Here is a 144,179-nt window from a genome sequence, read left to right on the forward strand (position 1 = left end):
TGTTACTTTAGTAATCCAGGACTGGGTGCCTAGACCCAGGACTGGGGTCCTTATCAAAAGCAGGTAAGTAATTTCGTTTGCAGAAATGGTACGATTTTAAAAGAATATTTCAAATTTGCAAAAGTAGACACTTAAAAGAAATTTCACAGAAAAGCAGACAATGGTTTCCTATGGGAGAAAAATGAGTTAGAGGTAAGTATAGTTGTGAACACTTTTCAGAGTCAGGGCTGGGCACCAAGATCCAGCACTGGGAGCTCACCTAGGGGCAGGTGAGTAAATTCGTTTTTGTCACTTGGCTGATTTTTGGTGAATTTTTGCAGTTTTGAAAAGTTCACACTTAGAAGATTTTTGAAGAAAAAGCCAGTCAATGTTACCCTATGAGGAAAATGAAGTTAGCGGTTTAAGGGTAAGTACTCGACTGGTAGTGTTGAAATTCCGGGCATGGACTCAGGGGTCCCCCAGTGTCAGGTAGGTACAGTTGGTTCACCCTCAGCGGTTTCAGGACGGCCGGGTGCAGAGAGAGTTGGGCCCAATGTTATCCTATGAGGGATAGGGGGGCCTTGGTTGGTGGCTGCTGTCTGGCAAGCCACGCGGCTGTGGGAGCTGGGCTCCTGGTCACTTACTCAGGGCAAGTGGGAAAGTAGGTTAGTGTAGAGAGGGCACTGCCAGGGCCACTCGGGCGGCTGGGAGCAGGGGGCTTTTGAGCCTTAGGGCGCTCAATGGAAATCAATGAGAATGTTCCGGTTTGGAAAGAGGCTGCAGGCTCGGGGACGAGGATGTTTCAGGTGCCACCACCACTTCGAGAGGTAAGTTGGGTAGTTGTAGGTTAGGTGGGTACCCCGGGATTGGGCACAGGGGGTCGCAGGGCGCCGGGTGCAGGGGTGCCTTTTGACGTCGGGAATCTTACCCTCTGGTTGATCGCGGCTGGGGTGGCACTTGGTTCTGAGGCTGCAGGCTTCTTCCGGGATGTCGAGGGGGGTCCTTGGGTGCCGGACTCTGGGTCACAGTCGCCGTGGGGTCGTCCTCTGGGTCTTTGTCCACTCCGGCACTGGCCAGGCTTGGCTGGTGCAGAGTGTGTTGGGTCCGCGGTCCCGGGCTGGTGCCAGGGATAGCAAATAGGTTTCTTGAGTAGAGCCTCTACTCCTGGGAGTCCCAGGGGCTTAGAGCTAAAAGGTAGCCAGGTCCTCCGGGGTTGGTGAGGTTGCTGGCCACGTGGGATGCCGCGCTGGTGCAGGTTCGAGAGTCGACAGCCGGTAGGGCTGGGGCCAAAGCAGTTGGTGTCTTCTTCTCTTTTTAGCAGCTGCAGGGCAGGTCTTTGTTCTTCTTGCTCTTCTTGTCGTTTTTCTATCTGGAATCTGAGGAAGGAAGGTTCAGGGGGCCCCTAAATACTAGATTTAGGGGCGTTACAGGTAGGTGAAGGCCAGGGACCAATGGGTCCTTGTCCTGGGGTGGGTACACCCCCTATCCTGCCTCTCTACTGTGGGAGGGGGGCAGTAGCCTAATCCTGATAGGGTAGGGCCTCCCATCTTCAAGATGGCGAGAGCCCGGAGATGTGCTTCACCTCGCCTCCCCCACCTGAGGGGTGGGGTGGGCAGGCTGGCACATCCCCTGTCCTTGTATGGGGTTTCCGGCCAAGCTTCCCGCCAGAGTGGGGGGTTGCAGTGGCCTGGGGAAACTCCAACTGGCGGCATGCCTTTGAAGCTTCCCTTTGCTCATCCTGGGGGAGGAGATTTCTCACCTCACCCAGGATGTGCATTGTTGCAGGCCCGGGAGAGCAGGGGCTCTCCCACCCAGGGGTCCAGCAACGTGTCTGCTGTGTGGCAGCCTGGGCAGCCTCAGAGCAGACGTGGATTGCAAGTTAGCTGTAAGGGGGCATCTTCTAAGATGCCCTCTGGGGTGCTTAGTACATTAAATCCTACACTGGCATCAGTGTGGGTTCAATGTGCTGAGAAGTTTGATACCAAACTTCCCAGGCTTCAGTGTTGCCAATATGGTGCTGTGGAGCTCGTGTTTGACAAGCTCTCAGCACCATGTATTCTTAAATGACAGCACTGCACTTACAGTGCCCAGGAATGGACCCGGGTACTGTAGGGGCACAGGGCTCCTGCTCCTGTGCCCACACCATAGGCGTAATGCACCCAGCTAGAGGGGTGGCTAACATATGCCTTGGCAGTGTAGGTGATGGGCATGGTACACAGTGATGTGTGCCATGTCGACTCTTTGTTTTGTCCTGCACCCAGACACTCAGCCTGCAAGGGCAGTGTGTGTGTGTAAGGGTACAGGGCCTCTGAGGGTGGCACAATGAGTGCTGCAGCCCTTAGAGGCCTTCCCTGGTCACAAGGCCCTGGGTACCTAGGGTACCATTTACTAGAGGCTGACATGTGGCTAGGGTTTGCCAATTTGGAATTTGTGTGGTTTAAGGAAGGAACATAGGCCCTGGGCACCTGATTGGCAGGAACCCAGGGTACACTCAATCGAAGTACATTCAGCAATTTAGCAAAAAGTGGGGGCATACCATGCAAGAAAGATGGCACTTTCTCACACAACCCCCCCCCCCCCCAAACGAAAGGTGATGAGACTAACCTTGTCCTATGGAGTCTTCATTGTCTAAGTGGAAGAACCTGGAAAGTCCATCTGCATTGGCATGGGCAGTCCCTGGTCTGTGTTCCACTTCAAAGTCCATTCCCTGTAGGGAGATGGACCACCTCAGTAGTTTTGGATTTTCCCCTTTCATCTGCATTAGCCATCTGAGAGGTCTGTGGTCAGTTTGAACTAGGAAGTGAGTGCCAAACAAGTATGGCCTCAGCTTCTTCAGGGACCAAACCACAGCAAAGGCCTCCCTCTCAATGGCACTCCAACACTGCTCTCTAGGGAGTAGTCTTCTGCTTATAAAAGCAACAGGTTGGTCTTGGCCTTCATCATTGGTCTGGGATAGGACCGCTCCTATCCCTAGCTCAGAGGCATCAGTCTGCACTATGAACTGCTTGGCATAATCTGGAGCTTTTAGAATTGGTGCTGAGCACATTGCTTCTTTTAGGGTGTCAAAAGCCTTTTGACAACTAACTGTCCAGTTAACTTTCTTGGGCATTTTCTTGGAGGTGAGTTCTGTGAGGGGGGTCACAATGGACCCATACCCCTTCACAAACCTCCTGTAGTACCCAGTCAAGCCAAGGAATGCCCTGACTTGGGTCTGGGTTGTTGGAGCTATCCAGTCCATGATGGCCTGGATTTTGGGTTGTAAGGGCTGTACCTGGCCTCCACCTACAAGGTGGCCCAAGTACACCACAGTGCCCTGCCCTATCTGGCATTTGGATGCCTTGATAGTGAGACCTGCACTCTGCAGAGCCTCTAAAACCTTCCCAAGGTGGATCAGGTGATCCTGCCAGGTGGAGCTAAAGACAGCAATATCATCAAGATAAGCTGCACTAAAGGACTCCAACCCAGCCATGACATGGTTCACCAACCTCTGGAAGGTGGCAGGGGCATTCTTTAACCCAAAGGGCATCACAGTAAACTGATAATGCCCATCAGGGGTGGAGAATGCTGTCTTTTCTTTTGCTCCTGGGGTCATGCCAATCTGCCAGTACCCTGCAGTTAAGTCAAAGGTACTGAGAAATTTGGCAGCCCCCAATTTGTCTATCAGTTCATCTGCTCTTGGGATAGGGTGAGCATCTGTCTTGGTGACAGAGTTGAGCCCTCTATAGTCCACACAGAACCTCATCTCTCTCTTTTCACCCTGTTGATGAGGTTTGGGGACCAGAACCACTGGGCTAGCCCAGGGGCTCTCTGAAGGCTCAATGACCCCTAACTCCAGCATCTTGCTGACCTCAGTTTTGATGCTTTCCTTGACTTGATCTGACTGTCGATAGATTTTGTTCTTGACAGGTGCACTGTCACCAGTGTCCACATCATGGGTACACCAGCTTGTCAGACCAGGGGTCAGGGAAAAGAGGCTAGCATATTGTTGCAAGACTTGCTTGCAGTCAGTCTGCTGTAGGGCAGAGAGGGTGTCTGAGAAAATCACACCATCTACTGACCCATCTTTTGGGCTGTAGGATAGGAGGTCAGGAAGTGGCTCACTCTCTGCTTCCTGTTCTTCATCAGTCACCATCAGCATGGTGATGTCAGCCCTATCATTGTAGAGTTTAAGGCGGTTCACATGGATGACCCTTTTGGGTGTCCTGCTAGTGCCCAGGTCAACTAGATAGGTGACCTCACTCTTTCTCTCTAGGATAGGGTAAGGGCCACTCCATTTGTCTTGGAGAGCCCTTGGTGCCACTGGCTCCAAAACCCACACCTGTTGCCCTGGTTGAAATTCAACCAGTGCAGCCTTTTGGTCATACCAGTGCTTCTGGAGCTCCTGGCTGGCCTCAAGGTTCTTGGATGCCTTTTCCATATACTCAGCCATTCTGGACCTTAGGCCAAGCACATAGTCCACTATGTCTTGTTTGGGTTCCTGAAGAGGCCTCTCCCAGCCCTCTTTTACAAGACATAGTGGTCCCCTTACAGGATGACCAAACAGAAGTTCAAAGGGTGAGAAACCTACTCCCTTCTGTGGCACTTCCCTGTAAGCGAAAAGCAGGCATGGTAACAGGACATCCCACCTCCTTTTGAGTTTCTCAGGGAGTCCCATGATCATACCTTTCAATGTCTTGTTGAACCTCTCAACAAGGCCATTGGTTTGTGGGTGGTAGGGTGTAGTAAACTTGTACTGCACTCCACACTCTTTCCACATGTGTGTTAGGTAAGCAGACATGAAGTTGGAACCTCTGTCTGAAACCACCTCCTTAGGAAAACCCACCCTGGTGAAGACACCCAGGAGGGCCTTGGCTACTGCAGGAGCTGTAGTAGTCCTAAGTGGAATTGCTTTAGGGTACCTAGTAGCATGATCCACTACTACTAGAATGAATTTGTTCCCTGAGGCTGTGGGAGGTTCAAGTGGACCCACAATGTCCACACCTACCCTTTCAAAGGGGACCCCCACCACTGGTAGTGGAATGAGGGGGGCCTTTGGGTGGCCACCTGTCTTGCCACTGGCCTGACAGGTAACACAGGAGCTGACAAACTCCTTCACCTTTTGGTGCATCTGGGGCCAGTAAAAGTGACTCACTAACCTTTCCCAAGTTTTGGATTGCCCCAGATGTCCAGCTAGGGGGATGTCATGAGCCAAAGTTAGGAGGAACTCCCTGTACTTCTGTGGCACTACCACCCTCCTGGTGGCTCCAGGAGTGGGGTCTCTTGCCTCAGCATACAGTAATCCCTCTTCCCAATAAGCTCTGTGGGTACCACTGACATCTCCCCTGGCTTCTGAAGCAGCTTGTTGTCTCAGGCTTTCAAGAGTGGGACAGTCTCGCTGGCCCTGGCACAGCTCTTCCCTAGAGGGTCCCCCTGGGCCCAAGAGTTCAACCTGGTAAGGGTCAAGCTCCATGGACTCAGTTCCCTCAGGGGTATCTACATCCTCTCCAGGGGGAGAGGGGTTCTGAGTGTTTGGCTGTACAGAAGCTGGTCCCCCAGTCTCCTTGCCCTTCCTCTTGGTTGGTTGGGCCATTATTCCAGGCTCCAAACCTACTTTTTCACCCTTCCTCTTGCTCTGTGCTCTGGTTTGCACACACACCAATTCAGGGATGCCCAGCATGGCTGCATGGGCCTTTAACTCAACTTCAGCCCAGGCTGAGGTTTCCAGATCATTTCCAAGCAGGCATGCAGCTGGCAACTTTGGAGAGACCACTACCTGTTTCAGGCCAGTAACCCCCCCCCCAGCCTAATGTTACCATGGCCATGGGATGACTAGTGGTGACACTGTCAGCGTTGGTGACTGGGTAAGACTTCCCAATCAAGTATTGCTCAGGGGAAACCAGTTTGTCTTTCACCATAGTGACACTGGCACCTGTATCCCTCAGAGCTTCTACCCTAGTTCCATTTACCCAGGGGTACTGTAAGTATTTCTTTAAGTTGGGGGGCCACACAGCCACAGTGGCAAACTCCACTTCTCCCAAGGAGACTAAACTTGCTTCAGTGTGTTCCCAGATTTGCTCAGGGTACACCTCTGATCCCATTTGTATACTTGCTGCCCCAGAGTGGCTGTACTGGGTGCCTTAGGGGCTTTGTTTTGGGGGCAAGATACAGTTAGGTGTCCCTGCTTCTTACAGGTATTACACCAGGCCTTTAAGGGATCAAAGTTCTTCCCCCTATGTGGTTAGGGCACATAGGGAGTAGTTTGGGTCCCACCCACCTGAACAGGTTTTTGGGGCCCTTTGGAAGACTCAGACTTTTTATCTTGGGGATTCTCACCACCTTTCCCCTGGGGAGGTTTTGTGACCACCTTCTTTTGGTCACCCCCAGTGGTTGTCTTGGTCACCCTAGTCTTGACCCAGTGGTCTGCCTTCTTTCCCAATTCTTGGGGAGAAATTAGACCTAGGTCTACCAAATGCTGATGCAACTTTTCATTTGTGCAGTTACTCAAAATATGTTCCTTCATAAATAAATTGTACAATCCAGTAAAATCCTGCACACCATGTCCAGCTAACCAACCATCCAGTGTCTTCACTGAGAAATCTACAAAATCAATCCAGGACTGGGTCTGGGTTTTGTGAGCCCCCCTGAATCTAATTCTATACTCCTCAGTGGTGAATCCAAATCCCTCAATCAGAGCTTTCTTCATGAGGTCATAGGATCCTGCTTCTGGCCCAGAGAGAGTCAGAAGCCTGTCCCTGCAGTTACCAGAGAACAGTTCCCACAGGAGTGCCCCCCAGAGAGGTTTCTTTACTTTCCTGATATCACAAGCCCTCTCAAAGGCTGTGAACCATTTGGTGATATCATCACCTTCCTCAAATTTAGGGACAATCCCTTTGGGGATTTTAAGGTCAGAAGTTTCCTCCCTATCCTTGTTTTTATTATTGCTGCCACCATTGATGGGTGCTAAACCCATCTCTCTCCTTTCCTTTTCTAGAGCCAGGAGCCTGGACTCTAGATCTATTCTTTTGGCCAGCCTCACAAGGCTGTCCTCTTCACTGGGGGGGCCCCCAGTGTTTTCTCTGGGACCAGAGCCACCTGTGTGGTCTCTAGGTGCCCAGATGCTATGTCTTGAGTTGGAGGGTATGGGTGCCATCTCCTCCCTAGGGAATAGTATGGGGAGGTTGCTGTCCTCCTCCCCTGATTCCCTTTCCTCATCTGACTGGCCATCACCATGTTCAGATGGGTGGTCTTTAGCATACTCAGCCAGGAGCTCCTGGAGCCCTTGTTTGGTTGGATGCTGACCCATTTGTAAATTTTTGAGTTTACATAAGGACCTCAATTCCTTGAAAGACAAGTGTAAGTAAGGTGTGAGGTCGAGCTCCTCCACCAGGTCCATGTTATTATTATCACTAATAGCTGGGTTTGTTTGAGACATTCTAACCTGACAGTTCTAACCCTCTACCCTGACTATAGTGACTTATTTTTCTAAAATTCTAATGGGACTTAAGCAAGGCCCTAGCAAGACTTTTAGTAATTTTGGAAAAACCAATCAGAATTCTAAAGGCAATTTTTAAGAGTTCTGTCGTGTGATCAGATGGTAACCAAGTAGTCCAACAAATGCAAGTTTGTATCCCACCGCTGATCCACCAATGTGAGAAAGTGGCTCTGTATATACTGTTCCCTAATAGGTACAGGGTGTACAGAGTCCACAGTCCCCCAGAGGCTGATAGAGGTCAAAGTTAGGTATGACCTTACTCTCAAAAGTGGTAGCTTGGTCGAGCAGTAAGGCAGTACCAGAGGACAGTGTAGAGCATTTATTGTACACACTCAGTCAGCATATGGTTTCAAACACTCAATAACTGAACTCTAGGCCAATGATTTGTATATATAAAATATATGCTTGTTTTATTTTTAGAACCACAAAGGGGGTAAAAATATACTTTCTCAGAATGAGAGGTTGAATATAAATACTTTTGTTTTAAGCAATAAATTTGTGTAAACAGTCACAGTTGGTTGCAATAAACAATCCTATTTCCTAAACATAACAATGCATTGAGCTCAATGGTAAATTCAGGTTATTTGTAATAAATTACTTTTCAGATTACTTTTGGAATTCCAGGTCTGGCTCCTAGAACCGGCCTGGGGTCAGTATTCAGAATCAAGTGATGAAAGTCGACTTAATAACTGTAATGATTTTTAAATAATATTTAGCTATTTCAAAAGTTAGCACTTAGAAAATATTTCACAGAAAACATTCAATGGATCTCTATGGCAAGAAATTCAAATTGCAGGTAGAGTACTTTATCGTTACTTTAGTAATCCAGGACTGGGTGCCTAGACCCAGGACTGGGGTCCTTATCAAAAGCAGGTAAGTAATTTCGTTTGCAGAAATGGTACGATTTTAAAAGAATATTTCAAATTTGCAAAAGTAGACACTTAGAAGAAATTTCACAGAAAAGCAGACAATGGTTTCCTATGGGAGAAAAATGAGTTAGAGGTAAGTATAGTTGTGAACACTTTTCAGAGTCAGGGCTGGGCACCAAGATCCAGCACTGGGAGCTCACCTAGGGGCAGGTGAGTAAATTCGTTTTTGTCACTTGGCTGATTTTTGGTGAATTTTTGCAGTTTTGAAAAGTTCACACTTAGAAGATTTTTGAAGAAAAAGCCAGTCAATGTTACCCTATGAGGAAAATGAAGTTAGCGGTTTAAGGGTAAGTACTCGACTGGTAGTGTTGAAATTCCGGGCATGGACTCAGGGGTCCCCCAGTGTCAGGTAGGTACAGTTGGTTCACCCTCAGCGGTTTCAGGACGGCCGGGTGCAGAGAGAGTTGGGCCCAATGTTATCCTATGAGGGATAGGGGGGCCTTGGTTGGTGGCTGCTGTCTGGCAAGCCACGCGGCTGTGGGAGCTGGGCTCCTGGTCACTTACTCAGGGCAAGTGGGAAAGTAGGTTAGTGTAGAGAGGGCACTGCCAGGGCCACTCGGGCGGCTGGGAGCAGGGGGCTTTTGAGCCTTAGGGCGCTCAATGGAAATCAATGGGAATGTTCCGGTTTGGAAAGAGGCTGCAGGCTCGGGGACGAGGATGTTTCAGGTGCCACCACCACTTCGAGAGGTAAGTTGGGTAGTTGTAGGTTAGGTGGGTACCCCGGGATTGGGCACAGGGGGTCGCAGGGCGCCGGGTGCAGGGGTGCCTTTTGACGTCGGGAATCTTACCCTCTGGTTGATCGCGGCTGGGGTGGCACTTGGTTCTGAGGCTGCAGGCTTCTTCCGGGATGTCGAGGGGGGTCCTTGGGTGCCGGACTCTGGGTCACAGTCGCCGTGGGGTCGTCCTCTGGGTCTTTGTCCACTCCGGCACTGGCCAGGCTTGGCTGGTGCAGAGTGTGTTGGGTCCGCGGTCCCGGGCTGGTGCCAGGGATAGCAAATAGGTTTCTTGAGTAGAGCCTCTACTCGTGGGAGTCCCAGGGGCTTAGAGCTAAAAGGTAGCCAGGTCCTCCGGGGTTGGTGAGGTTGCTGGCCACGTGGGATGCCGCGCTGGTGCAGGTTCGAGAGTCGACAGCCGGTAGGGCTGGGGCCAAAGCAGTTGGTGTCTTCTTCTCTTTTTAGCAGCTGCAGGGCAGGTCTTTGTTCTTCTTGCTCTTCTTGTCGTTTTTCTATCTGGAATCTGAGGAAGGAAGGTTCAGGGGGCCCCTAAATACTAGATTTAGGGGCGTTACAGGTAGGTGAAGGCCAGGGACCAATGGGTCCTTGTCCTGGGGTGGGTACACCCCCTATCCTGCCTCTCTCCTGTGGGAGGGGGGCAGTAGCCTAATCCTGATAGGGTAGGGCCTCCCATCTTCAAGATGGCGAGAGCCCGGAGATGTGCTTCACCTCGCCTCCCCCACCTGAGGGGTGGGGTGGGCAGGCTGGCACATCCCCTGTCCTTGTATGGGGTTTCCGGACAAGCTTCCCGCCAGAGTGGGGGGTTGCAGTGGCCTGGGGAAACTCCAACTGGCGGCATGCCTTTGAAGCTTCCCTTTGCTCATCCTGGGGGAGGAGATTTCTCACCTCACCCAGGATGTGCATTGTTGCAGGCCCGGGAGAGCAGGGGCTCTCCCACCCAGGGGTCCAGCAATGTGTCTGCTGTGTGGCAGCCTGGGCAGCCTCAGAGCAGACGTGGATTGCAAGTTAGCTGTAAGGGGGCATCTTCTAAGATGCCCTCTGGGGTGCTTAGTACATTAAATCCTACACTGGCATCAGTGTGGGTTCAATGTGCTGAGAAGTTTGATACCAAACTTCCCAGGCTTCAGTGTTGCCAATATGGTGCTGTGGAGCTCGTGTTTGACAAGCTCTCAGCACCATGTATTCTTAAATGACAGCACTGCACTTACAGTGCCCAGGAATGGACCCGGGTACTGTAGGGGCACAGGGCTCCTGCTCCTGTGCCCACACCATAGGCGTAATGCACCCAGCTAGAGGGGTGGCTAACATATGCCTTGGCAGTGTAGGTGATGGGCATGGTACACAGTGATGTGTGCCATGTCGACTCTTTGTTTTGTCCTGCACCCAGACACTCAGCCTGCAAGGGCAGTGTGTGTGTGTAAGGGTACAGGGCCTCTGAGGGTGGCACAATGAGTGCTGCAGCCCTTAGAGGCCTTCCCTGGTCACAAGGCCCTGGGTACCTAGGGTACCATTTACTAGAGGCTGACATGTGGCTAGGGTTTGCCAATTTGGAGTTTGTGTGGTTTAAGGAAGGAACATAGGCCCTGGGCACCTGATTGGCAGGAACCCAGGGTACACTCAATCGAAGTACATTCAGCAATTTAGCAAAAAGTGGGGGCATACCATGCAAGAAAGATGGCACTTTCTCACACAACCCCCCCCCCCCCCCAAACGAAAGGTGATGAGACTAACCTTGTCCTATGGAGTCTTCATTGTCTAAGTGGAAGAACCTGGAAAGTCCATCTGCATTGGCATGGGCAGTCCCTGGTCTGTGTTCCACTTCAAAGTCCATTCCCTGTAGGGAGATGGACCACCTCAGTAGTTTTGGATTTTCCCCTTTCATCTGCATTAGCCATCTGAGAGGTCTGTGGTCAGTTTGAACTAGGAAGTGAGTGCCAAACAAGTATGGCCTCAGCTTCTTCAGGGACCAAACCACAGCAAAGGCCTCCCTCTCAATGGCACTCCAACGCTGCTCTCTAGGGAGTAGTCTTCTGCTTATAAAAGCAACAGGTTGGTCTTGGCCTTCATCATTGGTCTGGGATAGGACCGCTCCTATCCCTAGCTCAGAGGCATCAGTCTGCACTATGAACTGCTTGGCATAATCTGGAGCTTTTAGAATTGGTGCTGAGCACATTGCTTCTTTTAGGGTGTCAAAAGCCTTTTGACAACTAACTGTCCAGTTAACTTTCTTGGGCATTTTCTTGGAGGTGAGTTCTGTGAGGGGGGTCACAATGGACCCATACCCCTTCACAAACCTCCTGTAGTACCCAGTCAAGCCAAGGAATGCCCTGACTTGGGTCTGGGTTGTTGGAGCTATCCAGTCCATGATGGCCTGGATTTTGGGTTGTAAGGGCTGTACCTGGCCTCCACCTACAAGGTGGCCCAAGTACACCACAGTGCCCTGCCCTATCTGGCATTTGGATGCCTTGATAGTGAGACCTGCACTCTGCAGAGCCTCTAAAACCTTCCCAAGGTGGATCAGGTGATCCTGCCAGGTGGAGCTAAAGACAGCAATATCATCAAGATAAGCTGCACTAAAGGACTCCAACCCAGCCAGGACATGGTTCACCAACCTCTGGAAGGTGGCAGGGGCATTCTTTAACCCAAAGGGCATCACAGTAAACTGATAATGCCCATCAGGGGTGGAGAATGCTGTCTTTTCTTTTGCTCCTGGGGTCATGCCAATCTGCCAGTACCCTGCAGTTAAGTCAAAGGTACTGAGAAATTTGGCAGCCCCCAATTTGTCTATCAGTTCATCTGCTCTTGGGATAGGGTGAGCATCTGTCTTGGTGACAGAGTTGAGCCCTCTATAGTCCACACAGAACCTCATCTCTCTCTTTTCACCCTGTTGATGAGGTTTGGGGACCAGAACCACTGGGCTAGCCCAGGGGCTCTCTGAAGGCTCAATGACCCCTAACTCCAGCATCTTGCTGACCTCAGCTTTGATGATTTCCTTGACTTGATCTGACTGTCGATAGATTTTGTTCTTGACAGGTGCACTGTCACCAGTGTCCACATCATGGGTACACCAGCTTGTCAGACCAGGGGTCAGGGAAAAGAGGCTAGCATATTGTTGCAAGACTTGCTTGCAGTCAGTCTGCTGTAGGGCAGAGAGGGTGTCTGAGAAAATCACACCATCTACTGACCCATCTTTTGGGCTGTAGGATAGGAGGTCAGGAAGTGGCTCACTCTCTGCTTCCTGTTCTTCATCAGTCACCATCAGCATGGTGATGTCAGCCCTATCATTGTAGAGTTTAAGGCGGTTCACATGGATGACCCTTTTGGGTGTCCTGCTAGTGCCCAGGTCAACTAGATAGGTGACCTCACTCTTTCTCTCTAGGATAGGGTAAGGGCCACTCCATTTGTCTTGGAGAGCCCTTGGTGCCACTGGCTCCAAAACCCACACCTGTTGCCCTGGTTGAAATTCAACCAGTGCAGCCTTTTGGTCATACCAGTGCTTCTGGAGCTCCTGGCTGGCCTCAAGGTTCTTGGATGCCTTTTCCATATACTCAGCCATTCTGGACCTTAGGCCAAGCACATAGTCCATTATGTCTTGTTTGGGTTCCTGAAGAGGCCTCTCCCAGCCCTCTTTTACAAGACATAGTGGTCCCCTTACAGGATGACCAAACAGAAGTTCAAAGGGTGAGAAACCTACTCCCTTCTGTGGCACTTCCCTGTAAGCGAAAAGCAAGCATGGTAACAGGACATCCCACCTCCTTTTGAGTTTCTCAGGGAGTCCCATGATCATACCTTTCAATGTCTTGTTGAACCTCTCAACAAGGCCATTGGTTTGTGGGTGGTAGGGTGTAGTAAACTTGTACTGCACTCCACACTCTTTCCACATGTGTGTTAGGTAAGCAGACATGAAGTTGGAACCTCTGTCTGAAACCACCTCCTTAGGAAAACCCACCCTGGTGAAGACACCCAGGAGGGCCTTGGCTACTGCAGGAGCTGTAGTAGTCCTAAGTGGAATTGCTTCAGGGTACCTAGTAGCATGATCCACTACTACTAGAATGAATTTGTTCCCTGAGGCTGTGGGAGGTTCAAGTGGACCAACAATGTCCACACCTACCCTTTCAAAGGGGACCCCCACCACTGGTAGTGGAATGAGGGGGGCCTTTGGGTGGCCACCTGTCTTGCCACTGGCCTGACAGGTAACACAGGAGCTGACAAACTCCTTCACCTTTTGGTGCATCTGGGGCCAGTAAAAGTGACTCACTAACCTTTCCCAAGTTTTGGATTGCCCCAGATGTCCAGCTAGGGGGATGTCATGAGCCAAAGTTAGGAGGAACTCCCTGTACTTCTGTGGCACTACCACCCTCCTGGTGGCTCCAGGAGTGGGGTCTCTTGCCTCAGCATACAGTAATCCCTCTTCCCAATAAGCTCTGTGGGTACCACTGACATCTCCCCTGGCTTCTGAAGCAGCTTGTTGTCTCAGGCTTTCAAGAGTGGGACAGTCTCGCTGGCCCTGGCACAGCTCTTCCCTAGAGGGTCCCCCTGGGCCCAAGAGTTCAACCTGGTAAGGGTCAAGCTCCATGGACTCAGTTCCCTCAGGGGTATCTACATCCTCTCCAGGGGGAGAGGGGTTCTGAGTGTTTGGCTGTACAGAAGCTGGTCCCCCAGTCTCCTTGCCCTTCCTCTTGGTTGGTTGGGCCATTATTCCAGGCTCCAAACCTACTTTTTCACCCTTCCTCTTGCTCTGTGCTCTGGTTTGCACACACACCAATTCAGGGATGCCCAGCATGGCTGCATGGGCCTTTAACTCAACTTCAGCCCAGGCTGAGGTTTCCAGATCATTTCCAAGCAGGCATGCAGCTGGCAACTTTGGAGAGACCACTACCTGTTTCAGGCCAGTAACCCCCCCCCAGCCTAATGTTACCATGGCCATGGGATGACTAGTGGTGACACTGTCAGCGTTGGTGACTGGGTAAGACTTCCCAATCAAGTATTGCTCAGGGGAAACCAGTGTGTCTTTCACCATAGTGACACTGGCACCTGTATCCCTCAGAGCTTCTACCCTAGTTCCATTTACCCAGGGGTACTGTAAGTATTTCTTTAAGTTGGGGGGCCACACAGCCACAGTGGCAAACTCCACTTCTCCCAAGGAGACTAAACTTGCTTCAGTGTGTTCCCAGATTTGCTCAGGGTACACCTCTGATCCCATTTGTATACTTGCTGCCCCAGAGTGGCTGTACTGGGTGCCTTAGGGGCTTTGTTTTGGGGGCAAGATACAGTTAGGTGTCCCTGCTTCTTACAGGTATTACACCAGGCCTTTAAGGGATCAAAGTTCTTCCCCCTATGTGGTTAGGGCACATAGGGAGTAGTTTGGGTCCCACCCACCTGAACAGGTTTTTGGGGCCCTTTGGAAGACTCAGACTTTTTATCTTGGGGATTCTCACCACCTTTCCCCTGGGGAGGTTTTGTGACCACCTTCTTTTGGTCACCCCCAGTGGTTGTCTTGGTCACCCTAGTCTTGACCCAGTGGTCTGCCTTCTTTCCCAATTCTTGGGGAGAAATTAGACCTAGGTCTACCAAATGCTGATGCAACTTTTCATTTGTGCAGTTACTCAAAATATGTTCCTTCATAAATAAATTGTACAATCCAGTAAAATCCTGCACACCATGTCCAGCTAACCAACCATCCAGTGTCTTCACTGAGAAATCTACAAAATCAATCCAGGACTGGGTCTGGGTTTTGTGAGCCCCCCTGAATCTAATTCTATACTCCTCAGTGGTGAATCCAAATCCCTCAATCAGAGCTGTCTTCATGAGGTCATAGGATCCTGCTTCTGGCCCAGAGAGAGTCAGAAGCCTGTCCCTGCAGTTACCAGAGAACAGTTCCCACAGGAGTGCCCCCCAGAGAGGTTTCTTTACTTTCCTGATATCACAAGCCCTCTCAAAGGCTGTGAACCATTTGGTGATATCATCACCTTCCTCAAATTTAGGGACAATCCCTTTGGGGATTTTAAGGTCAGAAGTTTCCTCCCTATCCTTGTTTTTATTATTGCTGCCACCATTGATGGGTGCTAAACCCATCTCTCTCCTTTCCTTTTCTAGAGCCAGGAGCCTGGACTCTAGATCTATTCTTTTGGCCAGCCTCACAAGGCTGTCCTCTTCACTGGGGGGGGCCCCAGTGTTTTCTCTGGGACCAGAGCCACCTGTGTGGTCTCTAGGTGCCCAGATGCTATGTCTTGAGTTGGAGGGTATGGGTGCCATCTCCTCCCTAGGGAATAGTATGGGGAGGTTGCTGTCCTCCTCCCCTGATTCCCTTTCCTCATCTGACTGGCCATCACCATGTTCAGATGGGTGGTCTTTAGCATACTCAGCCAGGAGCTCCTGGAGCCCTTGTTTGGTTGGATGCTGACCCATTTGTAAATTTTTGAGTTTACATAAGGACCTCAATTCCTTGAAAGACAAGTGTAAGTAAGGTGTGAGGTCGAGCTCCTCCACCAGGTCCATGTTATTATTATCACTAATAGCTGGGTTTGTTTGAGACATTCTAACCTGACAGTTCTAACCCTCTACCCTGACTATAGTGACTTATTTTTCTAAAATTCTAATGGGACTTAAGCAAGGCCCTAGCAAGACTTTTAGTAATTTTGGAAAAACCAATCAGAATTCTAAAGGCAATTTTTAAGAGTTCTGTCGTGTGATCAGATGGTAACCAAGTAGTCCAACAAATGCAAGTTTGTATCCCACCGCTGATCCACCAATGTGAGAAAGTGGCTCTGTATATACTGTTCCCTAATAGGTACAGGGTGTACAGAGTCCACAGTCCCCCAGAGGCTGATAGAGGTCAAAGTTAGGTATGACCTTACTCTCAAAAGTGGTAGCTTGGTCGAGCAGTAAGGCAGTACCAGAGGACAGTGTAGAGCATTTATTGTACACACTCAGTCAGCATATGGTTTCAAACACTCAATAACTGAACTCTAGGCCAATGATTTGTATATATAAAATATATGCTTGTTTTATTTTTAGAACCACAAAGGGGGTAAAAATATACTTTCTCAGAATGAGAGGTTGAATATAAATACTTTTGTTTTAAGCAATAAATTTGTGTAAACAGTCACAGTTGGTTGCAATAAACAATCCTATTTCCTAAACATAACAATGCATTGAGCTCAATGGTAAATTCAGGTTATTTGTAATAAATTACTTTTCAGATTACTTTTGGAATTCCAGGTCTGGCTCCTAGAACCGGCCTGGGGTCAGTATTCAGAATCAAGTGATGAAAGTCGACTTAATAACTGTAATGATTTTTAAATAATATTTAGCTATTTCAAAAGTTAGCACTTAGAAAATATTTCACAGAAAACATTCAATGGATCTCTATGGCAAGAAATTCAAATTGCAGGTAGAGTACTTTATCGTTACTTTAGTAATCCAGGACTGGGTGCCTAGACCCAGGACTGGGGTCCTTATCAAAAGCAGGTAAGTAATTTCGTTTGCAGAAATGGTACGATTTTAAAAGAATATTTCAAATTTGCAAAAGTAGACACTTAGAAGAAATTTCACAGAAAAGCAGACAATGGTTTCCTATGGGAGAAAAATGAGTTAGAGGTAAGTATAGTTGTGAACACTTTTCAGAGTCAGGGCTGGGCACCAAGATCCAGCACTGGGAGCTCACCTAGGGGCAGGTGAGTAAATTCGTTTTTGTCACTTGGCTGATTTTTGGTGAATTTTTGCAGTTTTGAAAAGTTCACACTTAGAAGATTTTTGAAGAAAAAGCCAGTCAATGTTACCCTATGAGGAAAATGAAGTTAGCGGTTTAAGGGTAAGTACTCGACTGGTAGTGTTGAAATTCCGGGCATGGACTCAGGGGTCCCCCAGTGTCAGGTAGGTACAGTTGGTTCACCCTCAGCGGTTTCAGGACGGCCGGGTGCAGAGAGAGTTGGGCCCAATGTTATCCTATGAGGGATAGGGGGGCCTTGGTTGGTGGCTGCTGTCTGGCAAGCCACGCGGCTGTGGGAGCTGGGCTCCTGGTCACTTACTCAGGGCAAGTGGGAAAGTAGGTTAGTGTAGAGAGGGCACTGCCAGGGCCACTCGGGCGGCTGGGAGCAGGGGGCTTTTGAGCCTTAGGGCGCTCAATGGAAATCAATGGGAATGTTCCGGTTTGGAAAGAGGCTGCAGGCTCGGGGACGAGGATGTTTCAGGTGCCACCACCACTTCGAGAGGTAAGTTGGGTAGTTGTAGGTTAGGTGGGTACCCCGGGATTGGGCACAGGGGGTCGCAGGGCGCCGGGGTGCCTTTTGACGTCGGGAATCTTACCCTCTGGTTGATCGCGGCTGGGGTGGCACTTGGTTCTGAGGCTGCAGGCTTCTTCCGGGATGTCGAGGGGGGTCCTTGGGTGCCGGACTCTGGGTCACAGTCGCCGTGGGGTCGTCCTCTGGGTCTTTGTCCACTCCGGCACTGGCCAGGCTTGGCTGGTGCAGAGTGTGTTGGGTCCGCGGTCCCGGGCTGGTGCCAGGGATAGCAAATAGGTTTCTTGAGTAGAGCCTCTACTCGTGGGAGTCCCAGGGGCTTAGAGCTAAAAGGTAGCCAGGTCCTCCGGGGTTGGTGAGGTTGCTGGCCACGTGGGATGCCGCGCTGGTGCAGGTTCGAGAGTCGACAGCCGGTAGGGCTGGGGCCAAAGCAGTTGGTGTCTTCTTCTCTTTTTAGCAGCTGCAGGGCAGGTCTTTGTTCTTCTTGCTCTTCTTGTCGTTTTTCTATCTGGAATCTGAGGAAGGAAGGTTCAGGGGGCCCCTAAATACTAGATTTAGGGGCGTTACAGGTAGGTGAAGGCCAGGGACCAATGGGTCCTTGTCCTGGGGTGGGTACACCCCCTATCCTGCCTCTCTCCTGTGGGAGGGGGGCAGTAGCCTAATCCTGATAGGGTAGGGCCTCCCATCTTCAAGATGGCGAGAGCCCGGAGATGTGCTTCACCTCGCCTCCCCCACCTGAGGGGTGGGGTGGGCAGGCTGGCACATCCCCTGTCCTTGTATGGGGTTTCCGGCCAAGCTTCCCGCCAGAGTGGGGGGTTGCAGTGGCCTGGGGAAACTCCAACTGGCGGCATGCCTTTGAAGCTTCCCTTTGCTCATCCTGGGGGAGGAGATTTCTCACCTCACCCAGGATGTGCATTGTTGCAGGCCCGGGAGAGCAGGGGCTCTCCCACCCAGGGGTCCAGCAACGTGTCTGCTGTGTGGCAGCCTGGGCAGCCTCAGAGCAGACGTGGATTGCAAGTTAGCTGTAAGGGGGCATCTTCTAAGATGCCCTCTGGGGTGCTTAGTACATTAAATCCTACACTGGCATCAGTGTGGGTTCAATGTGCTGAGAAGTTTGATACCAAACTTCCCAGGCTTCAGTGTTGCCAATATGGTGCTGTGGAGCTCGTGTTTGACAAGCTCTCAGCACCATGTATTCTTAAATGACAGCACTGCACTTACAGTGCCCAGGAATGGACCCGGGTACTGTAGGGGCACAGGGCTCCTGCTCCTGTGCCCACACCATAGGCGTAATGCACCCAGCTAGAGGGGTGGCTGACATATGCCTTGGCAGTGTAGGTGATGGGCATGGTACACAGTGATGTGTGCCATGTCGACTCTTTGTTTTGTCCTGCACCCAGACACTCAGCCTGCAAGGGCAGTGTGTGTGTGTAAGGGTACAGGGCCTCTGAGGGTGGCACAATGAGTGCTGCAGCCTTTAGAGGCCTTCCCTGGTCACAAGGCCCTGGGTACCTAGGGTACCATTTACTAGGGGCTGACATGTGGCTAGGGTTTGCCAATTTGGAGTTTGTGTGGTTTAAGGAAGGAACATAGGCGCTGGGCACCTGATTGGCAGGAACCCAGGGTACACTCAATCGAAGTACATTCAGCAATTTAGCAAAAAGTGGGGGCATACCATGCAAGAAAGATGGCACTTTCTCACAATGGCATTTTGAGATGGAATGATAAATTGGTAGCTCCCTTTTCCATGAGACCAAGATTGTTGCAATTGTTGCATGACGGCCATGGTGGCATGTTCGCCATGAAGAGAAAGGCCAGAGAAGACTTCTGGTGGCCTGGCATGGACAGGCAGATTGAAAGATTTGTTAGAGATTATGTAGCATGTTCCTGTAGTGACAAGACGCATGATATACAGGAAACTGCTATCCACCATGTAAATTGGCCTAAGTAACCTTGGGAAAGATTAGCAATCAACATTTGTGGCCCTTTCGAGATTCTTGGTGTTGGGTGTAAATGTGCCACTGTTCTAATGGACTATTTCTAAATGGCCAGAGGTGACTTTTGTGCGGGAAGTAAAAACTAAGTGTAATTGATTTTTGCGAAGAAATCTTTCGAAGAGGTTGTCCTGCAGAAATGTTGACTGATAATGGACCCCAATTTACGTCTGAGTTTGGTGAATTTCTTAAAAAATGGGGCATAAAACATTTAAAAACTCCAGTTTATCATCCAAGGGGAAATGGTCTTGTAGAACGCTTTAACCGTGTCTTGGGTGAATGTGTTCGGTAAAAAAAAAAAAAAAAATTGTGGAATTACAGAACCACTCCACATTCAGTTACGGGCGAAACTCCTTTTTGTTTGCTCAAGGGCAGAGTTCCATGTTCCATTGCTGTGCCTGCATGGATGGGTAGATGTGGTAAAAAAATCTATCAATGATGGAATCATCAGAACAAAAGTTGAAGATTATCAAAGTTCTTATGAGCGGAGACAACGATAAGTTGTTCAAAAAAAAAATATATATATATGTATTGGGCATGTTTGTAAAAGTAAAGTTGGGGACTATTCAACACAAAGGAAGTTCTAGGTTGTCTGATCCAAAGAAGATTGTGTCTATTAATGGCGATTTCTTGAAGCTTTCAGATGGAAAGTGGTGGAATGCTAATCGTGTGATCATATGCAATGAAACAGAGGTGCGCGAGTGGTTAAAAGATCAGGTGATTTCCAACTCAGTTGTGAACAATGAGTCTAAAGGGGTTCCTATCAGTGGAGTAAGTACACATCTCAGTACTCTAAGAATAGAGAATCTAGCACACGTGTCAAGAAACTGCCCAAGAAATTGCATGATTACATTTGTGACTAATTTCATAAAAATGTTTTCTGTTGTGAATTTGATATCACTTGTTATTTTTATTCTTATTTTATTGGTTTTATAAAGAAAGGGGATATGTTGCATTTTATTGAATTGGTGTTAAAATATCTTAGCAACTGCTACTTGGCAAGGGCAAGCTTCCACTACTGGAATCCAGCTGGTTGGAATCCAGGAGACGGTGGGCGGACGTTGTTGGAGAGACAGCTGCTTGGGGTTGCTCCTATTAACTACAATAAACTACCTTCTTATAAGTATCCAGGTGGTGTGTTACTCAAAAGAGTCCTCCACAGAGGAGAGAGCCCTCTCGGTGGACCGAGACTCCCTCACAGAGGAGAGGGCCCCTCCCTCTCGGTAGGCCGAGACTCCCTCGGTAGAGTCCCTCACAGAGAAGAGAGGATAGGCCGAGACTCCCTCGGTAGAGTGCCTCACGGAGGAGAGCCCCCGCCCGCTCGGTAGGCCGAGACTCCCTCGGTAGAGTCCCGGGTAGGCCGAGACTCCTTCGGTAGAGTCCCTCATAGAGGAGAGAGCCCCCTCCCTCGCTGTGGGCCGAGACTCCCTCTGTAGAGTCCCTCACAAAGGAGCGAGCCCCGTCCCCCGGGATAGGCCGAGAGTGCCTCACGGAGGAGAGAGCCCCTCCCTCTCGGTAGGCCGAGACTCCCTCGGTAGAGTCCCTCACAGAGAAGAGAGGATAGGCCGAGACTCCCTCGGTGGAGTGCCTCACGGAGGAGAGCCCCCGCCCGCTCGGTAGGCCGAGACTCCCTCGGTAGAGTCCCGGGTAGGCCGAGACTCCTTCGGTAGAGTCCCTCATAGAGGAGAGAGCCCCCTCCCTCGCTGTGGGCCGAGACTCCCTCTGTAGAGTCCCTCACAAAGGAGCGAGCCCCTCCCCCGGGTTGATCGAGGCTCCCTCCGTAGAGTCCCGGGTAGGCCGAGACTCCCTCTGTAGAGTCCCTCACAGAGGAGCGAGCCCCGTCCCCCGGGATAGGCCGAGAGTGCCTCACGGAGGAGAGAGCCCCTCCCTCTCGGTAGGTCGAGACTCCCTCGGTGGAGTCCCTCACAGAGGAGAGAGCCCCTCCCTCTCGGTAGGCCAAGACTCCCTCGAGTCCCTCACAGAGGAGAGAGCCCCGTCCCCCGGGATAGGCCGAGAGTGCCTCACGGAGGAGAGAGCCCCTCCCTCTGGGTAGGTCGAGACTCTCTCGGTAGAGTCCCTCACAGAGGAGAGAGCCCCTCCCTCTCGGTAGGTCGAGACTCCCTCGGTGGAGTCCCTCACAGAGGAGAGAGCCCCTCCCTCTAGGTAGGTCGAGACTCCCTCGGTAGAGTCCCTCACGGAGGAGAGAGCCCCGCCCGCTCGGTAGGTCGAGACTCCCTCGGTAAAGTCCCTCGCGGAGGAGAGAGCCCCCGCCCGCTCGGTAGGTAGGCCGAGACTGCATCGGCTCCACACTCCTGACCGGAAAGAAGCAGAGGTAACGGTAGACGCTGAAATGACACACCGAGTCTCACAACTACGCACGACCAATCACGTGACACGAGAAATTCTAACAACTCCGCACAAGCGTGAAGACCTCTCATTGGTGGAACACTTCTCACGTGACTGGCTGGGCGCGGCCTTGTTGTTCATTGGTTGCGGAGTCTCGGCGCACGCACTCTGTGCTTTGATTGGATTGAATAATACCGGCCCGCAGCGGATTGGCTGAGACGGTGTTCCCGTAGAATGAACGCTGCTCGGCTCAGGGGCGGCTCCAGGCCTCCTGACCGTGTGACTCTGCCCGGCCCTTCCAGTTATCGGAGCTCGGGGTTCATGGAAGGACGGCGTCCCACCGGGCCGCTCTGGTAAGAGGACTCTCCGACATGGCGTGACAGTGCGCGGACTCCGCCGCACAGGTGTACGTGCAGCCCTCCCCTTTGCCGAAAGCCACCCGGCCTTTAGGCAGGTCACGAGCAACCTCGCCCCTTGCCGTCACTTCCTGCGCGCGCATCCCGTCTCCACCCCTGCTTTGAAGCCCCGCCCTCCGATCACGCCTCCGCGGAGTTCGACCGGTGGATGTCGGTGTTGGCCGAACCCCCCCCCCCCCCCCTTACTGACCCCTCATCACCAACCCCAGAACACCGCACCCCTCCTCCACCGCCAGGGGCCTGACATCACCCCAGGGTACTGACCCCTCAGCACCCACCCCTCCCCACCTCCAGGGCCCGGACCTCACCCCTGGGTACAGACCCCCTAATCACGAACCCCGCACCGCTCCCCCACCCCCAGGGGCCTGACCTCTCCCCAGGGTACTGACCCCTCAGCACCAACCCCAGAACCCCGCCCCCCCCCTCCAGGGGCCAGAACTCACCCCTGGGTACTGACCCCTCAGCACCCTCCCTACTCCCACCCCAGGGCCCCAGTGTGAATCCAGGGTACTGACCTTAGCCTCTCCCCCCCCCCACCCACTCCAAGCTGTGCAGGGGCCTGACCTCACCCCAGGGTACTGACCCCTCAGCACCCCCCCTCGCACCCACTCAAAGCTGCGCTGGGACTGAACCTCCCCCCCAGGTACTGACCCCTCATCACCAACCCCAGAACCCTGCATCCCACCCCCAGGGGCTGGACCTCACCCCTGGTTACTGACCCCTCAGGACGCCCTGCACCCCTACTCCACCCCATGGGCCCCAAAGTGATTCCAGGGTACTGACCCTTAGCACCCCCCACACACCCACTCAAAGTTGCGCAGGGGCCTGACCTCACCCCAGGGTACTGACCCCACAGCACAGGGGCCTGACCTCACCCCAGGGTACTGACCCCACAGCACATCCTCCATTTCCCCTGTCCCCCACCCCCCAGTACCACTCCCACCCACCCAACACTGCGAGGGGCTGAACCTCGAGGGGCTTTTAAGTTCCCCTGCTGCTGCGCAGGGTCCGAAATCCTCCCCAGGGTACTGACCCCTCATCACCAACCCCCGCACCCTTCCTCCACCCCTGGGCCCCTGTGTGGCTCCAGGGTACTGACCCTTAGCACCCCCGCACCCACTCAAAGCTGCGCAGGGGCCTTACCTCACCCCAGGGTACTGACCCCACAGCACCTCCATTGCTCTTGCCACCCACCCCCCAGTACCCCTATCACCCACCCAACACTCCGCAGGGGCTGAACCACAAGGGGCTTCTAAGTGCCTCCACTGCTGCGCAGGGCCCGAGACCCTTCCCGGGGTACTGAACCCTCAGTACCCTGCCCCCGGACCCCCTCCATTGCCCGTGGCCCCCCCCAGCACCCCTCACCCACCCAACGCTGTGGGCCGGACCTCGCCCCGTGGTACTGGCGCCTCAGCACCCAAACCTCCACTACACCACCGTGGTCCCCAGTATGACCCCAGCCTATTCGCCCTTCAGTACCCCCGCACCCACTCCACCACCCTGTGGTTCTCATGGTGACCCCAGGGTATTCACCCTTCAGTACCCCTGCACCCACTCCACCGCCCCATGGTCCCCAGTGTGACCCAGCCCTAGGGTATTCACCCTTCAGTACCCCCCCCGCACCCACTCCACCGCCCTGTGGTCCCCATAGTGACACCAGCCCCAGGGTATACACCCTTCAATACCCCCGCACCCGCTCCACTGCCCGTGGTCCCCAGTGTGACTCCAGCCCAAGGGTGTTCACCCTTCAGTACCCCCGCACCCACTCCATTACCCTTGTGGTCCCCATCGTGACCCCAGCCCCAGGGTATTCACCCTTCAGTACCCCTGCACCCACTCCACCCCTGTGGTACCCAGTGTGACCCCAGCCTATTCACCCTTCAGTACCCCCCTCCCCGCATCCACTCCACTGCCACGTGGTCTCCAGTGTGACCGCAGCCCCAGGATACTGACCCCTCAACACCCTGTATCCCCTCCATCGCTGTGCCAGGGCAGGACCTCACCCCACGGTACTGACCCATAGTTCCCCCGTACCCCCTCCATTGCTGAGGGTACTAACCCTACAGCACCCCCTTCCATCGTTAAGCAGGAGCTGGACCTCACCTCCGGGTACTGACCCCTCAGCACCACTTCCATCGTTGCACAAGGGCTGGACCTCACCAGGGGTACTGACCCCTCAGCACCCCATCCTTTCCCTGTGCCTCCTCCAGCACCCCACATACCCAGCCAACGCTGCGCAGGGGCTGGACCTCACCCCGGGGTACTGACCCCTCAGCACCCCCTCCATCGCTGCGCAGGGGCTGGACCTCAGCCCCAGTGTACTGACCTCTCAGCACACCCTGCATCCCCTCCATTGCTGCACAGGGGCTGGACCTCAGCCCCAGTGTACTAAACCCACAGCACACTCTGCACCCCTCTAGTACTGTTGAGCATGGGCCGGGCCCCCAGTGTGAGCTCCGTTCCATGGTACTGATTCTACAGCACTCCCATGTGGCCCCAGGGTACTGACGCCTCAGCCCACCTCTGTCTCTACGCAGGTCCTCCCGTTTGCCACACCCTCATGGCACTGACCTCCTCAGCACACTCCGTGCCCCCTTCCATCGCTGCGGCGGGGCTGGACTCCATCCACTTGACAATGACCCCTCATCACACTCTGTGGTTCCCCCCCCCCCCCCCCCCCCACTGGCTGCAGCCTCCAGTGTGACCCCAGCCCATTGGTACTGACCCCACAGGACACTCCGCAGGGGCCCGTCCCTCTGTGACCCCCAGCCCTGTGGTACTGACCCCATAGCACACTCCGCATCCTCTGCTACGTCCCCCCAGTGTGACCAACACCCCTTGGTACTGACCACACAACACACCCCTCTGCAGGAGCCGGGACTCAGTTGCACCTCAGTCCAAGCTACTGACCCCACAGCACACTCCGCACCCTTCCCCCACCGCTGCACAGCGGCTGGGCCCCTAATGTGGACTCAGTCCCGTGGTGCTGATTCCACAGCACACACTGCACTATCCTCCTTCGCTCTGTAGAGGCTGGACCCCATTGTTACCATAGGCCCATGGTACTGACCTCTCAGTACACTCTGCATCCCCGCCACTATGTGGCCCCCAGCGTGGCACCATCCTATTAGTACTGATCCCTCAACACACTCCGCACCGCCGCCATCACCACTCTGCAGGGCCGGGACACCAGTGTGACTCCCTCCACAGGGGTCGGGCCCCCAGTGTGACCTTGGCTCCATTGTACTGACCCCGCAGCACATTCCACACTACTCTCCACTGCTCTGCAGAGACAGGACACCACACTCACCCCATGTTACTGAGCTCTCGCAACACTCCTTTTACCCCTCCACAGGCACCAGTGTGTCCTCAACCCCATAGTACTGACCACACAGCACACTCCGCAGCACCCTCTGCTTGTTCAGGACCTCGGCCTCACCTGTGGTACTGACCACACAGCATACTCCGCAGCACCCTCCGCTCCTCGGCAGGATCAGGACCCCAGCCTCGCCCGTGGTACTGACTCTGCAGGGGATTATCAGTTTGGTACAATCACCAAACTAAGGCATGGGTCTCCTAATACAAATCACAATTTATGTTTAAAGGACGTGAATCCTCAGCCACCAGAAGGCGGCATGGTTCGTCATATGGTTCCTCCTTACACCCCTTCTTCTTGGTGTGGGCTACAACTCCCACTCAAGGAGGACAACCTTCAGTTTTTTTTTGCTGACCCAGTGTCAGCTAGATGGTGTAGATGGGGATTGCAGAGTGATCAGTGTGAAAATTACATATACATCTTGGTGGAGTAAAATGTTTTATTAAGTCTCTCCAAGGAGTATATTAAAAATAAGGGTGACTTTAACTTCAACCCCGCAGTGATATACTAGTCAACATGTTTCTACGAATCTAATATCCTACTAACAGGTGTGTGTGGCATGTATCAGGACCGAAACTCCCATCATTGCACTCTGCGGACAAAGGTCATACAACCAGTAGGCCACATCAAGTGTAAGCATGGTCGCCGCTGTTGTGATCTACGAGAGACAAGAATTAAGAAACAAATGAGAGACTCGTCTCAAGCCCGTCATGTGTTTGTGTACCAAAAGTACCACGGGCGTCCATATGCCTCATGCACTAAACTATATCTGTGACAAAATTGTGAGTCCTATAATGCCACAACCAATATAGGTTTCCTCTTAACTGCAAAACTCTGGTTTCAAGCCTCAACTCGCAGTACCTCAGACCGCTTATATACAGGGCTAAAAATTAAGAATCCAAAATAAACTAAAACACATCAACAAGGCCCCCAGTGCGACCTTAGCCTCACCCACATCTACCACGCCACAGGGGCTGGGCTCCCAGTGGGACTTCAGCCTGACCACGTCCACTGTATCACAGGGACCAGACATGAGTGTGACCCCAGCCCTATGGTACTGACTACCAGTGCACTCAACACTCCCCCCCCCCCCCCCCCCCCACCTCCCCCAAGCTCTGCAGGAGCTGGACCCCAGTGTGACGTCAGCCTCGTGGTACAGACCCCACAGCATGCTCCACATTCCTTCAGCTGCTTCTCGGGCCAGACCCCTAGTGTGACCATAGCCCGTTGGTACTGGTCCCGCAGCGCACTCCGCAACCCCCTGACTGCCCCGCAGGAGCTGGGCCTTCAGTGTGACCATAGCCCCTTGGTACTGACCCCTCAGCACAGTCTGCAGCCCCATGCACCCCTCTGTATTGGTTGATGCTCCAGTGTAACCCCAGCCCCAAGCTACTGACCCATCCGCAACCTCCATATCCCCTCCTCCTGTCTGCGGTCTCCATTGTGACCCATGGTACTGACCCCTCAGCACACACCACACCCCCTCCACTGTTCTGCTGCCCCCAGTGTGACCTCAGCTGATACAGTTGAGATCACTTTTTCAGTTTCAGAGCATACTTAGTAATAAAACATGATTTGGTTTGAAAACATCTCTATCAGCAGTGACTTCAACGGTGGACTATGGATGACACCTTTCTGTTTTCCCGGTGTGGAGAGGTTGAGGAGCATGTTTTTCTCCTCCACCTGGCTAGCCTGCACCCCCCAAATCTGGTGTCTGCACCATTGATGGCCTGCCGTGGGCACCAGTAACTTGGATAGCTCAGTGGCACTGACGGCGGGTGGCCAAGGGCTGATGCAGGTAAACTTCCCATCCGGGGCTCGTTTAGCACGTGCTGGTGCAGTGCCAGCTCATGGGGCTGCTCTACAGCACTGCACAGTTCTATAGCAGATGGGCAGGGGGGGAGGGGGTCCTTGCCGTGACTCAGTTGCTGTTGAGTGGTTTGACTATGGGGTCTGTAATTCAGCCGATTAGCAGCCCCTTATTAGGATTCAAGATGTGCTGTTCAGTCAAGCCGACATCCACAAGATGTTATGGCACAGATGTCATTGACCCATACGGTCTTCAGTCCTCGCATGCCTAGAAGGATCAAAAGTGCCTCATCGACAGCGCCCACACTACCTCACTCACTCTTCCAGGTTCACTGTGCTCTGTGGTGCTGGTGCACGTTCAACAAACTGCTGCTGTGTGTCAGATCGCACTGGAGAGCGACAGCGCTCTTTCCTACATCATTGTCCATTCCGACTTTTCTGTATCCAGTTATACCTTCCAGCTCTCCTCGATCAGCCATGCCAGCCTTTTTCATGTAAAGCACATAATTCTTTAAAAATATATATACAGGAATCCTCATCCTGCTGTGTGTGTCACTCCTAGAAGGGCAGCTCGTTCTCTTGTGCCACAGTGGAGCATGCTATACTGCCATATCACAGGGACTCAAGAGCACTACCTTTCTAGAAAGCACTCGGAGACGTGGCTTTTCACTGCTACTTCCTTCTAAGAGTCCTTACTTGTTATGCAGTCCCGTTATCTAGTCTTTGGTTTTGGGCTTCAGTGCCGGGCCACCTTAGGGTATTGTGTGCCCTATAAAATTCATTCAGCTATCCCTCTTTCAAACTCCCCCGGCTCACGCCTTCGCTCATCACCTTAAGGCAGAGGTCTTCAAACTTTTTTGCTCAGAGCCCCCCCTAAGCAAAATATTTCGAAGGCGGGCCCCCCCCCCTCCAAAACATTATGGCAAGGATTGGGGGAGTAGGAGGGAAACGGGTGCGTATAGGGAGCGGGGCTTATGAGATGATTTCAGGAGTACTTTTTCTATAGCTTATAAACCTCACTAAATATGAGACTTCTAAAACAGCAAAAGCATCAAACAAAAACATGTATTATCCCAAACATTCTCACCCCCATAATTGGGGTGTTGTGAGCCCCTCCCTCTCTTGGACCCCAATGCAACTACACCTGCTGCATTTCTCATAACTGCAGTCCTAAGTAGCAGGCTATCTCCTTTGCATCTTTTACCTCTTCCCCACCTTGGCGGATCATCACCTCGGCCCTAATGCTAGAAAGAAAAATATTCTGCCATGCCCCTTTTTTAAAGGTAAACTGTCATAACTGTGATACAGTTCAGTTTTAACGTCTTTATTTCGATTTTTCATCATAAAAGACACACATATACACAAAATTACATTAAATACAATTAGTGCGCCGAAGTCATAAAATCATAAATATTTAAATACACATACTAAACAAATCAAAAAGAAACAAGACAAGAAAAATTAAGGCAAGGCAAATCTAGTTAAAAATCTCAATTAAACATGCTTGTAAAGACGTCAAGGGGAATTGTAAGAACATTTGAGCATATATAAAAAATAGCAGATCGTCAATACTAATAAAATCATAGGCCAAAAAATCAGTGGGATAACACAGTATACAAATTATTTGGGTCATGATACTATGAGCTGACTGACTTAATCCTTATCAGCCAAGCCCACCCAAGGAATTTGGCCAATCCTATGGTTAGCCATTCAGAAGTGTTGGTTCTCAAGATGTACAATGCTTCACTACTCACTCGGGTGTTTAGTCTAGTACATATAGGTTTCAGCCACTTATTACGTGGTTCACAATAAGCAGTACAGACAAATAAAAAATGACCTAGTGTTTCTTTGCAAACGGTACAACAGGGACAGAAACTTGACTCCAACCTCTGCCAGCCACTAGTAAAAGCCCTCAGAGGCAGTGTACCTACACGGAACTGATGGTATAGTTTCCTATCTAATGTTTTAAGGATAACATCCCAGTATACTTCTTTGTTAGGTACTGTTTTGTGGAGCAAAAACTGGCCTGTCAAATTCATTTTCTCAGAAAGTGCCACATGTTCCGTTTTTACCATAGACCAAAAGAGAAGTTTAAATTCATTCTTGGTAGGGAAGGTTTGAGAACCCGGCTCCGACCAAAGCAAGGGAAGACCCATTTCGGTAAGAGTGTTCTTAATTAGCTTTAGCCACGGTATGTCACCTGCCCCTTGTTGCATTCTCACATCCTGTAATTCACGGGCAAACATGGCCAGCTCCGGGGTGGACCATATGCGTCTCCATAACGCCACCATCCTATAGAGGGCCTGGTGTTTAATGGTATGCATGCCCATGTCCATCAAAAGTGGAAGGACTGGTGTTGAGGGGGGGAGACTAACTAAGTTTCGAAGGAATTTATTCTGTATCCTATCCAGGACAGCCAGGTCCACACATCCCCAAATATCGGCCCCATATAATATGGCTGAGCTGATTTTAGCACTATAAATTTTAAGTGCGGGCAGTACTCTTTTAGTCAAGGAACACCGCTGTACTTTTACTAGACAACCAGTCAGGCGGGCAAATTTCAAACAGAGTGCCGCTACTTGATCTTTCCATTGTAGCCTATAATCCAAGGTAACACCAAGATAAGTCATTACATCAACCTGCTCCAGTCTAGACCCATTCATTAAAACATGGCCCCTCAATGGCTTTTTCTTAGTCAGGACCATGAACTTGGTTTTATTAATATTGATCTCAAGATCATTCATATTGCAAAAGTCCATGAATTTATTTATTGCTGCCTGTAAACCCTTCTGTGTTTTGGCCAATATGAGAGTGTCATCTGCAAAAATTAAAAGAGGGAATTTGGTCCCACCCAGTGAAGGAGCATCAGTGGGGGTATCTGAGAGGAACTTAACCACCTGATTAATGAAGAGTACAAATAGGGTGGGGGCCAGGACACAACCCTGCCTCACACCGCGAGTTACGGGGAAGGAATCGGTAACCTGGCCCTGGCGACCCCATCTGACTCTTGCAAAGTTACCCTCATGCATCCTGATGGTAAGTTCTAATAGTGCACTAGGGACCCCCATCCTTCTCAATGCTGCCCACATCTTCCCTCTGGGGACCAGATCAAACGCTGATTTGAGGTCCACAAATGCAGCGAAGATCTTCCCGTCTCTCAATAACACAGTTTTCCAATAGATCATGACAAATCTTAATATCTGATCAACTGTGCTAATGTGTGCTCTAAAACCCGCCTGCATTGGAGACAGAATATCTACTTCTGACATCCACGAATGGATTTTCCCTAACAGCATTCTGGCTATTACTTTTTGTAGGGCATCGATGAGGCTGATGGGGCGATAATTTCCCGCATCAGATCTATCCCCTTTTTTGTGCACTGGCAAAATCTCAGCCCCTTTCCAGGAGTTTGGGATCCTAGTCCCTCTAGCTATAGCATTTGCTAAGATTAATATGTACGGGACCCAGTGTGTTTGATCGTATTTGAAGAGGTCCGCAGGGATGCAGTCCATGCCGGGGGCTTTGCCATTCTGCGCTTGTTTAAGAGCAGAAATAGCTTCAGTTTCAGTGAAAACAATGTGATCAAGTGAGGACACCTCAGACTGCACACTGGCATCTTCCCTAATAGTAGTAAGGGAGATCCGTTCCGTGTGGCTGAACTGTGCCTCATAATGCTTGACCCATTGCTCTGCAGGGACGTGGTTTACTGGAGTATGTAATTCCCCCGCCCCTCCCCATTTCACAACCTCCCAAAATTTTTGTTGGTTAGATGAGGTACTTGCCTGGTATAAATCTAACCAACGCTGATCATCCCATTTGATTTTTGCCTCTTTTAATGCTTTCTTATAATTCACCCTGGCTATCCTTCTATCCGGCCATGATTTGGATTTAATAGCCCTTAACAGAGAGCTGTGGGCAATACTACAGGTCTTATCATACCATTTCAACCTAGATTGTGCTGGGACATTAATTCCTCCTTTTACGGGTTTGATAAAAAAAGACTTAATTTTACTAAAAAGAGACTCATGAATTGTCCCGATTTGGTCAAGTGGGGTTCCAGCCTCAAGTATGGGTACCATCTGTTTTGTAGCCGCTAGGACCTCCATGGCAATCCTGCTAATAGTAGCAGTATTGTCTTGGAGCCCAGCCCATCTTACCCTTCTGCAATCATTTGTGAGACCAGCGTCTGCTGTATCAATATTTGTTGCAGGGTTAATGCGGAGACCCTCATCCACTGATAATTTTATTACCAGGGGGTTATGATCACTCTCGGATCTAGTGACTATTTCCATGTCCACCAATATTTCCCAAAACTCTATCTTTAACAAAAAATAATCAATGCGGCTCGAGTTTAGGGAGTTATCAAATGTAACTTTTCCCATCTGGTCTGATTTGGTCCTTCCATTCGCTGCACGCAAATCCCATTCAAGGCAAAGACCCAACCACTGCATAACTGCCTCCGTGACTTTTTTAATTGGAGGAATAGACAAAGGGGGAATATTCCAAATCTGATCAATTTCCCCATATCCCCCGCTATCAAGATTAGGAAACGGTTCGAAACAACAGTTGAAATCACCTGCCACCATGACACATTTGTCACTACTAATGTTATTCAGTAGGGAGTCAAGTTCAACTACCACTCCCGCAGGCTTCCCACCTGGTAACCCTCTAGCATATATGTTGAACAAACAAAGGTCCTGGTTATTTTTACCGGTTAATTTCAACGCTAGGATGTCATTACTCAGAGTAGGGAGTTCCGTGATAGTAATGGCTAAGGATTGTCTAATCCAAATAACTAGACCTCCTGAAGGGCGACCCTTCGGTCCTTTACTAGCTGGTTTGTAGTAATTAAGGTAGCCAACCCGATAAATAGCGTCGGTTGACCAACTTTCCTGCAGGATAATAACATCATGTAAATCCACAAAGGAGCCCCAATCAGCCTCTGACGCTTTCCCCCTTAAGCCCGCTATATTCCAGGACAAGACTGCGAGGGTGTAAGTTGTTTTCTCTGCCATCTTGGCGGTTGGGTTGGCGACAGCCTTAGTGATCGTCTGTCTAGGGGTACCTGACAAGAATGTTTCCCTTATTTCCACCCTCTGTGAATTTGCGCTAGACACAGGGACAGTCTCTACCCCAGGGACACTCACATTATTTAAAGAGCAAGTTACTACAGCACTAGAACGCCCAGTAATCGATTGTTCTACATCATGTCAATCCACACCTTCCAGGCCGGAAAGGGGAGCAAACCGGTTCGCAAGGTGGGGATAGAACATTGAATAGAGCGGAGTGTCAAAATGGAATCTCCCTCTAGACCTGTCCCTTCTTGAGTGATGAAACGGGGTGTGGGATCTATTTGCATATAAAGCTGGATAAAAATAATGCAATAGTAAAGTTTGTACATCCCCAACTCTACCGAATCTTGGTTCCCTGCAAATGTATTCGGCAACCCAAGGCTCTCTAAAGCTAACCACCACACAATCCCCCTCAAGATCTTTCTTACCAAAACCTATCCAATCCACCCTCCTTACATTAAGTATTTCAGGATTTAGGTTAGGAGGGAGTGGCCGGTTTTTATTAAGCCAGAATGTAACCTTATTGTAAAGATCCTTGTGTGTTTCCCTCTTGCCATCTACAAGCGGAGCCACGCCAGTTAAAACAATTGTATAAGGCACTGACTCCGGTGGGAGGTTCACACACTGTTTCTTTGGGATGGGTTTGGCGATGGGCTGATGACTAATATTTTTGTCCCTAACGGAAGTTGAGTTTTTCTGAACCTGCTGGTTTTTTACAGGCTTTGGCCTTGCAGGGTTCTCTGTAGAAACTGCTTTCTTAGGAGCGGGTACAGTTTTTTGCGGGACCTTGGGTATAGAGGGTCCCACTTGTGAACTATTACCCCCCGCTTTATTGTTCATCATAATGGTGGGCTTCGGAATGGTCGGGACAGGGGGGGTCAGACCAGCAATTGCTAAGCTGGCGAGGATTCTGTCAGAGGTCGCTATATTATCCTTCACTAGCAGATCTAAGGAATCCATTTTTGTATTTAGTAACCTAGTCCTTTCAAAAAGAGGTAAAAGTAGAGATTTGAATAGCAGCTCAATTTTAGCCAAAAATATCTCTTCTGTAATGCTAATCATAGTCTCACCTCCCCCATGCTGGGCAGTAGCGTTAGTATTGGGTAGCTGTGGGGGGGATGGTGAGGCATTTCCCAACCCCTCAGCTTGTTCCTCCATGTCCGGTGAGTCTACCCTCTTGCGTTTCCCAGGGTTATGAGTGGGTGTTTGTTGTGGATGGGAAAGGGAATCCATTAGTTCAGTACTAATATTGAGATTTGGTGAGTCTGAAAGACCAGAATTATCCCTGGACTGATCTAGGCAAGTGGTTCCGCTATTTGGTAAGTTAACGTGCGCAGTATTAAAAGCATTTTCCTGGTTAGAATCCACTATCTCCACAGTATGAATCTCAGGAGCAGTTACCAACATTACTTCTACATTACTGTCCGAGTTCAACGTGGAAAGTGGGACAGGGGAGACAGCCTCATTGATTTTACCTAGTGAAGACCGCTTGCCAGTAATAATATCAAGCGAAAGGCGTTTTTCAACCAGGGCGATCTCCTTCTCTAATATAGCAGTAGAACGTTTAAAAAACTGATCAATTGTACCAGTGAAAGTACCATTAGAGGTTGAGACCTGAACTTGCCTCTCCTTACCAGACCTTAAGGGCATTTTTGTTATTCTTATTAAGATACAGCGGGCGGGGATATAACCAACCTCAATACTCAATCAGCGATGCCACTCAGGCCACAGTATTTATCCTTCCAAATATGGGGACTTTAACGTCACTTTAGACACAAACAGTAACAATAATAATTATACCAGTTAATAAGGTTCAAAAATACGTAATTAGGAAGAAAATGTTAATAATAGGGCCCAGCCCGGCCCCGGACGGCCACAGACGGTCCCGCCCTTGTCCCGGGCTTCTCCCGGCGCGCTCCCGCGCAGCGGCAGATGCAGACTCCTTTGTGGATGTTGCAGAGGTGGGAGGATTGTTGGGGGCGGGGCGATGAGGGAGAGCGGCCCAGGTGGAGCGGGCGGGGATGACCAGAGACTCCTGGGAGATGGAGTCCTATCCCTTGTGCTCGCAGCCCTCAGCCCCAGGTACGCCCCAGTCAGCTGCTCCCAGGTGTTGGAAAGTGCCTCGCAGCGAAGCGGGACCCGCGCAGCGGGTACCGCGAGGTGTGGAATGGAAAACCGGCAAATGTCCTCTGAAATGCAGGGTCAGCAGAAACAAACAGCAATAAGGTCCCACGTAGCAATAAGCACTCCTCGCTTAAATCCGTGCTCAGATCTGTTGGGGGCGGGGCGATGAGGGAGAGCGGCCCAGGTGGAGCGGGCGGGGGATGACCAGAGACTCCTGGGAGATGGAGTCCTATCCCTTGTGCTCGCAGCCCTCAGCCCCAGGTACGCCCCAGTCAGCTGCTCCCAGGTGTTGGAAAGTGCCTCGCAGCGAAGCGGGACCCGCGCAGCGGGTACCGCGAGGCGTGGAATGGAAAACCGGCAAATGTCCTCTGAAATGCAGGGTCAGCAGAAACAAACAGCAATAAGGTCCCCCTCAGGTAACTCTTAAATACTTTTCCAGCAGATTGTACAATCTTAATGTCTCTCAGTTCACATATCTTTGTTATTTTCGGAGAGGTCTCCTCGTGCCGCCATTCATGAGTGTCTGCAGTCTGTTAGCCCTTGTATCCAGTGGGCCCCTCAAACCCCTGAGCCCCAGTCCTGCTTCATGTGCTTCCCTAATGATAACCAGCAGTGGCCACTTACACACCTGGCAGCAGTACCAGCTTCACTAATGAATGGCCTTTTTAAAAAGAAATTAAAAAAGAGACCACTTGTATGGTCCCCTTCTTTGGAGTGTTTCTCTCAAGGAGCTGTCTCTGGCCATTTGTAAACATAAAAATGAGTCCGCATACAGTGCTCCATAGTCTGGGCCTTCTCTTTGACAATATCAATGAATCTCAATCCTTTCCTGTGTCTCCTGGACCATTACTGTGAGGCTCCAGTAGTCGAGAGGATTAGGGCTCAGCATCTGAATGCAACCCTGCTGGCCTTCTACCCGCCACCCCATGGTCTCAGCTTTCACACAAAAAACTCCTCCAGCATGGTTAATATTGACTTTGAGGTGCCTCTGCCTGAAAGCGAAGGGTGTGGCGGTAGTGCAGATATTTGAAAAAGAAACCAGCCATTAATTGATTGAGTCACATAAAGCCAGGGCCACTGGAATTATGAGTTTCTGCAGCAGTATTATTTTTGCACATAATTATGAGTTTACCGCATTTGCTACATAATCCATAATTTGCAGATTCCAACAAAAAAACTTGATTTTAGCTTAAACGGAACAAAAGTTACTTAAAACAAGGCAAAGTGTTCCGCAGCAGTGGGAGGCCCTTTGCCAAGATTGACTGGCAATCTTGTAGTTTCTTACGGCTGTATTTGTGTGAGATGAAATATTTCCCTTGACAGCGTTACCATGAGTTAAAATAGCAAAATAATGAAGTAATGCTAACCACAAAATGTGCCGCATAATTAACCTTTTTTTGTTGCATTATTTAGTCAACCCTGCATCATAATGTGGTCCTATCCTACTGAATTATTCCAGCGGCTCTGCTTAAAGCTTCATGGCGGCAAAGATTTATTCTTTTTGAGATGTAATGCAGGGGTGTTAGCTGAGATTTGGAATAGTGGAGGCACTTACAAAAATATCTGCATTAGATACAGTTGTATTACTTATTACTAAAAAGTACATTATGTAAGAACTTGTTTTACCTCAATCACCATCATTTTGCTGCAACAGCAGCCTAGTTTAGACTATTTAAATACTATTTTAAAATAATGACTTGCATATTCAGAATGCTTTCTGCTACAGGCTGGGACCTCATAGCACTATAAACAGGGCCACTGGATATATGTGGCAAGAGACGGCCAAATTATGCAAGAAGCAGAGGCGAATAATGCTGCATAATCTTGCCTATTTTGTGATAGCATTATTTTACCATTTTTCGACTTGTTAACAGTGTCCTGGCATATATTTCCCCTCAGTAGTACCACTTAAACACCCACATATAGCAATAAGCAACAGAAAGGTGACCAGTCAACCTTTAGAAAGGGCTTTCCGCTGCAAGGTAACGTGTTGCTGCGGCCGTTTGAGCTCGAAACGTGTTTTTTTTTTTTTTAAACCTGCAAATCATGCAGCAGATGATGGATTATGTGGCAAATGCAGGAAAGCCATAACTATGCTCAAAATGCTAACACACACACACACATACACACACATCTACAGTGATGGTCGTTGCAAACTGAGGTTTCATAACCTAAAAGAGTGCATTTATCACCAGTTAGTTTAACTTGCATTTATTTTTCAATTCTTCTGTTATTGTATTATTTTATACACACTTAAAAGACTGATAACACAAAATACTTGGCCTTTTTTTTTTGTGTGAAACTTCTTTGATCCTGCCAGCACACTCACTGACCCCCGACCCCACCGCACTCTGATGACAGTTGTCACTTTCACTTCAAGTCCTGGGTGTAAATGAAGACGGCCTGGAAATGCAGCAAAGAAAGATCGCTGCACTTCCAGGCCATCTTCATTTACATGTACTTTCAGAGGCATAAGCGCCCCCCTGGGAACCCATCCACGCCCCACAGTTTGAAGACCTCTGCCTTGAGGTCTGTTTTTGTTCTCTTCACCTGATTTGCTGCCTAGTCCTGTCAATAGTGCAGTCTGTGTCTCTGTTTTTGTCTTCTCTCTACCAGGGATGCTGTTTTGTTTTCTCTGACATATGTTCCTTGTGGTTCATCTTACAGGTGACGTCACCTCCAGTCTTCCTAGAGATCTTGCTCTTTTACCAGGGATACTGTTGTTTTCTCTGACGTATGTTCCTTGTGGTTCATCTTACAGGTGACGTCACCTCCAGTCTTCCTAGAGATCTTGCTCTTTTACCAGGGATGCTGTGTTGTTTTCTCTGACGTATGTTCCTTGTGGTTCATCTTACAGGTGACGTCACCTCCAGTCTTCCTAGAGATCCTGCTCTTCCCCTCCGTCCAGATGGATGAAGTAGATCGGATCCTCATCCGCTCTCTCCGGCTCAGTGGCACGTAAGAACACCCCTCGCGCTCTTGTAATGTTCTCTTCATGCTGTGGTGGAGGTGGAGGTGGCAGTGTCCATCATGTTGTTGATTTTCAGACCCCATCCGGGGGCCACGGGCAGTACGGGCAACAGCGTAGTGAAGCGCCCGCTTTACCAGCTGCAGCGGGGGTCAGAATTATTTGTTCTTTAAGGCTTAATTTTGCCTTTGATCTGTGAGTGGCAGATCACAAGACAGACGGTAGTAAATACTGCAGGGACAAAGAAGATACCACAACAAAGATCTGGGTTGGGGCAAAGGGGTACCAAAGGGTTGACATCAAGAGGAATGATGACGATGAGAAAAAATAAGAGACTAATAGAGTGACAGAAAGAGAAAGACGAAAGGAAATGGGATTCAAACAAGGATATAAAATGGTCAAAAAGAAAGGAAGGAGGATCAGAAAAAGGGAAGAATGAACGGCGGGAAGGAGAAAGGTAAAAAGATAGAAACATGGGTGTATGAAGGAAGAAAAGCAGGAAGAAACCAAGAAAATAAGAACAATGGAAGGAGGAAAAGAAGGAAAGTGGGTAAGCAGAATGAAATAACAAGTACCGAAAATGGGAGTTAGATGCGAAGGCAGAAAGGAAAGAAATAGGAAGGAAAGACGAGAAAGATAGAAAGAGCTAAAGGAAGGAACAATGAAAAGTAGGGGAGAAGGAACAACAGTGAGATGATATGTGAGGAAGAAAACTGATTTGAAGAGGATTGGGAACAAGAAAAGAAAGATACAATGAAAATGAAATAAATATATGAAAGACCGAAATAGCAAGGAGGAACAGCATGGAAGAAAAATGGACCGAAGGAAATAAGGAATAAAGAGGGAAGGGAAAGAAGAGGAAGATTCATATAAAGGGAGTAAAGATGAAAAGAGAATGAATGATAGAAATAGAGGCCGAAAAATGAATGAAGAATTAAAGTAAAGAAAGAAGATGAAAAGAAATGAATGAATGAAAGAAGAAAAGGAAGCAATAAGGAGAGGATAGTAAGTACACAGCTGTGTTTTGTATGAGCTCTTTTAAAGTTGTTAGGAATGCATCGTTTTGTGCCATTTGTTTTCCTCCAAATAATTCCTATGAGTTTTCATAGAAACAGTTGGGATTTCTCACTTTGCTCGTTTGTTCATTGTCATATATGATTCAGAGTGGGGGGGGGGGCTGAGCTTGGGGGGCAGGGGTCATTTGCATCTGATGTCCTGAGTCTCATACCACTCTGGCTCTGCAAACTGGGACAGTACAACCCCTTCCGCATTGAGTCTCCGTGGTAATGGTGGCGAGCAGTCATAGGTGTCTCAGAGGTGAGTGTGGGGAAACCACTTGATCAGCTCTTGGCAGACACAAGCAGCATTATAACTTGGTTGTCCAGCTCAGTGCTTATCTTTGAAAATATATATATATATATATATTTTTAATACACAGTAAAACACAACACAACACACTACAAAAGCTCTGGTACTCAGCATCTCTGTTGCAGGGCCACTGTCTCTTGGGCGAGGTTGCCACCTCTACTTCTCCCTCCAACTCCCCCCACTGTTAGTGTAGGAGGCCCGCTTAGTATATGGTGCACATTCATTCAAGTGGTGCACCGTACACTAATCCAGGCAATCCTTAGGGTGGTTTTAGTGGAGTTAGACAACCTCAGAAAGCTCTCACAGTGGTAGCTGTGGAGAGCAGCCGTCAGGCTTATCTTGAAGGAGTGTAAAACAGCTTGTTTTACCAGTTTAATCTGTAGTGCAACTTAAATGAAAAGGAACCACACAGCGTATATATATACGATTTATTGCACAACACTCATTGACACATTGGTATATCTCCTACCCAGAGATAGCAACACAATGCACAAAAATACTTCAAATGCAGTCAGGTAAGCAGCACAGAATACAGTGGTCTCCAGGGGGAGACCAAACCATATACTAAGAAAGTAGAATGCAAACTGAGAAGGAGAACAGAACTTGGAACAGAAGACCCAGTGGAGCCGAGGACACAAGGAACCACCCAAGGTAAGTCCCCAGGAAACCCACGGAGGCTGTGTGCAGAGAAGGAACACAGCCGCATGACGAATGGAAGTCAATGGAGAAGTCGCGGTTACAGTTTTTCAGGAGAAGGACTCTTCCCAGAGGACCCCGAAGAATTTCCTTGGAGGACTCAAGGTTCAAGAGCCACCCCACGTGTGGATGCCCTGGGAACCAGGTTACCTACACCAGGGAAGCCAGGTGCATAGGGGTGAAGAGACGTCAGAAACCTCTGTAGATAACAATTGAAGACTTAGAAGAAAATTCCTCTGGATAAAACGGTAGAATCCAAGGGAGGATTCTGAAAGTGAAGAACCTGCTAGCAGAGGGAATAGAGTCTATGCCACTTGGAAGTGACCAGGAAGCACGAAGACACAATGCCCACCGATGTTGGGAGGTTCAGAAGAATCGACAGTGACCTTGTCGCTGCAGCTGTGCGGACCAGGCAACGCTGAGGAAGACCAGGAGCCGTGCACGAGCTGTCCCATGTCCGATGTCGGTGACAAGGTGGTAAGTGTCCGGCGGGAGCACCAACAAGCCTTAGTAGCCGCAACTGGAATGTAAGACGAAGAAGGAGCAACATTTGGATCACCAAGGTCCGAGAGACTCTCCTACGGCAGGAGAGTCAGATGAGGCCCGAGTAAGCAGGGGGGCCCACTGAAGCAGTAGAAGACCCTCAGGAGGACCCACAGGCCAAAGGCACAAGAGTCGCAAGAGGACCTCGAGCGGCTCACTAACGATGCAGGCCCACGGTGCTGAGAATGTGGTGAAGACGCTGATCTTGGAGGGAAGGGAGGCTGGTGCTTCTTGTAGCCTGAAGATCTCTGGAGTGCAGAGCCAACAAGCCTTGGCAACAGCAAGTTGACGCAGTGTACACGGGTTTAGTCTCAGCGCTTCCGACAAGGGATACTGGTCTTAAATAGCAGAAATGACAGGTCAGGCTTCGAGGGAGTTGCAGAACTCCCACCTGTGTCGCTGAGCCTCTGGAAGCCCATATGACGACAGAAGCAGCAGGCCGGTCAGCTTCGTTGCGGTGCCTGCAGACGCAGGGGAACGACCCCTTCACTCCAAGGGAGGTTCCTTCAGGTGATCTTTGATGCCCACAGGTCTGTTGAAGAACCTGGAAGAAACGCAGTTGACAAAGACTTGGAAAAACTGCGAGACCAGGAACAGCAGAAGCCTTTCTTGGTGCAGTCTCGGTTCCAGTTGAAGTCCAACGAAGTTCAAATGTCCAGACAAGTGAAGAGCAACATAGTTTCAGGGTTGAGTCTTGTCCCACGACGAATCTAAGGACCCACCCACAGGTAAGCCTTAATTACCCCATGGAAAGGGTTGGAACAACTCGGGGGTCCCTTCCAGAGCAGGGTCTGGAAAGAGGGGAGGATACTCCCATGTCATTTGCCCATTTTTACGCCAGAGCGGGAGCCGAGTGATTCCTGAACTGGCTTATACTGGACTATGCAAGGAGGGCACCAAATGTGCCCTTCAAAGCAGTCTGGTGGCGCTAGCCAGCGCCCCCACACCAGCCCAGTGCACTAAGTGGTGTCTGGGAGGGGATCACACCTCCCTGCGACAGGAAGCCTATTCTACCTTCCCCTGCTTGAGCTGGGCTCAGCAGCAGAAGGGCAGACTTGTGTCTGTGGTCGGCAGCAGCACCAGCTTGCTACCAGACCCTGAACGTCTGTTACCGTGAGTACAGGGGGGTACCCCAAGGGAGCCCCCCAGTGCATGGGATCATACTTCCAACAATGGACTTGGTGTTGGGTATGATTCCAACATGTTTGATACCAAACATGACTGGGTTCCGTGCAGCAACTATATAGTTGGACATCTCGTAATGACTGATGTCCAATATATGTATTTAAATGGCTGATCGCACTTACAAAGCCTAGAGAATGGACTCTGGGGTTTGTAGTGGTGTCCTGTGCATGCAGGGGCACCCTCACACTTACAACCAAGCACCCTGCCCTCAGGACCGAAGAGCCTGCCATAGGGGCGACGTATAGGTTTTAAGTGCAGTGACCTCCGATATAAGGAGACTTATATTTGTCATGAGAGGTGCTAGCATCACTTCACACCGGCTGCAACGGCAGGGCTGTAGTCCCAGTTTAAGAGGACTCCCATGGGTGGCATAATACATGTTGCCCATGGAAGACCCCTGGTGTACCTATGCCTGAGTACCTTAGTACCATATACTAGGGACTTAGAAGGGTACACCAGTAGCCAATCGTGGAGGTACCAAAATACTTACCATAACAGATTTAGGAGGGAAAGCACAGTTGCTGGGGTCCTGATTAGCAGGATCCCAGCAGCCTAAGTCAAAAACCCACTGACACCAGGCAAAAAGGGGAGGGGGGGAGATAACCATGCTACAAGGATCCTACATTTAGCATTAGGGTACCCTGGTGTGGGTCTTGGGCATAGGTTTAGTGCTTTCCCCGCTCTATCTCTTAGACAGTACTGTGCACTCAGTCTCTGTTATCTCACCAATTGTCAGTCCATGGTAGACCTTGACTAGGCCTCTGAGACAATTCAGTCGCTGCCTTCCTATCGAAGTGGGAAGATGTGCCGGCTGCAGGTTCACCAGCCCTCTGCTCTGGTCCTGGGAGCAGACACTTGCCGCATGGCAGAGTCTGATGACAGCGGTGGGAATGCAGTTGTCTTAGTCTTTGTAGCGCTCTGCTCTGGTCCTGGGAGCAGACACTTGCCGCATGGCAGAGTCTGGTGACAGTGGCGGGAATGCAGTTGTCTTAGTCTTTGCAGCCCTCTGCTTTGATCCTTGGAGCAGACACTGGCCGCATGGCAGAGTCTGATGACAGCGGCGGGAATGCAGTTGTCTTAGTCTTTGCAGCGCTCTGCTCTGGTCCTTGGAGCAGACACTTGCCGCATGGCAGAGTCTGGTGACAGCTGTGGAAATGCAGTTGTCTTAGTGAATAGGATGGAGGTTGTGTCCCGTGGATCTCTGCATAGCTTCCTCTGTGGACTGGGTCAGCTGCTCATCTGAGGATACCTCTGGTGGTTGAGGCAACAATGCAATGCAGTTTTGGTCTCTGGTCCGGTTGGGGACAGCTAGGTAGCTTCTAGGCGCTTCAGAGTTAATCAGCAGGCGTAGTCCAATCGGCTCACTTCTGCTCAGCACCATGGGCAGCCGCCCAGTCTCTTGGACAAACAGTGGTTAGGTTCCTCGATGCATCAGTTTTGATTAAAGTGGCTTAGTTTCTACTGGCATACATTGAGCAAGTGTTGCAGGCCTAGCCACTGTGAAGTCAGTTTGGCACACTTGGGCAGTGTCACAAGCTTGTAAAAAGTCTTTTCTGCATGGTCCCTGAACCAGTTGGGCACACTTGGGCGAGTGCCACAGGCTTGTCAGTTATTTCTTGAGCAGTGAAGACTGATTAAACAGTCTCAGCCAAGTGCCACGTCTGCAACGGCAGAGGTCCATCTAGGCACACTTGGGGCAAGTGCTATGGACTGGGCAACCAGATATCAATGGGGTGATGAGCTCAGGCACACTTCGGCAGTGCAGTGGATCCTACGCTTCAGTGAGGGTGATGAGCGCCAAACTGCGAGCACGCCAGTCATGCTCTGGCAGCCTTTGTTAGACCGACCCGCAGCACTGGGGTCATCTTCTCTTGCCCTAGTTGGTAGTTGGCTCGGTCTGGAGGGTTAACTTATATCTTCCTCTTTCTAGATGTTTCAACACCGGGAGACCGCTCTTCCGCCAGATTAGACTCCAGGTGATGTCCCGTCACCATCACCACAGGGAAGCTGGCAGACGCCAGCTCTGGTTGCGCAGTAGACCTCTGGGTATCTGTGGAGCGCCTTCCTCCCTGATCAGAGAGAACTTGATCAGCACTGGTGTGTCTTTTCTTTGTACAATCAGAACTGGTTTGGGTTGTGTCTCCTTGCATATGTCCTTCTCAGTCTGTTTTCCATCTTTAGTAATACTCATTGCAGCAGGGTCATCTCCAGGTCGGAGCACCCACAATAGAGGCACAAAGATGAGGGATCTGCCTGCAGCTGGCTATCAACAGCCACACCAACCGTGATGAGGAAGAGAGACAAATGGCCCGCCATTTCTAAATGACCCTTCACTCTCTTAGCAACAGGGACTGCCAGTGTTCAGTAAGACTAACCATGAGCCCTCTGCAGCAAAAGGATCTATTTGAAGTACTAAGGTAAAGCTTGTTTCCTCGTTCCCCACTTCACTGTCTAGATTTCCTCTCCCCAGTCTCGCAACTCACACGCAGACCACACACATGCACTGGAATGATAGCGCGCAATCCAGGTTGGCTTGTAGCTGTGAAAAGTTGCACGTGGGCTGGTAGGCCACACTTCCTGTGACCCAGATAAAAAGGTCTGGGCACACTACAGGATTGCTAAAACACCGTATGCTTCTGCCTCTCCACATGCTAGAACCCACGACACAGAGAGTGGTCCACTTCAAATGCTTGGTGCGTCCCTCCATGTCCAGGACTGTAGTCACATCCAGCTACAGGCTTTGGTGCACACACTAGGTTAGTGTGAGGCTGGGGCCAAATCCCAGAATATCAGATACTCCCAGTTAGGCACTCAGGGCTGAGGACACGTCCATCCGCCATGAAAGCGATGCTCCCATCTCAACAATGTTTAAGCTACTGCGTGTTTTCTGCCGTTTCTCCTTCAACATTGGTGGAGGTGTCATTGGTCATGGAAGCACAGAGGCAGCACAGCGTTCACGGGTATTCTTTCAATCTGTGCTCTTTTTCCTGTAACCTGTAAACTTCATCATGGACATGCCATTTGGCCGTAATGAGGCCATGCATGCATGCATGTATGTTTAGTGCATAGTTCAGCTCTTCTACTTGTAATGTGTGTTCACTCGGGGAGGTGATGTCAGTGTTCAGGAGGAGGGAAGGAGGTTGTTTCACCAGCATTTTGAGGCGGGAGATCTGGAGGTAGCTTCATGTGTATTTTAAGGAACCAGTCCACAGTGCAAGTGTGGCCATTGTGCAGCTCCCCTGAATACATTTGTCAGTGTAACTACTGTTTTTAAAATCATGCATGCAGCTGCACAGTGTTTTATGGCATGAGGTCCTAAACCGGGACAGTTAGACTGGGTCCGTGGCAGCTGCTGGATACTTTACACGTGGCATTTAAAGAGATTCCGCACACGAGTATGGAGAGAGATGGGCGGTGGTAAATTGAGAAAAGAGATTTTATTTGTAGTTTTTCCAAGGGGGAACTGTGTTGAAAGTGCAGGTGAGGACCCCCTGGAACAGTGTTGTATTCTCACTCTTACAGGGAGATTCCAGAGGACGTGGAGAGCCTCCGCCAGTTCACTACCGAGCTGATTGTGGAGTCGGTGGTGCAGTGCCTGCGCGTCATCAGCCCTGCCGTGGGCAATGGGATCAGCCATGTGCTGCCCCCTGGCATGTCTGCACGATTCCGCATTGGAATGAGCCTCGCCCAGGCTTGCCAGGTGAGTGCACCTTTATCATTTGTATTCGGCCCGGTTTGATTCATCTTCACAGTCGCCTTTGTTTAATTTCTTCCTTCCTCACAGTCCTTCCCCAGTTATTGAATGACCTTAGTTTCTGTTTGCTGTGTGTGGAATACCATGTAAAGTACCGTTCCTATTGGCCTCGCCCCACACACCTCCCGGGGTGGATCATTACCTATATAATGCTTTGGTGTCTGCTTATTTCACATGGCTGATCCATCAAGTTATCCTTCTAGCCATGGATTCCCAGGTCCCAAGATTGAAACTCTCTCTCTCTCTCTCTCTCGCTAGGACTTGGGATACCAGGGGGAACTTGGCTACCAAACCTTTCTGTACAGTAGTGAGCCTGATATCAGACGACTCCTCATCTTCCTGGTGGAGAAACTTCCCCGGGACGCTGCAGAGGACACTGACCAACCAGCAGGTAGGTAGACCAGAAGTGGCACTCAGACAAAGAATGTGAGGGGGCAGGAAGGTAAGCAAGCACAGCGTACTGTCCACTTCAGTGTGGCTCTTTTCTTGTTTGAAAGTTAAATTCTCTACCGAGGTAAGATGGCAAGAGAGTGCTCACATAGACCCGACCCAGTGTCGAAAGACCTGGAGTACAGAACACACGGTCGGCTTCTTGAGAAACCCCTGCGTGCTTTGCTCTCCCCATCCAGGTAAAACCGGAGTGCTGCAAAGAGCCATCGCCGCCCGCATCAAAGCCCAGCTCGCACTGCCCTGGGTGCCGCCAGCGTGCCGGACTCCGAGCCTCCAGCGAGCTCAGGTGAGTGCCCCCTGCTGCTACTGACTGGGTAGTCGCACCTGGAAGGACTTAGAAAGAAAGTTCTGATTCACGGGAGCTTCATTAATGTTCATATACCTAGAATATCTCTGCAAATGTGTAGGATTTCCAAAGAGAAGTGCCTCTTTGTGGACATTCTTTTAAGAATGACTGCTCTGAAGGCAATATTTACAGTATGTTTATATAATGGACTTTTTTTGTAATGCACATGTGACCAATGGGGGCTACAGAGCACAGGAAAGATAACCAGGGATGAGAAATGACTCGAGACCCAGCATCGAGTGGAAGAGTTTACTCTTGCCTCGTCGGTGGATTGATCGGAGTTCTACACCGTGAAGCTTTAGGGATGCTGTGGCCGGTTCCTTTTCCATTTTCATCCCAACGGGAAGATCATGAGATGTTGTTGCGAGGCTGAACTTGTGTATCTGGGCAGGTGCTATGTTGAGAAGTAGCATGTCGCGGGATATTGCAAGGCTTACTGTACTTGGCGGAGCAGTTTGAGTTGAATACTTGCTTTGCTTGGCGGCCGCTAGAGCGGTTCAATACTGTAGTGATTTGGTGATCTTTTCAATTCAGCGGCGAGTCGGACAGCGGATATTTCTACCCTTTGAAGATTGCTCGAGGGAAGTTTGTGTGCGGTTTTTGCTCAGAGAATCCTTAAACTTCACTGTAGTGGTGGATGAGTTGAGGGTCACACCTGGGGTGAGGACACCGATCATAAGTTTGCAGTGGAGGGCGGGTCCCATAGAGATCCGGATGGAAAGGTAGAGGCATTCTTGAGATCACTGTAGATATGGTTGGTGAATGGTCGATCCATGTTCATGATGGATCAGGGATTTCTGGATGAGCGTGAGGCCCGATAGCAAGCCCGGGCACTCGAGGCCCAGTGAGAAAGAGCATTCACGTTTTCATCTTTGTCAGGTTTCCATCAAATTAGCTTTATTCTGTTTTGAGTAAGAAAAAACATAAAACACGGATAAAATAAGACTACATTAAATACAGATAAAATATAACATCAAATATTAAGCAAACATTAAAACTCTTCTGAAAGTGCGAACACAGCTGATTTTGACGGGTGATAGTCACCTCCAATCTTATGGATTCCTAGTCGCTACTGTTCCTTAGCCTTACTGTAACTTAAAAAAAAGTACAGTAAAACATAATGTCCCCCGGAGCATCTGTAAAAACATAAGAGGCGGTTTGACTTGGCAGAAATTTGTCCTTTTCAAAATGGGAACAATATACGCCTTCCGGGGCATTGCATAGAAACTATAGAACATGGTAAAAGTGCAAGGTATCCTGCGGGTACCTATTGCTGCAACCGCAGGGTGTACGTTTGTGACCCCTGTTACTGCCCTGGGGATAAGCTAACAGAAAGGGCAATAAATCCAATCGAAACTTGGTTAACAGTAAACGATCATGCCTACTTGTAACAATAAGAAGATATGGCTCTGTGGTTAACATAAAGGGGCTCTTTCGCATGAAGTGACGCTGTGCACAGGGCTTTGCAAATGCTAGCCTTTCTCTATCCATGAGCCTCTGCCTGAAGAAGTGTTCTTTCACCCACCTGTAATCAGCTTTGCATATGCCATCTGGCATACTGAATACATCTGGCCTCCCTAGGTTCTGAAAGGAGGCCCTGATGTACTTAGGCTAGGGACTATGCAATGCATGATCAAGGGATGAAAAAACTTTAAAAACCTCTTCGCTGAAGGCCATGGCATCCGTTTTATAGCCCACTCCTAAACCCTCATCCCTGCAAAGATGAATGTGCCGTGTGGTCCACACAGGAGCCGCCTTAAGAACTTATTTTCCACTCTCTGTAGCTCAACCAGGGTAACACATCCCCAAGTTTCGCTCCCGTAGGTCACTTTAGAGATGCGTTTGGCACTATAGATTTGTAGGGGAGCACCAAAAGGGCTGGTGCCCAGCCTTGAGGCAAAACTAAAAACCGCAGCATTTGCACGTATAATATCCTCCTTTATATTAGCAATTAGTGGTTGCCACCGTCAAACAGCAAACCCAGGTATGAAAACTCTCTTGTCTTAGGAAGGGTACAGGATCCTAGGTTGAACTTTGTTGATTTAGTGGAGCGAGAACCGACACCCGTCTCAAAGGATTTCTTTTCATTGACTGATAGGTCCAGCTCTTCCATAAACGTACCGAAGGAGTTCAACAGAGACTGTAGGCCCTTAGAAGTGTTAGTCATAAGAACCGCGTTGTCCTCGTATAATAACACCGGTAGTCTGCGTGAATGGACTTGCGGACCGTCCGCTTAACATCAATCGGGGCCTTCTCTAAACTTAACATACAAGTTAAACAAAAAGTGAGCCCTGTAGATCTTTATAAAAACAAACTGAAGCCTGGGTATTTCTATGAAGTTCTCTTAGGAACAAAACAATGTCCCGGTCCACCCCCAAAGTGAGCATGAGCTGCCAGAGTTTTGTTCGATTAACCCGATCAAAAGCAACTGAGAGGTCCATAAATCCCAGGTCTATGGAACCGGGACGTGCAACTGTATATGTACTTAGGACCAGGTACCGATTCAAACACTGATCTACAATGGACCTGCCTGCCGGAAACCATATTGGACTACAGATAAGACTTCGATTTTTTTCAGCCGATGTAGAAAGTCTACCCAAAAGAATACGCCCCACGACCTTAACAGCCGAGTCAAGTGGGGAAATGGGCCTATAGCAATGGAGGCTCTTTATCCCCCTTTTTAAAAATGGGCACGATAACAGATGGTGCCCAAGACTGGGGGCTGCCCTGAGAAGGGGTGTCAACATGGGGATTACATCGAGATTGGGAAGTAATCTGTATGAGCCTGGGGCCTTATTTTTTTTATTAAACCCATGATGCCCTTTTCCACTTCCTCAGGAGTGAATATTAATTTGGCAGTTCCTTCCATCTCACACACCCTTTCCCCGGGTCAATAGGGACTAAATTTAGTGTTTCCTGAAAAAAGCCACCCGTGATACTTCGGTGATGTGTGCTTCTGTGGATGCGCCATCTCGGGGACCCTTAATACCCCAACATTTTGCACTGCATTTCAAGGTGCTTGCCGGAGTCAAATCTATCCAGGCCTCCTCCCTTATGTTGTTTTTGCACCTTTCCTGCTCCCATGTCTACAAATTACGACACATCTTAACTAGGGCAGAATCCCTGGCTTATTTCTCAGAGCTTTCTTGAGATCCTCCTGTGCTTTAGAGCAACCGGAATCAAGCCATCTGGGTGAATTATAGCACCTTCCGAGACATGGGTGCATCTAATGAACTAGACCACATTAGAGAGATCCTGGAAAGCCTCAGACATGTCCCCTCGATTGCTCGTATTAGATGTACAGATGTCCAGGTCCTTTTCACATCTCGAATACAGAGATTTATAGAAGTCATCAGATGTAACCTGAGACCACTTAAGCCTCCTGCCACCATTTATTGCCTTGGCAGCCCCGTTGAAGCATCTTTGTCATGGTTCTATCATCTGGCCACTAGGTGGCGCTCATGTAGGCTTGGTGCGGTCCTGCCTTTAGTACACACTTCCACACACACTACACCGTACTCCACATTCATTTCCAGTCCTGGTTTTCCCTTTACCATACTGGTGCATTTTGGGACATGTAGTCTCTCCTGTTGTCAAACCTTGTCCTGACTCCTACAGATACACTAGCTGATTCAGACGTGCTTCGGTGACTTCTCATACTCTCTACTCCATTCTGCACTCCATTTCTGGTTTTCCTGTTGCCCTCCTTGCATCCACTCTGTTCCCTTCTCCCAGTTCCTGTGTTTCTTTCGCTTCATTGGTGGTTCCCTGATTCTCTGCACCTGGTTGATAACTCACACCTGGTTCACTCTCTGCTCCTGTGCGCCTCCCCAGTGCCTCCAGCTACTTGTACCCTGGAAGCTTACTGTGCTGCGGCCTTTCCTGCTGAAGCCCCACTTGTTTCCATTCTGTTTCTCTGCTCTGGTTTCAGGCTTCCCTTGCCTTTTCCTAGTCTCTGCTTGTTACCGTGCCATCCCTGGTTCTGTTCTTTGTTGTTGCTACCCATGTGTCCCTTTTAAATCTGCAATTCTGTTGTGTAGGTTCTTAGTTTTGAATTCTTGTTCCTTGCCCTTGTCCTGTCCCTGTATGTTTATATCTTTCCTTTCTTGGAGTTCTGTGTTCTCATTTCCATTGTCCTTGAGTTCAGCACTACTGCTGCCCCTATAATCTGGTGCAGTGTTTCCCGGAGCCGAGTTCCTGTTTTAAGTGTATTTTGCTCAATTGCCTTTCTCCCTCTCTTGTAATTGTGTTGGTGTCTTAATTATTATTACCAAAGGTGTCCACAAGACCCCGAGGCTTTCTGCCTCTTGCCCAGTGACTCTCCCAGCGCTCTCCTCTCATAAGAGCGGCCGAGTGTCTTCCCAGACACTGCAAGTGTAAGTGCCCCTAGCCTTTTGTTCATTTGATTTCTCTCTCGGAGAGAACGCTTCCCAGGGACCATACAGACTATCGTTTATGATGGTTTGTCAATTGGGTTTTGGTTTGTAGCGTCATCATGACATGTTTATCAAGTTTAGCCTCAATCTGCTCTGAGTTCCTCATACTGTCAGACAAACCTGATTAGTGGAGCCATCCACACATTATCATTCTATTTTCGAGTCCGTTTGTTCAAGGTCCTGAAATGTACTTTAATGTTAACCACATGGATCCGGAAGCCGAGGTTGCAGCTTTTGGGATCTCTGCGATGAGGACAAGAACTGGGGAAGGAGAGGAGCCGCAGGATGTATCAAAGGTCACTCAACGTTTGATAAGAAGGGTCCTTCGATTTAAGTGACGGGAATGCTTTACTCAAATATCAATTTAGAAATGTAATTCTATTGGAGTTAACTAGATTAAGCGGTTAAACTGAGAGCGACTTTACAACATTCATTCTTTATAAGGAGAAAGAAAGGGGTTGGATACGAAGCAGCCTAACCGAGGGATTAAACTCACTTCAGTGCTGCAGCTTCAGCGGAGGCTCTGGAGGGCGTGTGGTATAAGAGCCTGAGCTTTATGTTGTGTTGAAGAAGAATCTTTAAAAGTTTCTGAAAATCAGATCTGATTTTTAAGCTTTGTTTTTTCTAATACGTCGTTTTCTTTAAAGTATCCATCTCCTGTTCAAACCTATATTCGTTTTTGTCTCTGTCATACTGTGAACTTGGGTAACATTTGCCAGGAGGTGTTGTTTGAGTCGTAAAGAGCGATAGAATTGGCCTGTGTGCTAAGCTGGGTCTTTTTGCAAAGCACATTGTCAGAACTACTTGTCCTTTTAGCCTGGTGGCCCAGACCTGCGAATGGGCTGGTGCTAGAGGGACTTGGTAACAGACCCTGGTGGGACCCACTCTTGATAGCCTCCTGGGGGCCTCACGGGTGGGCTCCACTCTGATAGCCTCCTGGGGGCTCCACGGGTGGGCTCCACTCTGATAGCCTCCTGGGGGCTCCACGGGTGGGCTCCACTCTGATAACCTCCTGGGGGCTCCAAGGGTGGGCTCAATTCTCCACGCTCATGCCAGTCATCAAGGCCGACACTGAGGTTGTCACATGCAACAGGCCTATCGCTGTGATGCTCTTTCTCAATTTAGAGAATTGTGACATTGAGACTCGGGTCAACGAGCAACTAGAAGAAGAGAAACTGCTCATTGCGGGCGTCAATGTCGAGAACCCTGTCGCCAAGGGCTTGCTCAGTGTCGAGACCATGCTGCACGGTGAGAGCCGTTTCTTTAAACGATGAAGCTTTAAATGAACTCTCCGCATTCCTGAACCAGCTGTTAAACCATGACCGTGAGGGAGAGACTCCACAGTTGTTGAAATGCACTATTTCTGTGCAAGGGTTGGGTTTTGTAGTGGCGCACAAAGCCGGATAGAGCCACTGGAAAACAGATTAACTTTTCTTCGGTTTTACCGATCTGATGACCCAACCTCTCCAGGTTAGGAGTTGGTTTGGGTGTGGCCTGATCTGGCAAAGACGTCTTTTGGGCGGAAAAGTCCCTTACATTGTAATAAAACATGTTCCACTGCCCTGAGTGCCCCAGCTGTGGTGATATCTGGATCCTTGGTAACAATTTTTTGTCATGAGCAAACCAGGTGCATGCATGTGCCCCGCGATCTAGGCCTGTCTCACGGATTGCTGTCACACTTAGACCAGCATGGGTGCTCAAAGCACTACCCTTGTGTGGTGGAAGACGACTGCCATCACCAGGAGTTAAGTAGCAGGAGCGCAATGTTGGCAGCATACAGTATTTTATGTACTAATGATCAGTAGAGTGAACAGGCCTTTTTACCTGCATCACTGGAGTGGGGCCTACTGGCCCATTCACGTAACATTTCCGATGCTGTGTGCTTATCTCTCGCTTGGCCTACATTAGGATAGATGTAGTGCTGTACTGGGAGTCTGTGTCTGCGTGAGCATGCTAGAGTTTGTATTCCTGTGAGTGGTGCAATACATGGAAGTCCGCGCTTCGGCATGAGCTCGCTGGGGTGTATGTGTGTTAAGCAGTACCACCTGTGCATACGTGTTGCATGTGCGCTCAAAGATGTATGTGTGAAGGACAAAATACATGGAAGCCTCTTAGTTCCATTTTGGGAGACCCGGGGCCTGTTGGAGAAGCTTGTGGAGGAGCCCCAGACAGATGTGTGGATTTCTGAATTCCTGAGAGCCGGGTGGAACACACACACTGGGGTAAGCAAGAGCCAGGCTCTTCAGAACACTTTGGACTGACAGCCGGGTAGAACACACCCACTGGAGGAAGAAAGAGCCAGGCTCTTCAGTTCACTTCGGATTGAGAGCCGGGTGGAACACACGCTGGAGGAAGCAAGCGCCAGGCTCTTCAGTACAGTTCGGATCTGAGAGCCGGCTAGAGCACACACCGTGAGTAAGCAAGAGCAAGGCTCTTCGGTACACTTCGGACTGAGAGCCGGGTGGAACACACAACTGGAGGAAGAAAGAGCCAGGCTCTTCAGTACAGTTCGGACTGAGAGCCGGGGGTGAACACATACACTGGAGGAAGAAAGAGCCAGGCTCTTCAGTACAGTTCGGACTGAGAGCCGGGGGGGGGACACATACACTGGAGGAAGAAAGAGCCAGGCTCTTCAGTACAGTTCGGACTGAGAGCCGGGGGGGGGACACATACACTGGGGTAAGCAAGAGCCAGGCTCTTCAGAACACTTTGGACTGACAGCCGGGTAGAACACACCCACTGGAGGAAGAAAGAGCCAGGCTCTTCAGTTCACTTCGGACTGAGAGCCGGGTGGAACACACGCTGGAGGAAGAAAGAGCCAGGCTCTTCAGTACAGTTCGGACTGAGAGCCGGGGGGGGACACATACACTGGAGGAAGAAAGAGCCAGGCTCTTCAGTTCACTTCGGATTGAGAGCCGGGTGGAACACACGCTGGAGGAAGCAAGCGCCAGGCTCTTCAGTACAGTTCGGATCTGAGAGCCGGCTAGAGCACACACCGTGAGTAAGCAAGAGCAAGGCTCTTCGGTACACTTCGGACTGAGAGCCGGGTGGAACACACAACTGGAGGAAGAAAGAGCCAGGCTCTTCAGTACAGTTCGGACTGAGAGCCGGGGGTGAACACATACACTGGAGGAAGAAAGAGCCAGGCTCTTCAGTACAGTTTGGGTCTGAAAGCTGGGTAGAACACACACAGTGAGTAAGCAAGAGCAAGGCTGGCGGAAGAAAGAGCAAGGCTCTTCGGTACACTTCGGACTGAGAGCCGGGTGGAACACACACACACTGGAGGAAGAAAGAGGCAGGCTCTTCAGTGCAGTTTGGACTGAGAGCCGGGGGGGGAACACACAACTGGAGGAAGACAGAGCCAGGCTCTTCAGTACAGTTCGGGTCTGAAAGCTGGGTAGAACACACACAGTGAGTAAGCAAGAGCAAGGCTGGCGGAAGAAAGAGCAAGGCTCTTCGGTACACTTCGAACTGAGAGCCGAGTGGAACACACACACACTGGAGGAAGAAAGAGCCAGGCTCTTCAGCACATGCTCTTTGATTCTGAAAGAGGTCACTGTTTAGAGGGGCTTGGGCACATCTCAGGAAGGAGATGGGGCTGAAACGGGAACTGTAAAGATCAGAGATGGGGTCTTTGTAACCTTTTGATAAACATATGTCAGTGAGGCTGACTTCCAGGTCTAAATCTCTAACCCCTCGCATGGCCTGTGTTTTGGGGCTATAACATTTGGAGATGCTCCCGCTCCAGTAGAGCTTTTCTAAGGGAACGATGAGAGAGAAGTGAGCACTTCAAAGTGAGCAGCCCCAGAACGCAAACCTCAAAGACGCGGACACTAAATTACATCTATTTCTGGAAACAGATTATGAATAAGGGAGCTTGAGCCTCCCTAGATTGTCAAACTGAAGCTGTGCATCAGCGGGGGAAGCTCAGCATGACTTCTGCCTGTTGTGACAAGAACAGGAACTGCCAGCCTCCCACTGCATGCGGGGACATCACCAGGAGAATCAAGATCCCTCACCCTGGAGCCTGCAGTACAAGCTACTGCCTGATGCGAGACCAGACGACCCTGTGAGAAGGAGACTGCCTGGAGGGAACGAGGTCCAGAGGAGGTCCTAGCGGGTGGATCCGGGAGCAAAGTGTCAGATTCCGGTCCGTTGGGACCGCCTCACCAATTGGGCCATCCGCCCATGTACCTTGTTTGTGGCCCCTGTATGCCAGGTGGAGGCTGTGGGAAATCTTAAAGGCCATCACCCTGATACAGTTCTGTGAGGAAGATAGGGCTGTCGCCGTGTGCAATGTTGTGACCTGAAAAGGCACGCAACGTTGAGTGCGCTGTACGCCTCCATGAGTGCTGTTGCCCTGGTTCTCTGCTGAGAAGAGGGCTGTCACCCTGTGCAGTGTGGTAGCCTGAAGGGACTATCGCCTAGTGTGCCCCTGTGCACAACCCCCCGTATGTCAGGAGGGGACTGAGGCAGGAGGAGAATTCCATCACCCTCGGAGCAGCATGAAACCTCCTGTGGCTCAGGAACACTTTGACTTTCCCAAAGCCGTGGTAAAGTTTCTGAGTCCAGAACTCACTAGCAAGGCCCATCTCGAGTGTTGTCTTGTGTGAATGAATTCTTCGAGGGGGAGGGGTAACTGGAGAGCTGACCCTGGTAATACTAGTGTACCTGCTGTAAGAAGTTGTAGTGTGCTGTATTTCCCTCTGTACCTGTATATAAATACTTTTTTTCCATAAAAGCAAGTAAGTGACTGGGAACTCCTATATGACCCAGTTGCTCAGACCCCACAGTAAGTCAGGCCTCTGGACTTTAGGATAAAAAGGCCTCAACTACCACCTTTGGGCACAGTAATGTCTGTTTGCCCTGCTGCCCTCTGAATGGGGTTCTGACTGTGGTCTTTTGTGCTGTGCCCAAGGATAAGCATAGAGTAGTTACAGCAGCGTGGAAAAGATGATGAGAAGGGCATTACATTCTGAATAGAACACAAGATGCTGCTTCTGCCAGGGGTTCGCAGACCGGCCTGGTGTAATGTGGCCGCTTCTCTGGACAGTCGGCAGGAGGAGGGCTCAAGCATTCTGAATGGGAATGAATACAGAGCAGAGTGAATAACTGAGCGCTCAAGCATTCTGAATGGGAATGGAAGCAGAGTGAATAACTGAGCGCTCCAGCATTCTGAATGGGAATGAAGGCAGAGTGAATAACTGAGCACTAAAGCATTCTGAATGGGAATGGAAGCAGAGTGAATAACTGAGCACTAAAGCATTTAGAATGGGAATGAATACAGAGCAGTGTGAATAACTGAGCGCTCAAGCATTCTGAATGGGAATGGAAGCAGAGTGAATAACTGAGCGCTCCAGCATTCTGAATGGGAATGAAGGCAGAGTGAATAACTGAGCGCTCCAGCATTCTGAATGGGAATGAATACAGAGTAGTGTGAATAACTGAGCGCTCCAGCATTCTGAATGGGAATGAAGGCAGAGTGAATAACTGAGCACTAAAGCATTCTGAATGGGAATGAATACAGAGCAGTGTGAATAACTGAGCGCTCAAGCATTCTGAATGGGAATGAAGGCAGAGTGAATAACTGAGCGCTCAAGCATTCTGAATGGGAATGAATACAGAGCAGAGTGAATAACTGAGCGCTCAAGCATTCTGAATGGGAATGAAGGCAGAGTGAATAACTGAGCGCTCGAACATTCTGAATGGGAATGATGGCAGAGTGAATATCTGAGCTTTGAAGCATTCTGAATGGGAATCGAGGCTGAGTGAATAACTGAGCGCTCCAGCATTCTGAATGGAAATGAAAGCAAAGTGAATAACTGAGCGCTCCAGCATTCTGAATGGGAATGAATACAGAGCAGTGTGAATAACTGAGCGCTCCAGCATTCTGAATGGGAATGAAGGCAGAGTGAATAAATGAGCTCTGAAGCATTCTGAATGGGAATGAAGGCAGAGTGAATAACGGAGCGCTCCAGCATTCTGATGGGAATGATGGCCGAGTGAATAACGGAGCGCTCCAGCATTCTGATGGGAATGATGGCCGAGTGAATAACTGAGCGCTCCAGCATTCTGAATGGGAATGAATACAGAGTGAATAACGGAGCGCTCCAGCATTCTGATGGGAATGATGGCCGAGTGAATAACGGAGCGCTCCAGCATTCTGATGGGAATGATGGCCGAGTGAATAACTGAGCGCTCCAGCATTCTGAATGGGAATGAATACAGAGTGAATAACTGAGCACTAAAGCATTCTGAATGGGAATGAATACAGAGTGAATAACTAAGCTCTGAAGCATTCTGAATGAGAATGAAGGCAGAGTGAATAACTGAGCGCTCAAGCATTCTGAATGGAAATTAAGGCAGAGTAAATATCTGAGCGCTTAAGCATTCTGAATGGGAATGAAGCATTCTGAATGGGAATGAAGGCAGAGTGAATAACTGAGCCCTACTGGTTCAGAACTACATTATCCATTTTTGTTATAGGGTTCAAGCCGAAAACAACGCTTCCATGTCCAGCCGCTGGTCCTTGTGAGTGAAAACGACGCAACTGGTCAAAAGATCTGTCCAGGTAATATGGGCCTGCTCCGATGTCTCCGCTCTTCATGTTTGCCTGCTTCTGTGACATCCCTGCCGTTATATTGCCTTGGGCAGAGCAGCTCTTGTACTGGGAAAGCCGGCAAAGATTGAGCTATTTGGGCTCCATTTCAAGTTGCTTGTAATCACCAATGATCTTGGTAACTGGAGCTATCACGATTACGAGTAACTCCTCTGTTTGACAAGAAGAAAAAAATATTACCAATAACTCCGTAAACTTGCAGGCCTGGAAAGTTTTCCCTGGTCTCTCGAATGGCCTGATGAATGTTAACGAGGAGAATGTAATGCAGTAAATCAGATTCCATTGGGTACTTCCTGTTTCTGAGTGGACCAATAGGATCCATCCCATAAAGGCATCTCTTTTCAACCCCCAGAGCTCCAGTGCTGGCTGGTAATGAGAAGTAAATACAAGGGACAGAATCATCGGTCCCAGTATTGAAGTGGATTCATTCCCAGTTAGGAGGTCACTGTTTTCCTTGCTTGACGTAATGACTGGTCTTTGAAACGTGATCCTGGCTGACCTCACCTGTAGCCCTACCAACTGTTCTAATGCCATTTCTCACCCTCCCTCAGAGCTAAAAGAGTATTATCAGAAGTACCTGCTGCCTGTGTGTGACCAGCCTTCCCAACCAGCCTTCTTAGCCGCATCCTTACTAGAGAGAAACACGGCTGAACTGAGCGGTGTCCAGGAGTGGGAGAGCGAGTGGAAGAGCCAAGGCCTTGCGTCGCGTCTCTCTGCTGAGGTATGGAGCCGTAGACTCTGAGAGCTCAATTTGGTGTCCCGGCGGGGGAGGGGGAGGAGGGGTGGGGCGAGGGCCTTCATGCCACCTCTGTCAGTGACCATTGTTTCAACTGACCATAGAAACGCATCCAATTTTTATCGTTTTTATCCTCAATTTAAGGGTAATTTTGTATGAGAAAATCCCTCTTTAATATAGACAACTGAAGATGTAAAGTAGCGAATGCATGCCTCAGATTTTCCTTCATGAGTGATCGCTCCTGCTCGATACGAGATCCCCGTTGGGTTCTGAAGAGATGAGAAATCAGCAGAGTGGCAAGGGAGGTTAAATAATCACTAGCCCACGACCAGGCTAATCAAGCAGACCACAGGTGGCATGTTTTTTATTTTAGACCCTGCGCCCAGAAGGTTTGCAATCGCCAAGAGTCGCTGCAGGTCTAATGTGTTCCTTCTAGGTCTGTGACATGCTCCGTGTAGGTCAAGGGCTCAGTGTTTGGAATCAAGCGAGTTACAGTTCCCATTGGGGTTCACCTCATTAGTAAGATGGGGGTTATTTCAACTTTGGCAATCCGGGTCCAACTGTGGTCGGCTTGTCACATTTAGCCTTTCCAGGCAAGGGTACTTGCACATTTTTCTGCCCTCTGTCTTTATGAAAAAAGCTGTAGCACACAGTCACACACTGGACAGTGTGGACATCGTTTGTTTGATGTAACATCCTAAATGGCAAGGGTAGGCCCAGACGTTGGTTCCGTGCACACTGTGCCACTGGAACCAAGCTGTACCCAAATGAAGAGCCCTAATAGGGTGAATCTGGTCTGGGATTACTTGTGTTCCGGTTCAGGGGGGACGTGGCCTGGCAGTTCAGGATGGACTGTTCCTATTGGAGCAGGGTCAAGGCTGGTTTGCATATGGCTGGGTGCAAACTCGGGTGTATGACGTGCAAAAGAATGATTGGTTGGGATGCGCCCGAGTGATTGCTAGTGGGGAAACAATTGCAAGCATCCCTGCCATCACATCTGGTTTGATCCTCATCAGTCATAAGCACTGAATTGTCACACGGTTCATATCGCGCCGGCGGTGAAGGCACCAGTGTAGTGATGTTTGTCAGAGTTTCCTGTGTTTTCCTAATAACTCTGCTGCCATTTGACGAATCTGAGTGAAATGTTCCATAAAACAAGGACGCCCACTTTGGTTCCTTCATGACAAGTTTGGTGCAGATCCCTCAAGAAGCCAGGAGAAAGGGAGGTTCCCAAAGTGCCATTTCCCATTTTAATTCCAATAGGATTGTTTTTAAATACTGAAAAGGCAGCTCGAATGGCTTACACCAAATGTGGCAAGAAAATAAAACCCTACTGAAGGGAAGCGCTTCTCTTGGTTTGGTTTAAATCCATTCAGTAGTTTTCCAGAAATTAGTGGCCGCAACATTGGAGGAAAGATTTGCAGCTGCCGTTACAGGATGTGGGGACTGCGTCCCTGTGTCCTGCAAGTTCTCCAGTATTAGGGTGTCTTTCATAGATTCACATGCTTGAATATTCCCCGTCGTCGGAGTGGGAGTCCCACGGTAAATAAAATAGCAATATATATATATATATATATATATATATATATATATATATATATATATATATATATATATATATAGTAAAATATATACATAAGTAATCACATAATTAGCGTATATAGGTGTAAAACACACATAGTGTACCTATAAGAGAAAAACTCCATAGGGATACAATGGAGAGAGACAAAAGACCTTTGTAGTCTATCTCTGTCATTATGTAAGTCCGAACTCCAGCCAATCAGGCGTCAGCCCCTCTCTAGAACCTTCTCCTCAGAGCTTCTCACCTCAGATTTTCTACCGCACGTCGTGTGACAGGGAGTCTCCCTGAGCTCTGCTCAGTTTTTGTCAGTGAGGATGTCTTCTAGTAAGAAATCTTTGTTTAGACCATGTTCTTCATGTGGAAAGCTGCGTTCGTTCTCTGAGGACCCACACAGTAAGTGTATTTACTGTTTATACCCAGACCATGAGGTGGCAAAATGTAAATTTTGTAGAACTTTTTCTACAAAAACTCTAAAGGACAGAGAAGGCCGCCTGTTATTATGGCTACAGAGACTGAAGGACAAAGATAACCCACTCTCTGATGTGGAAAGTCTCTTTTCTGGTCGTTCTCAACCAGCCTCTAAGCGCAGTAGTGTGCAGGAGTTACCATCTCCTTTCCTGAAGAAAAAGATGCTAGCTTTGCCTCTGACAACTGCCACTTCTGTGGTCTCACCTACTGCTTTGTCGCCTAAGGGACACTGTTCTCAGGCTGCTGAGGCGTCTACTTCCCATTCCTCAGGGAAAAAATTGTCAGCCTCGTCGACGATGCTCCCGACGACGAGATCTGCTGTTTCTACCTCGTCGACGGTGACCCTGACGACGACGTCAGCTGCTTCGTCGTCGATGAGCGTTCTGTCGACGTTATCCTCGTCGACGATTACCATCAGTTCTTCAAGGGCGGTGACTTCTGTTTTGCCCATTACTTCGACGTCGACGAAGAAGGTAAAGGTTCCGTCGACGAAGACGTCGTCGAGCTCGTCGACGCCCACTCCGTCGACGAAGAAAAAGAAGATCCCGTCGACGACACTGTCGACGGTGGTTCCGTCGACGAAAGCCTTGTCGACGAAGACCTCGACGACGGCTCCGTCGGCAGCGGCCCCGTCGACGGTGGCTCCGTCGACGGTGGCCCCGTCGACGGCGGCTTCGTCGACGGCGACTCCGACGACGGCGATTTTGTTGCCACAGACTCCGTCGACGATAATTCCGTCGACCATCATTCCTTCGACGACGGCTCCATCGACGAGTACACCTCCACAGACATTCGTAAGGGTACGAATAAGCAGTGTTGCGTCTACCCAGAAAACAAGAAGGGAACAACTACCTCAGCTAGCTTCAGCGTCGGTTTCATCTTTAGCTGGAGTTTCTTGGACACCATTACCTCCTACTGGGGGCCCGGATAGCCAGGAACACAATATTCCTGTGGGAGATGCACAGCCTCCCTCACCATTATTCGCTACGGATTCGGATCAGGAGTCCGAGGGGTTACCGGAGTCTTTTGGAACGGCACAAAGTCCGTCCGACTTAGTTATTAAGTGCCAGGATGTCAGTAGTGAAGATGAAGATCCGGTTTACATACACCAGGCCCCTCCGAAGCATAAAACGGCGACTCTTCCTTTGTCGCTCATTACTAATCTCCAACGCATGTTGGACGACTACAACCAACGGTTCCCTCTATCCCCTCAACGTTCAGAGGTTCCGTCAACCCCGGTGATTCCAGCAATTATTCCACCGGTACCTATTGTAAATCCTGCTCCTCAGATGCCGCCTGTACCTCCAAGACAGGTTCCGGAAAGGTTGTTGCCTCATTATGAGCCTGTAGAGGAAGGCCCTCAGGACACAGAAGAGGGTGAAATCCCAGATGATGATGGGGATGTGGATGACAATGATGATGATATGGCGGAGTGGGACAATTACCAGGCACAAACACCATCCCCCTCACAGATAGTAACAGGGGATTCACCTCCAGTGGACATAGCCAATTTTCACCAACTGATGGAAAGGGCATCACACCGTTTTAAGTTAACAACGGAGCGCAGGGAGGAAGATTGCTTCCTTTATGATTTCAAGAATCAACCTTACAAACAGACTCATGCTATTCCCATAGTTGAGTTTATTTGGGAAGAAGGCAAGAAATTAATGCAGACACCGAATACCTTGCCAGCACAGGTGCCTCGATTAGAAAAGAAATATAAGGCACCAATAGGAACCCCAGCATGCCTCACGGGTCAGGCTAAACCTGAGTCGGTCGTTACGCAGGCAGCGCAACGTAAGGCGAAAAATCCGGCATCTTCTATCACCTCACCTCCGGATCGTGACGGACGTCGGATGGATGCCATAGGGCGTAAATTCTCTTCTATGGCCTCTACTGTGGTTAGAGCAGCTAATGCCTTGGCCATCTTGGGACGATATGACAGACAAGTATGGGCTGATATTTCGGATGTGGTTCAGGAGTTACCAGAGCCATCTAAGGTGGAGGCAATGAAGTTACTCCAAGAGGGGGAAGCGGCATCGGCGGAAATAATCGATTGTGCAGTAGACATCACCTGCATGGGATTCCGTCAGCTTGCCGGAGCGGCTGTTCTGCGTAGGCAAGGATGGTTAAAATCAACATCCTTTCGTCAGGAGGTTCAGTCCATGATCCTTAACATGGCATATGACGGCGAGTCATTATTTGGGAGCCACGTCGATGAAGCTCTACAGTCCATAAAGAAGGATACTGAGACAGCTAGATCGTTAGGAAACCTTCAATTTCAGAGGAGTAATTTTCGTGGTGCACGCGGACGCGGCACCTCCTCAAGTTTTCGAAGAGACAATAAACAATACAAACCTTACAATCAAGGGTCCAACCGTTACTCTTATGGCCAGCAACAGCAAACATCACGACAGCAAACCTCCAAGTCATATAGAGGAAAATCCTCATACAGAGGAACCGCATCAAAGAGACAGTGACTCTTACCAGATGGACAAGGTTGGAGGTCGAATCTCTCTGTTCTTTTCCCAATGGTCCTCCATCTCAAAGGACCGTTGGGTTTTGGACATTGTGAAAAAGGGACACGCCTTAGAATTCACCAAATTCCCTCCTCCCACTCCACCCTCCGGACCGCCACCAGCTCACATGAAAGAACTGTTGCATTAAGTTCGACTTTTAAGGCAAAAAGGAGCTATAGAACTGGTACCAGTGTCTCAGAAGGGAAAAGGTTTTTATTCCCGGTTCTTTTTGATCACAAAGAAAAACGGAGAGTGGAGGCCCATCCTCGATCTAAGGGCACTAAACAAATATATAAAGAGCCAATCCTTCCGTATGATGACGCTAGTAGACATCTTGCGCTTACTCTTGCAGGAAGATTTTCTAGCGACGATAGATCTCCAGGATGCCTATTTTCATATCCCTATTTTACAGCGGCATCGAAAGTTCCTGCGTTTTCGAGTGGGTCAACACGATTACCAATTCAAAGTGTTACCATTTGGCCTGCGCTCGGCCCCTCGAGTGTTCACGAAGGTACTAGCTCCAGTAATAGCGTTTTTGCGACTCCAGGGAGTGCAAATATTTCCATACCTGGACGATTTTCTCCTGAAATCTCAGTCAAGCACTCACCTGCGACAACACACTCTTCTGTGCCAGAACGTGTTTCGCTCTTTAGGCCTGTCCGTAAATGCGGAAAAATCCCAACTTCATCCGTACCAACAAAGAGACTTTCTGGGTGCAACTCTGGAAACTGTGTCAGCAAAGGCATTCCTCTCCCAGGAGCGTCTAAAAAAGATGCTGCGACTGGTGGCTCTGATCAGATCAAAAGAGTCAGTTTCTGTGAGACTATTATAATCATTTCTGGGGATGGCGTCATCATCCATTGCCTTGATCCCTCATTGCCGGCTGAGGACACGTCCTATCCAGGAAGCTCTGGATGCTCAGTGGCGTCAGGTAACGGGATCTTTCCACGACATGATATGTGTCACAGATCAAATGAAGTCAGCACTCGCATGGTGGGCAATTCCAGCCAACTTGACGGAAGGCATGTCCTTTCTGTCGCTGCCACCGGACAGGACACTCACAACAGACGCCTCATTGGAAGGATGGGGCGCACATTTGGAGGATCTCTCTGTGAAGGGAAGATGGTCAACACATCAAAGATCTTGGCACATCAACAAGTTGGAGCTGATGGCGATTTTTCTGGCTCTAAAATCTTTTCTACCTTTGCTCCAAGGAGAGTCAGTGCTAATACAGACAGACAACACAACCTGTATGCACTATGTCAACAAACAGGGCGGAACAAAATCCCCAAGTCTCTCCAGGTTAGCTCAAAGAATTTGGGACTGGTCTCTCAGTCATCAGATCATGATTACGGCAGTACACCTGCCAGGAGTATCCAATGTCCTAGCGGATTCCCTGAGCAGGTCCTCCTCGTCGACCCACGAGTGGGAGTTACACCAACCCACTCTAGAGAGGATATTCCAACTATGGGGCCGTCCGCAACTCGATCTCTTTGCTACGCCGGAGAACCGGAAATGCCGAAATTACGCAAGCTGGCATCCCCACAAGGAATCACAAGGGAATGCCCTTTTGATAAACTGGTGCAATCTATTTGCGTACGCCTTTCCTCCAATACCCCTCATACCTCGGGTTCTTTGGAAGATGAGGAGACAACCTTGCCACCTGATCCTAATAGCCCCGCGCTGGCCACGGCAAGCGTGGTTCTCAGAACTGCTCCTCCTGTCCCAATGCCAACCAATCCTCCTGCAACATCGGACGGATCTGCTCACAATGAGCGAAGGGAGAATTTGTCATCCAAATCCCTCCTCACTGAGCTTATCGGCCTGGAACCTGAACACCATGAGTTCGCCCACCTAGACATCTCGCAGGATTGTAGGGATATTTTGGCCCAGGCAAGAGCACCCTCTACAATCAGGACGTACAAGTTCAAATGGAAACGATTCTGCCATTGGTGTGCTGCTAACGGAGTCCATCCGATACATTCCAAGGCAGAGCAATTGCTACCATTCTTCCTGCACCTGGCCAGTTCTGGACTGTCGCATGCAACCCTAAGGGTTTTTCTAGCAGCCATTTCCCGTTTCCGGCAAGATGGATCAAGTTCCCTTTGTTCCTCAAGAATAATCCGCCAATTCTTTAAAGGCTTATTCCGAAAATTTCCGCCAGTTCGGCGTCCTCCTCCGTTGTGGCACCTCAACGTTGTGTTAGCACAATTGATGAGACCTCCGTTCGAGCCCATTCACAAGGCCGACCTAAAATATCTCACTTGGAAAGTAGCCCTACTTCTGGCACTAACGTCTTCACGTCGTGTCGGTGACATCCATGCTTTTACCATCAAACCTCCGTTCCTGCAGTTCAAACCGGATGCTGTAGTGTTACGCACCAATCCATCATTTCTACCCAAGGTGCCTACTGACTTTCATATTAATGAGCCAGTAATATTAAAGACTTTTTTTGCCAATCCTCAGACACCTGCAGAACAAAGATTACATTCTTTGGACGTGAAGCGGTGTCTAAAGTTCTACATCAGTAAGACAGCTTCTTTCCGGAAATCCGATCAACTTTTTATAGCATATGGACGCTGTCATAAAGGACGTCAGGTTACTAAACCAACGATTGCACGCTGGATCTCGGCAGCTATTGTCTTTTGTCACCAAAGGGCAAATAAGCCTCTGCAGTCTCCAGTGAGGGCACACTCCACCAGGGCAGTCTCATCATCTACTGCCTTATTTGCTGGAGTATCTTTGCAACACATCTGCAGAGCAGCTACGTGGTCGACCAGACACACGTTTAATAAGCACTACTGCTTGGCAACTTTAAGCGAGGAGGATGCTGCAGTGGGACAGGCAGTGCTGCGCAATCTTTTTAAGTAAGGTGAGCCTCTTCCTCCCGCCTCCATATTGTTTCCATATATATATTATGCATTTACAATGTTACAGTTGTTTCTATACTGTTTTTATGCATAAGATTGATTATCTATATATTTTGAATCTATTTTGGCATGGAAACAATGGTGATTGTTACTGCTAGCTATTCTATATTCAAGCATGTGAATCTATGAAAGACACCCTAATACTGGAGAAGAACAATTGTTACTTACCTGTAAACAGGTGGTTCTCCAGTGTTGGTGTCTTTCATAGATTCACATGCGACCCTCCCTCCTCCCTTCAGAGGCTCTCTTCTCCTCATGCACTTTACAGTCACTCTTGTGCTACGAAAATCTGAGGTGAGAAGCTCTGAGGAGAAGGTTCTAGAGAGGGGCTGACGCCTGATTGGCTGGAGTTCGGACTTACATAATGACAGAGATAGACTACAAAGGTCTTTTGTCTCTCTCCATTGTATCCCTATGGAGTTTTTCTCTTATAGGTACACTATGTGTGTTTTACACCTATATACGCTAATTATGTGATTACTTATGTATATATTTTACTATATATATATATATATATATATTGCTATTTTATTTACCGTGGGACTCCCACTCCGACGACGGGGAATATTCAAGCATGTGAATCTATGAAAGACACCAATACTGGAGAACCACCTGTTTACAGGTATGTAACAATTGTTCTTAATAACAAGCATTGGCATAGCCAATAGGTCTCGCCTTTGGGACCTTATAAGTGTGTAGCCATGCAACAGTTGATGTTGTTGCAGCAAGGATATTGTGCTGCAAAACAAAATACTTATACGGTCCCAAAGGCGAGACCTATTGGCTATGCCAATGCTTGTTTTCTTTGTACAAGTCAATCAGGAACACCAACAGCTACCATACCAGGCCCAATTACAATGCTACCAGATTTTGGGTAATCTAGATTTCTGGTATTCTCATTAAATAGTTTATTGTGGTGTTACATGGTTTATTTTTTATATAGTACAAACTCGGCCAGTGCGTATTACTTGAGCACTATATTATGTTGCACACGGTCAGATATATATTTTAAAGTCCTGGGGAGCTTAAATGGTTTAGCCAGATTAACAGTATGTTTTAGGGACGCCTGAACTCGAACCTGGTTCCCCAGTTTGTCCTCCATTAATCCACAACTCCTCCCAAGGCGTGTGACAGTATGTGAAACACATAGCCCTTTACTTCAGTGAATAAAAGAACACTTCTTAGCTTCTACATTCATTTTCACGCTTCAATAACTTGGCAGCCAAACCCCTTTGCAAGTTCCAAGTATACTGCTTCTGCATGCTTACCGAAAATTCGCAACCGCAGAGCAACAAGCTAACTTAATCCTGCACTAAATAAAAATGTGGGGATGCACATTGTCCAAGGACAAGCTGTACTCTGGTAAACACGGTTTTAAGAGCTGCAAACTGCGGCGTTGATTGTGAGCGTACGGTACTTAGGGTACGTAAAAGAGCAGCAAAGCAAATGCCAGTACCGGAGAACACCAAAGCGGCCGCGAAAATGAAACTGATAGCGATCGAGCGCAGCGCACGCCCGCGCACATGCACTGTAGCTCTAGGCTGGCCATGGTAGCATTTTTTTAAGCCCTCACAATAAGTCTCGCCAGACCAGCACAAAAAGGGGCAGGATGAGCACATCATGACCCCCAGGCTGACCTGTTGGGTTCCAAAGCCCTCCCCACTATTAGTTTAATTATGAAATAGTTGATGGTTATTTGCAGATCTTCTGCGGCTCCCAGCTTGAATTCCAACTCCCCCCACCCCCCCTCTCCCCCTTCCCCAATGCCGTGATAGTGGTTTTGTATACATGGACCTGGCCAGGTTCACGAAAGCTACTGAAGTGCGTTTTGTATAGCCCCTGCAAAAAAGGTTAAAGTGATGTTATAGTTTGGTATCGGAACGAGATATGAGCTAATGTTAAAAACTATAACTTGTGCCACCGTCATGCATTGGCCTTTGGCCACGCCCGCACCATCTCTGTGCAAACGCCCCACCCACATCCCATGTTCTTGTCCTTTTTGTTTTTAATTTTACATGTCAGTCAGTGAATCAAATAATCTTTCTTCAGCCAAAGGCTATGAAAGGTACAATACAGGCAATCATTTCACAATATTACATACTAAAATCTGTAGAACAAAAATGCACATCTTCACACATATCTCAGTACATGAAGGTCTGTACAGGGAAGTGTTATAATAAATCACGATAGCAAAGGCCTTATTCTAATAGATCGAATACATTTGATAATTGAAGAAAAGATACAATCAGTAGAAAGTTGCGGTAGAAAATAACATGCTGGCTTACAATATCTGAATCTAAAAGAATGAAATAAAGTAACAAAAACTGGTTCCTCGGCACGAAATAACGACTGGGCAAGTTCTTCGGTAATCCTTTCTCTGGAAAAGTTACAAATGTGTGCAGTATATTGAACCTAAAATGAGTTACAGAAATGAATGGGTTCTGGGCACTTGGACGAATGCACAGAAACATAATCCGGAATAGGAGGACACACGTCATCCTAGAGTATCATCAAATCGATACACGGGGAAAAATCTCTTCCTGTAAGCGCTGGAAACCCCACGGAGTTAACATCGCACCTGCCCGTACAGAAACAAATGATATTTCATGATATCAATCTGAACATCTCCCACCAAATCGTGCTCAAAATGGGACCGGCCATTTCCATGTGAGTGAGTTAGCCCACATACATCAGCAGCGTTGAACATACAAAGACGCATATTAAAGTCCCCCATCCAGATTAAAGACCCTTCAGCCTTGTTGATCCCACTTCGTTCATGTAGTTGAAAACCCAGAGCTTTGATTACATCAGAGTTGGTATGATGAAAGATATTATTATCGCATTTTTGGGCCCCAAACTAGATACAGTGTGCTTGTTAGCGCGAAGAGTCAATTGACAATTGAGTATTGGAGAGCTTTAACAAATCCAGCTAGCCAAACCACCCTTGCCCCTGCCCTTTCTAGAGGGGTTCGCCGGACCTGCGTAGGTGATAAAACTATAAATAAATAAGGGTCCGTAGACCACGTCTCTTCGCTCATACTCCCTACACATTCCATGATACATTCCGAAACATCTGTGAGTGTGCAAAAGAGGTACCCTGCTTACATAGCTATCAGTATATCTTTCTCGCACCCTGTCTGCCTCTGGTGACCAACCAGTGTTGCCTCAGACATGTCATAAGTGATTTAAAATTTGAGTCCATAGCAGTGCGTTACGGAGGTGCAAGGTATACTTTTTTGGCTAAACTATACCTGGTGTATTTTATTGTTTTTGGGTTATTTAATGTTTGATCATGTCTCCTTCCAATACCTAACTATATAATTTAGCCTTTGTTTTTCAGTGAATTTCAGTTTTTTGTTATGTTCTAAATTGGCCCAACAGCCAACCCTTCGCATGCCGCCAACACCTGCTGCACACGGTCTTTGACCAAAGGACAGGCCCTGCGCCCACCCACCACTACGTAGGTGGGTTTTAAAACTAAAATTCCCTTGGTTGACCTTGCACTGTACTGCGGTACCATAGAATAAAGTTTGCGAGACTGATATCGTGAGAGTACAGCAGCCTGAAAACTTGTTTTGTTTAAAATACTAATCCTGGTTGGGGAGGTGCCCCTCTGTGTCCCCATCTAAGTACCTGTGGTTCAGGGTGTTAGGTGTCCGCTTGTGCCTTTTAAGGTCTTGCCTGAAACCGTGCATGCGCTATCGCTTACTAGACATTTTGTTAGCTCACAGGGGGCTTGGAGCCCGCCCATTGCTTACCCCTGGTTGGTTTGTGTTCTTCATCTCCGTACTTCTCTTTGATCTCTGTTTTCTGGCTTCACTTCCTCTTCGTGCGTTTGTCCCTCCCATGGAGCTTCGTTCAAGTACTGCTTCCTTTTTCTAGTGTGTATCCCTCCACTGCTCATGCATTCGGAGGTACTTTTTTTCCCCTTTTAAGTTGCTTGCCCTTCGCTGTTGCTTGCCCCGTCGCTGCAGCTTGCCCCACAGTTTCTTGCCCTGCCCCACCAGCATTGTTGCTTCGTCCCTGCTACTGCGCATCCCCTGTTGTGTTGCTTCCCCCATCCCTCCCATGGCCTTCATGCACCATCTTGCTTTGTTGCTTCGAACGTCCCTTCCACACCTCCCGCGTTGTTGCTTTCCCTGTCCCCTTACCACATTGTGTTGCTTGCCACGCTCGCCAGAAAAAAGGCGCTATGACCCAGCCATGCACAGCAGCCAGACTGAGGCACATTATGGCTAATAGACACAAAGAAAGCCAATAGCTCTTGTGTAGGTGAGACCAGTTGGCTTTGCCAATGCTTATTTAAAAATATTTCAGGACATTGGGGCTGAGTCCCGTAGTCTTGTAACGGCAGCTGCAACGGTTTCTTGAGTTGTTGCGGCTGGCTGCTCAATTTGCAAGGTACCGATGTTCTGTCAGGGTACCGTGGTACCCCATTGGCTAATGGGAGAAAGTCCCCCTCAGCCAATGGGATTCAAGTAATGTTTTGTACTGCCAGAGTCCCATGGCACATAACTTCTTGCTGTACACAACGTCCAGATATCAATGCCTTTTCCAGGAGTTTTAGCCCTTGACGACCCCCCAGAGCACCTCTTTAAATTCACATTTCTAAACCAATGACCAGATTTACACTAAATAATGAAAAGAATGCTTTTGTGGTGAAGTTTTAACTTCCTGCCAAATTTGGTGTCATTTTTGGGGACCCCGTCCCCTCTTTTTGTATCAGTGCCCATGTGACGGATCAGCGTGAAACTTTCCATGAAGCAGACAAAGTGAGTGATCTTTTTTTACGGAAAGTTTCCTGTAGATTTGTCAAACAGCACCAAAATTATTATAGAAACAAAAAATGCCTTTCCTATGAAAAATCAGATCAAACTACATAAATACAGTATTAAATGAAAGTGCTCCAGGTTCCTGTGGGCAAGACTGTTCAGTGTTTGACTTTGGCGAGGATTCCCTGGAGGAGAACCAGGATTACTGTAAGTAACGCTTCATTTAGCGACCGCTGGGCCCGCAGCTTCTCATGTCTCAGATGCACTGTTACTCCGCTGCGATGGGACTTCTCCCTCCCGGAGATACACTGCTGGATAGAAAACATACCAAGCCTTCTCCCATCCACAGACACTTAGCACCTTGACACACGGACACACAGACAGACAGACACAAGTTGCATTCGCAAACGTAGTATGTATAGAAAGAGTAGAGATGATTTCTAGGCAGAAATGTGCCTCCGTGGAGAGCAAAAAGGTACAGTCGGTGCCGGAGTCAGTTGGTATGCACTGTGCACCTCACTACTTCCTGGTTAGTAAATGTGCCTGTCCACCACCACACTCCCCGCCCTCATGGAGTCTTTATATTTCTGGGATACCAGCATGTCTCTAGCAGTGTACAAACGTGCCCTTTACTTGCAGCTCTTCCTCATTGTATATCTGTTTTTCATTCTCTTTCCAATCTCCAACTCTGTAAACTCTTGCATGTGTCATCTATTCACAAGTCTCTCTCCTTCTATTTTGAGTTTCCTTCCCATCTCCAACTCTGTGACTCGTCATCCTCTGTGCTTTTACTGATGTTCTCTGCTGACTTTTTTTTTCCCTGTCTCTTGTTGCATTTCTGGCACTTGGTGTCTTCAGTTCGCTCTGTGCCTGCCCATCTGTTGGTCTCTGTGTCTACCTGTATCTCTCTAACTCTCAAAAGTCCCAGTTCAATTCTTTTCTTCCTTTTGCTAGTGCGCCCCATCATGTTTTTGTCTTACCCTTTTCCTCTCCGTGCTGCAATCTGTTTCTGCCTCTTATGCTCTTTATTTTGTAGGAGTACCGTTCGCGGAAGCGCCAGCGGCTGCAGAAGCGGGTGCAAGAGCAGCTCCGCCAGTGCTCTCAGCGCCTAACAGAGGCCCAACAAACCTCAGGCTCCTCCCTTGACCTCGCCGGCGTGCTTAAATCCTTTGTAAACAGCGGTGAAGATGCGCTAACCAAGGGGTCTCGCTTTACTCACACTGAGAAGTTCACATTTAAACAGGTAAATAGACCTCTCTGATTTAAACAAATTCTCGACAGTGCATGGTTCTTGAACGAAGTCCTGGTATGAACTGCCTGTGTGGGATTGTGCAGTGTGGCACTCCCGTTTCTGGAATTGACGGTTCTGAGATCGTTGCTCATTCATTGGGTAACTTTTAAAGTTAAGGGTGTATATAGTGATGTTGACATTTTTGTCAGACTTGCACTTTCTCTGGCTCCAAGATGGCCATTGCTTTGTGACGACGAACAGTGTAACCTGTGTGTTTGGCAGGAGGCGGAGAAGCTTGCCAGTCAGCTGCAGGCGTCGGCAGACAGTCTACCATCAAGCAAGAAGAATGAACAGGTAACACAGCCCTGCTTTTCAGTCAACACAAAGTGCTCTGAGTGACACGTGTAAAGAGAAGCGCCGCGATCCAGAAAGGATGATGGATGTCCTGTGGATGGTTGTGTGTTTACTCTCCAAAGCAGGTGCGCTGCTCATTTCAAACTGAGGGAGCATGTAAACAAATGTCCTCTGCTTGGCTTCAACATGTTGTGCCACTCTCTCCTGTTGGTTTCTTACCTGCCTTGCACCCAAGTTGCAGTTACACCAAAGCGGTTTTCCAACCAAAGCTCCATTTCCGCTGACCGGGCCACTTTATTTTTGTAAACTTTTTGTTGTAGTTGAATTTTTGCTTTTCAATACAAACTTATATAACATACATTATTGAGCATGTGAAACATCACAGTTGGTCATACCTGACCCTTCGTAGCAAACAATTTAAACGTATCGTATGATACTTCAGCCTAGATAAGAGTATATGGTGTAGGGGGGAGGGATAGAGGGATGTCTACGAGTTATGCGGATATAAGAGGCAGTCCACTGATTAGCATATGTGAAGGCGATCAGTCCTTGTCCACTGATTCTGAAGAGAGGAAATAATGTCGGAGGGTTTGCCAAATATCTTTAGGCCTGTATGAAGGGGGTTGTAACAATGCATAATTCTTACGAACTCTGTTGTAGTGGGACATGGGTTTAAACCAGTCGGTGTCTGTAGGATAGTGCACACTGCCCCAATGTATGGCAACTTCTTCATTTGGCAAGTCCTAGGGCCGCAGATATGAACCTGCGTACAGACTTAGGAATGTCATAAGTATAGCCCAAGAGCGGCATAACAAAGTCAGGTTGAATTTGTGTTTGGAGAGAGGAGTGAGAATACGGCAGCCCAGCAGCAAACGATTTTGGGAGGGTGGGGGGGGCACGTCCAGGTAAGGTGGGCAATGTCTGCATCAAGGGCTTGATATTTGAGGCACTGAGTCCAGTGTGTAGGGTCATATTTGGCAATCTTTAGGGGAAACGTACGCTCTATGCAAGACTTTAAAGAGCGTAAGCTTATGTCTATGGTTGATGGATACTATCTTGTTGGAGAACCGCAATATGCCCAGACCTTGTCCGGAATCGAATAGCCCAGGTCCGCACTCCAAGACTCCCTAACTTGTTTAGTGGAGTCTGGTTTTAGGGGAAGGCATGCACAGTACAGTTTGGATACTAAATGATCACCGTCACTCTCAGTAATAATAAGCGAAAGTGAGGCAAACTCATCTGGGGCCAAGGCTATACAAGATGGCAAGGTATTGTGGAGTCTGCGTAGTAGGGAATAATCTATGTAAGTGGCACCCTGAAAGTGAGCATCAGTAGGCGTAGGCGTCCGGGAATGCATCCCCTAAGGTATGGAGGCCATGACGGGCAAGGGTTTGCTGAACTAGTTTTTCACTCATGAGGGGGAGACCAGGGTTGTCCATGAAAGGAATGGCAGGGGAGTATAGAATACTCCTTCCCAGAGCACGAAGGAGCCGTTGCCAGGCTCGGCAAGTAGTGGAAAGAGTCTGAATGTCAGTGGAGTCCATGTGGATGACCTTCGGTAATATGGAGAAGAGAAGTATATGTCCAGCCTGGTCTGTCTCAGGTCTAAGGTATGGGATGCGGGTGTCTGGATGATACCAGCGGTAGGCGAATTGGCACTTTGCAGCAAGATAATAAAGAAAGAGGTCTGAGACTCCAAAACTGCCATGCTTGTAGCAAAGGGCTCCGGTGTCCCACTTACACGTGGCCTACGCCCTGCCCATACAAGCCGCAAGAGATGACTAGGCAAACTTTTCAAAAAGTGGTGTGTTAGCGGGATAGGGATGTTTAAGAAAAGATGCAAAAAACAAGGGAGTACTACCATTTTGATTCTTGCCACTCTCCCGGCCTTGGAAAGAAAGAGGCCAATCCAGCGTTCCACCTGCATCGACAGACGATCCACGGCAGAGCCGTAGTTTAGACGGACTCGTGCTTTATCCAAAGGTATGTGGATACCCAAGTATTTAGTGGAGTCTGTGATGCATGATAGAGGATCCTGGATGTCTATGGGAGGGGTATTTGCTGTTAACGGGAAGAGTTCAGATTTAGACCAATTTATATGAAGGCCCGGCAGGCTGCCATAGCCGATAATGTCCAAGATTAATGATGGGAGGTTGTCGGTGGGATGGCAAACAAATAAAATATCATCTGCATAGAGTGAGATAAAACCGGGCCTTGCGTGAGTTGACGACCGCGATGTATGTGCCGTTCCTGAAGATGACGGACGACGGGGTCCATCGCAGTTATAAACGGAAGAGGGGAAAGGGGGCATCCCTGCCCTGGTGCCTCTGGAGACCGAGAATCATTCAGTAATGGAGCCTTTCACTTGCAAACAGGCCAGTCGTTGAGTGCTGAGAAGGAGGATATGAAGGGGCTGGGAAGACCAAGCTTTGTCAGTCTTGCTCTCAGGAATGGCCATTCAAGCGAGTCGAACGCTTATTCTGCGCCTAATAATGCCACCACAGCGGGGAGTGTAGGGGAGCTCGTGTTTAATACGGCAAAGATTGTTCCCAGGTTGAAAGAGGTCGATCTGTGTTGGACAGACCCAGATTGCACCTGTGAAATAGTTTGGTCCATGGCCAAGATTATGGCAAAGATTCTGTTATCCAAATTTAGGAGAGACAGGGGTCTGTATGAGGCGCAAAGGAGGGGGGTCCTTACCAGCTTTCAAAAGTAATGTAAGGAACGCATCGTGAAGGGTTGGGGGAGAGAGCCGGTACTCAGTGCCTCTGTGTATAGAGCGAGTAACTGAGGGGAAGTAGATGTTTATAAGTTTTATAAAAAGCTCCGGTGATGCCATCTAAGCTGGGGGCCTTGGTGCCATCCATAGCACGGGATGGCTTGTACGATTTCTTCGCAAGTAATAGGTGCGGCTAAATAAATTGCGTTGACCATCGGTAATCCAAACAATGGTTATCTCAGCAAGATATGCCGCTGTCTCAGTGTCGGTATAAGAGGAACAAGTAGAATAAAGGTGTTCATAGTATCTCTTGAGTTCTGTGTGGATGCCTTCGGAGTCGGATATTATAGTACCATCGGAAGAACGGAACTTGGTGATAAATCTGCTGGTACGATTGGGGTGAAGTAGGCATGCAAGAGTGTGACCGGGCCGTTCCCCCTCCCCGTATCTTCTACCCGTGGCATGTATCCCCATGTATTTCAATTTCCTGTCTGCTTGTTCTTGAAATTCAGTAAGTAGGGCTGATCGGAAATGCAGCTGGGGGTGTTGACCGAGCTAGAAGCATCTCGGTCAGTGTCTTGTATTTCTTTCTTGCATGTGCCAAGTCCTGCTTGGTTCTAACAGAATACAATATACGTGTACCTTTTAATACTTACCTAATTGGTCTGGATTCTATGTGTGTGTGCCATCCTCTTTGAATACAATAAATTCTTAACACACCCTCCTGATAAGCCTAACTGCTCGATCACACTACCACAAAGAGAGCTGTTAGTACTTGTCTAGTTTAGCCTCTGGGGACTCTGTGCACTCTATACCTTACTTTGGTATGGTATATACAGAGCAAGATTCCTACAATGCGCGAAAGAGGCGTCTCGAAGCCTGGATGGTTGAGTCTGGGAACTCTGCTTGCTCCTGAAGGAGACCCATTGATCGTTCTGTTCCTCTGCTCCCTGTTTGGCTTGTTCAGGACATCCTGGCCGAGCAGCAGCAAGAGATGGAGACTCTACAGCAGCAGCTGGACGGGCTGACGGTGAAGATCGAGGAAGTGGGTGCAGACATACGGAAACTAAACCTCAGCATGGCACAGGTGAGCGGAGCACAGGGTCCGGACTGGTGACTGACAGAATGGCATGCACAGACACCTCCCGTAAGAGACCGTGTGAATCCAAAGATGAACAGCATGCAGTAAGGTTTGTCCTGTTTATACCACCAGTGAGAGGCCTGAGAGTGAAGGGGATCTGAGGGGCTATGAACAGTGAGTGAGGAATGAGAAGCACAGGCCCGCTCTAAGAGAAGATACGAGGCAAGTGAGTAGAAGGGGATGTATGTAGTGACTCTGGGAGTGACAAAAAGCTTCCCTCTGTCTGAACTGCAATGAAAGAGACAAACCGTGCCAGAGGAGAGGAGGAGGGTCAGAGGTGTGATTGAGGGAGGAATGGCACCCATGATCTCTGAGAGAAGGTGGAAGCGGTGGGTGACGACATGGGTACGGTTTAGGGGTTGGAGGTAGGTAGGCATTCTGTGGGGAAACGTGTGTGTTTAAGCATGTTGTCTGTACTTGTTTGGAAGTGACACTTCGCCACTTTCACAGTCTTCTTCTTTTCCTTCCTTGAAGGTGGATGATGAGATGAAACAAACACAGCTGGGCTCGGAGGAGAAGGACAGTGTGCTGAAGATTAAAAAGCAAGCTCTGGACTTGCTACCAGATGCAGAAAACAACCTTGCTAAATTGCAAGTATGTATCTCGACACAACCTGTAGCAGCATTTGCTAATTATGTGAATTTCAGTTATGAACGTGGAAACAACTCCTACATTTAAATTAAATTGTGTCACACTCTAAAAAAGAAGTATTATAAATGCTAGAACTATTAACAGTAAATCACTAACCGGTGTACCTGGTTCCGCGGGTCAGAATGAGGCATAACATTCAGGAATTGTTTGTGCCAGGTTTCTCATTTTTTCCATTTTCATCAGTTTTTTTTCCATCTGAAATGTGTCTGAGGAGAAATTGTGGAGGTTCATTGATTACCGTGTGCTGCATTTACCCCCTGTTTTTACAACTCAGAATCCTCACTATAGTCTGATGGAAGGGGCTATGCTTCAGCATGTCCTGCAGAAGGGCAGCAGATGACCCAAGTCATAACTCCTGTCTAAGGAAACGTCTTCTTATGAATGAAAGGTTCGGTCAACACATGATTTCATAATATCCCAAGTCCAATCAAGGAAAGAGCTCTGGTGTGATTATGACATCATGTGTGTACTAAGGGGAGACCAGAGATGCCGGTTTGGGAGAGGTGAAGGAGCAAGAGGCCTGTGATTGGTGTAGGAATTCCTATATCTTCGGCTTTTGTAGTGTGAATCTGTTCTAGATTCACTTTATGTGCATACAAGCCGAGCCTGTGATGCGGAGGGTAATCCATCTCTCCACGGCTCCTCTCTGATTCTTTTAGACAGCAGTAGTATTGGTCCCAGATAAACAGAGCTGAGCCTTTGATGTGGAGGGTAACCCTGCTGTCTGCTGCTTCATTCTCTCCTCGCATGCCAGTACACAGAGTTACAGGCCCGGAGAGATTCATGGACTGGGTTCCTTCTTTGGAAGTCCTCTGTATCCGCTGCTGGTCACTGTACAGGTTTGTGTACACAGTAGGGTCACAGATCCTGGTGAGATGCCAGAGTTGGACCTTTGATTGTGATTGGCCCCATTATCTTCCTCTCTCGTGCTCTCCTTGGATACTGGTAGATAGTAGTGTTGGGGAACTTGGAGAAGTGCCTGAAGGGGCTTCTCATTTTAGCTCTGATCTCTAGCTCCTCTTCCTTGAGAATGTTGCAGAGCTGTGTTGAGAGATAGAGGTAAACACAAGTTCTCTAGTGTGGTGGTTGGTGGACAATTTCCTCACAGCAGCCTTGCTTCCCTTTCAAATGGTGAGGGATGCAGTTCTGAGATTGGTAAATGATCTTAATTTGTATTCTGGTTGGTGGACTCTGTCCTTGCAGCAGCCTGGCTTCCCTTTCAGATGGTGGGGGATAGCGGTCTTGTGAGCGTGATGAAAGAGTTGAGGTGTCAGTGTCATGTGGTTGGTGGACTCTGCCGGCTTACCTTTCAGATGGTGAGCGATGCTGTTCTGAGATTGGTAAATGTTCGGAAGTTGTCTTGTGGTTGGTGGACTCTGTCCTTGCATCAGCCTGGCTTCCCATTCAGATGGTGGTCTTGAGAGGGGTGAATGAGCGTGGGTGTTTTCTCGCTGGTGGACTCTGTACTTGCAAGAGCCTGGCTTCCCTTTCAGATGGTGATGGATCGTAGTTTTCTGAGAGTGGTTAAGGAGTTGAGGTTGTCTTGTGGTTGGTGAACTCTTCTCACAGCACCCTTACTTCCCTTCCAGATGGTGGTGGAGAGCAGCGCTCAAAGGATTGTTCATCTTGCCAGCCAGTGGGAGAAGCACCGAGTGCCTCTGATTGAACAGCATCGGCAGCTCAAGAAGCTTCACGACCACAGAGAGGTGAGTCCTGCGGTCAGTGTGTGGGTCTCCATCTCTGAGTGGTGAGGGCTATCACAGAGGGTCTGGTCAGTTGCCATCTGACTGTACGAACAACATAGGCAACTAGACGACCATCCTTCTTGGAGAGGGGAGTGTTATCATGATGGCTTACTCCACAACTGTTCCCCAAAACAGGAAGCTGTGGGTTTCCACAAGCTTGGAGAGAGATCTGCAAAGTCCGGGGCCTGATGGGCTGTTAAGACATCACACAACACATCAGCTTATTCTCTGCTATAAATACCAGGTGTTACTATCGCCCTCATTAACTACTCGGAGGATGAGCGTCGAAGTCTGCTTTACAACAACCATGGCATGAACCGTTTTGGATTTCTTTGTGGTTGCAGAATTCTCTTTCATTTGCTATTGAGTAAAAACACCCTCTTGTGAACCCCTGAACCACCCATCCGCAGCACAGCCCTACAATCATTAATTCCTGCCAAAGATGTGTCCCTTTCAAACGTGAAGGTGTTTGTGTGGTGTCATCCAATCTCCTGCTTAGCGCAAAGCACCTCATGCATGCGATGTGTTGATAATGTTTTCTACAGCGATGCACACATGGTAGGAGATGGGTTTGAGTACATTTGTATCATTGTGGTGCGCGTGCACTAATGACTGTCTCTCCAGGTGGAGTAAAGTAGAACCAGAGATTTGGGGGCAGCGGAGAGTGTGGTCTTGGGCATATGTCCTTTCACTCCGTGAAAATGCACCTTATTGAGGTGTTTGCTGCTCCTGAGCTCAGACCTCTGTTTGTACAGCTTCTCTTTGTGAGAAAGTGCCCTCTTTCTTGCATGGTATGCCCCCACTTTTTGCTAAATTGCTGAATGTACTTTGACTGAGTGTACCCTGGACTCCTGCCAATCAGGTGCCCAGGGCCTATGTTCCTTCCCTAAACCAAACCAAACCCCAATTGGCAAACCCTGGCCACATGTCAGCCCCTGGTAAATGGTACCCTAGGTACCCAGGGCCTTGTGGCCAGGGAAGGCCTCTAAGGGCTGCAGCACTCATTGTGCCACCCTTAGGGGCCCTGTACCCTTACACACACACACTGCCTTTGCAGGCTGAGTGTCTGGGTGCAGGACAAAATGAAGAGTCGACATGGCACACCTCTGTGTGCCATGCCCAACACCCACACTGCCAAGACATATGTCAGTCACCCCTCTGGCTGGGTGCCTTATGCCCATGGTGTGGGCACAGGAGCCCTGTGCCCCTACAGTACCCAGGTCCATTCCCGGGCACTGTAAGTGCAGTGCTGCCATTCCAGAGTACATGGTGCTGAGAGCTCGTCAAACACGAACTCCACAGCACCATAATGGCAACACTAAAGACTGGGAAGTTTGGTATCAAACTTCTCAGCACATTAAACCCACACTGATGCCAGTGTGAGATTTAATGTACCAAGCACCCCAGAGGGCATCTTAGAGATGCCCTCCTACAACTAACCTACAATCCACGTCTGCTCTGAGGCTGCCCAGGCTGCCACACAGCAGACACGTTGCTGGACCCCTGGGTGGGAGATCCCCTGCTCTCCCGGGCCTGCAACAATGCACATCCTGGGTGAGGTGATAGATCTCCTCCCCCAGGATGAGCAAAGGGAAGCTTCAAAGGCCTGCCGCCTCTAGGAGTTTCCCCAGGCCACTGCAACCCCCCACTCTGGCGGGAAGCTTGGCCGGAAACCCCATACAAGGACAGGGCATGTGCCAGCCTGCCCACCCCACCCCTCAGGTGGGGGAGGCGAGGTGAAGCACATCTCCGGGCTCTCGCCATCTTGAAGATGGGAGGCCCTACCCTATCAGGATTAGGCTACTGCCCCCCTCCCATAGGAGAGGGGCAGGATATGGGGTGTAACCACCCCAGGACAAGGACCCATTGGTCCCTGGCCTACACCTACCTGTAACGCCCCTAAATCTAGTATTTAGGGGCACCCTGAACCTTCCTTCCCCAGATTCCGAAACTACAAGAAGAGCGAGAAGAAAAGAAGACCTGCCCTGCAGCTGCAAAGGAGAGGGAGACACCAACTGCTTTGGCCCCAGGTCTACCGGCCTGTCGACCTCGGACTTGCTCCTGCTCCAAGCCCGGCATCTCTTGTGGCCAGCAACCTCAGAAACCCCGGAGGACCTGGCTACCTTTGAACTCTGATCCCCTGGGACTCCCATGAGTAGAGGCTCTACTCAGAACCTACCTTTCACCCCTGGCAGCAGCCCGGAACCGCGATCCCAGCCCGCTCTGCACCCGCCAAGCCTGGCCGGTGCTGGAGTGAACTAAACCCACAAGGACGACCCCACGGCGACTGTGACCCCGAGTCCGGCACCCAAAGACCCCCCTCGACTATCCTGAAGAAGCTTGCAGCCTCAGAACAGAGAGCCACCCCCACCGCGATCAACAAGAGGGTAAGATTTCCGACATCAAAAGGCACCCGGCGCCCCACGGCCCTCTGTGCCCAATCCCGGGGTACCTACCTGTTCTCCAACTACCCAACTTACCCCTCGAAGTGGTGGTGGCACCTGAAGAGTCCTCGTCCCCGAGCCTGCAGTCTTTTTCCAAACCGGAGATTTCCCATAGAAATCAATTGAGCGCCCGACGGCTCAAAAGCACCCTGCACCCAGCCGCCCGAGTGGCCCTGGCAGTGAAAACTCTACTCTAACCTACTTCCCCACTTGCCCTGAGTAAGTGACCAGGAGCCCAGCTCCCACAGCCGCGTGGCTTGCCCGACAGCAGCCACCAACCCAGGCCCCCCTATCCCTCATAGGATAACATTGGGCCTAACTCTCTCTGCACCCGGCCGTCCTGAAACCGCTGAGGGTGAACTGACTGTACCTACCTGACACTGGGGGACCCCTGAGTCTATGCCCAGAACTTCAACTCTGCCAGTCGAGTACTTACCCTGAAACCGCTAACTTCATTTTCCTCATAGGGTAACATTGACTGGCTTTTTCTTGGAAATTCTTCTGTGTGGACTTTTCAAAACTCGAAATATTCACCAAAAATCAGCCGAGTACCAAAAACGAATTTACTCACCTGCTCTTAGGTGAGCTCCCAGTGCTGGATCTTGGTGCCCAGCACTGACTCTGAAAAGTACCCACAACTATACTTACCTTTAACTCATTTTTCTTCCATATGAAACCATTGACTGCTTTTCTGTGAAATTTCTTCTAAGTGTTGATTTCTGCAATTTCTAAATATTCCGCAAAAATCGTATAACATCTGAAAACGTAATTACTTACCTGTTTTGGATAAATGTCCCAGTACTGAACCCAGACACCCAGTACTGGATTACAAAAGTAACGTTATCTACGGTACCTGTAACCTACATTTCCTTCCATAGGGAATCATTGATTGTTTGCTCTGAAATATGCTCACTTTTGAAATAGCTAAATATTAGTTAAAAATCATTACAGTACCAAAGTCGACTTTCAACAGCTGATTCTGAGAGCTGACCCAGGACTGGATCTAGGATCCAAGCCTGGAATTACAAAAGTAATCTAAAAAGTAATCTGTTGCATATAATCTGAATTTATCATTGAGCTCAATGTATTGTGTTTAGCAATAGAGTTGCCTACTGCAACTATTTGTAACTGTTTACTAAAAAGTCTATTGCATATACAAAAGTATTTTTATGAAACATCTCCTGTCGAGAAAGTATATTTTAATTCCAAGTGTTGGTTCTAAAATAAAACAAGCATATATTTTTTTGTATACAAACCATTGGCCTAGAGTTCAGTTATTGAGTGTGTGAGACCATTTGCTGACTGAGTGTGTACAACAAGTGCTTTACACTGTCCTCTGATACTGCCTTACTGCTCGACCAAGCTACCACTTTAGAGAATAAGGTTATATCTAACTTTAACCTCTGTTAAACCCTTTGGGTCTGTGGACTTTGTACACCCTGTACCTATTAAGGAACAGTATATACAGAGCCACTTTCTCACACTCTTGTACACTCGGAACAGAGAAAAGCATGTGTACTGTACTGCTGAGTGGCCTGTTCATATCTGTGTTAAGAAACGCTATCCTTCCTTCTGTGTTTCTAAATTTATTCTTAATACTACCTAGGACGTGGGACAGTATGTTTGATAGGAAAGCGGGTATTTGGGGCGTACTGTTTGATCAAAACACCTTGTCAAAGGCAGAATATTTGACTATAATTCTGGTCTGAGGCAGAATTGAAATGCTCCTCCTGGACTGCGACATAATATATATCTCAACCCAAAGGTATCAGAGCGGTTTACATGTGCAACAGTTACATTACAGACAGACTTATTCATTTTTCTGGTAGCCCCGGGGAGATTAAGTGATTTGCCCAGAATCACAGGATGTTGAGCGTCGTTGCCGAGACTCAAACCCGGTCCTTTAGCTTCGAGGTGGACCACCCTAGCCATTAGGCCACATCCTTTGATTCATAAATCATCTGGTCTGTGCAGGAAGCCCTGTTCTGGTATGAGGACCTGTCCAAGCAGCACATATTGAGCCCTTGGTGTGGAATACATTAAGAAGCCCTTGGAGGAGGGATTCCACTGGGCGTTGTTCCCGCTGCCAACAATACTGTACTCTGTGTAACTGAGTCTCCATGTGGCCACAGAGCAATTTTTCTTCCTTGGTTTGCAGCTGGAATCGTCTCGCAGGTTTGCAGACATTAAAGAGCTTCACGATCGAATCCGGGCTGGTGCTGACGAAGCCAAGCGTAAAGAGGAGCTGCACAGACAGCTGGTGAGTGCTGTGGGGCTTTGCTGCACATTTGTGTCCTCACTGCTGTCTCGTGTGTGAAGGAGCTCTTTGGCCCTCCCTTGTCTGCCAGGGATCTTTATTCTCCTCTTTAATCTTTGTCCTGCAGATCGCGGAGTATGAGAGCCTCCCAAAGGACGTGTCGAGAGCAGCGTACACCCAGCGCATCCTGGAGATCGTGGGCAACATCAAGAAGCAGAAAGAGGAAATCACAAAGGTGTGTGTCCTGCTTGATGCTGAGAGGAAGCGGCCTGGGAGCTGTATCAAAAGGGCCTGCCTGCCGCGGTGTGAGGAGCGCTACGAGGGAGGGATGTTGAGAAGGCGCTACCTGGTGTTAGTGAGAGATATTGGGAAGGATTTGCCAAAGCCCTATGCCAGGGATGCTGCGGCAGGAGATGTCTACGCACATCCTAAGTGATTCTGTTGGAGATCATGTGAGGGTGCTGGGAGGGAGGGATCTGGATTGTGAGGGGGAGCTGCCAGCGCAGTGTGTGAGGAACGCTGCGAGGGAGTTACCAGAGTGATCGCATGCTCCCTGCTGCTAATTTATTAGATTAGCATCCTTGTTAAGCCTTGGAATTCTCTTCTCCTTATACATGGCCTTGTTCCCCCTCCTCTCCCACAGACAATGTTGTCTCGCAACCTGAAAGATGTTGTCCATGTAGCGGATATTGAGCAATTATGCAACCATGGGTCTTGGTTGCGCTTCTGCTGGGGGTGACATGGGACTCGGTGCGCTCTTTCAGTAGAGAAGAGCTGTGGGATGCGGCTCGGGATTACACTGTTCAACCATCAGTCTTCTAGAATCAATTCAGCTCTAGGTTCTAACGTCTTTTCGAGGATCCCTACTTTTTTTATTTTGTTGTGTCTCAAGTAACAGATAACAATGCACACGACACATATAGGTTCGAGGCATATGAGCTGCAGATCACACACTAAGGATAAGATCGCCATCTGGTGTTGGGCTCGGATGATTGCAGGTTGTTGTTGTCTTCGGAAGAAGTCTTTGGTCACGAGATTGGTGACTCCCCCCCTGGACAACAGTGCGCATGGGCATCCACTCCATCCTCAGATTGTTTTTTTCCGTCATTAGGTTTGGATGAACTTTTTTCCGCTCCAGCAGAAAACTTATAGCAATCCCTACAACTCTCATAACTTCAAAACTCGACGTCGAAAACCATATCGGACCGACTCCGGACGCGGCTCATGGAAAGGACACCTTTTAAAAAATGCCCCCATGTGGAGCAAAGTTCCCTCATAGTGATCACCACGAGGTCTGTAATTTGTGCCTTTCACCAGACCACAACGAATCCAGCTGTCCAGCCTGCGCCGCATTCCGTCCGAAGAAAACCATCCGGGACCGGAGAGCTCGACGCCATATCATGGCCAAGCCGGTTCCGGAATCAGAAGACGTCTTTGCACAGGATGTCCCTGACGATGACTCCGAAGATCTCCAAATCGTGTCCGAGGCCGACGATTCAGATCCGGGGCAGCCTGTGAGTACCAGCCCCCCTACCCCAACACCACCCAAAAAGACATTGGTCAAGGCTCTGCCAACTGGGCCCAGTCGCGATCCAAAAACATCTTCTGAAGCCACGCCCTCGGGTCCGGCTCTGAAGAAAAGTAAGCCTGCAGGTGGCTCGGGCTCGAGCAAACCTCACGTCATTGTGCCTTCGGCACCAAAGCAGGCTTCGGGACCGAAAACTCCATCGTACCCGAAACGTCACTCAGTCCCGACATCTCCACCGGCACCGAAACGTTCTTCGGCGCCGAAATCTCCACCGACCCCAAAGGGCTCGTCGGCACCGAAAAGCTCATCGGCACCGAAAAATCCACCGGAACCGAAAAGTTCTTCGGCACCCAAAACATCTTCGGTGCCCAAACACGTCCATAAAGACCCAAAAAAGTCGGCGCAACAGCCGCCTTCGGACACTGAGGAACTCTTTCGACCTGATCCTATGCAAAAACGGATTTACATAAATCCAAAAACTGGACATGTCACAGCGGTGCCCTACAAGAAAAGGAAGCTGGACTCACCACCTCCTCCAGCACCTCCAAAGAAGGACTGTGCCACTTCACCCTTACGTCCTTCCTCTCCTACATCACCTCCTATTCCATCCCCCCCACCCCCACCGCCTTCACCTCTGCCATCTCCTCCTCATACACCACCTCCACAGGATGATGATGATTTTGGGGGAGGGGGAGACCCGGATTTCTTTACTTATCCCACTGATCCTACTGATCCCTTTACACTCCCGGACACAGCACCAGTAGATGACTGGACTTACCCTATGCCTGATGTGCCTGACCCCGCTCCATACCCCTCAAAACCCTCCCCTCCTGATGACCATTTAGGGTTCGGTCAGCTTATTAACAGAGCAGCGTCGTTTCATGGCGTCACCATGCACACCGACACTCCTGAGGAGGATTTTCTACTCGACACTTTTAAGCAGTCCCAGAAAACAGTCCACATTCTACCCATGATTAAGGGAGTGATAAAGCATGCCAATGAGGTTTTTAAAGACCCTGTCAGGGCCAGGGTCCTCAACCCCAGAATAGAGAAAAAATACAGACCAGCGCCACAAGATCCTGCGTACATCAAGGCGCAACTCCCCCTAGACTCACTAGTCGTCTCCAATGCCAGAAAACGGGCCAACTCCCAAACAACCGGAGACACGCCGCCCCCAGACAAGGAGTCTAAACTCCTGGAAGCTTCCGGCAAAAGGGTTGCCGCTCGAGCGGCTAACCACTGGCGTATCGCAAATACACAAGCCCTATTGGCTCGTTATGATAGAGCCCATTATGATCAACTGGAGGACCTCTTGCAACACCTGCCTGAACCTTTCAAAACACAGGCCACTGACCTCAAACAAGAAGGCAAACTAATATCCAATGCCTCCATTAAATGTGCATTAGACGCAGCGGACACCGCCTCTAGGGCAGTCAACACAGGCGTATTGCTTAGACGCCACGCATGGCTGCGCATCTCCGGCTTCAAGCCGGAAGTACAAACCTCCATTCTTGCTCAACCCTTTAATCGGGAGCAACTATTCGGCCCGGCAGTGGACACTGCCCTGGAAAAAATGAAGAAAGATAATGAAACTGCAAAATCTATGGGAGCATTGCAGTCTACTCAACCCAGAGGCTCCTTTCGTCGCTCCTTTTATAGAGGAGCTTCAAAACATCAGGTCAAACATCCCCTAACAAAGAATATTTTAGAGGAGGTTATCGGGGAAACAATAATAAAGGCCGGGGACGGGGCAACAACAACAACACCCGCACCTCTCCAGCCACCAAACAGTGACTTGCCCCCACTCCCCCCAGACCATTCCACTCCGGTCGGGGGCAGGCTTCAACAGTTCCTACCTGTCTGGAATACCATCACTACAGACAGGTGGGTAAGACAAATTATCCAATATGGCTACTGCCTCGAACTCATAAACCCACCCCCAAACATACCACCCAGGCACCGTCCCATGTCGTCTCACCACCTCACGCTCCTCAAACAAGAAATACAGTCTTTGCTTCAAAAACACGCAATAGAACCTGTTCCACTACAACATCAGGGCACAGGAGTATATTCTCTATACTTCCTCATTCCCAAAAAGGACAAAACCTTGAGACCCATACTGGACCTCAGACTACTGAACCAGTACATACAATCAGATCATTTCCACATGATCACTCTCCAACAGGTCCTTCCATTACTTCAACAAGGAGACTTCCTTGCCACATTAGACCTCAAGGACGCATATTTTCACATCCCCATGCATCCCGCTCACAGGAAGGATCTACGATTCGTGGTAGACGGTCAACACTATCAGTTTACAGTTCTCCCATTCGGAGTAACAACCGCACCGAGGGTGTTCACAAAGTGCTTGGCAGTTGTGGCAGCGCATCTCAGAAGACAACAAATCCATGTCTTCCTCTATCTGGATGACTGGCTCATAAAAGCCAATACTCTAGACAAATGCGTTCACCACACCCACCGCACTATTCAAACCCTGCACAACTTGGGATTTACCATCAACTATCCCAAATCTCAACTACAACCCTCCCAAGTACAACAATACCTGGGAGCCACCATAGTCACAGCCAAAGCCGTAGCTTATCCCAGCACAGCCAGGATAGCCAACATACAAAGTCTGATCGAAACATTTCAAACACAACACTCTCTCCCCGCAAGTGTGTTCATGCAACTCTTAGGCATGATGGCGTCATGCATCTCCATAGTACCCTACGCACGCCTTCAAATGCGTCCCTTACAGGAATGTCTAGCACAACAGTGGAATCAGTCACACGGACAACTTACCGATCTGGTGTTGGTGGACAGCCGCTCACTTCGCTCACTGAAATGGTGGAAAACCATCAACCTGTCCAAAGGGCGGCCATTCTTGGAGCCCCTTCCACAAGTTGTGCTGACCACCGACGCATCTCTCACAGGGTGGGGAGCCCACCTCCTTCAACACACCACTCAGGGACAGTGGACCACTCAACAAAAACAGTTCCACATCAATCACCTAGAACTCCTAGCGGTGTTCCTAGCACTGAAATCCTTCCAAGTGCATCTACAAAACAAAACTGTCCTCATCCGCACGGACAACATGACCACAATGTATTACATACAAAAGCAAGGGGGGACACATTCTCTACAACTGTCCCAACTGGCGCAACAAATTTGGAGATGGGCAATTCCCCGGAACATCTACCTGCTAGCAGAACACCTCCCAGGGGTTCAGAACCAGGTGGCCGACCTCTTAAGTCGCCACACACAGCAAATCCACGAATGGGAATTACACCCCAAAGTCCTACTCCCATTCTTCCAAAAGTGGGGACAACCAGACATAGACCTGTTCGCCACACCAGAAAACGCAAAATGCCCAACCTTCGCCGCCAGGTTCCCACGGTCCAAGGGCAATGCAATATGGATGAACTGGTCAGGCAGATTTGCGTACGCTTTTCCGCCTCTCCCTCTCATTCCATTTGTGGTACGCAAACTGAAACAACAGTCGCTGACACTCATCCTAGTGGCTCCCACTTGGGCACGTCAACCCTGGTTCACCACACTTTTGGAACTATCGCTAGTTCCACATCAAAAACTGCATCTCTCCCCGGATCTCTTAACCCAGAACCATGGAGAAATCGGACACCCAGATCCTCAAACTCTGAACTTGGCAATCTGGCTCCTGAAGTCTAAGAGTTCAGGTACCTCAACCTTCCTCCAGACTGTATGAATATCATTAAAGAAGCCAGGAGACCTACTACTAGGGCATGCTATGCTGCAAAATGGAAACTATTTGCCATTTACTGCGCTAACAATGACATACAACCACTGGATGCTTCCATCCAAAACATCATTTGCTATTTATTGCACTTGCAAAGATGCAATTTAGCGTATTCCTCTATACGTCTACATCTAGCGGCATTAGCAGCCTATTTGCAAAATAGACCACCTGTCCCTCTTTAAGGTACCAGCCAGTAAAGCATTTATGGAGGGTCTTAAAAGAATCATTCCTCCAAGGTTACCGCCTTCCCCGGTGTGGAACCTTAATATTGTTCTAACAAGGCTCATGGGTCCACCATTTGAACAAATGCGAACTGCAGTTCCTAACATGGAAAGTGGCTTTACTCATCGCAATCACATCCCTGCGAAGAGTAAGTGAAATACAAGCCCTAACTCTAGAAGAACCCTTCCTACAACTACATCGGAACAAAGTGGTTCTTAGGACGAATCCAAAATTCCTCCCTAAAGTCATTTCCCCTTTCCATCTAAACCAGTCTGTGGAACTGCCAGTCTTCTTCCCTAATCCAGACTCAGTAGCCGAGAGGGCACTTCATACCTTAGATGTTAAAAGGGCCTTGCTCTATTACATCGACAGAACCAAACCTTTTCGGAAAACCAAGCAACTGTTTGTTGCTTTCGCACCACCACACAAAGGCAACCCCATTTTCAAATCGGGTATCGCCAGATAGATAGTCAAATGTATCCAAATATGTTACCAAAAAGCTAAATATACTCTTACCGTTCCCCCTAGGGCACACTCCACGTATAAAATAGGGGCCTCTATGGCATTCTTTGGGAATATCCCCTTAGAAGACATTTGCAAAGCAGCCTCATGGTCTACTACACACACCTTCACTAAGCATTACTGTGTTGATGTGCAATCCAAGCAACAAGCTTCAGTAGGCCAAGCTGTTCTAAAAACTCCAAACTGCTGCAACTCATACAGGTGACCACCGCTAGGGGAGACACTATTATATAGTCTATCCTTAGTGTGTGATCTGCAGCTCATATGCCTCGAACGGAATATGCTACTTACCAGTATGCATCTGTTCTTGGCATGTAGAGCTGCAGAGCCACACACGCCCACCCGCCTCCCCGGGACCTGTATCTGTTCCAGCATTGTCTTAATTAGACACTACACATGGACATCCTTTCTCTTTACTTCTTACACACTCCATCATTTCCCATCATGGCGAAAAACAATCTGAGGATGGAGTGGATGCCCATGCGCACTGTTGTCCAGGGGAGGAGTCCCCAATCTCGTGACCAAAGACTTCTTCCGAAGACAACAACAACCTGCAATCATCCAAGCCCAACACCAGATGGCGATCTTATCCTTAGTGTGTGGCTCTGCAGCTCTACATGCCAAGAACAGATGCATACTGGTAAGTAGCATATTCCTTACTCTCGCTCTACGCTGACTTTCACTAACTGAGTAAACAACCATTGGCATAGCCAATAGGTTTCGCCTTTGGGACCTTATAAGTATTTAGTTATGCAGCAGGTCCCAAAGGCGAGACCTATTGGCTATGCCAATGCTTGTTTTCTCTTCCATTGCCAAAGGAATCCAGTCCCTGGCTCCAGCCTCCCGACCTTCCTGCCACCCTGAACTGAGCCCCATTCATTAAGCTGGCTCGATGCAGCAAGCCGGGGCCAGGAAGGAAAACCAACAGAGGCAAACGAGGGTGAGGCTGCTCAGTGCGAGGGCACCCTGGTATCTGGAGCCTGCTCGGGAGCTCAGTGCGAGGGCACCCCGGTATCTGGAGCCTGCTCGGGAGCTCAGTGCGAGGGCTCGCCGGTGAAGTCAGTGCGAGCTGCGAGGGCACTCCGGTATGTGAAGGCTGGTAGGGGCGGGCTGGCGGGAGCTCAGTGCCAGGGCACCCCCCTATCTGGAGGCTGCTCGGGAGCGGAGTGCGAGGGCACGCCGGTGTCTGAAGACTGCTTGGGAAGTCAGTGCGAGCTGTGAGGGCACCACAGTATATGAAGACTGGTAGGGGCGGACTAGTGGGAGTTCAGTGCCTGAGCACCCCGGTATGTGGAGACTGCTGGGGACGGGCTAGTGGAAGCTCAGTAGAAGGAACCCTGGTATCTGAGAGCTGCTCTGGAGCTCAGTACCCTGGTATATGAAGGATGCTGGGGCTGGATGGTGGGAGCTCAGTGCTAAGGCACGCCAGTATCTGAAGGCTGCTCCGGAGCTCAGTGCTAGCTGCGAGGGCACCCCAGTATGTGAAGGCTGCCGGAGCACGGCCGGGAAATCACGGTAAAGGCCGATGGCAGATCAGTGCGAGGGCACAACGGTATCTGAAGGCTGCAGTGGCGGGCTGGTGGGAGCTCAGTGCAAGGGCACACCGCTATTTCACAGGGCACACTTCTCTTACACAACCTTCATTCAATAAGACACTGCCACAAACGCACAAGAGGGAGGGCTTCCGTTACACACACCCTCCCATGCATTCATGGGCCAACACAACCTCTCACGTTTTTAGTGCCTGCAGCAACAAGCACGCGAGTGGTGCGCGCGTGCCACAGTGAGACATCTGTTTTGAATTATCGCGCATGCGTCTGGGCACGATAATTCAAAACGGATGGTGACTGTGCGGGTAACCGCAAGCAATAGGCTGTAGGCGGGACATGCACCCGCCTTTGCCCAATTGCGTGCTGTCTTTCTTAGAAAGACGCACGCAAAGGCCAATAGCCTCTGACCAAAAACTAACCACACGCACGAGCGTGTGGTCAGATTTTGAAGTCCCCTTACAAAAAGTCTCGCAGGGCAGCGCACTGGCGCAGGCAAGACCAAAAAAAATCCAAGATGTAGTCTTTGCCCTTGCGCATTGTGGGCTAATGGAGGAGCCACACAACATCCTGTGACTCGAAGCTTCCTCAAAGAAAAACGACTTTTAATGCCCGAGCCTTAGATTCGATGGCAGGAGTATGCAGAGCATGTGAATCTACACCACTACACGCTATCGAAAGATATTGAAGGATAATTCACTGGAAAAAAATGCGATATAGTTACGTTGGTGCCAAGAACTTAACTTGTGTAGATAAAAAAATTTAAAAAATAGAAATTCACTGTAGAAAATCAAAGGTTAAAGTTAGTTAGGCTTTTAACTCAGATCAGAACTAATGTTAAAGCCCCCAAAACACTGAAATACGCTAGTTACAGTTTAGTCGACCAACTATAACTTGCGCCCCTTTAAGCACTGCTTACAACCTCACATATTACATCACTCATGACATACGTACCCAACCCTCTGTGTGGGCTCATTCCCCACACCCTCCGTCTGTGTTTTGGGGTTGGCGGGAGACTGCGGCACTCATTTGTAATTTGAACAATGTTGTTCTTTAAATCTAATGAGTGATGTCATCAATGATGTCATTTAACATGTCCTGAGTGATGTAGTATGCAAGGACATAAGCAGCACAGTGGGGAATTATTCAAGCGTTTGACTTCAATGAAGATTCCTACGCTACAGACTAGAGATGCGTAACCATTTCTTTGTCGTTCGGGTTCAGTCCTGTAGTGCGTTCTCCATATATAAGAAGCGTCACAGCAGACCTCATTAATACTCTGTGAGGACCAGATGTTTCTTCTTTAAGATGGTCTCGGTATAAGTGGGTGTGTAGCATTTGCCCCTCTGCACCCAGCGTGCCATAAGCGGAAAGCCACGACTCCTTAAACGCCTCCTGACATAGTCACCACCCAGTACAGCAAGAACGGTAAAGGTGGAAGACTGTTCTTGGCACAAACCTGGATACTGTGGCACCCCTCAACCAAGAACATAAGTATGATCAGGAATCAACTCGAATTTGGGAAAGCAATAACAAAATGTGACTGTTCCTTAAAAGACGACTTAAGCCCTTAAAGGCCTTCTACTATTTCAGAACACGTGTATCTGGCTGCGAAGCACAATAACTAATCAAATGTTACACGTACTAAGCCCAAATCGCTACTGCAAAAAGCAGACACCACTGGGGGCTTATTGCGGACTTCCATCTGTACGTCTACCGATTCATAAGATCCCTGGTACACCATTACCCACCTCAACTGAAAACTATATAGTACAACACTTGCAGTACTAGGAACTTACCACTGACTATCCCTAACCTCATGCACAGCTTCCAGTTTTCTCATATGTAAAACCATTTCAAGCAACAAGCTGCCAACCATGCGCCCAAATGGCACCCAGGAAACTGAGCAATGCTGTTATTGTAGGACGGGGCCCAGCAGTGCGTTATATATTACACATATGGAGTGCCCACTTACTCAGACCCACGGAAGGTGCTTCGACCTTACAAGGTGTATAGAAAGCTCTATTTGAAAGCTAGGGCAATGCAGTCCTTCTCCCTGAAAGCGGAGGGCACGAGAACTTGTCCTTGAATAAGCACAGTATCTGGTGGTGCGAATAGAGGAACAGCGTCTTGGTGCGGCAGTGATGAAGGCAACAACGAGCATTCTGGCATGATTGCTTTGCTTACGTTTGTATTCCAGTGCATGTGTCCCTAGTGTCAAACAACCTATGCCAATATTTTACTTTCTTGGGTTCGCATTCTGCTATGTCGCAGCTCCCCAGCTTAGGTGCTGGCCTCTGTGGTTCTGGTCAGAGGCCAGGTTATAATATAATCTGAGCACCGTGTTCACATTGGCTCAGCATCGTTCCTGGTTGGTGACCTTCTCCTCTTATATGTGTGTTTAGCCTTTCCCTGCATTTTCCTGGGTAACTATGTCTGCGAAGCCTGGATCTGTGTTTCCATGTCGCACCTTTATCTTCCCCAGATCCTCTCGGACACCAAGGATCTGCAGAAGGAGATTAATGGCCTGACTGGGAAGCTGGAGAGGACGTTTGCTGTGACCGATGAGCTGGTCTTTAAGGTATGGGGGATGTGGCTGCCTGTGGGATGCTTGTGGAAACGGTGGACTGTTTTTGAGGTTCGGATTGAGTGTGGAGGCACCGGGGCCAGTGCTGAGACCTGGGGTGCTTGAACTAATGGTGAAGTGAGGGAGATATGCCTGGAGTGGAGCAGGGAGCTCCGACATGGAGGCCAAGGTTGATGTTTGTCCTCTGTGATGGACCGGGGATCTCAGGAGCTGGTGAAGTGTATATAAAATGTCCGGGTGTGGGGCAGACACGTGTTATGAACAGTGGGAGGTGGATCTATGTAGGGTCGGGGGCTCTGGGGCTATTCCTGGATTGTACAGAGTCAAGTTAAATAATTCAAAACTGAAAACATGGCACATTTTAGAAAAGCATGTGTCTTGAAATAGCAGCAATGTTGCAGCATTGGGTAGTTGTTGGTTGACATGCTGTGCATGTTCCGCCACCTTGTTTTTGCTCTTGAAGTGTACTTTATGTGAATGTTTGCCATACGTGTGCGCATGATGTTGGTAGGAAACCCTCAATGCACCCAACACCGACTCCACATTCAGATTGTTTTGCAGCCTCTTGTTTTGCTGCAAAGGTGTTACGTAGTATCAAAAGCAAAACACAGATTCTAATAAACCCTGCATGTGTTATTGCTGAAAGGCTGTTGCGTGTTATTCAGGTAACATTCAGATGATTATAGTGCTAGACGACAAACTAATGAACCGTCTGATTAATGAGTTGAGCCATCAGCAGTGGGCAGCTTTCCGTTGGGCCAAGATCCCCCTTTTCAGGCACTAAGAAAGCCATAGTTGTGCTCCTGAGTAATAGTACACTGCAGGATGTATGTAACGCAGCCATTGGTTCGAGGCATGTGGGCTGCTGAATTCATATCTGTGCATAGATCGCCGCCTAGTGTTGGGTCCGGATGATTGCACATTGTTCCGCCATTGGGTTCGGATGTGCTTATCTTAGCTCAAGTTAGGAAAACTTTATTTAAGGCCAACAGCCTTTAGGTATCGTCGGTATTGTTTGCGTTCGGTATCGACAAATATTTAGACTTGTTCTCGGATTTATTCGCACTTCTCGGACCTAGTTTCGGTCCGAACATCGATCGACGTTCGAGATGGAATCGAGGACTCCCTTCAAGAGATGTCCTTTATGTCATGCGAAATATCCACACATCGATGTCCATCCGGTGTGTAACAAATGTTTATCACCGGATCATGATGAGTCAAGGTGTATGGCCTGCGCCCGGTTCCGGTCAAAGAAGACACTTCGGAATCGACGGGCGGCTAGATTGGAGACCAACCACCGGCGCCTAACCCGGTTAACATATTCAGCACCGAGGATGAGGAAGTCGAGAGCGTCGAAGAGATAGACTCGAGCCATGCTTCGGAGCATGAATCCCGATCTGACGACGATGATGAGGTGATCTTCGAGGACGAAGACGTCGTCGACGAGGTAGGAGACGATGATGAGGCCCTTGGGGCCGAGGAAGATAGCTCAAGCGAGGAGCTAGGCCAATCCGTCGATGCGGAGGCCGAAGGACACAGTCTTGATAAGGCTCAGGTCGAGGGATCGCCTGCGGGCCTTACCCGAGATCAGTCGGATCGTTCTACAGCGCCGCCTGAAGGCCCGGCTTCAAACATTTCAAAAGAGCCAACACTATCAAAAAAGACTGGATTCGATTCAGTGAAAGCGAAACCAAAACCAGCACCGGTCAAATCGAAACCGAAAGTGCAACTGGTTCAAGTCGGATCGAAGGCATCGAAGCCCTCCAATCCGTCGACACAGAAAAGGGACATCGGAGCCGACCAAAGAAAGAAGGACTTCGGTACCGAGAAGACAAAAAAGGGCTTCGGCACCGAGACACAGAAGAAGGCCCTCGTCCCGAGAAGACGCAACGGCCTATGGCACCGAAGGTTGGAGCACCGACCACCAAGGTCACGGTGGTCTATCCGACTACGTCAACACCGTAGAGTGCGGCGACTGCCAAAATATCGAATCAACCAGGCGTCGATCCCAAACTTCGGATCGACAACCCGAAGGCTGGGAGGAACCCGGAGACCGCGTCGAGGCCTGTCTCCAAAGAGCCTATCGGTTCCAAAGCACCGTCTGCATTCACGTTGCAACAGGTGTCGGAGTCCCTACAGCGCATCAGAGAACGGGCAACCCTCGAACCAAAAACGGGTCCCAAACCACACAAAGTCGCCAAAGCTCATTCGGCGCCGGCACCGATCAAGTTTGGATTGCCGCCACCGGGGGCGCCGAAGATGTTCGAACTTAGGAGGAGTCTAGAACAACCACGAGCAGTGTCCACGGAAAGAACCGATGTCGAGGACTCGCAGGACCAGTTTATCGACGCCGACACTGGTAGGCGGTTGTTCCGCAAGCGGAGAATTGTTACAGAGAAGGCTTTGGACTCCTACAAGATTCCACTAAAAAGGAAACTGGCATCAGGTTCGATGCCAGTGCTTGTAGAAACATTCCACACCTATCATCAGGAACCACCATCCTTTTCTCCTACACACTCGGAACAGGATGCAGGAGAGGGCTATATTGGGGATGATACCACTTATCCTGTGGATAATTACCCTGATGACCAACAGCAAGACCCAGATCAAGCATGGGGAGACCCTACTGACCAAGGTGACCCACAAGATGCTCCTGACACTCATCTTTACAATGTCAAAACATCTCCCACTGAAGATACTGCTGCTTTTAACGCCCTCATTGAAAGGGCGGCTGCCAATCACGGAGTGGAACTCCATTCCGACTCTGTGGAGGAGGATTTCTTGGTGGACAAGTTCTCCACATCAGAAAGAACGGTCAAGACTCTACCAATGCTGAAAGGGAACCACCAGGGCACGGGTATTGCACCCCAGAATAGAGAAGAAATACAAACCTGCACCCTGAGACACCATGTACATTAAGGGTCAATTGCCGTTGGACTCCATGGTAGTTTCTAATGCTCGCAAAAGAGCTAACTCGCAGACTACAGGTGATGCTCCTCCTCCAGACAAGGAGTCCAAAGTGCTAGAAACATCAGGCAAAAGGGTAGCAGCACAAGCAGCAAACATCTGGCGCATTGCCAACACTCAGGCACTCCTGGCCCGATACGACAGGTCACACTACGATACACTAGAAACACTGCTAGAACACCTACCAGATGAATACAAAGATGGAGCGGAGCTCCTCATCAGAGAGGGGCAACTCATTACAAATGCGTCCATCAAATGCGCACTGGATGCAGCTGACACTGCAGCAAGGGCAATCAACACTAGTGTGATGTTGAGGAGGCACGCATGGCTGAGAATATCAGGTTTCAAACCTGAGATTCAAAATAATATCTTGAATCAACCAGTCAACCCAGACTTTTTATTTGGCCCGAGGTTGACACTACACTGGAAAAGATTAAAAAGGACACAAACTGCGAAATCTATGGGGGCTCTCCAGTTGCAGCAGTTTCGGAGTGGCTCCTTTCGTCGCCCCGGGAATAGAGGAGCAGCTAGAGGTCAGGGGTCCCAGCAACAGTACAGTAAAGGAGGTACCCAGAGTACCTATAATAAAAACGATAGGGGTGGATATCGTGGATCCAGCACCAAAGGCAGAGGACGAGGACACAACAACACCAGGTCCTCCGCCAATAACAAACAGTGACGTCTTGTCGCTGCCCCCCGCCCCCATAACACCGGTCGGGGGGAGACTCCAACAGTTCCTGCCAGTCTGGAGATCCATCACCACAGACAGGTGGGTCAGAGAAATTGTCCAGTACGGTTATAGTCTGGAATTAATATCCAATCCACCCAACATACCACCAAGACACCGTCCTATGTCCGCAGAGCACTTGACATTATTGCAGCAAGAAGTGCTAAGTATGCTGCAAAAAGGAGCCATAGAGCTCGTGCCTATGGAACAGCGGGGGTCAGGGGTGTACTCTCTGTACTTCTTAATCCCAAAAAAGGACGGGTCTTTACGACCTATACTAGACCTCTGCCCCCTCAACCAATACATTCTGTCAGAGCATTTTCATATGCTCACCCTCCAGCAGGTTCTGCCGTTACTCAGTCAGGGAGACTTCCTAGCAACACTAGATTTAAAGGATGCGTATTTCCACATACCCATACACCCATCACACAAAAAATATCTCAGGTTCACTCTTCAGGATCAGCATTATCAGTTCAAAGTACTTCCTTTCGGAGTAGCAACAGCGCCCAGAGTCTTTACCAAGTGCCTAGCGACAGTGGCCGCACACTTAAGGAGACAGCACATTCACATCTTCCCTTATCTGGACGACTGGCTTGTTCAGGCAAAGTCAGCCCAGCAGTGTGCCAGCCACATATCCCACACCATTCACCTTCTTCACAGTCTGGGATTCTCACTGAATTATCCAAAGTCACATCTCCAACCCGCCCACGTACGGCAGTACCTGGGCGCGACTATAGACACTCTGGCTGCCAAAGCTCAGCCAAATTTAGCGAGAATCAACAGCATGCAACTGCTGATAAAAAAGTTCAGACCACAACACTCCCTTCCAGCGCGAGTGTTCATGCAGTTGATAGGCATGATGGCCTCCTGCATCTTCATAGTCCCGCACGCGAGACTACATATGCGCCCACTTCAGGAGTGCTTGGCACGTCAATGGAATCAGACTCAAGGACAGTTGAAAGACCTAGTGTTGGTGAGCGGTCGGGCATACAACTCTCTGCATTGGTGGAATCCACAAACCCTTTGCAAGGGCCGACCGTTCCAGGAGCCTGTTCCACAAATAATACTGACGGCGGACGCGTCTCTCCAGGGACGGGGAGCTCATGTACTCAATTACACAGTGCAGGGACTATGGACGACACAGCAACAGAAGATGCGCAACAACCTTCTGGAACTGATGGCTATCTTCCTGGCGATGAAGGCATTCAAAGTACACTTGTGCAACAAAGTCGTGTTGATCCGGACGGACAACATGACTGCCATGTACTACATACAGAAGCAGGGAGGAACACACTCTCCACAGTTGTCTCATCTGGCTCAGAGCATGTGGAGGTGGGCCATTCACAGGAACATATTCCTCATGGCGGAACACCTCCCTGGCAAGGACAACCAGATGGCGGATATGCTCAGCAGACACAGCCACCAAACGCACGAGTGGGAGCTACATCCATCAGTACTCCAACCGTACTTCCAGCAGTGGGGTCATCCAGAGATAGACCTATTCGCCACAAGGGAAAACGCAAAATGCCAAAGCTTTGCCGCCAGGTTTCCGCATCCACAGTCGCAGGGCAATGCGATATGGATGAACTGGTCAGGCAGATTTGCGTACGCTTTTCCCCCAGCGCCATTAATAGCGCTACTGGCACGCAAACTGAGGCAACACTCAATGACACTCATCCTGGTTGCTCCAACGTGGGCACGCCAGCCATGGTACACCACGTTACTAGAACTGTCCGTGGTGCCGCCTCAAAGACTGCGGCTAACACCCAAACTTTTAACACAGAACCATGGCGAAATTCAGCACCCAGATCCGCAACAGCTGAACCTGGCGATCTGGCTCCTGAAGTCTTAGAGTTCGGCTACCTGAACCTGCCTCCAGAATGTATGAATATTATCAAGGAGGCCAGGAGACCCACGACCAGAGCTTGCTATGCGGCTAAATGGAAAAGGTTTGTCATTTACTGTAAAAACAATGACATTAATCCGCTGGATGCATCCATTCAAAACATCATCTGTTACCTGTTACACTTATACCGATGCAATCTGGCGTACAACTCCATCCGTATACATCTGACCGCAATAGCGGCCTATCTTCAGAACAGGCAGCACCTCTCTTTATTCAGAGTGCCTGCCATCAAAGCCTTCTTAGAGGGACTCAAAAGAGTGATTCCTCCAACTCACCCACCGGCACCGGTGTGGAACCTGAATGTGGTCCTCACCAGATTGATGGGTTCACCTTTTGAACCTCTACATTCATGTGAGATTCAATTCCTCACCTGGAAAGTAGCCTTCTTAGTGGCAATCACTTCGTTGAGAAGAGTTAGTGAACTCCAGGCACTAACCATTCAAGAGCCATTCATACAGGTTCACGCAAACAGGGTTGTACTACGTACTAACCCCACATTCATGCCTAAAGTGATATCGCAGTTCCACATGAATCAAACTATGGCACTGCCTGTTTTCTTTCCAAATCCAGAAAATGTCGCGGAGCGAATGCTCCATACACTAGATGTAAAGAGGGCCCTCATGTACTATAAAGACAGAACACAGGATTTTAGGAAAACAAAACAACTGTTCGTTGCCTTTTCTCCACAACACAAGGGCAACGCCATTTCCAAAGCAGGGATAGCCAAATGGATCGTTAAATGTATTCAAATTTGCTATGAAAAAGCTAAACGCACATTAACGATTCCCCCACGAGCCCACTCAACACGAAAGTTAGGGGCGTCCATGGCTTTCCTAGGGAATATTCCTTTAGAGGAAATATGTAGAGCAGCCACATGGTCCACTATACATACATTTACAAAACACTACTGTGTAGATGTACACTCAAAACAGCAGGCAGCTGTAGGACAGGCTGTTCTCAAGACCCTTTTCCAGACTGCTGCAGCTGGCACGGGCAGCCGCCGCTAATAGAGGGACTGCTATATAATCTATGCACAGATATGAATTCAGCAGCCCACATGCCTCGAACTGAATATGCTACTTACCAGTATGCATCTGTTCTTGGCATGTAGGGCTGCTGACATTCATATCGCCCACCCTCCTTCCCGGCGCCTGTAGCGGCTGCAGCACTCAGAATTACTGTATAGCATGGTCATCACTTACTGTATCTACTCCATCATTGCCACAATGGCGAAAAACAATCTGAGGATGGCGAGGATGCCCATGCGCACTGTGGTCCAGGGGAGGAGCCACCTATCTCAGGATACTTCGAAGACTCTTCCAGGACAACAACGTACAAACATCCGGACCCAACACTAGGCGGCGATCTATGCACAGATATGAATGTCAGCAGCCCTACATGCCAAGAACAGATGCATACTGGTAAGTAGCATATTCAATTCTCTTCACACATTTATGGATCATAACATTTCCAATATTAATGTAAATCCATGAAGTGCATTTCTGCAAAGAAAGTCTGTTTTGGTAAGCACCAATATTTCCCAGGAAAAAATATAAACCATCAAATAGAAAGGTCTGGAACCTTTCATACTAGAATACCTAGAACCTTAAGAATGAGGAAAGCAAGTGGTCATCCCAACTCCGGACACGAGATGCCAGAAGGAAGCACATCATGTGATTGTACACCGTAACAAGATGCAAACCATGATTAGGGGTAAGTAACTTCCATAGTTCCGCGTTGCTAACATAAGACTGCCTGTTCGATTTGGAGAAGAGGAGGAATTCTGATAGTGGCATCGAGCACGTTGTGGGTTTCCAGTCGATGTAATGGAGCGTCATTAAACTTTCTGCAGATTTGGATCATTGTAGGTTAACGAGCTCAAGTTCTTCCCTGACGTCAGACTGTGAACCTTTGGTAATCCGTGTAATACCGTACATGATCCCTCAAACAACATTCAGACCTGTACGGTCTATGCACCCTATCGTATGCCACAGTCGTCCGTGTAATACCGTACATGGTCCCTCAAACAACATTCAGACCTGGACGGTCTATGCACCCTATCGTATGACACATGCTCTAGTCGATGAGGAGGAGAGACGCAGCGCTCCACTTCCTCTCATAAGCTCAGCTGCTGAGATTGTATTTGGTGAATGGGTGGGACTCCTCTAGGCTCTTAGGTCGAAGCCTACCAGACCGCGCACCTGTCTGCTTTGCTAAAGACATCTTTGGGACATTCAGAACGCTGACCTAGGAATGCACCAGCCCAAAAGTTGACTCCAAATAAAAAAAAAACGTAAAATATATGACCAAATAAAAAAACACTAAATAAATTAAGCAGGCCCAACATTAAAATAATAACTTTGTATAACTTTAAAACAATACAGCTCAACTAATTAATTGAATCTGTTAAAGAACAATATAAAAGATTTTTTTTTTAAATATTCTTACCTTCTATGTTCTGTCCTACAATATTTTTGACATCACAATAATTGTGACAGTGTTTGTGTCTCACAATGTTTGTGAAACAAGTTTTTGGCAGGATACCAAAGGCGCTGCTGCATTATCTGTTACAGAAGTAACCACACAAAGTGTTGGATGGAATGCTTGCATTTATCTCAGCCACTGGCAGATATTTGGGGCCGCATCCCAGTCCAGTGACATTTCGCCCACCCTGCCACCTCAGGTTGGATCCAGCCTTGTGCACCTCTGTCTCGACCCGGCTTCAATGGGAACAGTCCAGCCCGAAATGCCAGGCAGGGCCTTCCTGAACTGAAACACACGCAACCCAGGCCCCCTAGCAGTGCTCGCCAGTCGAGTACAGCTTGGTTCCAGTGGCACAGTGATCACAGGACCCACATCTAGGCATACTTGTTCCACTTAGTGCATCACACTGACTTATACAAAAAAATTGATGGCTGAAATGCTCGAATGAATCTCAGCTACTGGTACTTACTTGGAACGAATACCAGTCAATCTTTATTTTACATGTCGCGCCTCCTCAGTTTGGACCCAGCCAGCAGAGGGGGTTGGCATTCCAACGCCCCTTCTCTTTTTTCAACCCAGTCAGCTTACAGTCAGAACTTTAATGCAGTGCCTAGGGATCTTGGCCTCCTGCATCGCGATAGTACCACTTGCTCAGCTCCTTGTACGAATGTTGCTGGAATGACTTTCTGCTCAGTGATCCCAAGAGGAGAGTCACTGGGAAGATCTGGTGTTGGTAATGGCCATTGACGATCGTTCTCTGCCATGGTAGAACAGTAGCAGCCTGTTTCAGGGGCGTGGCCAGTCTTTTTCTCTCAACCTGACCAGGTATCAGAGAACCCTTCACACCCTAGAAGTTAAGCATTCTCCTGTATTACATCGACAGGACCAAGCCCTTCCATAGGATCGATCAGTAGCATGTTTCCAAGGTCGGAATTGCCAAATGGATAGTCTGGTGCATCCAGAGCTGGTACTACAAAGCTCGTCAAGCCATACCTGCTCCCTCCTAGTGTGCACTTTACACACAGGAAAACTACAACCATGGCTTCCCTTTGTCATATTCCAATGGGTGACATGCCATGCAGCTATTTGGTCAACCCCACACACTTTCACTAAGCACTATTGTGTGGACATCTTAGCCCGCCAGCAGACTATGGTGGGCCGGACCGCTCAAAGGACTTTATTTGAAACCTCTGTATCACCCACATGCTAGCCACCACTTGGAGGGGAATTGTTTTACAGCCTATGCAGAGCATGTGCATCTACAGCAATACATGCTACAAAAGGAAAATGTCGTTCGTAGCGTGTAGTGCTGTAGATTCACCAGTGCCCTCTCTTCTCCCAGGAAGCTTGCGGCTGTACTTCCAGATCTCTTCTTTTATTATTTAACTTACTTTTACAATACACATGGCGCACCATAATGCGTTCACTCGCCACTACATGCTTAATCTCCCCTGCTGTGCAGAAATCAGTCTAACATGTAGTCAACGCCCATGCTCGTTGCCTGCTAAGGGTGGCGTCCCAGTGCATCCCGTGAGTCAAAATCCTTTCTTCGATGAAACAAAAGTTGCAAACGTCCAAGCCCAGCACTAGATGGCAGGAGTAGGCAGAGCATCTGATTCTGCAGCTCTACACACTATAAAGATACTTGCAGGGTAAGTAATAGTTCCTTTCCTTGTCCAGCATTGGTATTTTTTCTAGATGCATAAGTGACTCTCTCCGCCGTCTTCTGATGTTTTGTTAAATGCATAGAAGATCTGAATAGTTGAGACTCTGGGTGAAAGTGGAGCTCTCCAACTCCTTGGCTTGATTTCGGGTCGTATAAAGAGGTGTGTAGACTCTGTCTGGGTTCTCCAAAGCCGGTCCTGGAAGGCCGGATCGAAGCCAGATTTTTAAGATAACTACATGTTCGAGGCATATGAGCTGCAGATTACACACTGTGCATAGATCGCCATCTGGTGTTGGGCCCGGATTTTTGCAGTTTGTTTTTCCTCTTGGAAAGTCTTTGGAAGTCACGAGGTATGTGACTCCTCCTTTGGATCGTATTGCGCATGGGCTTCGGCTCCATCCTCAGATTTGTTTTTTTCCGCCATCGGGCTCGTATGTGATCTTCGCGCTCCGGTTCCGAACAATTTCCAGTTCTTCTATCGACGCGCAATCCTTACCAGAGCCGAGTAAACAACCAGCCATTCCGAAGCCGCACAGTTCAAGACAACGAACTGTTGCAGACTCCAAGACAAAAAATCCTACGGCCCGGTGTCTTCGGCGCCGTCGGGGCGGACACTCACTGAAGAACTATTTAGGCCTGATCCACTACAAAACACACTGGTCAAGGACCCTAAGACTGGACATTTGATGCTCAGCATCAAGAAGAGACCGCTGGACAAGCCTGCCCCAGCTCCACCTCCAAAGAGGAAAGACTTTGCTACCTCCCCTTTTAGAATACCTTCACCCCCCCCTCCTCCACCTCCTCCTTCTCCTCCCCCACCTCCTTCTCCTCCCCCACCTCCTTCTCCTCCCCCACCTCCTTCTCCTCCCCCACCTCATCATTCCCCCACCTCATCATTCCCCCACACCCTCTCCGGATGATGATGATGATGTCTATGATGACGATGTCTATGATGACACAGGGGACGAGCCCCATGACCAACATACAGGGGACCCCACTCCTACAGGCTCCCCAGACCCATGGGACAACTGTAACATTCCAGACATCCCTAATGTCCCGCAGGATGATCTCTACCCTTCGAGACCATCCCCACCAGAAGACTCAATGGGGTTTAACCAACTACTCCAGAGGGCTGCCCACTACCACGGTGTGGATCTCCATACCGACCCCGTGGAGGAGGAATTCCTCCTAGATACCTTCGACACAACACACAGGGCCACTTCCATCCTGCCCATGCTCAAAGGCGTTATCAAGCACGCGCCGGAGGTCTTTAAAGACCCGGTCAGAGCCAGGGTCATCAACCCTCGCATCGACAAAAAATATAAGGCCGCCCCTACAGACCCCACCTACATCAGAGGGCCAGCACCACTAGATTCCCTAGTAGTGTCCACTGCAAGAAAGCATGCAAACTCCCAGGCATCAGGCGAGGCACCACTGCCTGATAAGGAGTCCAAACTCTTGGACGCATCGGGCAAGCGCACTGCATCCCAGGCTGCCAACATATGGCGCATCGCAAACACACAAGCGCTTTTAACAAGATACGACAGGGCCCATTATGATGAACTAGAAGCCATAATGCAACACCTCCCTGACAAATACAAACATAGAGCCAATGAGCTAATCCAGGAGGGTAAAACCATCACCAACACCTCCATTCGCTGTGCCCTAGATGCAGCTGACACCGCCTCTAGGGCAATTAACACCAGCATCCTCCTCCGTCGCCATGACTGGCTATGGATTTCAGGTTTCAAACCAGAGGAGCAAGCTTCCATCCTGAACCACCCCTTAGACCAGGAACATCTGTTCGGACCAAAAGTTGATGAGGCCCTAGAAAAAATGAAGAAAGATACAGATACGGCTAAATCTATGGGAGCCTTACAATCGCACCCTCCCAGGCGCTCCTTTCGCTGCTCTTCCTTTCGAAGCACCTCCAGAGGCTACTCCTCTGACACCGCTTCTACTTCCTATAAAGCCCCTACCCAATCCACCTTTACAAGGGGTTACCAAAGAGGCGGCTACAGGGGCAACAATAATAAAGGCAGAGGCAAGACAAACACCTCCCGCTCGGCCTCCACCCCTGCCCAATGACTTCCCTCCACTCCCCCCAGACCATCCCACTCCGGTCGGGGGAAGACTCCACAATTTCCTTCCTGTCTGGACTACCATCACCTCAGGGCAACGCAAATAATGTGGTCAGGCTACTGCCTCGAACTAACATCTTACCCCCCCCAACCCCCAAACATTCCACCCAAACAACGCCCAATGTCACAGGAACATTTAGCACTACTAAAGCAAGAGGTAATCTCACTCCTACAAAAGAGTGCGATAGAACGAGTTCCTACCCAACAACAAAATATGGGAGTTTACTCCCTGTATTTTCTCATACCCCCATACCAAAAAGGGACGAAACTCTAAGGCCCATCCTAGACCTCAGACCCCTAAATCACTATATACACTCAGACCATTTCCACATGACACACTCCAGCAGGTACTTCCACTGCTCTCCCAAAACGACTTCCTGGCCACCTTAGACCTCAAGGACGCCTATTTTCACATTCCAGTTCACAACGCTCACAGGAAGTTTCTCAGATTTGTAGTGGGCGGTCAACACTATCAATTCGAGGTGCTCCCCTTCGGAGTCACCACAGCTCCACAGGTGTTTACCATGTGCCTAGCAGTGGTGGCAGCACACTTGCGAAGGCAACACATTCATGTCTTCCCATACCTAGACGACTGGCTCATAAAAGTTAACTCACACAACCAGTGTGTACAACACACTCGCGCCACTATCCAACTACTTCACAAACTGGGCTTCACATTAAACCACACAAAGTCCCATCTGCAACCGTCCCACGTAAAACAATACCTCGGTGCCACCATAGACACCTCAAAAGCGCTAGCCTATCCCAGTCCTGCCAGGATAGCAAGCATTCAGGCTCTCAGTGCCAAATTTCAGCCGGAACGCTCTCTTCCAGCTAGAGGGTTCATGCAACTTATAGGAATGATGGCCTCTTGCATATTCATAGTACCTCACGCAAGACTACAGATGCGTCCTCTCCAAGAGTGCTTAGCGCGCCAATGGAACCAGGCCCAGGGTCAATTGACAGATCTGGTGTTGGTAGACGGTCGTACCCATCGCTTTCTGCAGTGGAGGAACACCACAAACCTTTCCAAAGGGCGACCGTTCCTGGAACCGGTTCCTCAGATAGTACTGACAGCAGACGCATCGCTCTCCGGCTGGGGAGCTCACCTACTACATCACACCATGCATGGCAGGTGGACACCTCAACAAAAGTTACTCCACATCAACCATCTGGAGTCACTAGCCATATTCTTAGCCCTAAAGGCTTTTCAAACGCATGTCTCAGGCAAGGCCGTCTTAGTCCACACCGACAACATGACAGCCATGTACTATATACAAAAACAAGGCGGCACACACTCTCCGCAGCTCTCTCAGCTAGCACAGAGCATATGGAGATGGGCCATACCCCAAAAAATATTTCTCCTAGCCCAACATGTCCCAGGAGTCCAAAACACTAAAGCAGATCTGCTGAGCAGACAAACACAACAGATCCACGAGTGGGAACTCCATCCACAAGTTCTTCAACCGTACTTTCAAATGTGGGGGCTTTCACAGATAGACACCTTCGCCACCCACGAAAACGCCAAATGCCCAAGCTTCGCCGCCAGATATCCACACCCATTGTCCAAAGGCAATGCGATATGGATGATCTGGTCAGGCAGACTTGCGTACGCTTTTCCGCCTCTCCCACTCATTCCATTAGTGGTAAGGAAGCTACAACAACACTCCCTCACACTAATCCTAGTAGCTCCAACTTGGGCCAGGCAACCATGGTACACCACACTGCCGGAACTATCTGTAGTGCCGCACCAAAAGTTACACCTCTCTCCAAGCCTCTTAAACCAGAACCATGGAGAGATCAGGCACCCGGACCCAGCTCAGCTCAACCTTGCGATCTGGCTCCTGAAATCCTAGAATTCGGTTACCTTAATCTTCCCCCTGACTGTATGAATGTCATTAAAGAAGCTAGACGACCTACCACTAGAGCTTGCTACGCAGCCAAGTGGAAACGTTTTGTGGTCTTTTGCCACAACAATAACTTCGATCCCCTAGATGTGTCCATTCAACACATCATAGGCTATTTACTCCACCTACAAAGGTGCAATCTAGCCTATACGTCCATTCGACTGCACCTCGCAGCCATAGCAGCTTACCTACAAAACAGGCAACATCTGTCACTCTTTCGAGTACCTGCCATAAAAGCCTTCATGGAAGGCCTCAAAAGAATAATTCCCCCCAGAGTGCCACCCTCACCTGTGTGGAACCTAAACATCGTTCTCACCAGACTAATGGGGCCTCCCTTTGAACCTCTACACAAATGTGAACTTCAATTCCTAACATGGAAAACTGCTTTTCTTGTAGCCATCACTTCCCTCAGAAGGGTCAGTGAGATCCAAGCACTCGCCATTCAAGAACCTTTTCTGCAAATGCACCATAACAAGGTTGTTCTCCGTACCAACCCAAAATTCCTCCCTAAAGTCATTTCTCCCTTTCACCTAAACCAATCTGTAGAACTACCAGTATTCTTCTCGCAACCACAGACCGTTGCAGAACGAGCTCTTCACACACTAGATATCAAACGAGCCTTACTCTACTACATCGAGAGAACACAACCTTTCCGTAAGACCAAACAACTATTCGTTTGTTTCTCACTACCACATAAAGGCAACCCCATCTCCATATCTGGGATAGCTAGATGGATTGTTGTGAGAAAGTGCCATCTTTCTTGCATGGTATGCCCCCACTTTTTGCTGAATTGCTGAATGTACTTTGACTGAGTATACCCTGGACTCCTGCCAATCAGGTGCCCAGGGCCTATGTTCCTTCCCTAAAAACACATACCCCAAATTGGCAAACCCTGGCCACATGTCAGCCCCTGGTAAATGGTACCCTAGGTACCCAGGGCCTTGTGACCAGGGGCCTCTAAGGGCTGCAGCACTCATTGTGCCCCTACAGTACCCAGGTTCATTCATGGGCTCTGTAAGTGCAGTGCTGCCCTTTAAGAGTACATGGTGCTGGGAGCTCGTCAAACACGAACTCCACAGCACCATAAAGGCAGCACTGAAGACTGAGAAGTTTGGTATCAAACTTCTCAGCACATTAAACCCACACTGATACCAGTGTGGGATTTAATGTACCAAGCACCCCAGAGGGCATCTTAGAGATGCCCCCTAAAACCTAACCTACAATCCACGTCTGTTCTGAGGCTGCCCAGGCTGCCACACAGCAGACAGGTTGCTGGACCCCTGGGTAGGAGAGCCCCTGCTCTCCTGGGCCTGCAACAATGCACATCCTGGGCGAGGTGCTAAATCTCCTCCCCCAGGATGGGCAGGGGGAAGCTTCAAAGGCATGCCGCCTCTGTGAGTTTCCCCAGGCCACTGAAACCCCCCACTCTGGCAGGAAGCTTGGCCGGAAACCCCAAATAAGGACAGGGGATGTGCCAGCCTGCCAACCCCACCCCTCAGGTGGGGGAGGCGAGGTGAAGCACATCCCCGGGCTCTCGCCATCTTGAAGATGGGAAGCCCTAGCCAATCAGGATTAGGCTACTGCCCCCCTCCCACAGGAGAGAGGCAGGATAGGGGGTGTACCCACCCCAGGACAAGGACCCATTGGTCCCTGCCCTTCACCTACCTGTAACGCCCCTAAATCTAGTATTTAGGGGCACCCTGAACCTTCCTTCCCCAGATTCCAGATTCTAAACTACAAAGAAGAGCAAGAAGACAGAAGACCTGCCCTGTAGCTGCGCAGAAGAGGAAGACACCAACTGCTTTGGCCCACGCCCTACCGGCCTGTCGACCCTCGAACCTGCCCCTGCTCCAACCTGGCATCTCTTGTGGCCAGCAACCTCACAAACCCCGGAGGACCTGGCTACCTCTTGGCTCTAAGCCCCTGGGACTCCCATGAGTAGAGGCTCTACTCAAGAACTTACTTCAAATCCCTGGCAGCAGCCCGGAACCGCGTACCCAGCACACTCTGCACCAGCCAAGCCTGGCCGGTGCCGGAGTGGACAAAGAACCCGAGGGCGACCCCACGACGACTGTGACCCAGAGTCCGGCACCCAAGGACCTCCCTCGACCCTCCTGAAGGAGCCTGCAGCCTCAGAACAAGGTGCCCCCCCCCCAACCGCGATCAACAGAGGGTTAGATTTCTCACAATTTTCAAATGCATTCAGATTTGCTACCACAAAGCAAAACTAACGCTATCTGTTCCCCCTAAAGCCCACTCTAGCTCAGCCACATGGTCTACACCGCACACTTTCACTAAACACTATTGTGTAGGTGTGCAAACTAAGCAACAAGCTAGTGTGGGCCAGGCTGTACTCAAAACATTATTTCAAACCACTGCAACGGATGCCGGTGGTTGCCGCTAGGAGCGAGTACTGCTATATAATCTATGCACAGTGTATAATCTGCAGCTCATATGCCTCGAACGGAATATGCTACTTACCAGTATGCATCTGTTCTTGGCATGTAGAGCTGCAGATCTACACACGCCCACCCGCCTCCCCGGCTACCTGTATCTGTTCCAGTTTATCTTATTTAGATAACACACACATGGGCATCTCTCCTGTTATTACTACGCTCCATCTTTCCCTGCTGGCGAAAAACAATCTGAGGATGGAGCCGAAGCCCATGCGCAATACGATCCAAAGGAGGAGTCACATACCTCGTGACTTCCAAAGACTTTCCAAGAGGAAAAACAAACTGCAAACATCCGGGCCCAACACCAGATGGCGGTCTATGCACAGTGTGTAGATCTGCAGCTCTACATGCCAAGAACAGATGCATACTGGTAAGTAGCATTTGCCTTATCTAAATCGGGATATGCTAAAAATCTAGCATGGATCCAGCCCTCCAGGACCGACTTTGGAGAACCCTGCTCTGTGCAGTCGGTGGCTGTTTGTGTATGTACACAGCTGTGTTAGCATTGATTAGCAGCCAGATGTCCTGGAATAATTGAAAAATGTCCAGAGCTAGAGAACTGTAGTTGGATGTAATTTTGTTTCATCTCCTACGGTTGACGCCCAAAGTTGGAGGAATAAATTCAACCCACAACCAAGTGACAAAATGGCCCAGCTATGTAAAATCCTTTGGAGTGTTCGCTAGTAGGTAGGAGTTTCTTATGGAAGCGGGTAATGGCAAGTGACATTTCCAGATTTGCAGGCTCATGCATGTGTATACCAGACTGACTGCTGGGCATCACAGTTGGTTCCTGTGAATGCGGGTGGGTGAGAGCGGTGACTGGCAGTGTTGGCTGGCAAAAAAGGCATACCTTGGAGTGCAGAAAAGTGGTCCAGCCTTGCAGCTGAATGTTGGCTGCTACTTGGGATTGCTGACTGGCGATTGGTTTTACGGCCGGTGGCTAGTTGATGCTTTGACTAGCAGCTGCTTTCATTGGGTGAACTCTACTGTCCCTGTTCCTTTAGGATGCCAAGCAGGATGAATCCGTGAGGAAAGCTTACAAGTACCTGGCGGCTCTGCACGAGGTGAGACAATTGTGTTGTTTTCTTTCATTTATGTATTGGATTTGGCCCTGACCGAGCCAGATGCTTGCCAATAATTAGTTCAGAAAAGAGGCACATGGATGTGCTTTTAACCTTTTCCTTGTGAGACAGTGTTCTGCAATAGTATGTAGAGCTGGGACAGAGAATTGCAGAAGGAGGTTACTGTGACCGGTTAGGATTGTGATATAGTTTTAACTTGTGATACTTTGGCCCTTCCACTGAATCCTGACTGCTTTTGTGCAGGGCTTCTGTTTGCTGCGTTTGTTTTCCCATTGCAGATGGATTAAAGAAATTGCTGCCTGTGTCACTTTCATACTGGTGTATGGGCTTACTCAAACCAATGCTTGTTTCCTCGCTCATGGGGGTGGGATTAGAAGTTGCTGTCAGTCTTTCATCACCTGTCTGCATTTCTTCTGTGTGGGTGGTTGCTATCTCTTTGTGCTCTGTGTCCTGGTGTCTGGGACAGCACACTGTGCCTCCAGTTGTACTATGCTCTCTCTCTTGTGCCATTTATCACCCTGTCTCAAACCTTCGTGTCCAGCACGGTCTTCTGTCTCTCGTGCATCAGCGTGCTCTCTTTCAGCTGCCCCAGCTGATTCCACTGTGCTCCAGTCTCATGACCATGTCTAGTGCCTGTCGCTGCGCTGTGTGTATCTTGACTCTTTGCACTGCGCTGACCTTCTCTGCTCCCCTCAGAACTGTCTCCAACTGATCGAAACCATTGAGGACACGGGAACCATCATGAGAGAAATACGTGACCTGGAGGAGCAGGTGAGTGACACTGCCTGTGCAAGCCAAGGGGAGTGACACTGCCTGTGCAAGCCAAGGGGAGTGACACTGCCTGTGCAAGCCAAGGGGATGGTAATGGCAGGGCTGGGGGGGGCAGGTGAGTGACACTGCCTGTGCAAGCCAAGGGGAGTGACACTGCCTGTGCAAGCCAAGGGGAGTGACACTGCCTGTGCAAGCCAAGGGGATGGTAATGGCAGGGCTGGGGGGGGCAGGTGAGTGACACTGCCTGTGCAAGCCAAGGGGATGGTAATGTGCACCAAGTATCTGTGTTCGCAGAGCATCCGTACAGAGAAATGACTCTATCTGTCCACAGACCGGGATGACTTTGTCTGAACAGTAGAAGCTGGTGTGGACCGTGTTTGCACGGATGAGCTTCTCAGTGAATTTGGATGAATTCCTTCTAGATGCTGTGACAATGGAAACAGGGCGCGTTCTCGTATTCCCTGGTGACACTTCCTCTCAACCAGACCTTCGTTTGCGACAGTAAGAACTGTGATGAACCTATCGGGCATCATAGCACAATGCTTCCACTTGTACCCCATGCCAAAACGTACACAAGGCTGTTATAACCGTGTGTGTGTGGCAGGCCATAGGTACATACAACATGTACAAGCATTTGCAATGCAATAGGTCGCACATTTACGTGAGTTCCGTAAATGCGACACCTTTTGCTTTACAAATGCTAGTTTGTAAAAACGCCCATGCGGCGCTTTAACTTCAATATTGGCCGCGCCCCTTTCTTTAGACGAGCCAGGTCTAAAGAAAGTGGCGTGGCCTCCATTAAACTAAAAACGCGGTATGGGGCGCTTTTCACAAAAAAAGCATTTTGTTGTCAAGTTGACAGACATATGCTTTTATTTGTAAAAACGCCCATGCCGCGCTTTCACTTTAATGGCGGCCACGCCACTTTTTTTTAGAAATAGCTCATCAAAGGCGCGGCTGACAAAGTGTAAGTGCGGCATGGGTCAATTTAAAAAAAATATATATGTATATATTTAAACGTGGTCGTGTTTGGCGCTGCAAGTAAAACAAAGACACGGCCTCCACTACCAGCGTGTCGTGCCGTGCTATGTAAAAAAATAAATAAAGCTGTTGCGAGAGAGCGTGTCCTGCCAGCAACAGCAGGCATACAAAAACCATTAAACAAAATAGTGTTCAGAGGCTGTAATTAACCCCTTCAGTGCCCATGACGAGATAGTCATGGACCCCGCCCGCTAATGCAACGCCCGGCACAGGGCGTGGAAAGGGCGGGGCACTGAAGGTTAAAGACTACTGAGCAACAACACACATAAAAGTCCAGACCTCATCGAGGTTACAAATGAAGACAAGGCGGTACTAGGGAGGGACTAACAAGCCTATTTACAAATCAGAAGCCAGCATTTACAAAGGACAATGACACAAGCCAATGAAAAATATGGGCAGAGAGTGAGCAGGGCTTCAAGTGCATGTTCCAATACAGCATGCCTCGCAGTGCAGTGCATGCGCTGCCCAGGCTCGAACTAAAAATGAGGCCGCAAAGACTTTTTAGATTCTTTTTTTAGATGGCGGAAATCTGCAGAGCCTCAATGTGGAATTCAGTGCATATACTTGTTGATATTTAAGGGAGGAAGGAAGATGAAGTCGGTCAGACAGTTAAACCCGTTATGTAGTGTGTTCTCTGCTACTTTCCATCAGCCACAGCTGAAGAAGTGAGGATTACGGTTTTACAGCGTACACAAAGCATGTAACGACAACACATGCTGCAAATGGAAGCCGTTCCAAACCTGTGGCACTCTTTTTGCAGCATGTACCATTCTACTTATACCTGTGACCATCCACCCTCCACTAAGACCTGTAATTCTATAGGGTGCCTTCATTATTTCACGTACAGGTCCACTAACGCCTCACCATGGAGTCAAACCTCATACTCGGACGAGTCTTCATTCTGGTGCGTGGTTGGTTTACTGAATCATACCACAGGTTGTGGCATAACTGAGCCTTAGAGAAAGACTTTCAAGTAAAACAATATTCCTTACCCAACACTAAATGGCAGGAGAGAGCACAGCATGTGACTCGACAACGCTACAAGCAGTGTTACAGGTAAGTAATATTTTCCAGCTTTGTATGGCACTCGGTGCTGTCAGTTGGTGATCAGTTTGTCCTATTCTGTTATGAGTGCAGTTTTAGCCACCAGAGCAAGACATCCTGTTAGAAGATTCTTGGCATCTCCCTCCCTGTTTACCTCTGTGTCTCCTTCCACAGATTGAGACCGAGACCACAAAGAAGACACTGAGTAATCTGGAGAAGATATTGGAAGATTATAGAGCCATCAAGCAAGAGAACGCCTCCCTGCTGAGCCGTGCTAAAGAGTCCTGAGCGAGAGTGCTGTGGCTGTAGCCCTTCGTCCCTGCTGCATCAATTCTCATTGGACAGGCTGGATTGGGCTGGACAGAAAGGGATGCCGTCTGGAGCCCCTGGACCCAGCACATGGCTTGAGCCGTCCACGCCTTCTGTCTGAACTATCCTTTTAGGGACCTGCATTTGATCGAGATGGCTCAGGGTTTCACATAGAAGGAACAGTGATGCTTGTATCCTGATGTTTCTGCCTGGCTGCCTTTTTGCAGTCTTCGTACGATTTGCCTCACATGGACGCACCCAGTCTATGTCCGATATTGCCACTGGCCTTCTCAGAAAGTACTGTGTTTTTTGCACATCGATTCCCATCCAGCATTTTCCACATTTCTATTTTTTCGCTGCTTTCTTTTTTATACAGGAATTGAAAGATTTATTTTCATCATGTAGTACATTATGTGTGGGGCAATCCTTGCTTCATCAAAATAGCCAAATTGCCCCATTGCACCCTCTCAGCGCCCCATACCCCCACCCCAGGCAGTGACATGTGCAGACCATTGAGAAATGCCAGATTTTTCACTCCCGGTGCAGTGGTACTGGAACGCTCCAGCAGGAGTCCATTCATATCGAAGGAGTTGCACGAGGCTCCTTCTCACCAATTCAGAGGCAGGTTCTGCGCCTAACAGAGTGTGGCCCTGACTCTTGCACATTGCCTGGCCTCTGGGGTTGCCTCTCACTGTTTCAGACTCTGCTTCTGCACACTTGTACCCTCTCAGACAGAGCACGTCTGCTTCTGGAATGGGCACAGGGTTCCACGATTGAACTAACTGTGGCGCACTCGAGTGCCAGATGTGATTGATTATATGATCTGCACAAATATTAAATCGAGATCTTGAAACCTGCTATAGTCTGTGTCCAGACTGGCTTGCTGTACTGTCTTCCCTCTCTCTGATGGTAAATGTGCACCTTAACCACATACTGTTCACTTTCAGTAGCTGTTTAAGTAATTTCCGGCTCCAGTAATTGGAACAGATAATGATCTTAAAATGATTCCCCAGGCTGGTGACAATGTAATGCATTCCTTGGGATTTCTGGTGGATAGGGTTGCTAGGCATTGAGGTGTTGCAAGCACGCCTTGCTCCTGCAGTGAGAATGCTTTTCCGTATGACTCACTGTACAACTGCACACCAGTCCAAGAAGTCTCGGTAGCAGGAAGATCAAGGATTCGTTTAGAAATATAAGTACCTTGTCCCATACTTTTCTCCGGAAGCCTTCACCCAGCGCCACTGACAGGTCTGCCCTCTTTCAACATTGGCATAGGATGCTACAGGGTTGGTTCTCTCTCAGGGGATATCTGTTGATAATCATAAGCACTGAAGAGCCCCGCTCATGTGCGGGGATTCCGGAGCACTTCAATCAAAGTCACATCAACGTCGCCTTACTTTGGAGCACTGAAGAGTCCCGCCCATGCACGGGGTCCCCGGAGCGGATCTTTCAAAGTCACATCTACTCTGCCTTACTTTGAAGCACTGAAGCGAACCACCCACATGCGGGGATCCCAGAGCAGTTCATTCAAAGTCACATCTACTCTGCCTTACTTTGAAGCACTGAAGAATCCCGCCCATGCGCGGGGGTCCCCGGAGCAGATCTTTCAAAGTCACATCTACTATGCCTTACTTTGAATCACTGAAGAGTCCCGCCCATGCCTGGGGTCCCCGGAGCGGATCTTTCAAAGTCACATCTACTTTGCCTTACTTTAACGCACTGAAGAGTCCCGCCCATGTGCGGGGTCCCGGAGCGGATCTTTCAAAGTCACATCTACTCTGCCTTACTTTGAATCACTGAAGAGTCCCGCCCATGCCTGGGGTCCCCGGAGCAGTTCATTCAAAGTCACATCTACTCGCCTTACTTTGGAGCATGAAGAGACCCACCCATGTGCGTGGTCCCGGAGCGGATCTTTCAAAGTCACATCTACTTCAACCTACTTAGGAGCACTGAAGGGTCCCGCCCATGCGGGGGGTCACTGGAGCAGTTCTTTCAAATTCACATCTACTTCGCCTTACTTCAGAAAAACCAGGAAACATATGTGACCGAAATGGTAAAAATGTTTGCAACCTTAAAAACTGGCTCTATTGCAACTCTTATTGAATTACTTTAAAATGAAGGAAAAAAGGGTCATACCCTTAAGTCACTTAAGTAAAATGTAAAGTGACCTTTTAAAAACGTCCTTCACAAATGCTTTTTACTCAGGTTTCATACGTCTTTATTTCGATCGTTATATCATAAAAGACAATTACATAAAAAGATATTAAGATCAATCAATCATACATACAAATTATTTAAAACACCATATTAGTGCATAACAATGCACAATTTAAGAAAGAATTAAACAGTATTTAAAGACGCAGTATAAAGTGAAGTAAAACCCAATGTTAAATTTGAGAAACCAAGATAATTAAGAGTGTCTGGCTCTAATAACCCAAGCCCACCCTAGATACTTTGCTACCCCAATTACAACCAATTCTGAGGTGTTAGTTCTTAGGGCCCACAATGCCTCTATGCATCCTCTGATGTTCGTCCGTTGGAAGATGGGCCTAATCCATTTGTTCCTTGGGGCATGATAAGCGGGACAAGCAAAGAAGAAGTTGCCTACACTCTCCTTTTGATCGTTACACCAGGGGCAGTACTCATTCGAACTACCAGCCCATTTTTGGGAAAAATACCTTACTGGCAAACAACCTACCCTAAACTGGTGGTAGAATTTTTTGTCCAGACTCTTGGTGATAACATCCCAGTAGTTCTCCAGAGAGGGATCTAATTTATACACCAGAAATCTGCCAGAAAGGGAAGCGCCATCGGAACACACAACAGATTGATGTCTAACTGATGCCCAATACAGTGACTTGAAGGCTTGCTTGGAAGGGAAAACAGAACTCCCCGGGGAATCCCACAGTTGGATAAGGCCCATTTCATCCAAGATTTTTTTTCACTTCACGGAACCAAGGAATGTTACTAGAACCCAGGATAGATCTTACTTCCGCAAGTTCAGTAGCAAAGAGGCTTAGATCCGGCGATATCCAAATCCGTCTCCATAGCGCAACCAACCGATATCGTGCCATCTCCTTGATAGACTTACAACCCATATCCAACAAAAGAGGTTTGATTGGGGTGGATTGGGGTAGTCCTACCAAATTACACAAAAATTTGTTTTGAACTGTTACCAAAGGGGATAGGTCCAAAAAAAACCACAAGTCGGCCCCATACAGTATAGCTGAGCTAATTTGTGCGTCATAGATCTTAAGTGCCGGTATTGCCCTTTTGGTAAGAGTCATTATTTGCTCCTGGATCAAACAGCCCGTGAGGCGTGCAAATTTTAAGCGAAAAACATCAACCTGGGGCTTCCAACGTAGCCGAGAGTCTAGAGTTACTCCTAAATAAGTCATAATCTCCATCTGTTCCAGACCCACACCGTTCATGCTTACACAACTCTTTATGGGGCGATTTTTTGTTAGAACCATAAATTTAGTCTTGCTCACATTAATTTGCAGATCGTTTAATTTACAAAAATCCTCAAATCTGTTTAAGGCCGTTTCGAGGCCCTTGCGCGTCTTTGATAGGATTAAAGTGTCATCTGCAAAGATGAGCAAGGGAAATTTAGTCCAACCCAGGGTTGGTGCATCAGTAGGAGTATCTGCAAAGAACTTCACCACCTGGTCAATAAACAGTAAAAAAATGGTAGGTGCTAAAACGCACCCCTGGCGGACACCCCGTGTTACGGGGAAACTATCCGTCACCTGCCCTTGACCTCCCCACCTCACCCTAGCAAAATTGCCCTCGTGTAATCTTACCAGGAGTTCAAGGAGTTCTTGTGGCATTCCTAAGGTGCCCAGAACAGCCCACAGTTTTGCCCTGGGCACCAGATCGAAGGCGGACTTTAGGTCCAGAAAGGCGGCGTAGATAGACCTGCCGCCCAACAGCACCACCTTCCAGTATATCAGAATAAATCTGAAAACCTGGTCAATGGTGCTGGTACCTGATCTAAAGCCAGCCTTCATCGGAGAAAGGATACTCTCCGACTCCATCCACCCCTGAACCCTGGCGAGAACCATCCTGGCAACAATTTTTTTGAGGGAGTCGATAAGACTGATGGGGCGGTAGTTTCCGGGAGCCGAGCGGTCCCCCTTTTTAAATATAGGAAGAATTTCCACCCCTTCCTGGACTCGGGGATCCTAGCCCCCTTAGCAATGGCATTTGCAAGCTGAGTAACATAGGGAACCCAAAGGTGGGGGTCAATTTTAAGTAAGTCTGCCGGAATACAATCTATCCCAGGGGCTTTTCCCGCTTGAACCGAACAAAGTGCAATCTTGGGGGGGGGGGGGGGGGGGCGGCAAAGGCGCACAGATCCCCGGGTCAACAAGAGGTTTATAATCTGGGTCCCTAAACTGGATTGAATAAAAGTCCACCCATGCTTCTACTGGTACGTGATTTGCAGGGGTTTGGGAGTCGGGATTTCTGCCCCATTTCACGACTTCCCAAAACTTAGTCTGGTTAGACGAAAGGCAAGCCTCAAGCAAATTTGTCCAGTGGGCTTCGTCCCACTCCCTCTTCGCCTCCCCCTGGACCTTATTATACCGTTGGCGAGCCATTTTAATATCGGTGGTCACCCTAGACTTGATGGCTTTTATTAGCCCACTGTGAGCTTCCCTGCATTTTTTATTATACCATTTCCTACTGGAACTGGGAGTTTTTAGTTTCCCTAGCTTAGGTGGTAAGGTAAGGAGGGCTATGAGTTTAATAAAACACTGCTCATGCAAATCACTAATCCGGTGGATAACACCCTCGTTCGGAGATGGGTTCGCTATGGCATTCAAGGTAGATGATACTTCCAATGATATGCCGTTAAGCAGGGTGGGGTCCTCCACAACCCTGCTCCATTTAACCCTTCTTCTATCATTGGTTAGGATAGCCTCGGCAGTAATGCACGAGGCTACAGGGGATCTAACAAATCCACCAGGGAGCTTTATACTTAAGGACAAGGGGTTATGATCACTCATGGGATGGTCAATGACAGCCATGTCTTCCAAGAGAGACCAATACTCTATTTTAACCAGAATGTTATCAATTCTACTTTGGCTAACCCCATTGTCAAATGTGGGTTTACCAGCCTTGTCAGATATCGTGCGACCATTAGCCGTTCTCCGAGCCCACTCCAAACACAGCCCTGCCCAATGCAGAGCCGCTTCTGTGGCCTTTTTGATATTATTTAATGACTGGGATGGTATATTCCACACAGCGTCCTCCTCAAACCCCAAATCCACATCATCGCTTACCAGGGGTTCGAAAGTACAGTTTAGATCCCCCCCCCCCCCAATAAGTATTAATTTATCCCTCCCAATAAGTTCAAGGTAAAAATCCAGCTCCTCTAAGATGACCGGACATCACCCTCCGGGATGTCCTCGAGCATATATATTTATAACAATGATTTCCCGATGTTTCTCCTTGATTAACTTAATTCCCAGAAGATCGGGGTTATTAACCAACATTTCCACTGGTCTATAACTAATGGACTGCTTAACCCAGATTACCAGGCCCCCGGAAGCTCTACCCTTAGTACCCTTGATTGTTGGTTTAAAAAAATTAAGAAAGCCTTCCCGAAATATCGGTTCAGGGGCCCAACTCTCTTGAAATAATAAGATATCATAGTTATCTATGAAATCTGTCCAGTCTTCTGAGCCAATTCGTCCCTTTAGGCCAGCGATGTTCCATGAGGCTATTTTAAGTGAAGAGTCCAGCATGGTTGGAGCAGCTCGATTCGTGTCCCCATGCTCTGTTATTGTCTCCCCACCCTCTGGTGGTGGAAAACCGACCGAACTACCCCCTAGCACTCGCTCGGGGACCTTGACCGACTCATGAAGCCCATCTCCCCCACTGGATAGGCATGCAACCCCAATAGTGGGGATGCTACAATGACTCCCTCTGCCAGGTTCGGGACTAAGTCAATCGATACCCTCCAGACCAGAGAGTGGTTCGAAACGGTTGTGTAATTGGGGAAAAAAAGGTAAATATGGAAACCTAACAACCGGTACACTCCCAACATTTCTTCAGGACATTAGGGGGTTGAAAAAGGGCACTGTGTTTCTTTTGGGATAAAAATAACTGAGGCCTAAAGACTGCACATCGCCCATCCTCCCAAATCTAGCATCCCTACGTATATGGTCTGCCACCCAAGGGTCCCTGAAATTTATCACAATGCAATCCCCCTCTAGGTCCTTCGGACAGTGCCCCACCCAGTGTACTCTCCTCACACTCAATATTTCTGTGCCAGAGGACGGGGGAAGGGGTCTGTTTTTATTTAACCAAAAGACCACCTTGTTTTTAAGATCCCCATAGGATTGTTATATCTTCCCTTAGGGTTGAGATGCCTGTTAAGACAATCGTATAAGGAGTGGCCTCAGGGGGTAAATCAGTGCAGGGGGGATCCTGTTTGTTAAACTTCTGTGGGGCCACAGGAGGATTAGTTTGATTGTTATAATGACTCCCCTGTACTCTATTGCTTGACTTAGTATGTGAAATCGACTTGGGACCACCCCTTGAAGAATTCAAAACAGGGGCAGCAGCAGTGTATTTGGAGGTGCTTGGTTTGGGCAATGTGTTAGGATTGGAGCTAACCTTCGTGGTGGGCAAAACTTGTGCAGCAACACCTGCTTTGCTATTAGATGTTATATTAGTATTTGAGCTCCTTCCCCTAGGGGCCACGCCTGCAAAGTTGGTTAAGACAGTTCGGGTATTAGATTGTTTAGCAGTAGCTGAAAGGGACTGCTTGATAGTACCTACGGCTCCTTGGGGGTTTGGAATATCAGATAAAGTGGAAGATACCTTTTGTGCATTTATTAGCTTGTTTAACATGCCCATATTACCATTAACCAGGTTCTCAAGGGCATCCAGTTTCGAGTTCATAAGTCTAGTGCGCTCTAATAGGGGAAGCATGAGTGTTTTTAATAATATTTCTATTTTGCTTATAAGGCCATCATCTTTACATTTATTACTAGGACTGATAGCCAAATTCCTAGGTGATTCATAGGGGGAAATAGGAGAATTGCTTATGATCATAGGGGTCTGATGACAGGTAATAGTTTCCGGAGCACTAGTGGGCTGGAGTGTACTGTTTACTTTCGGGATTTTTTTAGTTGCACCCCCCTCTGGCGGCCCTTCCTTCTCTTTCTCTTTCCAGGTATGTTCATCAGTAAGTCCCCGTTAGTAGAGTCCTGTAAAGCTGGGCTTGCTAATAGCACACTATCCCCTCCCCCACTACCAGGCGAGACACTGGTGTGGGAGTTGCTAGCTGATGAGTTCAAAGACTCCCCCCTCCACCACGGCATGAACATCCACCAGGACGGGAGCCGATAACTGGGTGGCGCTCATAGCGGGTGCTTGGGGGCTTGGCGCTAAGGCAATGCGACCTAGAGATGAGCGTTTCCCAGTAATAAGATCTAGAGAAAGCCGTTTCTCTGCAAAGGCTATCTCCTTTTCCAAAATGCCCGTTGCTTTAATTAGAAAGGCATCTACCAGATACCACCCCACTAGATGTCTGCAAATTCACAGAACGTTCTTTCCCTGAACGTAAGGGCATGTTTTATAGGGGTACTAAAACACCCAAGGATGGTAAAATACAAACAAAACCAGCAGAAAACCACAATACCACCCTATAAACAAAATGAGGCTATGGTACTAACACAACAAAACAGATCAAGGTGGGTGGCCCAACCCAACCACAACCGACCACAGACGGTCCCGCCCTTGTCCCGGGCTTCTCCTGAGACGCTCCCGCGCGCTCCCACGCAGCGGAAGCAGACGCCACTAATATAGGAAGTATGTGATGCGCAGGGGGCGGGGCTAGCCGGGAGAGCGGGCCAGGTGATGCAGATTGGCCAGGCAGGGACTCCTGGGAGATGGAGTCCCTGCGGAGACGCTCGCAGCCCTGCAGCGATGCCCCAAAGCTCCCCAGTCGTCACAGCCACTGCTCAAGCACAAGTCCCCCGCCGACTTTCTCTGCGATGCGGGACCCGCGATGCGGGTCCGGCGAGCAGTGGGGCAGCAAACTAAACAACAGCCCAACACAGAATTCCAAAAGGCAAAGGTCCGTGTAGCAGAAGGTCCAGGCAGCAAAAGGTCCCGCAGATGTAGGGGTAGGGAGGCTCTTTAACAACGACCTGTGCGCAGAGGGCGGGGCTAGCTGGGAGAGCGGGCCAGGTGATGCAGATTGGCCAGGCAGGGACTCCTGGGAGATGGAGTCCCTGCGGAGACGCTCGCAGCCCTGCAGCGATGCCCCAAAACTCCCCAGTCATCACAGCCACTGCTCAAGCACAAGTCCCCCGCCGACTTTCTCTGCGATGCAGGACCCGCGAAGCGGGTCCGGCGAGCAGTGGGGCAGCAAACTAAACAACAGCCCAACACAGAATTCCAAAAGGCAAAGGTCCGTGTAGCAGAAGGTCCAGGCAGCAAAAGGTCCTTTTTACTCATTTTTTAAGTCAGATAATGAGTAACGCATAGCCATGAAGCCTGTATAAGCTGCAGCATTTAAACTGTTGCAGGGATTCTGCTTATACACAGAACTATGCGTAGAACCCCAGGACCTCAGTGAATTGTGGTGTACCAGAAACTCACCTCAGAACCCAGTATCCGGCTAGCATAAGTGTCCCATTCGTTATCCGAGATTTAGCTCGGCGGTCCCAATGAAAAGACAACCCAGAACAAGCGACTCAGTGTACTCTCAGGAATGGTGGGAATCGGAAATAACTGTTCGTATATTATTCTCACATCAGTCCACAACAAGAATAAACGGAGACACGGTGAAAATAAAGAGTTTATTTTTATAGACCACGTGTCCTAAGATGCAGTACTTTGGCTAATACAAGCAGACGAATGATTATAATCAAAACCATCAGCATCGTTACAATACCATAGAATATAAAGGGAGTGATCATGTTATAAATGACAGTGGGTACTACCACCTTCCCTTAGCTAAGAAGCTAATATTATTATTATGCTAATAAAAGATCTCTTAGGCTTGAACAGGGGACCCCATACCTCACAGATCAGCTTAGTGAAATCACATCACAGGAGCATCAGAAGTCTTCTCGCAGGAAGGCTCGTCTTCGGTCTGAATATTAAACATGATGTCGGCAATATTAAAAGCACCAACTTTCAGGTATTCGCAGCTGCCTGTGTGTTATGGCTAAATAGTGGGTCGATCAACCTGGAGTGGAAAACATGCATTGTCTAACGACCCAGACTGTTTGTTACACCATGTACAGACCAAGGTCACTGCGCAGAGCTCAGGATGGTAACAACAGATTGCTCTCGTGTGAGGCAAAGCGCGAGTCAGCAGTTTGTTTAAACAATAACATGTAGACGCAGTGTCGTGCGCAAAAGCAGCAAGCTGGCTTTCTAACATCTAACGTGGTTATGCTAACTTAACAATGTATGTACGTATTAAGGGATTCCTTACTACACGCCCCCTTGATCGAAGCACTAACCAGTAGGGAAGAAATGAGAGAACGCAGAGTTCAAATTCGACAGAGCAGAACAAGCTGTACTCGATTGAAACCAAGTATCGGTGCAGAGAAAGTTCGAAAGAAAAACAAAAACCTCAAAAAGGGAAAAAAATGAAAAATGCTGCTGTAACTAGCAAACCAAAGTCACAGGTAAAGTTTAAGACATGGTAGAAAATATAGTGGATGACAGTTCACTCAATCCATGAACGTGTATGCAGCATACGTAGCATCAGCTTCCAACAGAAAATCGGTGGCACGGCCACTAAAAGTTTCTGCCATCCAGTTAATCAAAGAAAAGGAACATACATGTTCTTCAATAAGCGGAGCCTCTAGCACCATCAGAGGGCAACCGACGTGTTCCTCCAGATAACTCATATCCAAGAAGTCATATGCAGCCCTTGCGATGTCCCAATTACCCAGGATACCATGCGCTGCACCACAGGCCATAATCCGAACACCAGAACAGGCAAACTCGTGAGACACCAAGGGCCTCATCAGTCGATCATAATCCGGCACCGGAGACACCGTGTTGGTTAAGCACAAATCCAGAGGCCATTCAAAGGGACAATCTAGGCAATGAAAGACAGGTTGCACGCAGGTAAAGTAGGAATACCGGAAGGGTAATCCATATGCCTGGCTCAAAGTCGCCAATGGCAGGGTACCATAATATTCAAGCATCCTGTCACGAAGAAGATACAGGCGGGGCAGGTTGTCGTGAGGCACAGAAAGTGCAGCCATTTCATAGTATGAAAAGTAAAAGCAGCACACCTGCCACCAGCGCCAGAATCAGCGGGACACCGCCAAAGACGCTCGAAAAAATAGAATGAAAAAATGCCGGAATCACACCAAAAATAGTTTGGAAGGAGGTCACGAGGCCTGAGCCTACAAGTTTAAAAAAATGAGCCGGGCCAGTTGTGGACGAGGCATTGAAGATTGTTTGGATCAAAGCTCCAAAATGCAGGGGGAGGTCAGTATTCAAAAGCGCCTGTACCTCAGTGCGCGTATTTGCCACGTGAAGGACAAATGTTTCTCGGGAGGAAGTCAATGGCACCTCCTTTTGGGACAATAGAGCTCTTATTCTGCTCATCTTGTTGAACTCTGCTTTCAAGGTCGGAATCGAAGGCCAGATGGAAACATCCAGCCGCCCATGCGGGGGAGGAAATAGAACATTATTGCAGCAGACTACTCTCTGCGATACAGTTACTATATATGGGATTCCCACTAACATCCCGCAGCAAGCTTCATTATTCAAAATTAAATAACTACCGTTTGCAAGCAGCGTGAAAGATGGTGTAATCACTGGCACTGGGATACCTTTGAGGACGCAGGCCAAATTTGGGGCGTGTACATTGCATGCACCGTGTAACTGAATGTGCCTACATACTACAGAATGATCAGGTGTCGAGGTACACTCCTCACCTTTCAGGTAAACCTCTGTACCGTCTCTTGTACATCTATACGTAAAAGGGAGTGACCAAACCTCATGTAGGAACGCGGTACCCAGCTGTTCATATCTACCCAGAGCATAGTGTTTCATGCATGACGTAAACTTAAAAAGCGCGAAAAGGAGCGTGATCAACCCATGTACTAACCACACGGCTGAATTCAATTCCGCCACAGAGAAAGGTAACGGTTCCAATTTTTCAATGTGTAACAATGAATATGTAGCATCTTTCATGGACATGAACTGCTGCTTTACAGTAAGGTTAAAGGGAAGGAATAATGATGTCGTATTCAGATAGTCCCAGGGGACCTTTCCTGCCTTTAACGTTTGTAATGTCCATGCAAACTGCATAACAGAACGCAACTGGTTTTGACCATGATACAATACAGACACATCATCATGTACAATATCAACAATTGAAGAAACAATATTGTCTAATGTATAAATTCTGGAAGAAAGTGTGTTAATGCTGTTATCTATAACGGCCAAGACCTTTTCCATATTTGCTTGATCAATGGCCCTCAATCTTGAAGCCGCCTCAATTTGCGACAATTTCCATACTTCGTTGTAAATAGTATACGCCCACCTCTTGGATCTGCCACCCACAGGACCTTTAACAAAATCATTCAAATCTATTTTGTCATGTAATTTTGATAAATGAACTTTGACAGACGCCAAGGTGGAATGTCGCAGCCAGGATTGACATAATTTCCCTACAGAGTAGGTAGTTACTGTATGAGAGGACTCAAACCGAGGGTCCACCCGCTGCCGCATATACCCGGGTTTCAGACCTAGAAAACGACGTTGACAGGCATCTGAACTGCTTTGCCAAATTAACCATCCTTCACTACTAAATTTTGAAACATTGAAAGATGCATTAGAGACTAACGACTGCAAAGCAGGAAGGGACAGATCTGTGTGGTTATCCCAATTTGGGTAAGCGCCCAGATCTGGAACAGAAGGGAAATTTAGTTTTTTAGAAGTGGCCAATCCGAAACAGGTGGTCTGGAAGATGGTTGAATTTAAAAACAACATATGATTCGGTACAAGACCGGCACGATGTAAAGCTTCAGTTCCCTGAACCTGCCACGGTTTGGAACCCCAAACCGATTTAAGATCAATAGTAGCCTTCCACAGATCATAACCTTTGATTGACAACTCATCCATAAAGGACTTAGAATATAGTAATTTGGTGTGTCAGTCTAACCTTCGAGGCAGACTCAGACATCACTTTAAAATAAAAGGATGCCGGGTTGGAAACACTGAAATCAGTAAAATAAGTATACTTATCAACCAATGTAGGTGAACTGCCGAAAGATGGAGTGGGACAGTGTTCCCATTGGGTAAAATTTACAAAATTACGAAATGTATTTGCTTTATGCAGGAAGTGATTGCCATAATGCTGAAAACAATACTGTTCTGCATAGTTAGCCGCATTTTCATATAAATCTTCTGCATCAAAAGCGGCATAATATTTCAAATCAGAAAACAGTGCTTCAATGGCATGAACATCCCAATCATCAGAACGAATGTTCTGCTTAACCACATCACCCATAGAAACACGAAATACATTAGGTACATTGATGACCTCTGTAGGACCATGAATTTGGAATTTAACAGCATCCCACGCAATTCCATCCAAAACGGGCCAGGCAGTAATATTCACAAAAGTCTGGTCCCTTTTCATGATGTGGGACGAGGAGTGGGGGGCCAAAGTTCCATTGATAAGTCTAATTGTAGATCTTTCTTTAAGATAGTGGCCATTCACCAGACGAAAAAATACTATTACAAATCCAATGGACATGAACAAAAAAATACTTATAAGCACCAGCCAGATGTATGTCCAAGGGGGAATCAAAAAATGTCTTTTGAACCAACTAGCAAAAATAGCAATGTTCGAAGGGGAAGTATAAGGCAATGAGTTAGTGTCAAAGGAGAAACGTGACTGGTTAACCGCCGTAGATTGTAAAACAGGCGAGTGACCATTTGTAGGATAAGCATACTCAGTCTCTTCGGGCAGACCACCAGCCGGCGGTATTAACAAGGGATCAGTAACTGACTGCATCTCGATGACAACATCAGACAAGGTGGTAGAAGCAGGAAGCAACACTGAATTTCTTTGCATCGTCTGGCATGAAACTGCTGGAGTCAGACTAAGAAGTATCGGCCACTCGCTGAAGTTTGACATTGTCAATAGAGATGTACCTGTTTTCTTTGCGACCAGGAAGTGGAGGTAAAATGACTGTTCTTGTACCCTGCACTCCAAGCACTGGAACCGGTGCACGATAAGAGGGGCCGAACTCCTTCTTGTTCTCCACCTTCTCACGGACCAGGTCTCCAACTCGGGGTAGCCAGCCGACTACCGGAATCTGAAGCTCAGCATCAGACGTGGAGGGCAAGTGTTCCTTCGATAGAGTGTCTCTGGCTTCTTGTAGGGTCTGCAAAACAGCACAGTGATTATCTACGTCAAAGGGTGCGGTCGACGCCGCCATGTCTAGACCATCAAGGTCTGGGACAAACATTCTGATTCTGAAGAGCATCATGTATGGGGTCCGCCCACCCAGAGACCTTCTAGGGAGATTATTAAGTGCACGTTGGACGTTATACAAGTGGGCTAGCCAATTCCGGCCTGTGCCTAAAACACGTGCTGTCAAAGATTGCTTTAAGTCACGGTTCATTTGCTCCACCACACTATTACCCTCAGGTCGGTAGGGGGACGAAAATTTGACTTGGACCCCCAAATTTCTCATAGCCTCCTTGTAAGCCTTAGAGGCGAACGCGGGGCCCTGATCAGAATGGAAGGTACCACACGCAAAAGTTCCCACAAAGACACGCAAATCCCTGATGACAGTCCGCGAATCAGCACTCCTTTGTGGCCATACCCAAAGAAAACGTGTGCACGAATCCACTGCAACCAAGATATACTTGTACTCAGTATCAGAAGAAAAAGGACCGCAGTGATCTAGATAAACACAACCAAATGGTTTATTAGATATGTACAACTGTGTTTGTGGTGGGCGCGCTACAGTGGAAGGTTTAATCTGTTGGCAAATGTCACAATCAAGAACCTAAGCGCGCGCCTGTTTGTATAAACCGAACCACCAATAACGTTGTTGTAACAGAGATATAGTAGCGGACACGCCGGCGTGGGCTGATGCCAACCCCTCGTGCGCTGCTAGTATCAGAGATGGTCTGCAGTCCGCGTTGGGAATAATTCTGTCACCAACGTCGTTAATCCTCACTAACGGGACGTTATCAGGACTTAAGTGATAAAAATAACGAGAAGGAAAACCCTTCGGGTAATCACTTCCCTTCTCTGTAGCAGCAATAGCTGCCAAGATGTCATCATCAATCTTACTTTTAGATCTTGTAACTGCTGCCACGAAGTATGTAGCCACTGCGGTTTTTGCTGCCTCGTCAGCCAAGCTGTTACCGACAGCATGGACACCAAGTCGTTGGTGACCAAGAGTGTGAATAACATTCACAAGAGGGAGACGTTCTTTAAAGTCTGCCACTCGAACCCAAAGCATTTTATGCTTAATTGTGCTACCCTTGGTATCACGATAGTCGTTCTGAGACCAGAAGTGTAAATTGTCATTGTAGGACTGGACACAATAAAAGGAGTCACTTACTATAAGAGTAGTGACTCGGGGATCAGCAAACTCCAGTGCAAGCACCAGAGCCCGGAGCTCCGCCAATTGCGCGGTACAATCACCCAATGACTGCGTATGCACTGCATCAGATAGGAATTCACCATTTACGAATGTACCCACGACAATTGCGCAAGCCGCAGAATAAGTATGCTTCGATCCTATCGCCGGCTGCGCCGAGCCGTCAGTGTATATGACACAATGGTATTCTTCGAGCGGGCGCAAAGACAGAGGAGCTGGATGAACGAATTCATACTGTAAGTACTCCTGAGTCTGTAAAGAAGCGTCAAAGATATAAGTGACATCTGGTGATGTCAGAGTTGTGGCCCATTGTATCCACCGTGGATGCAAAGCTTTAGAATTTGGTACACTTGCTTTTGTCACTGCCTCTAGGGCAGGATACGGTGTTCCAACCAGTATCTGTTTTCCATGCGACAGTGCGCGTTCTTTAAGGATCGCCATCTGTACTGCCGTCAGAACTTTCTTGACAGTGGAAAAACGCAACTCAGCAGAGGTGTACAAGTGTGATTTATACGCAATGGGGACTGTATCGCCCTCATTGAACGTCAAGTACGTGAAACCCACTGCGCCTGGTACTATTCTTATTACCAGGTTAGTGCGGTTATCACGTGTCAATAAGTATTGTGAAGCAAGAAGATCAGCCTGTAAAGACTGGAGAACAGCAGAATGTTCTAGCTGCCAGCTAGACTTCGAAAAAGAAGGTTGTACCAAGGCGTAAAGCGGCTTGATACGCTGGGCATAATCCGGAATATACGTACGTCCGAAATTCAGAAAGCCCAGCAAAGATTGTAATTTTTTCAGTGTTGTAGGAGCACGCAAGCATGCGCACTTCTCCAGAAAGTGAGGAGCCAATCCCTTACCTTCATTGTTGAGCTCGTAGCCCAAAAACAACACTGTATATTCCGCGATGTGTGACTTCGCAAAATTAAATTTGTAACCATAATCCGCAAAACTCACAATAATATTGTCGACTCGAGACAGATGTGGCATCAGCTCATCATCCGTGAGGTAGATATCGTCAACATAGGAATATGCGTCGGGGTCAATTCTTTCTAAGAGAGAGACCACGCGAGCGGCAAAGACGCCAGGGCTGTTTTTATAGCCCATGGCTAATCTTGTGAACTGTTTTTGTTTGCCGCCTGAAGTAAACGCCGTCCACTGGCTACTCAGTGTGGACAGGTTATGGCTAAAAAAGCCATTGGAGATGTCAAGTGTTGTTTTAATCTCTTACGCACGAGACTGTCGACAAGAGCCGAGCTGTGAGTATTTTGTACCGCGCAGGTCCGGCAATGTGAATTTAAGTGCCGGTAATCCAAAACTAAACGGTACGACCCGTCAGGCTTCGTCACAGTGAATAAAGGGTTATTCATAGGGGACACACAAGTTTCAATAACACCCTGATATTCCAATTGTTTAAGGATTGCAGCGACGTGCGGTCTAGCCTCACGACGCATAGGATATTGGGGTTGTGGCTGGGGCATGGACCGCAATGGAATCTCATGGCAGGGGGACAGTCGGTCCCATCCAACCTGAGTACGATACACTGCCGGCGCTAGTGCCAGCGCCCACTCCTCAGCATACACTTCAGCCTGGTCCTTAGGCACTGTGTGTGCAAAGGACGGGAGGATTACCTCCTCCCCTCTAGGAGCTTCTAAAATGAAAGCTGGGGGCCAATCTGCCTCCGCTAGGAGGATATCATAGGTGGTAGTCAGATTATCCCCAAAAATCCCCTTTATTGTACGTTGTATGTCACCCTCAATTAGTAAGACTATTTCATAAAGTCTGTCAGGGGGAGCCACTCTGGTGTCAGCTGTTTCAACAGTAACCAATGTATCAGTTGCTGTCGCCGCCAGAAATGGACGCAGAGCTTGACGGACTATGGTAATTTCCGCTGCGCTGTCCAGTAGCGTCAGCGCCCATGTCCGGTTCCGAAGCTGTGTCCGCACTATCTGAGGCATACCTTGCCGTCATAGCAGCCACTTTCTTCTTCTGAAACGGGGGTCTCTGTCGTGCGAATTCGTCCTGCTTGCCTTTACCCTCAGTCTGCCGGGGTTGGTCACGTGTTTGTGGAGCACCCCGACCTTTGCCACCGCCTCCGCCACCGGACTGTGAAGCCGATGTTTCCTGTGAAGAACGAGGAGAACGTTGTTCAGAAACCTGAAATCTATCAGGAGACTTAATAGTAGCACGATCACGCAGATCATAAGTGCGCTCACTACTTGACTGAACGGGAGAGGCAGGCCGAGACCCCTGTTTCTGCTGCTGCTTTCCCTGTTGTTTTGACCGCCAACTCTGTTTCGGAAAGTTTGGCCGGTCATCCTTACCAGAGGCGTCTGCCTTACCCTGCTGCTTAATTTCGGGAGTTTTAACAACAGGTTTAACTCCTAAAGAGCTACGACCCAAATCTCTGTATGCTGTCGAGATTATTTTCGCGAACTCCCGCGGCTTATCCTCATCAGCAACTTTCTTCAGTTCTTTACGAACTTGGAATTGCATAGCATCACCCTTAAGGTTACACATTACCATGGTAGCCACCAGGTCAAACTGTCCGAGGAGCCGCATGCCTAATTCTATCGCAGACTCCGCACCGTGGTTATCTTGAACACGTTTAATAACGGAGGGCAGTACCGACATAGACGGAGTGCCAAAGCACTGCGAGTATGTCGCTGCAAAGAACTTGCCCCAGTTTACACAATCATCAATGTCGGGGACCAAGTCTTTAGGCAAACTAATGGTAAGGATCCTGTGTTTCTCCACAGGAGATGTATTCGGGTAAACCGCTTCTATTTGGTCAAATTTTTCAGCAAGCCAAAAAGGGAAATCATCCCTATTTTGGGGGCGCTTGCCCATAAAAGAATTAACCATAACAGGACTAATGACCACCGCGTGGTGGTCAGTAGGCTGCCCCGCAACAGCAGGTGCCCCCGCCTGCACATTGCGTGACACGTACTGTACCATAGCCCTATGTACTGTAATAAGGGCAGTGTGCAGTACACGCAATTCAGCCACCGGCACCGTGAGGTAACGGGGATGAGGCGTATATCCGGCTAGTACCGGCCAAGTGGCCCCTGCAATTGACAAAGGGCCCATTCTCAGCGGTATAACCGCATGGGGAAGGGCGCCATTAAACCAAATAAGATGCTGCCAAGCAGATATTGGTATTTCTTGTGTCCTATACGGCGTATAGTTCGCTGGCACGGCTGTAGCAGTGTAAGTATGAAAAGAGTTATCGTCCTCACTCACTGCCGGAAGCGTCACCCAAGAGTAGAACAACTCATAAGGATGAGCCGCATCGGCTCCTACCACAAAGATTACGTTCATACCAGTGTCCGGCACTCCATACTGCGTCAAATGACGTTTCAGAGGTGCCCGACTGTGCGCCGCTATATCGACCGCCATAAGGACAAGCTACACTCGAAGTAATTAGTAGCACAAGGGTTCAATAACCTTTTGAATGATCAAGCTTGAAGAAACCTATATCAACAGAAATAGGTAGGTTTAAATCCGTCAGACTTGTTATCCGGAAACAAGATTGAGGGTGTTGTGGACTAATATAAGCACTACTAAGGCGTTTCAACTCATAGACCAAACGTTAGGTGCGCCATGTTGCAGGGATTCTGCTTATACACAGAACTATGTGTAGAACCCCAGGACCTCAGTGAATTGTGGTGTACCAGAAACTCACCCCAGAACCCAGTATCCGGCTAGCATAAGTGTCCCATTCGTTATCCGAGATTTAGCTCGGCGGTCCCAATGAAAAGACAACCCAGAACAAGCGACTCAGTGTACTCTCAGGAATGGTGGGAATCGGAAATAACTGTTCGTATATTATTCTCACATCAGTCCACAACAAGAATAAACGGAGACACGGTGAAAATAAAAAGAGTTTATTTTTATAGACCACGTGTCCTAAGATGCAGTACTTTGGCTAATACAAGCAGACGAATGATTATATTCAAAACCATCAGCATCGTTACAATACCATAGAATATAAAGGGAGTGATCATGTTATAAATGACAGTGGGTACTACCACCTTCCCTTAGCTAAGAAGCTAATATTATTATTATGCTAATAAAAGGTCTCTTAGGCTTGAACAGGGGACCCCATACCTCACAGATCAGCTTAGTGAAATCACATCACAGGAGCATCAGGAGTCTTCTCGCAGGAAGGCTCGTCTTCGGTCTGAATATTAAACATGATGTCTGCAATATTAAAAGCACCAACTTTCAGGTATTCGCAGCTGCCTGTGTGTTATGGCTAAATAGTGGGTCGATCAACCTGGAGTGGAAAACATGCATTGTCTAACGACCCAGACTGTTTGTTACACCATGTACAGACCAAGGTCACTGCGCAGAGCTCGGGATGGTAACAACAGATTGCTCTCGTGTGAGGCAAAGCGCGAGTCAGCAGTTTGTTTAAACAATAACATGTAGACGCAGTGTCGTGCGCAAAAGCAGCAAGATGGCTTTCTAACATCTAACATGGTTATGCTAACTTAACAATGTATGTACGTATTAAGGGATTCCTTACTACAAAACAATGCAAATAGTACACTGCGCCTGTTGGACCCCGCCTCGTGGTGTGGTCCCGAACCCTCCTACCCGACCAGACGGGGGGCAGCCCCAACCCTTAGGGGGTCCCCCTGGATTGTACCCCGCTACACGCACCAGCCTTCGCGACGCGGCCTGCCCCGGCCTCGGTCCCAGCGAAGCCCCGACATCGAGGCGCCAAGATCTGACCAAGGGGGGTCGAGTGGCCACTCCACAGATCCCGGAGGAGGAGAGTTTCGATGGGGCCTCCAGCCGTCCCCCGACGCCTGGCTCCGATCGCCCTCCGGCCTCCCTGGGCGCTGGCTCCCCCCCCATCCCCCTCCCCCCCGGTGGGTGTCTGGACTCTCTCATCCCGGCCCCTCCGACTCCACCTTGTCTGGGAGGCAGCATTCTCAGCAGCCAGAAGGATCAGTGAGTTGTTAGCATTGTCTGAAATAGAACTTTATATAGTTTTCCACAATAGGGCAGTGTTAAAACTCACCCTGTGTGTTTAATCGATTTTCACATTAGTCAGTCGATTTCTCTGCCATCGTTTTTAGGTCTCGGCTAGCGAAGTCTCGCTCGCGAGATTTAATGACTTGGAGAGAGGGGCTTTAACCCGCCCCTCTTCTCTCCTCTTCTCCATTGGCTGGCCTCTTAAATGCTGGTCAGCCATTGGAAAAGAGGTTTGTCTCTCCAAACAAGCCCCGTCCTTTTCGGATTTGGGGGCGTGTTTTTTTCAATTCTTTCTCTCCTCTGGAATGTAAACATTCCAGCCAATGGCAAGAGGAGAGAAAGGAAAACACGCCCCCGAATCCAAAAACGTTTCTCCGAGGCATCTCTGCTTGACCTCGGAGAAAGGCGGTGGTGTTCAGGGCGATTCCCTCTGACAAAACTCACAGAAGTAAGTAGAAATTCAAGCAAGTGGGAGGCTTACATTTCACATCCGCTAAACCTACTCCTGTTGATCGCACAGGTACATTTATTTGAAAGATCTGATTTTTGCACAATGGTTTTGTTTCATCTTGTCTACAGGGACCGTATTTTGCCAGTGAATGAGTATGGCGGTGCTGCCTTCCGGTTTTCACCCTGGGGAGAACGAGGCACGCACTCCTGTCTTTCGCAAAGTCCGACACTTTGAATCAGAAGATCCGACCTTAACGCTTAGTTGACCTTTTTGTGCACATAAACTCGATCTCAGTGCATTAAAAACTCTGCGAATCGTCCCCTTGAAACTGGCATGCTTTTTTACCCCGGTACATTCTGGAATTTGTAGATTTGCAAAAGATAGAAAAGTAACTCGTATTTCGTACTCTCCGCTGGCGTGGGACACTTGAGACGTCTGCGTCCTGCCAGGTTGCAGCCTCGGGTCCTAAAGCTGTGTAATGTGAAACCAGCGGCGGCGGCCAGCGGACGCCACTAAAGACAGACACACACAAGCACGCACTTCACACCACTCAATTCCAAAACACAGGCACAGCCACGCCTCGCCGATAACTGTATTCTTGTAGTTCGAATACTCACACTCTGCTTTACACATTTTACTGTAGACACTGCAAAGAGTCTACAGTATGTGTTTATATTGTCCGTATCCTATGTACGACCCCTGTCAAGGCGCTGAAGTGAGCGTGCAAGGCGTCTAGGTGCTGAAGTGAGCGTGCAAGGGATGCACGGGATTCCCGACCCCTGACGAGCCGCGGAATTGAACGTGATAAGGTGGTACAGTGCATACATCTTTAAACTTTCACTGGGTTTGCATTTTTTCCACCCACGAGACTTCTTACAACACGCGTGAAGGTTTTGTTAAAGAATTCGTGGCTGCAGAGCGTGCTCGTGGATTCGAGGAGTCCACCCCCAATAATACTAGCGGCCAAACCATACAGTTAAAGACAATCTTTATGTGTCATACTTACATGGGTAGTTAAATCCCCACGAAGTACAGTGCCCGGGGGTTTGGAAGACATGCGAATTGCCAATCGTACGGATATAAAACCGACTTTCTGAGTAGCAGGGACGGACCCTGAGAGCGAAAATGTGGGCGACTATGAGGATGCTGTTGGAAGTAAACTTACATTTCTGAGCATCGGGTTAAACTTGAGATCTCACGCCTCTGGCTGTCTCTACCCCGACAAGCTGGAACACGTGCGCTTCAGACCCTGGAAGCCCCGGACACGCTATGGGAGTCTCCCTGCCCACACCCCCAAGAAGCAGGTATTCGGGTGGTCAGACAATGCGCGCACCCGGACCATGCACCGTCCCAGAAGCAGGTACTCAGATGGTTGAGACCTCGAAACCTCCCGTACACGTCTCATGGGGTCTCTCCCGATAGAGACCCGTTTCGAGGCCCCATTTAAAAAACTGCCGATTCTCTTCACTGGTGAGACCCGGCCCTCTTAAAGCCCTGGCTGTAGTGTATATGTGTGTGGGAGGCTCTGTGTGTGTGTGTGTGTGTGTGTGTGTGTGGGGGGGGGGAGGCTATGTGTGTGTGTGTGTGTGGGAGGCTATGTGTGTGTGTGTGTGTGTGTGTGTGTGTGTGGGAGTGGGAGGCTCTGTGTGTGTATGTGAGAGGCTCTGTGTGTGGGAGGCTCTGTGTGGGGGTAACTCTGTGTGTAGAATGCTCTATGTGAGTGGTGGGTGTAACTGTATGTAGGTTGCTCTATGTGAGTGGCTCTGTATGTTTAGGTGGCTCTGTATGTGTGGGTGGCTCTGTGTGTGGGTGCAAATGCAATAGGTCTCTCATTGGAGAGTGATTAAGCTATTGACATTGTAAATAACAATGCCGTTTCTTTAAATGTTTTAAAAACAAAAAAACATACAAGAATGTCATGAGCAATGCCAACAGCTCTAACTTTAACAATGCCGAGACCATTGCATTGTAAATGCTTGTTAGTAATCCTTCCATCCCAGGAAAGAGATCACAGCTCTCACCAGATGCTAAAAGAGTGTTAGAATCTTACTTATAAAAAATGTACGTGAACCTAGCCACGTTTTTACTACTACAGACCTCTCCATACAACAAGCTGATAAACGACTATCTGGTGAGCCGGAGGCACACTCCACCAGAGGAAGAGCAGCTGCTGCTGTTTGGATGTGACACCTTCCTGTTTCTGAGAACCGTAAGGCTGCTACCTGGAGGTCGGTCCACACATACACGAAACAATTTATTCTTCGGATGAGTATCCCGCAGCTGACACGCAATGGTTGGTCAGGCAGCTTTGAAGAATCCGGTCCGGGTTGTAAATGTGTCAATCTGTACTGTCTTTTTAAGGTTCACTAGAACTACTCGTATTCATTGTGAGGAACGTGCTTCCTACTCCAATCTATGACTATCACAGGGGAACCTATGACGCAGGAAGAATGTTGCGTCTCGTTCCAGTGCTGATGGGTACTCTGAAGTATCCAGGCGGAGCTGGTGGGTGCCTGGGTGTTGGGGTACGCTGTGAGCTATCTAGGTGGAGCTGGCGGGTGCCTGGGTTTTGGGGTACGCTGTGAGCTATCCAGGCGGAGCTGGTGGGTGCTTTGGTTTTGGGGTATGGTGTGAGCTATCCAGGCAGAGCTGGTGGGTGCCTGGGTGTTGGGGTACGCTGTGAACTATCTAGGTGGAGCTGGCGGGTGCCTGGGTTTTGGGGTACGCTGTGAGCTATCCAGGCGGAGCTGGTGGGTGCTTGGGTTTTGGGGTACGGTGTGAGCTATCCAGGCAGAGCTGGTGGGTGCTTGGGTTTTGGGGTACGCTGTGAGCTATCCAGGCGGAGCTGGTGGGTGCCTGGGTTTCGGGGTACAGTTTGAGCAGCCCAGGCACAGCGAGTGGGTGGTCAGGTTTGGGGTACACTCTTGGTGTCTGGTTCAAAGCGTGGAGTCTGGAGCCCACCCACCCTCCCCTAGGGCCCCGGGGTGCTGCGCAGAGAAGGTTTGCACGCCTGCCGTCTTCACTGAGATTTAAGCAGCCACTCATCAATTATCTATTGCATTTAAGTGACAACATAACTTTTCAACCGCAAGGAAACGCGTATAGCTTTCTGCATTAGGGGAGTCTTGAAATTTGGTTTATTTCATAATAGGCACTTTGATTACATTTTATGTAAAAACATACTGCTCCTGTACATAACGTCCCACAACCTACAAAACATATAACTTTCATTTTGTAGCCATCTCTGATTCGACAAAAACAAAGTCTGTGACCCCCTGTTCAGATGTCACACAGAGAGGGTCAGAGGTCATGGGGGTGGCAGTGAGATCCTGATAGGTTCAGATTTCAAGGAGCTCTCTGTGAGACCCTAAGAGAGGGTCACAGGTCATGGGGATGACAATGAGCCATTGGGAGCGGGTCAGGGGTCATGGAGATGTCAGTGACATCCTGAGATAGATGTCAGTAAACTCCTGAGTGGTTTAGAGGCACCAGAGAGAGTCAGTGAGCCACGGAGGGTTGGTCAAGGGTCATGGGGATGGCAGTGAGATCCTGAGAGGGTCTGAGGTGACACAGCTGTCAGTGAGCCCCTGAGGGATGGTCAGCGGTCAAGTGGGTGTGAGTGACATCCTGAGAGAGGGTGGAGGTCATGGAGAATTCAGTGACATCCTGATGTGGGGGTGTCACAGGTCATGGGTTGTCAGTGGGATTCTGAGAGAGTGTGGGGGTCATGAAGACGTCAGTGACATCCTGAGATTTTCAGATGTCACACAGATGCAAGAGAGGCTCAGAGACGGGGTCAGGGGTCATCCTGAGATAGATGTCAGTAAACTCCTGAGTGGATTAGAGGCCACAGAAAGAGTCAGTGAGCTACTGAGGGATGGTCAGGGGTCATGGGGATGTCAGTGGGCCCCTGATGGGGGGTCACAGGTCATGGGAATTCACTGGGCTCCTGAAAGATGAAGGGGTCAGTAACCACCGTTGGTTTAGAAGTCCGTGAATGAGCCCCCGAGACAGGGTCACAAGTCATAGGGATGTCAGTCAATTCCTGAGAGGTTCAGAGGTCACACAGTTGTGAGTGAACTCATTCATGAGGTGAAGATGTCACAGGGTTGTTAGAGGGGGGCCTAAGAGTGGCTCAGACGTAAGAGGAATGTCAGTGTGTGGCAGAGGTTCAGAGCTCATGGGAGGAAGAGTGAGGGCTTGAGGAGTGCAAAGGTCACGGGGATACCAGTGAGCAGTGAAAGAGGGTCAAAGGTAACAGCTGTCAGGAAGCCCCTTGAGATGGTCAATGGAATGTGAGTGAGTTCAAGAGAGGGTCATGGGGCACAGTGATGCTCAGAGGTCGGTTCAGCCAATGATCTCATGAGGGAAGGTCAGAGGTTGAGCAATGTGAGTGAGCTCCAGTGCAGTTCACTGACCAGAGCTGAGGCGAATGAGCTACAAGTTTCCGGGGTCACAATTGGTGCTAAAGAGTTCCTCAAAGATTCATATGAGCTTCTAAAGAACGTTCAGAGGTCATACAATGTATGGGGGTGCTACTGAGTGAAAGGTTCAAAGGTCACAACGAAGGCAGAGCAGCTCCTGAGAGGCGCTGCGCTAGAGGAGAGAGCTGTGAGCTCCTGGAAGAGGATGGTTTCTGTGGTGAACTGAGAGGGTGGTCCAGGCAGGGTGTGGGGAGGGTGCAGTCACGACATCTCCTGGTGCTCTTGTCCGCGACGAAGAGAGGGACTCTGCAACCCTTCAGGAAAGCAGACGAAGGGCAGCCGTCATTTCAGGTCCGGTACCCTGTCCCAAAAAAACAGAAAAGAACAAATTGCAGAAATTTTTGGAGCCCGAGTCCCCTCGCTCCCCTGACTCGTGGCATGTCCTGGCCACAGACACGTCCCGGGACACCTCCTGCAAGCAGAGAAATCATATTACAGTGTGTGAGCCTGGCTGCAGCCATCCTTGTGCACCCACTGTCTCCCCAAAGGACGGGTGCAAGATAAGATGGAGTCCAGGCCGCTGAGGACGAGCGGTGCCAGTGTCGCGGCAGTGAATATCTTGTGCTCCCGGATACAGCGGTGTCCTTCGCCCCCTTCATCCAGACACATGATGGGACATAGTGCTAGGGGTAGAAACCCTATGAGCAGAAGGGCACGATGGATGAAGCACAGCTTGTATCCTGCCATCCATAGGTCAATGTTCAAAGCGCGCGTGGGGCGATGCCCATGTGGCTGCTTTGAAGATCACTTCCAGGTTGACATGATGCCGATGGGCCACATGCTCTGGGAGAGGGTTTGATATACAGTGTGCGTTCTATAAATGTACTCGCTCATTCATACGACGCGCATGCATGCCAGCTGGAGCAGGTAGATGAGCAATCTCCTATTACTCTGGCATCCATGAAGGCTTCGGGCTTGCGATCTAGCAGTTGGGCCAACATAATCCAATGCAGTCCATAACACCCGCGCAGGGCGTCCTAGTGCCAAGAGCTTCTTCAGCGACCTATGAGCTGCCCAGACAGAGCTTCCAACATGAAATGACATACAACACATGTTGCATCCTCTCAGCATGCGCTCAGGATGGTCCTGGAAAGAAAGTAGGAAGCACTACAGCCTGATTAACGTAAAACTCCTACAACACGGTACACAAGATCGAAGGACAGGTACAAAGACGCGCCTTATCCTTGGTAGAGCCTCCGAATAGGAGACTCTGCAACTCAGGAACTGTGCATACTAGCTAAGGCCGACTAAGCACACAGCCTTCCAAGTCAGCAGTATAAGGCTGCCTGTACCAGAGGGTTCCGAGTCGAAACAGAAAACCAGGGTGAGGTTCCTTAGAGCCTGGGGCTTTCTAACTGGTGGAAATAAATTCCACCATCTTTCAAGATGTGATGATGTATCATTGTGGCATTTGCAGAGGAAAACTCTGCTACAAAGACATTTTGTAATCCTTTAATATTTAAATATGTTGTTGGGACAGGACTGTCCATTGCAGGTATACGGGGTATTCTCCTGCCCAAGGTGCCTGTCTGCATATGAAACTGGAATCCTTTTTTTTGGGCCCCGATCTCACACTCATCTAGCATGTGCACATTGGCCTAGGTTGGTCCTTGGCAACGTGAGGTCGGGACCAGTCTTTTAATCTGGAAGGGCCCTCCAAGGGTGCCCTCATGCTAGCAGTGACCACTGCCCATGCCCTCAGTGTATCACATGTGGCGATAGTGGCAGCATGACGTGTTTTGAATCTTTAGTGTGACCAGGCTTTTTTCCTGCATCAGTGTGAGTGCGGTCTACTGACCCCACTTGTGTAAAGTTTCGTGTGATGTGAAACCCAGAACATTACACTGACATCCTGTGTACAATTCTAGCACACGTGTGTGGTGCACGTGTCGCATATATAATTGTAGTAGGACTTTGAGTGTGTGAGTGAGTCTAAGCACTGAAGCCAGTGGGATGCATGTTGGATGGCCGTGATTTGGAGTCGCACTGAAGTATACAAAAAGCGATAGATGGAACTCTCGAGTAAATCTCAGCCACTGGTAACTACTTCGGCCGCAGCCCAGCTCCATTATTTGTTTGCTCACCATGCCACCTCAGTGTGGACCTGGAAATATGCAAATCAGTTTTGACCCTGATCCAGTAGGAACAGTCCAGCCCGAGCAGCTCCTCCCTGAACCGGAACACAAGCATATCCCTTTTATACATACTTTAATATGCAAACTATGCGGAGGAGACCTGGGCAGGGGAACATCTGTCTTCGGATTCTGTGCCATCAAGGATTTCACTCAGCATCTTCTTGAGGTTCCAGAGTGAGGTCTATATGTAGGATGAATCCTAGGCTTTTTGTTGTTTGTGTCTATGAGGGCACTGCCCCTAGGTCTGTAGGCCAGGCAGGGATCTTCTGTGTCTGTGGCCAATGTCCACATCTGGAGGTTTGGTTCTATCAGGGCAGAGCTTGATGTAATTGGTGTTCAGGCTCCTTCCACTGCGCTTAGGCACGGAGCCAGCTTGGATGTCGTGGTGTCACTTCGATGGTGAAATGTCAAACCCCTGCAGACTTTATAGGATGAGATGGTGGTCCCTTCCACAGGCCTGTCTCTAGAGGAGAAGGTGGTGGAGGCTTTCCACAGGCCTCCCTTTATAGGATGATGAGGTAGGCCCTCCACAGGCGTTTCTTTATAGGATGAGGCTATGGATCTTTCCCGAGCCTATCCTTTCTGGATGAGGCAAAGAGACGTTCCACAAGCCTGTTTTTATAGGATGAGGTGTTGGGCCCTCCCACAGGCCTATCCTCATAGGATGAGGCCTTGTGCTCTTCCGCAAGCCTGTCTTTAGAGGATGAAGCAGTGCTTCTTTCCCCAGGCTTGTCTTTATGGGATGAGGCGGTGGGCTCTTCAACAGGCAAGAGGTCTTTCGGGGACTTGATACAGTTGTTACTGCCGCCCAACAGGGTGGCACTGACTGAAATCTGGAGACGTTGCAGAAGGTCTTCATGGCCAGGGCTCTGGACATGGAGTCTATTTGTTCAGCAGCAGAAAGAAGAGGGTGCAGGCCCCTTCCCCTGGTGAGGGTCACTACCAACACAATGGATTTCTTGACTGATCGGTGGATGCACAGACCGTCTTTTCTCGACTGGTGCTAAGTTGGTCTTAATCTTTGTGGTCACCATGATGGGGAATGGATATTTCGCCATATCTGAGGACTGAAACCCCAGCTCCTCTTATGCCAGGGGCCAGGACTCCTGAAGGGGAGGCACCATGGGGCCTCTGGTAAGATCCAAGAGCACTGGAGGTACAGGCCTGGTACCCGCTGCACCCCCACTGGTCCTCGTCACCTGCTGACCCATAGTGTAGGACCTAAGGTGCCCTCTATCCTTTTTTTCCCCTGATTTTTCTGTGTTCATTCGACCTTAGGCCTTGGGATGGTATGGGTGTCTAGCGTTTGTGGTCCATGAGGCAGGGCGGGAACCCCTACACACCACTGTAAGGGTTGGAAGCAAGGAGAGAATCTCAACACACCCTTGCAGGGGTTAGAGATATACCTTGAGCCCCAACAACCCGTTGTACAGGCTAGAGACCAGGGGAGAACCCAACGCCTCCTTGTGAGGCCTTGAGGCAGGGAGAGAACCCAAACACTACTTTGTAAGGGATGAAGGCACCCCCACTCCATGGCACTCATGATTACTCAGAGGAGAGGCGGCGTGTTCCTTGAGCTATGTGAGAAGAATCAGATGGAATGGGACAGTCAATATCCCAGATTTAAAGACATCTGAAGGATGTTCAGTGCCTGTCGTAGGATCCAGGGTTCAGTCCCTGTATATTCACCAGGGAGACAGCCGTGTAAATAGGATCGATGGGCAAGCCATCAAATAATAGGAAGCGCTTTGCTTGCCCATCTCCAGCTGCGCAGCCTGTGGGAGGCGCACAGTCTGAGGCAGATGCGCACACACTGGTCCCGCTCCCCATCCAGCAGACCTTCTCCAGACCACTGCAGCCCACACTCCTCACCGGCTATGCGTGGACCGCCTCTTCTTCTGATACTCCAGCTCGTCTATGGTCCACACCGACCCTTTCACGCTCTCCACGCGCTGGAAGCACTTGTGCAGGCTCAGGTTGTGCCTCACCGCATTCTATGGGAGAAGATGATTGTTATTTATGAGGCATCAAACCTGTCAGAATGCGTTCACAAATGTCTTGACGCCAAAGAATGCCTCAGCTTGGCCACCCAGCACTCGCATGCATGCAACATGGCACCAAAGCCTGGATAAGGGTCAAAGTGCTGTTGCCCCAAAAGAACATCCCTCTCCCCCCAAACCATCCTGGGGGAGCCAAAAGAATTCCTTGGGTGGGGCATGTGGAGAACTGGTCACCATCGTGCAACAAAGTCAAAGAGAAAGTCCTCGTGCTGGAACACCCATACAGATCATACCATAAAGGGATAAGACACTTTGTATACATCACACCGAACCGACAGAAATCATCACTAAACGCCACCTTGAATACACTGATCTTCACTTACCAAACACAATGACACCAACTAAATCACAGAAGGGAGCTGCAAGGGTGTCCAGACTTCAAAAGCATTCTGAGACCAAACGAATACTGGTAACATACCCAACACTTACAGAATATGCAGAGGGGCCCATGGCTCCAGAGGTCTCCATCACCTGTCTTCTGAGAGAACAGCAGAGTCCTGAAGCAGAGGGTGCCGCCCGAAGAGTGGTGGGCTGGGTCAGTGCCCGGTGCAGAGCATTTTAAAGTGCTTTTCACCCACACAGGTGCTCTAACAAAGCAAACCTGTGCCCTACATTTTAGGAACACTAGAAAACAATATACCTCCCTCTGTGGTTGGGCCTCTTAGACTTTACAACCTGAACTAATCATTCTACAGACTTGGTCACACACATGTGAATTAACCTGGTGTGGTACCTGAATATAAAATCCAAAATATAGCTCGACCAACAATATTGTGTTCAAAATATTGCCAGGGCAAAGATATTGGAGGACAGAACATGGAGGAGAAGTTAAAAGTTTATTATGTTTGTCAACAATATCAATGTTTACAATGTAGTATACTAAAAACATCATGGCCTTATTTTTGTTTCTATATCATGGTATTTGGTTATTTATTTTTGTAAACTTTATGTCGGAAGGTAGGATTCTTCTGCACGGTCACTCCCACTTTTTGCAGTTGTTGCCATGTTTTTCTGACTAGTCTGACTGGGACCCTGCTAATCAGGACCCCAGTCTCTCTGCTTTCTCCCTTAAATTGTTGTGGTAAGTACTTATGTACATCCCAGACTGGATACTGGAGTACCATTATCAGTCACTAGCATATGGTACCCATGTGCCCAGGGCAAAGGTACCCCAGAGGCCTCCCATGGGCTGAAGCATGTATAAGGCCACCCATGGGACACCACTCAAACTGTCACTACAGGCCTGCCATTGCAGCCTGTGTAAGTTGGTGCTAGTACCACTTACTAAAGATATAGGGTTACTATTTCTAAGGGTCACTGCACTTAAAACCTATACGTCACCTCTATAGCAGGCCTTTACAATCCTGATGGCAGGGTGCTTGGTCCTAAGTGAGAGGGTGCCCCTGCTTTAGCAGGACACCCCTATAGCCTATGGAGTTCATTCTCCTGGGTTGTCAGTGAAGCAGCCATATACTATATAGAGGGGCACCGCGTAATTACGCAATGACCATCTCAAAACTGGCTGCAACGAATCAAACATGTTGGAATCATACCCCCATACTGTACACGTTGTGGGAGGAATGATTCCAAGCACTGAAAGAGCCCTCCGTTAGGCTCTCAGTGCTCCCAGGGACAACCTTCTAGACCTAGACAGCACAAAATGGTTGCTGCCGACCAGAGACACATTTCTGCCCTCCTGCTGCTGAGCCAAGCTCGAGCAGAGGAAGGTGCAACAATAGGCATCTTGTCACAGGGAGGTGTGACCACCTCCCAGACAGGATTTAGTGTATTGGGACCGGGTGGGTGCGCTTGTCAGCACCAGAGAGTCTGTTTGAGGGGCACATTTGGTGTCCCCGTGCATAGTCCAGTTCAAACCAATCTTGGGAGCCGTTGGCTCCCGCTCTGGGGCGAAACTGGACAAATGACATGGGAGTAAGCTCCCCCCTGTCCAGACCTCCCCTGGGAGGGTCCCCAGAATCTTCCCAACCCTTTCCTTAGGGTACCCAAGGGCTTACCTGGGTGTAGGTCCCTATTCATGATGAGATAAGATTCAGATCAGACACCACTTCTTTTCTACTGTCTGGGCACTCTGGACTTCGCTGGACTTCGTTTGGGACTGACTTCGTCTCCCTTCCAGTCTTCTCCATCATCTGTGCCTGTGCATCATACAGGAACCTTCCAAGGCCTGCGAAGCATCAAAGACACCTGAAGTCATCTCCCTTGGAGCGAAGGAGTCGCTCCCCTGCATTCCGCATGCACCGTAACTAAGTCGACCGGTCTGCTGATCCTGGGCTCCTCTGGACTCTGTTAGGTTCTGCAACACAGGTGGTGGTTTTCCACAACTCTCGAGGCC

General features: G+C 49.0%; 2 protein-coding genes across 5 annotated transcripts in view; one reads left to right on the forward strand and one right to left on the reverse strand.

Moving 5' to 3' along the window:
- Positions 1 to 21,889: 21,889 nt before the first annotated feature.
- Positions 21,890 to 113,944, forward strand: CCDC22 (CCC complex scaffolding subunit CCDC22). Of its 4 annotated transcripts, none has more exons than XM_085629891.1 (18): positions 21,890 to 22,046; positions 37,348 to 37,448; positions 44,773 to 44,950; positions 45,263 to 45,395; positions 45,634 to 45,740; positions 56,723 to 56,807; positions 57,407 to 57,576; positions 70,899 to 71,105; positions 71,376 to 71,447; positions 75,134 to 75,253; positions 75,782 to 75,901; positions 77,548 to 77,664; positions 82,306 to 82,407; positions 82,532 to 82,639; positions 92,484 to 92,579; positions 109,844 to 109,903; positions 110,618 to 110,692; positions 112,952 to 113,944. In XM_085629891.1, the coding sequence occupies exons 2-18, from the start codon at positions 37,399 to 37,401 to the stop codon at positions 113,063 to 113,065; spliced, it is 1,914 nt and encodes a 637-aa protein (XP_085486017.1). In that variant the 5' UTR covers positions 21,890 to 22,046; positions 37,348 to 37,398; the 3' UTR covers positions 113,066 to 113,944. The 4 variants fall into 4 exon arrangements, with proteins under 4 accessions (XP_085486017.1, XP_085486020.1, XP_085486016.1 ...); XM_085629890.1 differs by lacking the exon at positions 21,890 to 22,046 and adding an exon at positions 27,076 to 27,283; XM_085629894.1 differs by lacking the exons at positions 82,306 to 82,407; positions 82,532 to 82,639.
- A 22,319-nt stretch (positions 113,945 to 136,263) lies between these two features.
- The window catches only part of LOC146797181 (forkhead box protein P3-like), a 238,098-nt gene continuing 230,182 nt past the window's right edge, over positions 136,264 to 144,179 (reverse strand). Inside the window, exons 11-12 of the mRNA XM_085630324.1 lie at positions 141,639 to 141,760; positions 136,264 to 137,932 (exon numbers count right to left, since the gene is read on the reverse strand). Coding sequence (XP_085486450.1) covers positions 137,914 to 137,932; positions 141,639 to 141,760 — 141 coding nt within the window. The 3' untranslated portion in view covers positions 136,264 to 137,913. The remainder of the gene's footprint in view (positions 137,933 to 141,638; positions 141,761 to 144,179) is intronic.

The sequence above is a fragment of the Triturus cristatus genome, chromosome 10, assembly GCF_964204655.1.
Source record: "Triturus cristatus chromosome 10, aTriCri1.1, whole genome shotgun sequence".
NCBI lineage: Eukaryota > Metazoa > Chordata > Amphibia > Caudata > Salamandridae > Triturus > Triturus cristatus.

Coding starts and splice junctions, on each gene's coding strand:
- CCDC22 (XM_085629890.1), top strand. Junction 37,449..44,772: donor TCTCTCCGGCTCAGTGGCAC/GTAAGAACACCC, acceptor TCACTCTTACAG/GGAGATTCCAGAGGACGTGG. Junction 77,665..82,305: donor AGCTTCACGACCACAGAGAG/GTGAGTCCTGCG, acceptor CTTGGTTTGCAG/CTGGAATCGTCTCGCAGGTT.